The sequence below is a fragment of the Salmo trutta genome, chromosome 20, assembly GCF_901001165.1.
Source record: "Salmo trutta chromosome 20, fSalTru1.1, whole genome shotgun sequence".
In the NCBI taxonomy this organism is placed as follows: Eukaryota; Metazoa; Chordata; class Actinopteri; order Salmoniformes; family Salmonidae; genus Salmo; species Salmo trutta.
Genome location: NC_042976.1, coordinates 27,389,517 through 27,511,412, shown reverse-complemented (window position 1 = coordinate 27,511,412; position 121,896 = coordinate 27,389,517). Strand labels below are relative to the sequence as shown.

The following is a 121,896-nucleotide window of genomic DNA, read 5'->3' as shown; positions in this document are numbered from 1 at the left end:
TGCAGAGTGCGCACACACACACACACGCACACGCACACACACACACCTGGCTTATGTAACAGAGTAGGGGGCTCAGACACCTGCTGTTGGGAGAAGGAATCATCATGCCAGTGGAAAATATCAATAAACATTCAACTCAAATACATATCATACTACTATCCAGAAGATAGTGAGAGCATAACCCTGTAAGCATATCAGCTTCTCACAGTGATACGAGTTTGTGTGTCAAAGAAAAAGATGGAAGAGGGGGTACAGATAAAGGAGGAGAAAAAAAAAAGGCCAGTGAGGTGTCTGATGTAAGCCACCCCAGGCCTGAATGAGGAGGGCTGGACAGAGCCTGTCTGTTAGTGAGCCAGACACAGAACTTTGAGCTCTCTTAAGAGACTGATTAAAACGTGGGCAAACAGATGACACAAAACATCTGTTCCCTCAAAGCCATCAAAGAACCAGTCAGCCTGCTCAGAGGAGAGAAAGAGGAGAAGCTGAGAGAGAGTAGGGGAGAGATGTTTACATCACTAGGTCTTGGCAGGGTAAATAAAGGGATCTGTTGATTAAGAGGCAGAATGGCATTCCCCTGGCATCTCTTAGTGCTGGGTTAAAGAAGAGGTCCCTCTGCATTTCCCTCAGTAATGCAATCACGTTCATATGCAAACGAGGCAGACCGGTCCTGAACGCAACTCATTCAAGCTACCAATGACTCAAAACAAAACAGTCAGTCACGCTCATGCACACTCACAGACGGCCTAGCAATCTAGCATAGATCCAACTGTCAACTGTTTGGCAGTTAGTCCTGGAGAAAGATAGTGGAAATGCATTGTAGTCATTTTCACAACAGGCAGGCAAACAAACAAAAATGGACACTGTTTGGTGACAGGCCCACTGATTCTTCCTCATAGAATAGTCTACATAGCAAACAATGATGACAGAAGCTAAGATGTCATCATAGCTTCAGAAGATATGAGATGTGGACTATGAACTCAGAGCTAACTAGACAGATAGGAAATGGTAGTGCAGTCAGCTAATGTTGCACTATCGTGGATAACAAGTTTCACAGATATCCCACACACATTTTTTAGACACTCAAATTAAACTTTATTAGGGATGTTATTATATACTGTGTACAGTCTATATTATAGGGGAAAAGTGCACATACTTTAGTACAGATCGTCGACCTGTATGAGTACTATATTATATTCAGTAAGTCATTCAATAAAAGCACTGTATTAGTGTGTGAACCATTGAGTGTCATTGACAGTAGAACGTTGGATTTGTATAAAAGCAGTACGTTACAAAAATTGCACAATTGCTTCAATTTCACAACATTGTGGTTAAGATCATGGGTAACAATACTTGACACCTAATGTCATAACTATGTCATAATAGCTGACATAAAACTGTCATGACCCATATATTTACACCTATTGTGACATATATTGCATTATTTTATGGCTGGTTATGACATCTACATAAACTCAAAACCCTAATTTATTCAAATTGTTTTTTTTCCTGAGAAGTTTGATTTAGTTGGAAAGTTAGTTTCTTAAATTGTTTGTTGAAATTGATTCTAAAGAATCTTTTTTCCCCCATCATATAAAAAACATGTAGAAAATACACTTTATGACTGTCAAGAAGCACTATGACCATCCTATGTCACTTCACTTGGACACTGTCAAGAAGCATTATGACCGTCAGAATCATATATGCCAGATAAGAGCATGTACATGATGGGCCTATGTTAGTCATCAGTCCTGCTCCTGAAATCTGATCCCAGTCATCAGCAACAGAACATTGTGGTAGCTGCATGTCTGACATCAATGTGTGCACAATTACAATGATAATTTAATAGAGTACATTTCAGAAAATGTTATATAACATAAAAATAATGTTGATGTAGGTTATGGTGTAATGGATGTTTTGCCTTTTGTGGTAGGTTTTATGTAGGGGTCATAACCAGCAATAAAATAACGCAATATGTCACAAGAGGTCTAAATATGTGTCATGACAGTGTTACGACAGGTTATGTCAGCTGTTATGTATGTTTCATAACATGTTATGACACTAGATGTCAAGTTAAGTGTTAACGGATCATAAATAGAACATTTAAAAAAGTTAATTGTTACATATTTCAGGGTACAAGAAAAATTGTTTGTTTTGTTCTGTTCTTTTCTCACTTTGTTTTCTTTCTAGAATTCCCTTTCTCTTCAATAAGGCATATACACATACATTCAAAAGCACTACTACATGGTACTGTAACAATAGACCAGCATTATTGAAAGGCCAGCTACTGTATTATTCTTCCAGTTACCTTAAACATGTACCTTCTGGAGAAGTTGTCTAAATGTTCCAACATACAAAGTGTTAATACATATATCTATATCGGTCAAATTTTGAGAAAACCAAGAGCTGGAAATACAAACATTCATTGTATGTTGTCAGATACGTTTGATTTTCTCCTTTCAGGCGTCCATTCACACTCTGCCTGGCCTAGATCGACTTCCTGTATGTGAGAGAAAAACAAAGCTTTTACAAAGAACCGGGTCACACACTTTCTGTTTTCAGGCAATTAGAAATCTTAAATTGTTCATATCCTGACTCTAAGGAATGGTGTGATAGTGTTCTAAAATCATGAAAAACCTTCCAATAGCTCACATAGCGAGTTGGCAAAGTTATGGTTTCTACTGCCCTCCTATGTTTACCCATGAAACCATCAGGAATGGTGTGTAATGCTTCATCTGTTAAAGGCACTGCTCAAAGTCTGAAGGCATCAGTGATCTGTAATGTTACTGAGAAATAGAGGTAAGATCCCTCACATCATTCGTCCCCCAGTTTTAGATGGCTATAGTGACTGAGTCAATGGGTTCCAGGGGACATACCCACCTAAAGACATTTGTCCTGGTTTAGGTCCACATTGACAACCGGATATCTCGCACGTGTGAGTGTGTTTGTGTGTGAGTGTATGTCTTTGTGCGTCTAGCATCTTGCATCAAACACACACACACACACGAGACCAGAGGGGTCAGATTTCATCCCTACAGTACCGTCCAGTCACATAGAGAAAGACGGGTTCTGAGGTTGTTGACATGGTTAGGACTGTAGGCCCTTCCACTTCCTGCTATCCCAGCAGCACCCTCTGCAGGCGGTAGGCGGGCACGCTGATCTCATCCTCTGACTCGGCGTCGCTCTGGGGGTTGGAGCTGCAAGGTGAGGTGCACTCTGGGGAGCACAGGTAGTGCATGAGGGGCAGCCGGTACTTCCCACAGAAGTCCACAAACTTGATGTGGCGCACGCACGAGTCAAAGTACACACCTGGGGAGAGAGCGGAGAAACAGACAGAATACGCACACTTAAATAAATTGACACATACGTATACATAATTATATACAGACAAGCAAAAAAAGACAGGGACAGAAATACAGACACACAGTCCAATGAGAAATTAATGTATAGTAGAGGTACCGGCACACTTAGGATTGGGACACTTGCTGGCCAGGTCTAGGTAGTGCAACAGGTGAGAGGGCATGTCGCAGGATGAGTATGGAACGTTACGGCTTTTGATGGTACGACCCGCCAGCTCCAGCAGTGATGGGGGGTCGTAGGTCATCTCCTTGACGAAGCGCACCACTAGGGGGTTGCCGCGGAGACTGAGCTCCTGCAGGCGCACCAGGCTGAGGATCTCCCGGGGCAGGTAGGTCAGCAGGTTGTTATGGAGACTCAGGGAGCGCAGGGAGTGGAGCCTGAGGGGGGAGAGAGAGAGATTGGCAAGGCCATGGTTATTGTTTTGAGCATTATAAACAGAAATCTAGACTGAGGTTAGGTTATGGTTAAGTTGTAGTAGTCCACTATGGATGTATTGTAGTAACCAGTTGAGCTGTGGTGCTGGTGGTTTATGACCGTCTTAGCAGTATTATTATTATTATTATTATTATTATTGAGTTGTAGTTGTATTAAGTTTAGTTTTATTAGTATGTAAGGGATACGCAAGGTATACATTGCCTATTGCAATACTTACTTGCAGTTTCCTGTGGTTATATTATGGTTGTGTTGTGGTTACCTGGTGAGCTGTGGCAGTATGCTCTAGATGGGGTTGAGGCTGTGTTATGGTTGTGTTGTGGTTACCTGGTGAGCTGTGGCAGTATGCTCTAGATGGGGTTGAGGCTGTGTTATGGTTACCTGGTGAGCTGCGGGGGTACACCTTGTATGCGGTTGTCACACAGGACCAGATAGCTGAGGTAGGGCAGGTTGGCCAGCTCAGGAGGAATAGAGGTGATCAGGTTACCACCCAAATACAGCATCTCAAGACTGACAGAGAGAGAGGTTTAATATGTTTAGCATCATATCGAGTGGTAATTAACATTATGTTAACAAGTAAAGCATGCCTGAAGGGATTTGGGACTTTAAAAACACCATAACATACTGTATACTGGACAGTTCCAAGTGGACACATGACTAGCCATGTTGACACATCAGTACCACAATGGGGTTCCCACATGTTGACATTGATGCTGTATGTGACAGCAATGTATTACCACAGTGAGTGCAAGGCATCAAAGATTGAGCAGCCGGATCCATAGTAAAAATGAGTATAACAGGTGTGTGTAGATGTGACTATGAGGAATGGGCTGGAGCAGTGGAACTGCTAAACAAACTGTTTCAAAGAGGAGACACACTATGCACAAAGAGGTGCTGGAATTTCAATAGATTTTTAGCCTACCTGTGTGTGTGTGTGTGTGTGTGTGTGTGTGTGTGGGGGGGTTTACTCTGACTTTGTGCAAGGGCCACCAGAGGTAGAGAGGCATTGCTAGAGAGTCCCAGTTCTTTTTTTTTCAGACAGAAGTTTAGATCTAGTGAAGACTGACGTTTAGGTTTGGAGCAATCAAATGCAGTGTAGGCTAAATACACAGTTCTAAGCAGCAGACAATGTGGGGTAGTCACATACACTGTTGGGGCGTGGATCAGAAAACCAGTCAGTATCTGGTGTAACCACCATTTGCCTCATGCAGCACGACACATATCCTTGACCAGGCTGTTGATTGTGGCCCGTGGAATGTTGTCCCACTCCTCTTCAATGGCTGTGCAAAGTTGCTGGATATTGGCAGGAACTGGAACTCACTGTTGTACATGTCGATCCAGAGTATCCCAAACATGCTCAATGTGTGACATGTCTGGGGAGTATGGAAGGCCATGGGAGAACTGGGAATTTTTCAGCTTCCAGGAATTGTGTACAGATCCTTGCAACACGAGGCCGTGCATTATCGTGCTGAAACATGAGGTGATGGCGGCAGGTCAATGGTATGAAAATGGGCCTCACCATCTCGTCACGGTATCTCTGTGCATTCGATAAAATGCAATTGTGTTTGTTGCCATGGGGCACTCTGTACAAAACATTGACGTCGGCAAACTGCTCGCCCACACGGCACCCGTCTGCCGGTACAGTTGAAACCGGGATTCATCTGTGAAGAGCACACTTCTCCAGCGTGCCAGTGGCCATCGAAGGTGAGCATTTTCCCACTGAAGTTGGTTATGACGACAAACTGCAGTTAGGTCAAGATCCTGGTTAGGACGACGAGCGTCTCGGGAATGGTTTCTGACAGTTTGTGCAGAAATTCTTTGGTTGTGCAAACCCACAGTTTCACCAGCTGTCCGGGTGGCTGGTCTCGGACGATCTCGCAGGTGAAGAAGCCGAATGTGGAGGTCCTCGGCTGGCGTGGTTACTCGTGATTTTTTTATTTCAGATCATGAAACATTGGACCAACACTTTACATGTTGCGTTTATATATTTTTGTTCAGTTTACAAAACTGATGACTGAGGCAGAGAGAAAAAGATTACTATTGTCCAATGTCCACAAATCACCAATGGAAATGTACACATACACAAGCATTCTGCTTTATCCCGATCCCTCTGAACAGATGAAAAAGTGAAAAAAACAGAGGAACACGGGAAATGGAGAGAAAGAGAGAAGAACAGAGGGAGCAGCAGGGACAGAGAGACAGGGAATGAAAGGGATATGTAATGGCCTGTCGCTAAAAGTGAGCAGTCAGCCCATCTGCCCCATGGTCTGGTCTGCCTGTGGAACTGATGACACAGCAGCGAGTGGGAGAGGCCATTATGTGTCCTTGGGGCCTGAGCCCTGAGCCAGCCCCTCTGTCCCAGAGGGTCTAAAGAAGCCATTCATGGCCATCTCAACAACTCACTCTACAGTTACACCACTAACACACAGAGGCCTAGTCCCATACAACCTCCATCATTCATGACTGTAGATCTGAGACCGTGTATATGTTCAGCTGTTCTGAAGTTGTCGGTGAAAGGCTCTCTTTACATGTAATTTGTGTTGGTTAGTATGTTTACAAGACACAGTGAGTGACTGACTGTAACCCTATCTTTGAATTTTACTCTGGCTTTGCGTTATTGGGACGGTTGAGCTAACTTGTGCTAATGTGATTAGCATGACGTAAGTAACAGCAAACTTTCCAGGACATAAACTTGTTTTATATGGGCAGAAAGTTTAAATTATTGTTAATCTAAATGCACTATTGTTGTTAATCCCATATAAACTAGGCAGTGCATTGTTAATCTAACGGTCCAATTTACAGTAGCTATTACAACGCTATTGTCTCAGGAGAGTACACAACAACAACATTTAAAATCACGGCAACTGGTTTGATACATTCACCTCTGAAGGTAAATAATGTATTTACATTCAGTAAACTTGCTCTGATTTGTCAGAGATAAAATGTAGCATAGTTTTGTTTGATAAAATAAATGTTTATATTCAAATGAAGGAACTGGGTTCTACAGTTTGAGCCCCTGCGATCTCTGGCTCCACACCCACCCTGCCCGGCCATGTAGATGTGTGAAAGTTAGTGTATAAGCTAATGATCCATCATGTATGACATTCCTGGGAGTGTGTAAACTTACATTTTGTATTACCATATACTTCTTGTATGTTCTCTATAGTTATGTACTTGAAAATGTATCAATTGACCAATTTGGCACATTTGGGCAGATTTGATACAAAATATTGTCTAGTACTGCAACGCTTCACTGAATCAATCTGAAACTTATTGCCATCATCTAGTGGACAAAATAAAAATTGCACCTAAACTGCAAAATTATTTTACGGTCTTTCGCTTGCATTTCAAAAGATGATCGAACAAAAAAACAAATAGAATACGCATTTTTATTTTACCAGATCTAATGTGTTATATATAGTGATGCACCGATATGACATTTTTGGCCGATACCGATATCCAATATTTTCCTTGCCAAAAACCCCAATACCGATATTGAACATTTTAGCGTTCTAAAGCATTCTAGTACAGTTAAATAGTTAACACACGGATGCAGCGGTCTAAGGCACTACATCTCAGTGCAAGAGGCGTCACTACAATCTCTGGTTCGAATCCAGGCTGTATCACATCCAGCCGTGATCGGGAGTCCCATAGGGTGGCGCACAATTGGCCCAGTGTCGTCCAGGTTTGGCCGGGGTTGGTCCGCCATTGTAAATAAGAATTTGTTCTTAACTGAATTGCCTAGTTAAATAAGTCACACACGCCTATTTCTTTCACTTACTTGCTGTTTAGTTGTTCAGCCGTTTCATTCTCAACCAGGATTTCTATGGAACGCCGTTTGGGTCTCTGCGTGTCAACAAAGATACACGTCAAATAACACTATTTGACGTGTCAAATAAGCTAGTTGACCAATCAGGACCTGAATACGAGTGCACGTCACATAATTTAACTCCCTTAAAAAATGTTACATAGTGTAATAACTTTCACTCGAATTTCATGTCACAACGATTCATCGATATGTATGCTATGATGCTGGTAAAGTTGTCTCACGCACCAACAGTGCTGGTCATAAAAAAAAGCTAGCTAGCTCATGGATGCAAACAATGTTCTTCCCCAAACACATAGCAAAACAACAATCTGTCTCAGTAGTTATCGTTAGCTAGCTAACTAAACTCAGAAAAAAAGAAACGTCCCTTTTTCAAGACCGTGTCTTTCAAAGATAATTCGTAAAAATCCAAATAACTTCACAGATCTTCATTGTAAAGGGTTTAAACACGGTTTCCCATGCTTTATGGTTCACTGAACTGAAATCTGTTGAAATCACACTGGATGTATTATACCTTAGAATTGCATTGGGGGCATGATTATTTTACTGTACAGCCTTACCTATGGATTGTGGCTCAATGACATGGGGTATCAGTCTACTCAGTGACACTCAGAGAACATTAGGATCGTAGCTCTTATTGTGGGACTCTGAAACAACTGAATTGAGCCACATTTATCGTCAGCCTATTGAACACTATTCCCGAGGAAAAACAACACTGTGTGGATGTTTTGGAGTCTGATAACTGAGGAGGACATTGGGAAAAAAATATATTGGGTATTGAGTAGACTATTACCCCATTTCATTGATCCCCAATCCTTAGGTAAAGCTGTACAGTGCAATATGAATGTCAATAAACACAATAGGCTGACTGGGGAGGTGATTTCACACAGTCACAGTCCGCGATAAGAGCTACAACGCTAATATTTGCGTAAACTCTTCACAGTTGTGTTCTGAAGGTGTCACCGATTAGACTGATAGCCCATTTCATTGCTTCACATTCCAATCTTGGTTAACATTATCTAGTATAAATATGACATGATTGCACCAATTGTAACCTTCTGCATCACTTTCAAAGAGGTACTTTTATTTTGAAGGAAAACCGCAAATTCCACTATTGTGCCAAATCCTTATTGTGGCTAGCTTCACAACACATAACCCGGTCAGGTCAAGTCTCACTAGCCAGATGAAGCTAGCTGGCTGCTTAGAACGTTAGCTTTGGGCAACAGGGTTAAGTAGCTGGCAACAGGGTTAAGTAGCTGGCTAACACTTACTCACAAGGATTCCTAAATCATTGCTAAGAATAGTGAAAATGACTGCAGTTTCTACTGGTGCTAGCTAGGTACCAAGCTAAAGCTAGCTACCCTAGAAGTTGCGGTCAAACAAATCATGCTTTATTACCAACGTGGTATTGTAAACACCGTTAGTGGCTGGTGTTTGCAGACTTTTTTTGTACAGCTTTGACAGTGCTACTGATAGTAGTGGTGGCGCTTGGCTTGCACGTGCAAATTCAGAACACACAACATTCTATAATAGAACTGTGCAATTTGACGGTCAAATAGTGTTATTTCACGTGCATCTTTTTTGACACGCAAAGACCCAAACGCCGTTCCATAGTATGTTCTGAAGCTAATAGCAGTGACATCACCCACCACAGAGAACGGTTGATTGTCAAAGGCAATGATTTGCATTGTCTTGGCGTTAATGGATTTCGCCTTTGAGTTGTCTCACTGAAATGTCCTTACTTTCATATGACTGCTTGATCTACATAGCAGACCGTAGGTAGCCTAGTGGTTAGAGTGTTGGACTAGTAACCGAAAGGTTGCAAGATCAAATCCCCGAGCTGACATGGTAAAAATCTGTTGTTCTACCCATGAACAAGGCAGTTAACCCACTGTTCCTAGGCCGTCATTGAAAATAAGAATTTGTTCTTAACTGACTTGCCTAGTTAAATAAAAGGTAAAATATACAAATAAAATCAAAAAACATTGTGGGTTAGGAATGCTGTGTTGCACGTTTAGCGCAAAATTTTACGTGGCGTCATTATGACATCGTTTTTTCACATCGGCGTTAAAACTAGACAGACATCGGGACGATACCGATGTTGGCATTTTTAGCTAATGTCAGCCGATTCCGATATATAAAAAACTAAGGATGCACGAGATATATATAAATATATACACACACACACACATTTCCACAAACGTTAAAGTATTTCCTTTCAAATGGTATCAAGAATATGCATATCCTTGCTTCAAGTCCTGAGATACATGCAGTTAGATTTATTTTTCATTTTAGGCAAAAATGGGGGGGAAAAGGGTCCGATCCTTAAGAGGTTTTTAACAACATTGTAGCTACTCCACAATACTAACCTAATTGACAAAGGAAAAGGAAGCCTGTACAGAATACAAATATTCCAAAACATGCATCCTGTTTGCATCAGGGCACTAAAGTAATACTGCAAGGAATGTAGCAAAGCAATTACCTTTTTGTCCTGAATACAAAGTGTTGTTTGGGGCAAATCCAATGCAACACATTACTGAGTACCACTCTCCATATTTTCAAGAATAGGGGCATCATGTTATGGGTATGCTTGTAATTGTTAAGGACTGGGGAGTTTAGGATTTTAAAAAAATAGAATGGATCTAAACACAGGCAAAATCCTAGAGGAAAACCTGGTTTAGTCTGCTAATAAAAATGGGCAAATGTTACAGAATCCAGGTGTCGAAAGCTCAGAGACATACCCAGAAAGACTAACAGCTGTAATTGCTGCCAAAGGTAATTCAAGGTATTCAGGTATGTGAATACTTATGGAAATTAGATATCGCTGTATTTTATTTTCAATAAATTGGAACAATTTCTAAAAACATGTTTTCACTGTCATTATGGGGTATTGTGTGTATATGGGTGAATTATTATTTTTGAATCCATTTTGAATTCAGGTTGTATCAAAACAAAATGTGGAATAACTCAAGGGGTGTGAATACAATACTTTCTGAAAGCAGTGTATGTTAGGCTTATTCTTCTATTCTCGCCCTTCAATAAGACATGTAACAAAACTTGTTGCCAAAGATGGTAAAGCCCAATCCTGACTGCTTTTTAGTGATTTTACTATAGTCAATCATCCAATTAGTTGATGACAGTCAGCCAATAGGGTCAGGATTGATTACTGTAACTGGTTTGTTCCATGATATGAGTGCCTTTTGATATTTTAAGTAGACATTGGTGTACAATATTGTACCCTCTGACTTCCAGGAATATTTTAACCCACTTGACCACAAAAATTCACCAAGTTTTCAGCATCAAGCCCTAGTTATTTGTTGAAGAACAGTGCAGATGCAAAGTTTGGTAACAGAATGATGGAACAGACACAAACCATCATTCTGTTACCATGCTTTTCTATAAAATGTTTGTGGAAATTGTTAAAAGTAGTCATTGTACATTGTTATATGGTCCGTTCACCTTTGTAATCATTGGCTTTTGTTTGAAATACATTTTAAAGTGAAAAACCTGAGTCTCAGTGACACTTAACATGGAATTTCCCAAAAGTAATTTCTGAAGAACATTTATTTCATGTGAGAATTTTTTTTTTTAAATTCACTTTAATATGGTTTAACTATGATTTAAAAAAAGTCAAATCAGTGTAAAAGCAGGTGAGCTTGTTCTACTCTTTTTTGCTGTTTTGTGGTGGAAAATGAGCATAACACGTCAACCCTGTTATCCATAGAAATGTTAACAATTATTTAAAAAAATTAAATGAAGCTTGCATTAAAAATGTCCCCTGCTGTTGCACACAACAAGCTTCCCTGTCACAAGGGGTTTTATGGCTGATTGAAGATTAAATCATCAACCCTGTTACGATCAACCCTGTTACTTAAATGTCGCATATGAGAGAATGTTAAAATTAGGTGAAATCAAACGTTCACCCCCCCCCCCAACCAAATGGCACAGAATGGGTGGAACAACAACTATTAAAGCCAATGTGGGTCTGTTCCAGATGAAGTCAAAGTATTTACACACTTATCTTTGGTAAACATATAAATGGGCTACTGTTTAACCGCATGACATGACCCACATCCCGGTTGTACTCACTGATCTCTGACTTTATGAGTTCTCTTTTATGATGTTAACTATATAGTCAGATCAGTGGCGGTCGGTGCCGCTTTAGATGATGGAGCATGGCCTTAAGGTATTTATATTACAACATGTTTTTGAACAGAATCAGCGGAATGAATACCCCGGATCGCACGCAAACACAGTTTATTTTCATAGCAGCCACATAAAAACAGAATGATCACTTTGCTCGTTGTGTATATATATATATATAAATAATTCCTTCTTGCAACTACAGTTGAAGTCGAAGTTTACTTAGGTTGGAGTCATTAAAACTCATTTTTCAACCACTCCACAAATTTCTTGTTAACAAACTATAGTTTGGCAAGTCAGTTAGGACATCTACTTTGTGCATGACACAAGTCATTTTTCCAACAATTGTTTACAGACACATTATTTCACTATCACAATTCCAGTGGGTCAGAAGTTTACATACACTAAGTTGACTGTGCCTTTAAACAGCTTGGAAAATTCCAGAAAATGATGTCATGGCTTTAGAAGCTTCTGATAGGCTAATTGACATCGTTTGAGTCAATTGGAGGTGTACCTGTGGATGTATTTCAAGGCCTACCTTCAAACTCAGTGCCTCTTTGCTTGACATCATGGGAAAAAAATTAAAATAAATTAGCCAAGAATTAGCCATTCTAGACCTCCACAAGTCTGGTTCATCCTTGGGAGCAATTTCCAGATGCCTGAAGGTACCACGTTCATCTGTACAAACAATAGTACGCAGGTATAAACATCATGGGACCACGCAGCTGTCATACCGCTCAGGAAGGAGACGCACAAAAAACACCATCCCAACCGTGAAGAAAGGGGGTGGCAGCATCATGTTGTGGGGGTGCTTTGCTGCAGGAGGGACTGGTGCACTTCACAAAATAGATGGCATCATGAGGATGGAAAATTATGCGTATATATTGAAGCAACATCAAGACATCAGTTAGTAAGTTAAAGCTTGGTCGCAAATGGGTCTTCCAAATGGACAATGACCCCAAGCATACTTCCAAAGTGGTGAGTCAAAATGGCTTAAGGACAACAAAGTCAAGGTATTGGAGTGGCCATCACAAAGCCCTGACCTCAATCCTTTAGAACATTTTTGGACAGAACTGAAAAAGCGTGTGCGTGCAAGGAGGCCTACAAACCTGACTCAGTTCCTCCTGACAGAGCTGGTGTAATGGGCCAAAATTCACCCAACTTATTTGGGTAGCCTTAGGGACGGCTACCCGAAACGTTTGACCCAAGTTAAACAATTTAAAGGCAATGCTACCCAATACCAATTGAGTGTATGTAAACGTCTGACCGACTGGGAATGTGATGAAAGAAATAAAAGCTGAAATAAATGACTCTATTATTCTGACATTTCACATTCCAAAAATAAAGTGGTGATCTGACCTAAAACAGGGATTTTTTACTAGGATTAAATGTCAGGAATTGTGAAAAACTGAGTTTAAATGTATTTGGCTAAAGTGTATGTAAACTTCCGTCTTCAACTTAATCTACACGCTCTCCGTCTCACACCTTTTCCCTTCGCTTGTGGACTTTAGTGCACAACACATCAGCGGTCTGTGACCAGGCGAACCTTTATTTCATGAACACTAACCGCTACACATAGCCTACATCGTCGTCACCTCATAGTCAATATAGCTACTAGAACTAACGCGTCAATAAAACCAAAAGCTTACCTTGACTTGGAAGAGTTCCAGTGTTGGATAGCCATAGCCAGCTAGCTAAAATTGCAATATTTTCTGTTTGAGTAGGCTAAACCCCCCCCCCCCCCCAAAAAAACATTTATTTGTTAAACTATTGTCTTTCTCTCCCTTTGAGTCAACTGCTCACCACATGTTATGCAATGCAGTGCCAGCTATCTGTAGCATGTGCTTTCAGTACTAGATTCATTATCTGATCCTTTGATTGGGTGTACAACATGTCAGTTCATGCTGAAAGAACTCTGATAGGTTGGCGGACGTCCTCCGGAAGTTGTCATAATTACTGTGTAAGTCTATGGAAGGGGGTGAGAACCATGAGCCTCCTAGGTTGTATTGAAGTCAATGTACCCAAAGGAGGACAGAAGCTAGCTGTCCTCCGGCTACACCATGATGCTACCCTACAGAGTGCTGCTGAGGCTGCTGTAGACCTTAATTTCAGAACAGTGCATTTTAATCAATTATTTGGTGACATTTGAATATATTTAGTACAGTTTTATCTAAAAAGAATAACTTTGTTTCACTATTTTTGAAATTCACTGAGGAACCTCCCCTGAGAAGGATCCTAAACTGTTCTCACTGATATTAACCTACCACTGGCAGTGTAAACATGATATAAGGAGAGAAATAAACAATTCTTCCAGATGACCTTGTTTTTTAGTACCATTGGAACGCAGTGCCCTGCACTTTATACAGACTTGGCATCCTTCACATATTGACCACAAGAGGCTTGAATTTCTCTATGTGCTCATGTGTGTGTGATGACTATATACAAGTGTGTATGCGTACGTGTGTGTCTCGACCATGTGCAAGTGAGTGTTTGTGTGTGTCATTTATGAATACTAGTTAGTCATCCCAAAGGTTGTTTACATGTATACTGCGCAGTGTGTACCCCACCATATGAACCACACATTTCCTGCTCTGAGTAACCTTGTGAGTGTGGCAATGGCAGTCTGTTATGCCCCTGCCCAAGAACATATAAGATTACTGGATATCTCACACACCAGTCAGGGTTGCTAAAGGCCTGATTAGCTGGATGTTGTGATGGTATAAAGTTTTAATTTCCTGAAAAACATACAGGTTAGGTTTCGATATAAAGTCTGCTTTAGTTTAGGCTCAGGGAGTGAGGATCTGTTGAAATCCATTTAACCACAGTCCTGGCAATCAAATAAGTGCATTATGTTTGTAAAGGCAAGCTACCATGGTAGTGGGCTACAAGACAGCATAGTATCAATCAAATGTATTTATAAAGCCCATTTTACAAATCAGCTGATGTCACAAAGTGCTATACAGAAACCCAGCCTAAAACCCCAAACAGCAAGCAATGCAGACGTAGAAGCACGGTGGCTAGGAAAAACTCCCTAGAAAGGCAGGAACCTAGGCAGGAACCTAGGAAGAAACCTAGAGAGGAACCAGGCTCTGGCTGTGCCGGCTGGAGATTAAAACAATACATGGCCAAGATGTTCAAACGTTCATAGATGACCAGCAGGGTCAAATAATAATAATCACAGTGGTTGTAGTTGTATAGCTTGCTCCCTCATCTCTGCCTCTGACAAGACACTGATGTAAGGGCATCAGTTCAGCCTTTACAACCCTAACCCCCAGCAGCATTGGCAGTTGAACTATCCTGTACCCGCTGAACTGAGAAGGTTGCAATTGCGGCCTGCAAGTTGGGGCATTCCTGCATCTCTTTATACTTCTATTGGTCAATTTAAGCTACAGGCGGGATTCCAGTACAGTAGGTGTACTCCAGTACAATAGAAGGCATTAACGCAGAATAACGTTGGATGCCAAACACCGATAAACCCCACAGAAGAAGGGGCAGGTGTGACAACGGTAGCTAGCTAGTTTCACAGTGGTAGACAGTGTCCTTCATCCCTGCCTGTCGGGCACTGTTTTCCTGCAGTTCTGTTAACGACGGCGAGGGCAGGTGTTCGGCAGGCGGGAGCTAAGGACACAGAGTGCTAGCTTAGCGAGCTAGTCCGGTACACAGCAGGTTGGAGACGGGGGCGAAAACATTTGCTAGCTAACATCCTAACTCGCAAGCTAGCCAACACATGGTGTTTCCCCAGCCTCCCGCCTGCTGTTCTAGCGGGAGGAGGGGGTGACCGGTAAGCAGCTAGCACAGTGGATCTGGGCTGATTCCGGCTGAGAGGTCGGGGCACTCGGCTGAAAGTCAGACTCGGCCGACGTCATGTGGCTTGAGTCTGGGCTGCCTTTGGCAGTATTACTTATGGCTAGGATGCGGGGATTGAGCTCGGGCCGATTCCAGGGTGAGTTATCTGGCCCAAATGTATTACTTGGGGCTCGGGCCGATTGGGGCTACTCTCTGGCAGAATATTACACTGGCTGCTTTATGAATTAACATTTCATTATTTATTTTTCCATATTTCCTCATTGTTTGAAATTCTTTAAAGAGTCCTGTGTAGTATTTTGATACTTTGTGCAAGGCAATTGATACGATTTAATAGCATTGAGGATGGAGCCTCGCGAGTGGTGCAGCGGTCTAAGACACTGCATCGCAGTGCAAACTGCATCGCTACAGATGCTGATTCAAGACCCGTGCCGGGATGTCCTTGTCCCATCTCGCTGTAGCGACTCCTGTGGCGGGCCAGGGGCATGCACGTAGGACACGGTCACCAGGTTTCCTCCACAAAAAACATTGTGTCGGATGAGTATAATTTGTATGTATACAATGTATAATAGTAATATTTAAAATGACTAAATTGGGTAATTTTGTATACATTTATTTAGATTTGCATCGGGACGCTTCTGGGGGGGATTCTGGTAAGATGCCGGCAAATTCGGCTGAATTCCGGTAGACAGAAACGGCCTGATGTACTTGTGCCGATTCTGGGCAATCATTCATTTTGATTCCGGGCCTAGTCCGACACCGGGCCGATTCAATCAGTTCCGGCCCCCCGGAAGAGGGCCACTTCCGGGCCGATTCCTCATTGCTAGCTGGGGAGTGTCCCTAGCCCCTGCCTGTCGGGCACGGTTTTCTCCGGTACAGGGGAGCGACATAGTGTGCAAGCTAACTAGCAAGCTAGTATGCAGTGTCACTAACAAGCTATTGTAGATAGTTAGCTAGTACATGGTGTCGTTCCCAGCCTCCCACCTGCTGTGCTAGCGGGACGCGGAGACGACCGGTAGACAGCGTCCTTCGCCCCACCCGTCAGGCACTGTTTTTCCGCAATGACTGTGAAGGCAGGTGTTCGGCAAGCGGGTTTGAGGGACAACATCTACCGGTGTTGCTCCCGCTAGCTAGCAAGAAAGACTCCGTGAGGCGGGGGCATAATATATATATATTTTTTAAACTGATAATATTTTGATTTCCCTTTGACCAACATTCAAAAGTCACAAGCATTAAGATATCATGTTCGGGGGAGGTGGCATTCATGCAGGAACCAATGTAATGCGAGGGGGCTTCATAAAGGAACCAATGGGATGGGATGGAGGGGACGTTCCAGTCGGAATGCCCACATGCTGGAACACCCAGAATTGCAGGCTGCAGTTAAACGCTATTGGCTGAACTCGCTGTTCGCCCAGGAAACTGACTACAGTTGGCCTAAACTGGTCATTGTGACAAACCGTTTGTTGCAAATTATGTGAAAGTTTGTGATGTAATCACTGGTGACTGCAACAAGCTAGTTACTGTGGTAGCAGCTGGTACCGTTATGTATTCTACATACCTGGTTAAAATCTCAATTTCCGCAGGAATACTTTGGAGTCTGTTTCCCCCCAGGGAAAGTGATTGTAGCCGCTGCAACTTCAGGAACTGTGCTGGCATCTCCTCAAACCTATTGCCACTTAGATTCAACACCTCCAACGGCAAAGACCCGAATTCCTTGGGAAGCGAGAATTCGTCCAGACGGTTGTTCTTGGCTATTAGTGTTCTGAGCTTCGTTAACCAAGTAATGCCTTCACAGATGACCGATAGTCCGTTGTTGCTAATGTCAAGAAACTCGAGGTTGGAGAACATGCAAACCGATCCGGGAAGCGAGGGCAGTCGGTTGAAGCTTAAATACAACTGCTTGGTGCCCATCTTTCGCTCCTCGCTGATGTTGACCAAGCTCAAAGTGTTCAAATTCAGACGCGACAAGTCTAAAACACCCTCACCGTGTACGGCTCCTTCATGCAAATCCATTTCGCAGCGTAGGCTACTCTTCAATATTCTGGACAAACTGGTGATTGCACTCTTTGTGGTTCTCCAAATAAAGAGAGGAGTCCAATGCCAATGGCCCGAGTTGCATGTGGGTGTCATGAACAACATTACCGTGAGCAACAATAGTGGAATTGCCTTCAAAATAAAAGTCCCCATTGAAACTGACGCAAACGGAGGAAAAACGTGGAATCACGCCACAATTGCACTAGATCATGCCAAACAAGGTTGTAATGTTATATAAAGACAAGTGTTAGTTCATTTTACAAAAATACAAACTGTGGATGTATTAAACCTGATAATTGAATTGGGGATATTTATATTGCACTCTACAGCCAAACCTATGGATTGTGCCCCCTTGAAATGGCGTATCAGCCAACTCGGCGAGACCCACAGAACACCACTTTAGAGTTTACACAAATATTAGCACTTTTATCTGTTCGCATGTTTCAACTGAGACCTTTATTTTGAAGGGGAAACGTCGAGTCCGCTATTGTTGCTCACGCACTCATGCAATGTTGTTCATGTAACGTTGCAGTTGACGAAATGCTCTGAGACCAGGTTGCAACACGACACACTGTATTTTAAGGAAAATAATATGCGTCGGTCATTTACATTTGGCAAGATTATTGTGTAGAATAGAGAGAGATCACTGTAAATTGCCAGAACCTGGCTGGTACAGACAAAGCAACTATTCAGCAGTGAGTATTTGTAGTACATGTTTCGGGGTTGGCTTGTTCCAGTAGTTCCGCCCTAACTGTTGAAGCCGTTCATTGGCCTACATGCATTTATATCAGTTGGATCTGATCTGATAGAGTAACATCACGACGTTTATTGTTTCCCGTTTGCTGGTAAAACAGGGTTGACGTTCTTCAATTTGTAATGGGTCAATAATAAACTAAAACTGGGAGAAAGTTGAAGATGGTGATGAACCAGTCTGCGCCTCTCCCCTGGATATTATGCATTCATCCACTAGTAGACTACATTATGTAAGACATCATGCGAGAGTATAGAATTGTATATATACAAAACGTGTATAACCTGATGTAGGTTTAAAAAGCAACATCAATTCACCCATATCCTACTTAAACCACAATGCCTCCTTGCAGAATAAAAAAAAGCACACTGTTTGCAATGTTTAGTGACTTTTAAAAAGGATTATCATATTACAGCCACAATATCGACCAGATGGCATTGGAACACTGCCTCTTGGACCAATACAAATGGAATGTAGGCTAGATTTTCTGTAGAAAACCACACCAGCAACAATTCTCTGATAGACAGCTCTGATTCAAAAATGTGATTATTTTATATTTTTTGTGTTTTAAGATTTTTATTTATTACTGTTTGAATGTAAAAGATAAACAGACAGACAGACAGACAGACAGACAGACAGACAGACAGATAGACAGACAGATAGACAGACAGACACAAACACACAGGTTGAGACATTTGTAGTACTGTATGGGTTGTCTTTTATTGGCATATATACTCCTTATACACTCTGCATTCCTTTTAGAATAAAAAGTTATTAACCAAACTAGTTATGGAACTTTTACACAAACATTTAACAAGGACTAAACCACATAGCTCTAAGGTTACTATAAAAATTCTGCCAATTATAGTCTTGCCCAATCCAATTGTGGTTTAAAGCTTGCTGGACACAAGACCTCGACAGTGTGTGTCTGCAGGCCTATGTTTGGGTGTTAAAGGCACTGATTTAACCACAAATAATTCTCAGGATGAGTGGGATTTTGACAAATAAAACATAAAACAAATATGACACTCACCGCCACACACTAGTAGCTCACTCTCTCAAAAAACACTCCCTCATCACACACACATTATCTGACAGACGCATTCACTCTGAGTTAGAGATGCATCTAAGTTATGTTAGCTGACAGCAAGGCTAATCCTTATAACTGATCTTTGATAAGCACAGGTATAGTGTTGTTGCTGGGTCCAGAGTAATGCTTTACCTGGAGGGGTTTGTACATCATTTCATCATCATAGTCATCATCAGGCTTTGGTTTCAGTTCTCCCTGCTGTACTCAGTTCAGCTCTGTGCTTGGTGCTTGTTGCTTTCATTCTATATTCTACGTTTCACATCTAGATGACTATTGCTTCAATGTTTCTGAAACAAGCACCAGAGAGCGCTGATTGAATACAGCACAGGAGCCATTGTGATCACATATGATCTCCAACTCAAGCATATAACAAATTGTACATAGGAGCAAGTGTATTTGTCAAAAAGCAGGGCGTACTAACTAAACGGGATGATTCACTAAGGCCTGAAACTACGATGCTAGTCACGGAGGGTGAAGTGCATTGGTCAAGTAGTATCATGGCAGTTCTGTAAGCAAATAAGCTTAAAGTCAAGTGTATGACATCCCACTACCTTCCCCTACAATAGGACACTGTCATCGTCTTGCTCTACACTGCTCTAACACATCTTGAAGGACTTTCAAGAGGATTTTGTTTCCTTGATGAAGAAAGGTGTCCTGACAGCTCACTCCTAATATCTCTCATCTTTCTCATTCCAAACAATTACCGCTTGCTATTTTACTAACAAGAGCCATACCAATGAATACTGTAACTATATTGTATACATAGGAAGAAGAAGAAAAATGTAACAGTAGAAAATGGCCCCATTCCTAGCGCAGGGTGCAGTAATACAATCACAAATAAAGACAGTACTTAACACAAGGAACTCCTAAAATAATACTTTAGACTGCCCCTGCATCTAACAAACATCAACAAAAAGACAGTAAAAAAGCTCTAATAATTAACATATGAGTAAATTCAGCAACAGCACAGGGCCTCAAGGTACATCAAGTATAGAGGAAGAGTGTCTCTCTCTCTCTCAAGCCCTTCTTCTTTGGGCCTCTTAGGCCTCCTTTGTGCTGGCCTTCATCTTCTCCACTGTTTCCTGTGTTTGAAAGAGGGAGGGGGTAGAGGGAGAGAGAGATGGTGTGAGAGGAGAATGTTATATATTGTCATGAGAATAGCAATATACTGTATGCCATGTAGCTCTGATTAGATAGTAACAGACTCAATACCCAAAAGTCCTCTACCCGGTGTTGTAGATATGTGGTAGTAGAGTAGTGGCCTGAGGGCACACACTTAATGTGCTGTGAAATCTATTGTTAAATGTACTGTAATGTTTTTTAAATTATATAACTGCCTTAATGTTGCTGGATCCCAGGAAAAGTAGTTGCTGCCTTGGCAGCAGTTAATGGGTCGCATGGTCTGTACAAGGTTAGTCATCAATAAAGAACAACTCTACCACTGTTTCTTTCTCAGGACAACTAAACATGCTGTATTGGCATGACAAAGCATATCTCCCACTCCCGATGGTCTAGGTCAGGGTTCCTACCCTAATCTAGCGCACCTGATTCTAATAATTAACTGGTTGATAAGCTAAATTAGATTAGTTACAACTGGAAATGGATCAAAAACCTACTGGAGGGTAGCTCTCCAAGAACAGGTTTGGAGAGCCCTGGTCTAGGTATACTATTTGCATAGTCTTGACTGTTCAAACCACCCTTAATGTTGTGAGATATGCAGAATAATTACTCATGGGCTGTAGTACACATCTTTCAAGGGGTGAAACGGGTGTAATAAACTCATTTGTTCTAAACTTTCAATAATATTGCAGCTAGTTGATAACTCTGTCTAGACAAATTCCAGAGCTACCCATCTGTCTGGGGAGATTGGAGAGCAGCCTGGTCTGTCCGTTGAACTTTGACCAACTGTTTCCTTGGTGACAGGCTGACCTGATGCTTGTTAAGCTCGGTCACACGGAGACTCCATTCCTCCTCGGTCATCTCCTGCCCTGCCTCCCCAGTCTCCTTGACAACCGCTGTCTTGTCTGAGAAAGAGATGCAAAGAATGAAAGAATTACAGGAACAATTGGAGAGAGAGAAGGACAGTTGTTGAGTCCTTATCTGTTGTGCTATATGTGATTCAGATTACTTGTAGATGAGTCAGGGTGTCTATGCAGGTGTGCTGGTGTGTCTTTCCTCACCAGTGCAGGTCATGGCGGTGCAGACCCAGTTGCCACAGGCACACACACAGCGGTTACACTCCACCTGTGTCTCAGCCCCATCTTCATAGGTCTCATCCTCCAGGGCACACTCTGCAGGGGGGCACATAGAATTCAGATTAAAAATAGATTGAGTACAGCAGTTATGGTGCCTCTCATACACCCCACATCTAACAAAGAGATATACAATTCTGTGTTTTTAAGTTAAATCAATTTATTCTGTCTAAATAAAACATTGGCAATGCAGTTGAGTAGTGATGAGTTTATGCATAGTCCGCAGCAGAAAGAGAGCAACAGTGCCATAGATAGTGTGAGTGTGTTTGCATAGTATGTTAGAGCACTCTACTACAGTATCTGTGTTCCTGGCTCTGGTGAGGACCCAGGGCAGGCTCTGTTTTCCGGACTGGAATGTGTGCAGCTGCCTGCTGCAGCTGTGAGTGAGGTCACATACTGAACTTTCCCCTACATCATTAACCTGTTATAACCCCAGCATTTCGGGTAATTCCGGGCAATTCCGCTTAGTGTAATTGTAAGGAGTGCGTACTGGTGGCAGAGAAGTCAGACGCAGGAGAACAAAAACTGTGTTTCCAAACGGCGCAGTTTAATAACAAAAACCCACCGGAAAACAGAACAATCAAATAATGGGTACATAACCCGACACACACCAGGACAGACATGCACAAGCACTTACAATAAACAATTACCGACAAGGACATGAGGGGGAACAGAGGGTTAAATACACAACATGTAATTGATGGGATTGGAACCAGGTGTGATGGAAGACAAGACAAAACCAAAGGAAAATGAAAAGAGGATCAGCGATGGCTAGAAGGTTGGTGACTTGGACCGCCGAACACAGCCCGAACAAGGAGAGGGACCAACTTCGGCGGAAGTCGTGACAGTACCCCACCCCCCCCCCACCCCCGACGCGCGGCTCCAGTAGCGCGTCGACACCGGCCTCGGGGATGACCCAGAGGGCAAGGCGCAGGGCGATCCGGACGAAGACGGTGGAACTCCTGCAACAGGTCGTAACCCTCCCACTCCACGAGATACTGAAGGCCCCTCGTCCGGCGCTTCGAATCCAGTATGGGGCGAACGGAGTACGCCGTGGCCCCCCCGATGTCCAGAGGGGGTGGAGGAACCTCCCGCACCTCAGACTCCTGGAGCGGGCCAGCCACCACTGGCCTGAGGAGAGACACATGGAACGAGGGGTTAATATGGTAATCGGGTGGAAGCTGTAACCTATAACAAACCTCGTTCACTCTCATCAGGACTTTAAATGGCCCCACAAACTGTGGACCCAGCTTCCGGTAGTGCCGGAGGAGGGTCAGGTTTTGGGTCGAGAGCCAGACCCGGTCCCCCGGTGCGAACACGGGGTCTCACTGTGGTGGCGATCTGCATTCCTCTTTTGGCGCGTCACGGCCTGCTGAAGGTGGACACGGACGGCTTCCCATGTCTCCTCCGCGTGCCTGAACCAATCGTCCACCGCAGGAACCTTGGTCTGACCCTGATGCCAAGGCGCCAGAACCGCCTGGTACCCCAGTACGCACTGGAAGGGAGAGAGGTTAGTGGAGGAGTGGCGGAGCAAGTTCTGTACCATCTCGACCACTCCCCTGGCCGGTCCTGGCAATAGGACCGCAGAAACCTACCCACATCCTGGTTCACTCTCTCCACCTGCCCATTCCTCTCGGGGTGAAACCCTGAAGTAAGACTGATCGAGACCCCCAGATGTTCCATGAACACCTTCCAGACCCTAGACGTGAACTGGGGACCCCGATCAGACACTATATCCTCAGGCACCCCATAGTGCTGGAAGACGTGTGTAAACAAGGCCTCCGCAGTCTGTAGGGCTGTAGGGAGACCGGGCAGAGGGAGGAGATGACAGAGAAACAATCCACAACGACCAGGATCGCGGTGTTACCCTGTGAGAGTGGAAGATCAGTCAGAAAATCCACCGACAGGTGCGACCAAGGCCGCTGTGGGATGGGTAAGGGGTGTAGCTTACCTCTGGGTAGGTGCCTCGGAGCCTTACACTGGGCGCACACCGAACAGGAGGAAACATAAACCCTCACGTCCTTAGCCAAGGTAGGCCACCAGTACCTCCCGCTCAAACAGCGCACTGTCCGACCAATCCCAGGATGACCAGAGGAGGGTGACGTGTGGGCCCAATAGATCAACCGGTCACGAACAGCGGACGTGACGTACAGACGCCCAGCAGGACACTGGACAGGAGCGGGCTCTGCACGTAACGCCTGCTCAATGTCCGTGTCCAGCTCCCACACTACCGGCGCCACCAGGTAGGAGGCGGGGAGTATGGGAGTGGGATCCATGGGCCGCTCCTCTGTGTCATACGGCCAGGACAATGCGTCTGCCTTAACGTTCTGGGAGCCTGGTCTGTAGGAAAGGGTAAACATGAAACGGGTGAAAAACATGGCCCACCTTGCCTGGCGAGGGTTCAGTCTACTTGCTGCCCGGATGTACTCCAGATTGCGGTGGTCAGTCCAGATGAGAAAAGGGTGTCTAGCCCCCTCAAGCCAATGTCTCTATGCCTTCAAGGCCTTTACGACAGCCAACAGCTCCCAGTCCCCCACATCATAGTTTCGCTCCGCCGGGCTGAGCTTCTTCGAGAAGAAGGCACAGGGGCGGAGCTTCGGTGGCGTACCCAAGAGCTGAGAGAGCACAGCTCCTATCCCAGCCTCGGACGCGTCCACCTCCACTATGAACGCCAAAGAGGGATCCGGATGGGTCAGCACGGGAGCCGAGGTAAACAGAGCCCTCAGGTGACTAAAAGCCCTGTCCGCCTCAGCTGACCACTGCAAGCGCACCGGGCCCCCCCTTCAGCAGTTAGGTAATGGGAGCCGCTACCTGACCAAAACCCCGGATAAACCTCCAGTAGTAGTTGGCAAACCCTATGAAGCGCTGCACCTCCTTTACCGTGGTGAGAGTTGGCCAATTACGCACGGCTGAAATACGGTCCCTCTCCATCTCCACCCCTGTGGTGGAAATGCGATACCCTAGGAAGGAGACGGACTGTTGGAAGAACAGGCACTTCTCAGCCTTGACGTACAGGTCATGCTCCAACAGGCGACCAAGCACCCTGCGCATCAGGGACACATGCTCGGCGCGTGTAGCGGAGTATATCAAGATGTCATCATTATACACCACCACACCCTGCCCATGCAGGTCCCTGAAAATCTCGTCTACAAAGGCTTGGAAGACTGATGGCGCATTCATCAACCCGTACGGCATGACGAGGTACTCATAGTGCCCTGAGGTGGTACTGAAAGCCGTCTTCCACTCGTCTCCCTCCCGGATACTCACCAGGTTGTAAGCGCTCCTGAGATCTAGTTTGGTGAAGAAGCGCGCCTCGTACATTGACTCAATCACTGTGGCTATGAGCGGTAGCGGGTAACTATACCTCACAGTGATCTGATTCAGACCCAGATAGTCAATACACGGGCACAGACCTCCCTCCTTCTTCTTCACAAAAAATAAACTCGAGGAGGCGGGAGAAGTGGAGGACCGAATGTACCCCTGACGCAGGGATTCAAAAACATATGTTTCCATAGCCTCTGTCTCCACCTGTGAGATGGGATACACGTGACTCCTAGGAAGTGCAGCGTCTACCAGGAGATTTATCGCACAATCGCCCCGTCGATGAGGTGGTAATTGAGTCGCCTTCTTTTTAGAGAAGGCGAGAGCCGAATCGGCATATTTAGGGGGAATGCGCATGGTGGAGACCTGGTCTGGACTCTCCACTGTAGTAGCACCAACGGAAACCCCTAAATACCTACCAGAGCACTTTCGCGACCACCCCGTGAGAGCCCTCTGTGGCCAAGAAACAGTGGGGTTATGACAAGCTAACCAGGGTAGGCACAGCACCACGGGAAACGCAGGAGAGTCAATGAGGAAGAGACTAATTCTCTCCTTGTGACCCCCCTGCGTCACCATGCCCAAAGGAGCGGTGACCTCCCTAATCAACCTTGACCCTAATGGTCGACTATCTAAGGCATGAACGGGGAAAGGCACAGCCACGGGAACAATGGGGATCCCTAAACTATAGGCTAACACTCTATCAATAAAATGTCCAGCCGCGCCTGAATCGACGAGTGCCTTATGCTGGGAATGCGGGGAAAACTCAGGGAAAGTGACATACACAAACATATGTGCAACATAGGGCTCTGGGTGAGAATGGTGCCGGCTCACCTGGGGTGATGCCAGAGCCTGCTGCCTCGATCCCCAGAGGAACCAACCCGGTACCGACCGGCAGTGTGACCTCTGCGGCCACAGATGATGCACGAGCTGGAACCCCCTCCAGTCTCCCTGCGCACCGCCCCTCCCAGCTCCATGGGTATTGGAGAGGGGGTGCGGGAGGATGGAACCACCAGACCCCGATCAGAACGTCCGCGGGTAGCCAGCATGTTGTCCAGCCGGATGGACAGGTCCACCAGCTGGTCGAATGTGAGGGTGGTGTCTCTGCAGGCCAACTCCCGACGGACGTCCTCGCGCAGACTGCAGCGGTAATGGTCAATTGTCGCTCCATCCCGCGCCGGCAGCCAGGGTCCTGAACTCCTGGCTGCTCCTCGTCTCCTGCCTCAGATGGAAGAGGCGCTCACCCGCCGCTCTACCCTAGGCCGGGTGGTCGAAAACTGCCTGGAAACGGCGGGTGAACTCCTCAAACTGGTCCAACGCCGCATCTCCCTCCACACGGCGTTGGCCCACTCCAGGGCTTTCCCGGTGAGGCACGAGACGAGGGCGGACACCCTCTCACGGCCCGATGGAGCTGGGTGGACGGTGGCCAGGTATAGGTCCAGTTGGAGAAGGAACCCCTGGCAGTTCGCAGCCTTTCCGTCATATTCCTGGGGCAGGGAGAGACGAATCCCACTGGGACCAGGAGGAAGAGGGGCACTCAGAGGAGACCCCGGTTGTGTTGGTGTAGGCACTGGAAGAACTCCCTGTCTCTCCCAGCGGTCCATAGTCTGGACAACGGGGTCCATGGCGGTGCCAAGATGGTGGAGCATTGCTGAGCGCTCCCGGACGCGCTCCTCCACCCCTATACCCGGAGTACCTGCTCCTGCTGACTCCATCGTCGGGTCGGTGATTCTGTAAGGAGTGCGTACTGGCGGCAGAGAAGTCAGACGGCGCAGTTTAATAACAAAAACCCACCAGAAAACAGAACAATCAAATAATGGGTACATAACCCGATGCACACCAGGACAGAGATGCACAAGCACTTACAATAAACAATCACTGACAAGGACATGAGGGGGAACAGAGGGTTAAATACACAACATGTAATTGATGGGATTGGAACCAGGTGTGATGGAAGACAAGACAAAACCAAAGGAAAATGAAAAGAGGATCAGCGATGGATAGAAGGTCGGTGATTCGACCGCCGAACGCCGCCCAAACAAGGAGAGACCAACTTCGACGGTCGTGACAGTAATACTCACCATCATTTTTTAATGAATTTTGTACAAAAATAATTTTTTTTACACCAAATACAAACATTGTGAGTGGACAAAGGGGTGATGCCCTCTGTTAAAACACTGTAATAGGCCATTTGAAATAGCATACAGTGGATTCGGAAAGTATTCAGACCCCTTGACTTTTTCCACATTATTTTACATTACAGCCTTATTCTAAAATGGATAAAATAGTTTTCCCCCCTCATCAATCTACTAACAATACCCCATAATGACAAAGCAAAAACAGTTTTTTTGAAATTTTTGCAAATGTATTAAAAATAAAAACGGAAATATCAGATTTACATAAATACTCAGACACCCTTTACTCAGTACTTTGTTGAAGCACCTTTGGCAGCGATTACAGCCTCGAGTCTTCTTGGGTATGACGCTACAAGCTTGGCACACCTGTATTTGGGGAGTTTCTTCCATTCTTCTCTGCAGATCCCCTCAAGCGGTCAGGTTGGATGGAGAGCGTCGCTGCACAGCTATTTTCAGGTCTCTCCAGAGAGGTTCAATTGGGTTCAAGTCCGGGCTCCGGCTGCGCCACTCAAGAACATTCAGAGACTTCTCCCGAAGCCACTCCTGCATTGTCTTGTGTGCTCAGGGTCGTTGTCCTGTTGGAAGGTGAACCTTCGCCCCAGTCTGAGGTCCTGAGTGCTCTGGAGCAGGTGTCATCAAGGATCTCTGTACTTTGCACCGTTCATCTTTCCCTCGATCCTGACTAGTCTCCCAGTCCCTGCCGCTGAAAAACATCCCCACAGCATGATGCTGCCACCACCATGCTTCACCGTAGGGATGGTGCCAGGTTTCCTCCAGACATGACGCTTGGCATTCAGGCCAAAGAGTTCAATCTTGGTTTCATCAGACCAGAGAATATTGTTTCTCATGGTCTGAGAGTCTTTAGGTGCCTTTTGTCAAGTTCCAAGCGGACTGTTGTGTGCCTTTTACTGAAGAATGGCTTCCGTCTGGCCACTCTACCATAAAGGCCTGATTGGTGGAGTGCTGTAGAGATGGTTGTCCTTCTGGAAGGTTCTCCCATCTCCACAGAGGAACTCTGGAGCTCTGTCAGATTGACCATCGGGTTCTTGGTCACCTCCCTGACCAAGGCCCTTCTCCCCTGAATGCTCATTTTGGTCAGGCGGTCAGCTCTAGGAAGAGTCGTGGTGGTTCCAAACTTCTTCCATTTAAGAATGATGGAGGCCACTGTGTTATTGGGGACCTTCAATGCGGCAGAAATGTTTTGGTACCCTTCACCAGATCTGTGCCTCGACCGAAGCCTGTCTCGGAGCTCTACGGACAATTCCTTCAACCTCATTGCTTGGTTTTTGCTCTGACATGCACTGTCAACTGTGGAACCTTACATAGACAGGTGTGTGCCTTTCCAAATCATGTCCAATCAATTGAATTTACCACAGGTGGAGTCCAATCAAGTTGTAGAAACATCTCAAGGATGATCAATGGAAATAGGATGCACCTGAGCTCAACTTCGAGTCTTATAGCAAAGGGTCTGAATACTTACATAAGTAAGGTATTTCTGTTATATATTCTTTATCAATTTACCAAAATTTCATTAAGGGATATTGTGTGTAGCTTGATGAGATTTTTTTAAATCAATTTTAGAATAAGTCTGTAACGTAACAAAATGTGGAATAAGTCAAGGGGTCTGAATACTTTCCAAATGCACTGTACATGTTACATTAAATATACGTCTTTCAAACTTTCTTAGGTCCATCCTACACACAAAATAATGTACAATTTATACGTAGAAGAAAGGAAATATATAATTGTAAGCCAAAGTGAATGTTTCCTTCATAGACATCCAAAATAATTTCAAACCGAGCTATTCTTTCTCGTTCCTCAATAGATCGACAAAGTGTCAGGGAGGCCCAACACCACCAAATATGTTCATGATTGGATGAATAATAAAAACATTTACATTACTTTTGGTGAACAGCGTGCAGGTCGCTATTATGGGTTATGCTAGCTTTCTTATTATGCTAGCTTCCTTTCTAGTAGCTATAGCTAGCTAGCTAAAATATTTATGAAAATTATGAAAAATAATATTTGATTGTCCCTGTGGGACAGGGTGTTATAACAGGTTGCACGGCCTCTGCTCAACTCAGTACAGTACAACAGACTGAGGAAAAATACTCTTGTCTGTAAATAAACCATATTTAGCTGTTTTTGCTTCAATTAATTTCAAGTATGTTAGGGTGAGTTACAGTAGATATGCTTGTGGTTGTGGTGAATAGGTTTGCTATTTTGATTAACATAATGTAAATCCCATGCACTTTAAACACATACTGCAGTTTACTGCATGTATCGGAGAGGTTGATATAGAGGTATTTGTGTAATGAACTGAGAAAAAAAACGTTTGATGTCAGCAGTAGTGTGCAATGTTGTCATCATAGAGTCATGGGGTCAAGGGTCATGTGTCTGTGAGCTCACTCTTCTCAGGTGGGTTGAAGCCGGGCTTCAGGCAGTTGAGGAACTCATCGAAGCTAAGCTTCCAGTCAGCGTTCTCATCTGACAGCTCGATCAGGGCATCCACACACAGGCTTCTGGGAACAGGACAAAGAAACACACACACAAGTTCACATTCACTGCCTGTACTCATAGTTATGTATAGCTGTTGAGATGGTTATTGGGCATAGTTTCTGACTGATAAAAAAGTTAGTGGATGATTTTGCATAGAGAATCTTCCTACATTGTAAAACAAATCTGTTGTTTCAACTAATTATTATTAAGTAACTGGTTCCACAACCTTTTTTTTTTGTTTACTCAAATTTTCAGTCCAAGTGTTACCTGAACCCCCTCAAAAAGTTGCCTCAAATTTAGCTCCAACTTAAGAAACATTTAAAAATGTACTTAAAATGATGTGTTTCCTCAGAAATGGTCTAATAATTTATGTTCATTCAACTATAAATTATTATTTGGGCATCTTAACTAAAAAAGGCTGTGTAACTGGTTACACACACAATGCTTTTAACATACAATATTTGACACACATTAACATACATTGTACATATTCTCTTATACAGTAATTACGATTCAACATGTCCTCACCTGAGATTTGAATTCACAACCTCTTGGTTTCATGGCATTCCAATCTTCCTGGTAGGCCATCATGTCTGTGTCGAAGACTGATTTAACCTGTATTTCTACACTTTGCACTTCAAAGTAAATCTCAGCTTTGTTAAAAGTACACTCAATAAAAACTATTTTATTTATCATGGTGATTCAGGACTAACATTAAAACAGAATAATATGCGCCACCAACATTAGACAACTATACAAAAAAACCTACACTTGCTGTAATAAGTAAATCAAATCAATGAGAGAATAGCCAGATTAACTTATAAATGACCCAGATGTGGAGACATAGCAGGAAGATCAGAATGCCATGAACCAAGAGGTTGCGAATTCAAATCCCAGGTGAAGACATGTTGAATAATAATGACTGTATCAATGCACAATGTAATCACGAATGTCAAATATATAAGTTAAAAGCATTGTTTGTGTGTGTAACCAGTTGCACAAACTTTTTTAGTTAGAAAAATAATAATTTATAGTTGAATGAACATATGAGACAACTTGAGCAAACACATCATTTTAAATTGACTGAATTTTGCCTCTGTTTTCTCAAGTTGGAGCTAAGTTTGGGCCAACTATTTTTTTTTCTTCCAGGTAGCATTTGGACCAAAAAGTTGAGTAAACTAAAAACAGGCTGTGACACCAGTGACACCAGTTACTTAACAATAATTAGTTGAAACAAATACATTTGTTTTTACAGTATATCCATCCTTCATTTGCAGGGCCAAGAGTTTTCCCTGGTCAAGTCACATGGCCAGGAATTACTCAGGGCCCTACTCATGTGTGGGCAATATAAGTGGCTGATTTAATCAGTTTATTTTCTCCAAACCTGAAAAGCATTGCAGCACTGCTCCACTGAGCAGCACAGTGGAAACCCAGGCTCTGATAATGCACAGAACAGATGTCTGTGAGGGTAATAGCCACAGGAGGCCCCCGGTGCAGTTTAGACTGGGTCACACAGGGTTTAAGGCTCAGAGAGAGGGAAAGTAGGGCTTAATATAGCACCAGCTCCTCAGAAGCCCTCTACTGTACAGCTGAGGATAAGATATAGATACTGTAGAGGTATTCATAAACACTACACCAGAAATAGATCAGCTTTTTAAAGATGAAATAGCACACAAGCACGCACTCACTCACACACGCACACTGACCTGAGCAGCTTGTTGCTCTCCTGGTCTGCGTATGACTGCATGTCCACGTTGGAGTCATTATGTTGGATGAACTTGAGGAGCTCTGAGGAGTCCAGCGTGGAGTCACCATTGTCGTAATTCTATGTACACGCACACACACACACACAGAGTTAGTAGGAGTAGAGAAGAGTTTCTCTATCAATCACTTTCTAACAATATCTCCCTTTAACTGATAAAACACCTGCTTCTAGTCTGCTAATCCAGAGAGAGGGGGGACAAATGGAAATGGAACTCTATAACAGCCATAGAGTTCTATTCTATAAAGAGAGAGATTGACAGACAGACATGGTGAATAGGGAGAGAAAGTGAGACAGTCTCCAGAGAGAGAGGGGGGAGGGGTGCGATGGCCCTGCCAGATAAGAGGATTGAGGGGTTTGGATGCAGGGACCTGTTGCCTTGAAAATAGATATGGTCTTTAATCCCTTCCCCCATGGGGGTCCCCCAGTGTGAACCTCTATATTGGGGTGGAGGGATACTTAAAGTCTCCATTATATCTTTAGTGCGTAGATGTGGTGGTATGTGGGACTATACTAAAGCCTCCATTATATCACTGTGCTCTGTCTCTGTGGAGAGTTAATGAAACTCTCAGACACAAGGCACATAGAGGAGACGGGAAGAGACACGAGGACAATGGTCTTTTCATTTCAAATGAATCTCTCTTATGTTTTCATGTGTGTGGAAGAAACTGTAACCAGTGGGGATAAAAATCACAGAGTTATATAGAGATTGCAACGTTGAATCTGTCCCATTATGGCGTCTGTGAGAGCACGGACAGCGCCATTGAGGCCATTTCCATTTTCTTATTCTACTACTTCTGGTTGGTAAACAAACTGTAAGGGTGCATACTGACACCTGGAGTGTGTTGTTTGAACAGGTATAAAGCCAAGGTTGGTGATTTACTGCCACGTGGAGTTATGGAATGTTTACTCATGAGTATAATTAATTGGCTAATTCCTCTTATGTGATCCTTCCTTAACCCATAGGAAGTCCCATCAAGTTGACTACTTAAAAAAAAGTCCTCAATGGCGTTGCCCATGCTAAAACAGACTTCTGGGCCCTAAAGTCCTCGATACAACTCTCAGTCCATGTCGCTGAAAAACTTCCCTACGGCATGATACTGCCACCACCATGCTTCACCGTAGGGATGGTGCCAGGTTTCCTCCAGACGTGACGCTTGGCATTCAGGCCAAAGGGTTCAACCTTGGTTTCATCAGACCAGAGAATCTCGTTCCTCATGGTCTGAGAGTCCTTTAGGTGCCTTTCGGCAAACTCCAAGCGGGCTGTCATGTGCCTTTTATTGAGGAGTGGCTTCCGTCTGGTTACTCTACCATAAAGGCCTGATTGGTGGAGTGCTGTAGAGATGGTTGTCCTTCTGGAAGGTTCTCCCATCTCCACAGAGGAACTCTGGAGCTCTGTCAGAGTGACCATTGAGTTCTTGGTCACCTCCCTGACTAAGACCCTTCTCCCCCGATTGCTTAGTTTGGCCGGGCGGCCAGTGCTAGAAAGAGTCTCGGTTGTTCCAAACTTCTTCCATTTAAGAATGATGGAGGCAACTGTGTTCTTGGGGACATTCAATGCAGCAGAAATGTTTTAGTACCCTTCCCCAGATCTGTGCCTCAACACAATCCTGTCTCAGCGCTCTACGGACAATTCCTTCGACCTCATGGCTTGGTTTTTGCTCTGACATGCACTGTCAAACTGTGGAACCTTATATAGACAGGTGTGCCTTTCCAAATCATGTTCAATCAATTGAATTTACCACAGGTGGACTCCAATCAAGTTGTAGAAACATCTCAAGGATGATCAATGGAAACAGGACTCACCTGAGCTCAAATTCGAGTCTCATAGCAAAGGGTCTGAATACCTATGTAAATTAGGTATTTATGTTTTTTTTACATTTCTAAAAAACAGTTTTCGCTTTGTCATTATGGGGTATTGTGTGTAGATTGATGAGGAAATTGTTTTTATTTAATCCATTTCAGAATAAGGCTGTAACGTAACAAAATGTGGAAAAAGTCAAGGGGTCTGAATACTTTCCGAATGCACTGTATGTGAGGGGTAAAAATTGCTTAATTTTTTTTTTTTTACATGTGGTCCATAGTTTTGGACTTCATAGAACCAATATCACAACTGGAACACACATACACACAGCGACACACACACCTTGAAGTATTTGAGCAGGATGTCGGTAAAGTTGGAGCCCTTGACAAACCAGCCGTCTGGGACCACCTCAGTCTGCAGCCATTGGATCACACGATGCCTCAACTCATTACGGTCTGCTACGTAACACACCACTGGAGAGAGGAATGAGAGAGAGAGACAGTGGGTGTGAGTGAGAGAGACGGAGAGGGAGAGCGAGAGAGAGAATGTGACACAGTCAAAACCCACAATCTAGCAGGTACTCTAGCCTTTCTGACACTCTCTAGGATGATCAAGAGAATCCACATAATCCCTGTTCTGCCCAGAGCACACCAGTACCTCCCCGCTCAGTATGAGGTCAAATGTACTGTCCTAACCCCTAACACCTGGCACTCCCTTGCAGTTAAGTCTAGTGATAGGGAGTGGATAAGGTTAGAACACTATTAAAGAAGTGTGCTTGTTACTAGAGCACTGAGAGATTAGTAGAGCACTGATAGGGCACTGCGAGAGGGGTACTCTGTCTGATAGAGCCCCATTAGGACTAGAGGAGATAAGAGCAGAGAGATACAGAGCTCTGATTGGCCCAAAGCCCACAGATTCACTGTGTCACAATCACTCACCTGGGCTGGCAGCGGCTTGCTCTGCTTTCTTCTCTGCAGATGACAAAGAGAGAGAGAGAGCAACTTTAATTCATTGTGCTTTACAGTATCTAGCGTTTCTCCCTATCTAGTGTTTATCACCATGTCATTGTCACATTGCCACAATAACCATTAATGCCCAAGGACACCGTGACATGATGGCCTCTTTGTGACACTCGTACAACAACAGAGGAGTAACCGATTTATCATCAACCTGACCAATGTCCAGGCCAACAGACAGACACAAAGAGGTCATTGGGTGTACAGGTTCAAAGTTCAACACTAGGAGATAATCAGTCAGGTAAATTAAAGATGAGTATGGGACCATATGTGTCAGCTGTCAGTTCGCACATAGACTGACTGTCATGCCAACCAGGCATCAGATAGAAACAGAGGTCAGTCGTGTGCTATACACCAGACCTGGAATAACTATAGTTTTAAATATGCTTTTTGGAAAGTAACAAATAGTTACGTTGGAGGTGACTACAACTATTTGAATACAGATGTGAAAAGCAACTACTTAAAAAAAAGACATATATTTGAATACAGATCTCAGAAAGCGACTAAGTTTGAAAACTATTTGAATACAGATCTGAGAAAGCAACTACATTAAAAACATATTTGAATACAGATCTCAGGAAGTGACTACTTTTCAGAAACTATTGGATTTGCTGCCTTCAACTAATGGCAGGCCTGTATCTGGAACGGCATGTTGCAGATAGAAATGTGATGAATAAAGCACACATTATGTCCTATACTATTCCAATCTATCTGACATTTGATCTACACAATACACTTCTATCTGAACATTCTGTAAATTTCCATTCTCCTGAACAGGTCCCAGGTGTAGATAATCATGTCAAACCAATCAACCAATGATATTGTGTACAGATAAGTATAAATACGTTGTGACAATATACTGCACAGCAAATTCTCCAGTGTAATTTAAAAACAATTATTAACACTGACAGTGTTGAGTCTGTGGACCCATATAAACACTGGAATAGTGTTACATTAACACACTGCTTAGTGTAAAGCCTTATTCCAATATTTTAGAGAGTGCCTTTCGAGTAAATTGTAGAGTTACCACACATGACCGTATTTGTTAAGGACAGAGGAATTGTATTTATTTTTTATTTCACCTTTATTTAACCAGGTAGGCTAGTTGAGAACAAGTTCTCATTTGCAACTGCGACCTGACCAAGATAAAGCATAGCAATTCGACACATACAACAACACAGAGTTACACATGGAACAAACAAAACATACAGTCAATAATACAGTAGAACAAAAGAAAACAAAAAGTCTATATACAGTGAGTGCAAATGAGGTAAGTTAAGGCAATAAATAGGCCATGGTGGCGAAGTAATTACAATATAGCAATTAAACACTGGAATGGTAGATGTGTAGAAGATGAATGTGCAAGTAGAGATACTGGGGTGCAAAGGAGCAAGATAAATAAATAAATACAGTATGGGGATGAGGTAGGTAGATAGATGGGCTGTTTACAGATGGGCTATGTACAGGTGCAGTGATCTGTGAGCTGCTCTGACAGCTGGTGCTTAAAGCTAGTGAGGGAGATATGAGTCTCCAGCTTCAGTGATTTTTGCAGTTCGTTCTAGTCATTGGCAGCAGAGAACTGGAAGGAAAGACGACCAAAGGAGGAATTGGCTTTGGGGGTGACCAGTGAGATATACCTGCTGGAGCGCGTGCTACGAGTGGGTGCTGCTATGGTTACCAGTGAGCTGAGATAAGGTGGGGCTTTACCTAGCAGAGACTTGTAGGTAACCTGTAGATCATCAATTTTTGGTCCTATGGACTTCATCAAGTGAGATCCTAAGCAAATATTTAATCATTATTTTTTTAAATTATTAACAAAATACCTTACATGCAGTATTTCAATGCCCATGATATATTTGGCAGCCATCAAATAAATATATTTTTTGGTTTCAAATAACTTGCATATATTCAAATAGCTTCAAATATTATTTGTTTTTCTGAGAGGTATTCAAAATAAATTCAAATATTATTAGTTTTTCTGAGACCTGTATTTGAATATTAAAGGAAATACACTGAACAAAAATATCAACGCAGTATGCAAGAATTTCAAAGTTTTCCTGAGTTACTGTTCATTTAAGGAAATCAGTCAATTAAAATAAATTCATTATGCCCTAATCTATGGATTTCACATGATTGGGAATACAGATATGAATCTGTTAGTCGCAGACACCTTTAAAAAAGTTAGGGGAGTGGATCAGAAAACCAGTCAGTATCTGGTGTGACCACCATTTGCCTCATGCAGCCTGACATATCTCCTTTGCATAGAGTTGATCAGGCTGTTGATTGTGGCCTGTGGAATGTTGTCCCACTCCCTTCAATGGCTGTGCGAAGTTGCTGGATATTGGCAGGAACTGGAACACGCCGTTGTACACGTCAATCCAGAGCATCCCAAACATGCTCAATGGGTGACATGTCTGGTGAGTATGCAGGCCATGGAAGAACTGGGACATTTTCAGCCTTCAGGAACTGTGTACAGATCCTTGCGACATGGAGCCGTGCATTATCATGCTGAAACATGAGGTGATAGCGGCGGTTGAATGGCACAACAATCGGCCTCAGTATCTCGTCAAGGTATCTCTGTGCATTCAAATTGCAATCGATAAAATGCAGTTGTGTTCGTTGTCTGTAGCTTATGCCGTCCCATATCATAACCCCACTGTCATCATGGGGCACTTTGTTCACAACGTTGACATAAGCAAGGTGATCATTTGCCCGCTGAAGTGGGTTACGATGCCAAACTGCAGTCTGGTCTAGACCCTGGTGAGGACGACGAGCACACAGATGAGCTTCCCTGGGACAGTTTCTAGCAGTTTGTGCAGAAATTCTTCGGTTGTCAGCTGTCTGGGTGGATGGTCTCAGACGAGGTGAAGAAGCCGGATGTGGAGGTCCTGGGCTGGCGTGATTACACGTGGTTTGCGGTTGTGAGGCTGGTTGGACGTACTGCCAAATTCTCTAAAACGACGTTGAGGCGGCTTGAAATGAACATTCAATTATCTGGCAACAGCTCTGGTGGACATTGCTGCAGTCAATATGCCAATTGTACGCTCCCTAAAAACTTGAGACATCTGTGGCCTTGTGTTGTATGACAAAACTTCACATTTTAGAGTGGCCTTATTGTCCTCAGCACAAGGTAATGTGTAATGATCATGCTGTTTAATCAACTTCTTCATATGCTACACCTGTCAGGTGGATGGATTATCTTGGCAAAGGTGAAATGCTCACTAACAGGGATGTAAACAGATTCATTCACAACATTTGAGAAACAAGCTTTTTGTGAGTATGGAAAATTCCTGGGATCTTTTATTTCAGCTCATGAAACATGGGACCAACACTTTACATGTTGCTTTTATATTTTTGTTCAGTGTAGTTGCCAATAGTTTCCTTTACTGTATTCTCTATATTCAACTACCTTGAGTATTTGAAAAGTTGTTATTTTCAAATAAATTACAAAATACAACTATTTTCTGCCCAGGACTGCTATACACACACAAAGTAAACAAGAAAGTGTGTGTGTGTGTGTGTGTGTGTGTGTGTGTGTGTGTGTATGTGTGTGTTCCACACCCTGGCAGTGTCCATCATGAGCCACCTGGATCTTGAGGCCGGTGAGACAGGCATCTCGGTGGAGCTCACAGTGGTTGCGGTACGTCTTACTGTTACTGCCACACACTGAACGCTTGTGGGGCTTACAGCTCTGGAAAGGGAGAGGGAGAGATGTTATAACTACATAAATATATGATCTTGACTCTCTTAAAGCAGCAATCAGCAATAGAAACAATAACAAAGTACTTTCCCCGCCCTTGTTTCCGTAAAAAGCTGAGTGTTGGGGCTGGAGAAGTACCACTCTAAAATTCATAGACAGAGCTATGGATGCAAGGACTGAGCATCCATGACATACAAATTATTGTTTTAACCATGTTTGAGGCTATATAGTGTTTGTTTACATTTACTTTGTTTACAAACATTGGAGTAAAACAAACGTATATTTTGGGTTCCGATTAGGTATGGCAATTGAAAAATGCTAATGAGGCATAAATTGTATTCTTCAAGAATCAATGGGTACATTTCATTCCTTTATAAGTCAAAACATTTATGAAGCAACTGCTGATTGCCCCTTTAAGGTCACACTAACCATGATTCTATCCACAGTTTTGTTGCGAGTAAAGTTATACCATATAAAAAAAAATCATGACAGCTGTGATGAAAACAGGAAGTTAAGGAACAATTTTATCAATGCAGACAGATAATTTGTTTGTTCGACATGGTGGGATCTTTTTGTGTCTGTAAAATGTATTATGTGAGAAATGGCAATGGAAACGCCTTTATGTGTAAATATTTATATAATAACCATTATATCAAAGTAAACTTGGAGTCACGCGATGACATGGTGTGTGGTCCTCCCACTACGACTCGGGAAACAATGCAGTTTAAATTGAAACAGGGCCAATAATAATATCCAGTGTGCGTTGCAGTTCATTTTGGTGTGTTAATTTTCACATACAGATTTACATTTTGGTCATTTAGCAGACACTCTTATCCAGAGTGACTTGCTCAACATATCACAGTCATAGTATTTAGTCGTTTATTTCGATACACTGATCTTTATGGTATTTTGCCCATCCCTGCCTATGGGGCTAGTTAGGAACCATCAATAAATTACACCTTGTATAGTGGCTTGCGAAAGTATTCAACACCCTTGGCATTTTTCCTATTTTGTTGCCTTATAACCTGGAATTAAAATAGATTTTGGAGGGGTTTGTATAATTTGATTTACACAACATGCCACTTTGAAGATGCTAAATATTTTTTGTGAAACAAACAAGAAATGAGACAAAAAAACAGAAAACTTGAGCGTGCATAACTATTCACCCCCTCAAAGTCAATACTTTGTAGAGCCACCTTTTGCAGCAATTACATCTGCAAGTTTCTTGGGGTATGTCTCTATAAGCTTGGCACATCTAGCCACTGGGATTTTTGCCCATTCTTCAAGGCAAAACTGCTCCAGCTCCTTCAAGTTGGATGGGTTCCGCTGGTGTACAGCAATCTTTAAGTCATACCACAGATTCTAAATTGGATTGAGGTCCGGGCTTTGACTAGGCCATTCCAAGACATTTAAATGTTTCCTCTTAAACCACTCGAGTATTGCTTTAGAAGTATGCTTAGGGTCATTGTCCTGCTGGAAGGTGAACCTCCATCCCAGTCTCAAATCTCTGGAAGACTGAAACAGGTTTCCCTCAAGAATTTCCTTGTATTTAGCGTCATCCATCATTCCTTCAATTCTGACCAGTTTCCCAGTCCCTGCCAATGAAAAACATCGCCACAGTATGATGCTGCCACCACCATGCTTCACTGTGGGGATGGTGTTCTCGGGGTGATGAGAGGTGTTGGGTTTGCGCCAAACATAGTGTTTTCCTTGATGGCCCAAAAGCTACATTTTAGTCTCATCTGACCAGAGTACCTTCTTCCATATGTTTGGGGAGTCTCCCACATGTCTTTTGGCGAACACCAAACGTGTTTGCTTATTTCTTTCTTTAAGCAAAGGCTTTTTTCTGTCCACTCTTCTGTAAAGCCCAGCTCTGTGGAGTGTACTGCTGAAAGTGGTCCTATGGACAGATACTCCAATCTCCACTGTGGAACTTTGCAGCTCCTTCAGGGTTATCTTTGGTCTCTTTGTTGCCTCTCTGATTAATGCCCTCCTTGCCTGGTCTGTGAGCTTTGGTGGGCGGCCGTCTCTTGGCATGTTTGTTGTGGTGCCATATTATTTACATTTTTTAATAATGGATTAAATGGTGTTGGGATGGGATGTTCAAAGTTTCAGATATTTTTTTATAACCCAACCCTGATCTGTACTTCTCCACAACTTTGTCTCTGACCTGTTTGGAGAGCTCCTTGGTCTTCATGGTGTCGCTTTCTTGGTGGTGCCCCTTGCTTAGTGGTGTTGCAGACTCTGGGGCCTTTCAGAACAGGTGTATATATACTGAGATCATGTGACAGATCATGTGACACTTAGATTGCACACAGGTGGACTTTATTTAACTAATTATGTGACTTCTGAAGGTAATTGGTTGCGCCAGATGTTACTTAGGGGCTTCATAGCAAAGAGGATGAATACATTTGCACGCACCACTTTTCCATTTCGATTTTTTTTTATTTCACTTCACCAATTTGGACTATTTTGTGTATGTCCAGTACATTTATACCAAATAAAAATCTATTTAACTTACAGGTTGTAATGCAACAAAATAGGAAAAACGCCAAGGGGGATGAATACTTTTCCAAGGCACTGTACATTGGACAATATGATAAAATTCCAATAGCTCCAAATTCCAATGACTTAAAAACCTCAAACCAACTATACATTTCAGAAATGTATATACATATATTAAAAGCATTTAATGAAAAAACTAAAAGGTGTAAAACATTAAAATATTGTCAACATATTAGAAATACTACCAAAAATAATTTACAGAAACTCGCTACAAATGATATTTATAAAGAAGAAGCCAGGTACTTCAATCATATCTTTAATTTCAGTCTTCTCCCTTTCCACGAACAGAAATGAATTGAAAGGATTTTTTCCCCTATTAATAGTGTAAAATTAACAGCTATACAGGAAAAACTAATGTGAAGGCCTAATTACAGAGGAGGAACTTCTAGATGCAATTAAAGCCTTCAAGTCCGGGAAAACTCCAGGGCTGAAAGGCATACCAGTTGAGGTACACTACCATTCAAAAGTTTGGGGTCACTAAGAAATGTCCTTCTTTTTGAAAGAAAAGCACATTTTTTGTCTATTAAAATAACATCAAATTGATCGGAAATACAGTGTAGACATGGTTAATGTTGTAAATTAGTATTGTAGCTGGAAACGGCTGATTTTTTATGGAATATCCTCATACAGTAGGCGTACAGAGGCCCATTATCAGCAACCATCACTCCTGTGTTCCAATGGCACTTTGTGTTAGCTAATCCAAGTTTATCATTTTAAAAGGCTAATTGATCATTAGAAAACCCTTTTGCAATTATGTTAGCAAAGCTGAAAACATTTGTGCTGATGAAAGAAGCAATAAAACTGGCCTTCTTTAGACTAGTTGAGTATCTGGAGCATCAGCATTTGTGGGTTCGATTATAGCCTCAAAATGCCCAGAAACAAAGAATTTCTTCTGAAACTTGTCAGTCTGTTCTTGTTCTGAGAAATGAAGGCCATTCCATGCGAGAAATTGCCAAGAAAGTGAAGATCTCATACAACACTGTGTGCTACTCCCTTCACAGAACAGCACAAACTGGCTCTAAACAGAATAGAAAGAGGAGTGGGAGGCCCCAGGCCACAACTGAGCAAGAGGACAAGTACATTAGAGTGTCTAGTTTGAGAAACAGACGGCTCACAAGTCCTCAACTGGCAGTTTCATTAAATAGTACCAGCAAAACACCAGTCTCAATGTCAACAGTGACATGACATGGCCCTCTTTGGGTATAGCGAGTACCATCCCCCTCTCTCTCGCCACCTCTCTCTCCCTCCAACACCCAGGTTCTGTTATCTCAGGTCATAAATTCCTGGAGGAGACTCTCTCCCCCACGGCCATGCAGTATAGAGAGAGAGAGTTTCACAGTAGAACAAAGGAACTTCTTCTAAATCACAGAACTTGAGAACTGAACAATATCTATGTTTTGGAGAATGTGTAAACGGTCGGTGGAGTAGCCAGCTACGACCCGATCCGTTTTGTTTCATTTTGTGACCTCATGAAAGACAATACAGCCACATTACCATAACTCTGTTTATACAGGAGCCTCCGTTATGAGGTTTGTGTCTAATTATTGTATAAAATGAATGAGTAAAGATTAAACTATTTGTGAAATTATGTAAGGTGATGTTGAACCATTAATGTGAGAGAATTGTATTCCCTTCAAAGTTTAACTTAGTCATTGGCCCGCTCCGTGAGCACAGACATGATCTGGCTCATGGGACAGCCCTTTTCTACTGTTCCGAATAAAACCCCCACCTGGAGAAATCCTCTTGAGACCATGCGTACCTCGACTATCGAGGGGGCGTAGGTTTGCGTAGAGACCACAGAACCTCAGTATAAGCTAAGGTTGTAATGGTTGTTGAATTCCTAACCAAACCACGTGGAGCATTGGCTACACGGGTGGAAATGGTTCAACTCTGAGACTATCTTTCCCGACAGAATAAGAGCAAATCTTCGATTCTAATTACTAGTCTGCAGCTAGGAATTATGTCAACCTGGAATGCGAAGACCGACAACCGCCGAAACATCTATGCTATAACAACATTTCTGAATGGGACTCTGACGTATCCATTCTAACCATGAGAGACTTCTTGGAAGCAGATGGAGAGACGAGCCGATGAACTTTCCAACAGAAAGATGGACGATTCCAACAGAGATCTCTGACGACACACTGAGCGTAAATATATATTGATTGCAGTGATTCCCGAATGAGTGAGCGTTCATGTGCAAAGGATTAGCATTTCAATCAATATAATTATCAACTGTATAGTGACTCTTGTAATTCCCGCCCTTCTCAGTCCTCACCCACTTCCCTTTGTCCACCAAGCCGGGAACTTCCCCTATCATTTCATTGTAACCATATCTATATCCATGTTTGTTTGTTTATGCATTTCTGTGATTATTTAGTTAGTAAATAAATGATTAAGACAATTGATGTATGGATGATTGATAGCGAAGGCTGGGTTCGTGCAGATAACCAACAACTTATGACGTTTGGAATGAGACTAACGTAAGGTAAAGAATAATTCATTAATTAGAAGACTAATTGATCAGATATTAAAATATCTGAAGAGTTATATTAGGAAAATTATAACTTTATAATCTGAAGATTTTCCTTGGTGGCCCGACTTCCTAGTTAATTACATTTACATGGTTAGTTTAATCACGTAATAATAATTACAGAGAATTGATTTGATAAAATAACAGTCTTCAATTTAATGATGCCAAAGACATGACAACTGTGAAGAGGTGACTCCGGGATGCTGTCCTTTTAGGCAGAGTTGCAAAGAAAAAGCCATGTCTCAGACTGGCCAATAAAAAGAAACGATTAAGACGGGCAAAAGAACACAGACACTGGAAAGAGGAACTCTGCCTCGAAGGCCAGCATCCCGGAGTCACCTCTTCACTGTTGAGATTGAGACTGTTGTTTTGCGGGTACCATTTAATGAAGCTGCCAGTTGAGGACTTGTGAGGTGTCCGTTTCTCAAACTAGAATGTTATATACTGTATATAGGGGATACAGCCATCCCAGCTCTGCAGATTTTGCTGCAAAGTGACATATTCATTAGATCACTTGTTTTAGTGCTGTCCATATGAACAGTGCGCTTGGAAAGTATTCAGACCCCTTGACTTTTTCCACATTTTGCTACCTTACAGCCTTATTCTAAAGTGGATTTTAAAAAATTATCCTCAGCAATCTACACACAATACCCCATAACGACAAAGCGAAAACAGGTTTTTATAAATGTTTGCCAATTTATTACAAATAAAAAACAGAAATAGCTTATTTACATAAGTATTCAGACCCTCTGCTATGAAACTGGTAATTGATCTCAGGTGCATCCGGTTTACATTGATCATCCTTGAGATGTTTCTACAACTTGATTGAAACTAAATTCAATTGATTGGACATGATTTGGAAAGGCACACACATGTCTACAGTTGAAGAATTAAGTTTACATACACATTAGCCAAATACATTTAAACTCAGTTTTTCACAATTCCTGACATTTAATCCTAGTAAATATTCCCTGTCTTAAGTCAGTTAGGATCACCACTTTATTTTAAGAATGTGAAATGACAGAATAATAGTAAAGAGAACGATTTATTTCAGCTTTCATTTCTTTCATCACATTCCCTGTGGGTCAGAAGTTTACATACACTCAATTGGTATTTGGTAGCATTGCCTTTAAATTGTTTAACTTGGGTCAAACGTTTCGGGTAGCCTTCCACAAGCATCAAACAATAAATTGGGTGAATTTTGGCCCATTCCTCCTGACAGAGCTGGTGTAACTGAGTCAGGTTTGTAGGCTTCCTTGCTCGTACATGCTTTTTCAGTTCTGCCCACAAATTTTCTATAGGACTGAGGTCAAGACTTTGTGATGGCCACTCCAATACCTTGACTTTGTTGTCCTTAAGCCATTCTGCCACAACTTCAGAAGTATGCTTGGGGTCATTGTCCATTTGGAAGACCCATTTGTGACCAAGCTTTAACTTCCTGGCTGATGTCTTGAGATGTTGCTTCAACATATCCACATAATTTTCCATCCTCATGATGCCATCTATTTTGTGAAGTGCACCAGTCCCTCCTGCAGCAAAGCACCCCCACAACATGATGCTGCCACCCCCGTGCTTCACGGTTGGGATGGTGTTCTTTGGCTTGCAAGCCTCCCTCCCCCTTTTTCCTCCAAACATAACGATGGTCATTATGGCCAAACAGTTATATTTTTGTTTCATCAGACCAGAGGACATTTCCCCAAAAAGTATGATCTTTTCCCCCATGTGCAGTTGCAAACTGTAGTCTGGCTTTTTTATGGAGGTTTTGGAGCAGTGGCTTCTTCCTTGCTGAGCGGCCTTTCAGGTTATGTCGACATAGGACTCGTTTTACTGTGGATATAGATACTTTTGTACCTGTTTCCTCCAGCATCTTCACAAGTTCCTTTGATGTTGTTCTGAGATTGATTTGCACTTTTCGCACCAAAGTACGTTCATCTCTAGGAGACAGAACGCGTCTCCTTCCGGAGTGGTATGACGGCTGCGTGGTCCCTTGGTGTTTATACTTGTGTACTATTGTTTGTACAGATGAACATGGTACCTTCAGGCATTTGGAAATTGCTCCCAAGGATGAACCAGACTTGTGGAGGTCTACAATTATTTTTCTGAGGTTTTGGCTGATTTCTTTTGATTTTCCCATGATGTCAAGCAAAGAGCCACTGAGTTTGAAGGTAGGCCTTGAAATACATCCACAGGTACACTTCCAATTAACTCAAATGATGTCAATTAGCCTAACAGAAGCTTCTAAAGCCATGACATAATTTTCTGGAATTTTCAAGCTGTTTAAAGGCACAGTCAACTTAGTGTATGTAAACTTCTGACTAACTGGAATTGTGATACAGTGAATTGTAAGTGAAATAATCTGTCTGTAAACAATTGTTGGAAAAATTACTTGTGTCATGCACAAAGTAGACTTTGCCAAAACTATAGTTTGTTAACAAGAAATTTGTGGAGTGGTTGAAAAATAAGTTTTAATGACTCCAACCTAAGTGTATGTACACTTCGACTTCAACTGTATATAAGGTTCCACAGTTGACAGTGCATGTCAGAGCAAAAACCAAGCCACGAGGTCGAAGAAATTGTCCGTGGAGCTCTGATACAGGATTGTGTCAAAGCACAGATCTGGGGGAGGGTACCAAAACATTTCTGCAGCATTGATGGTCCCCAAGAACACAGTGGCTGCCATCAGTTTTAAATGTTAAGTTTGGAACCACCAAGACTCAGACAGGGCTCTAGAGTTCCTCTGTGGAGACAACAAAGTAGTGGCAGGTAGTTTGCCCCCGGTGATGCGTTGTGCAGACCGCACCACCCTCTGGAGAGCCCTGCGGTTGTAGGTGGTGCAGTTGCCATACCAGGCAGTGAAACAGCCTGACAGGATGCTCTCAATTGTGCATCTGTAAAGGTTTGTGAGGGTTTTATGTGACAAGCCACATTTCTTCAGCATTCTGAGGTTGAAGAGGCACTGCACTGTTGCGTTCCTGAAGTCCACGATCATCGCCTTAGTTTTGTTGACATTGAGTGAGAGGTTATTTTTCTGTACCACACTCCCAGAGCCCTCACCTCCTCCCTGTAGGCCGTCTCGTCATTGTTGGTAATGAAGCATATTACTGCTGTGTTGTCTGCAAACTTGATGACCGAGTTGGAGGCAAGCATGGCCATGCAGTCATGGGTGAACAGGGAGTACAGGAGGGGGCTGAGCGCGCACCCTTATGGGGCCTCTGTGTTGAGGTTCAGCAAAGTGGAGGTGTTGTTTCCTACCTTCACCACCTGGGGGCGGCCTGTCAGGAAGTCCAGGACCCAATTGCACAGGGCGAGATTGAGACCCAGGGCCTCAAGCTTAATGATGAGCTTGGAGGGTACTATGGTGTTGAATGCTGAGCTGTCGCCAATGAACAGCATTCTTACATAAGTATTTATCTTGTCCAGATGGGATAGGGCAGTGTGCATTGTGAAGGCGATTGCATGATCTGTGGACCCATTGGGGCGGTATGCAAATTGAAGTGGGTTTAGGGTGACAGGTAAGGTGGAGGTGATATGATCCTTGACTAGTCTCTCAAAGTACTTCATGATGACAGAAGTGAGTGCTACGGGGCGATAGTCATTTAGTTCAGTAACCTTTGCCTTCTTGGGTACAGCAACAATGGTGGCCATCTTGAAGCATGTGGGGACGGCAGACTGGGATAGGGAGAGATTGAATATGTCTGTAAACACACCATGCTCTGTGCATCCTCTGAGGACGTAGCTAGGAATGCCGTCTGGGCCGGCAGCCTTGCGAGGGTTAACACGTTTAAGCGTCTTACTTCACGTCGGCCACGGAGAAGGAGAGCCCACAGTCCTTGCTGGTGGGCCGCGTCGGTGGCACTGTATTATCCTCAAAGAGGGCAAAGAAGGTGCTTAGTTTGTCTGGAAGCAAGACGGTGTGTCCGTGACATGGCTGGTTTTCCTTATATAGTCTGTGATTGTCTGTAGACTCTACCACATATGTCTTGTGTCTGAGCCGTTGAATTGCGACTCCACTTTGTCTCTATACTTGCATTTTGCTTGGTTGATTGCCTTGCGAAGGGAATAACTACACTGTTTGTATTCGGTCATATTCCCAGTCACCTTTCCATGGTTAAATGCGGTGGTTCACACTTTCAGTTTTGCTCGAATGCCGCCATCTATCCACGGTTTATGGTTAGGGTAGGTTTTAATAGTCACAGTGGGTACACCTCCTATGCACTTCCTTATAAACTCACTCACCGAATCAGCGTATAAATCAATATTATTCTCTGAGGCTACCCGGAACATGTCCCAGTCCACGTGATCAAAACAATCTTGAAGCATGGATTCCGATTGGTCAGACCAGCGTCGAATAGTCTTCATCACCGTACATCCTGTTTGAGTTTCTGCCAATAGGAAGGGAGAAGCAAAATGGAGTCGTGGTCAGATTTGCGGAAAGGAGAGCAAGGGAGGGCCTTGTATGCATCGTGGAAGTTAGAGTAGCAGTGATCCAGTGTTTTGCCAGCGCGAGTGCTACAATCAATATGCTGATAGAATTTAGGTAGCCTTGTTCTCAAATTTGCTTTGTTAAAATCCCCAGCTACAATAAATGCAGCCTCAGGATATATGGTTTCCAGTTTGCATAAAGTCCAGTGAAATTCCTTGAGGGCCATCGTGGTATCGGCTTGAGGTGGGATATACACAGCTGTGACAATAACCGACGAGAATTCTCTTGGGAGAAAATACTTTCGGCATTTGATTGTGAGGAATTCTAGGTCAGGTGAACAAAAGTACTTAGAGTTCCATTTTTGTTGTTACAATTACAACATAGGTCGTTAATCATGAAACATACACCTCCGGAGAGATGTTTATTTCTGTCGGCGAGATGCACAAAAAATCACGGTGGCTGTACTGACTCTCGTGGCAGGGGGTATTTGTTTAGAGTGTTTCGGGGTTTGTTGGGCTATGTGTTTATGTAGAGGGGTGTTTGTTTAGAGTGTTCCGGGGTTTTGGTTAATGTTCTATGTTAGTATATTTCTATGTTCTAGTCTAGTCGTTCTAGTTCTATGTTTAGTTTATTGATTTGGCCTTCAATTGGAGGCAGCTGTTCCTCGTTGCCTCTGATTGAAGGTCCTATGTATAGGGGTGTTTTGGTAATGGGAATTGTGCGTAGTTATTTCCTGTTTAGTGTATGTAGCACCTGATGGGACTGTTTAGTGGCGTTCATTTGTTTTTGTATACGTGTTTCTTTTTTGTTTTTTCCTTCTTTTAGAATAAATAAGAAGATGAGTATACATATTCCCGCTGCACCTTGGTCCATTACATACAACGACCGTTACAGAACTACCCACCACAAACGGACCAAACATCGGGGTAAGGAGCAGCAGAGGAATTATATGGACTATGGGGAATCATGGACATGGGAGGAAATTCTGGAGGGGGCTGGACCATGACACCAGGCAGGTGAATACCGTCGCCCACCGGAGGAAATAGAGGCAGCCAAGGCGGAGCGAAGACGTTATGAGGCATTATACGCGCCGAGGGGCAAGTACGAGAGGCACCCCCAATACATTTTTTTGGGGGGTACACGGGTAGTTTGGCTGGGCCAAGGGTGAGCCCTAAGCCAACTGCCCGTGCTTATTATGGGGAGCGTATGGAGTGGATAGCGCCGGAGTATGCGGAAGTGCGCACGATCTCGCCCATGCGCACACACAGTCCGGTGCGAGCGATCCCAGCCCCTCGCAAGTGCCGTGCTAGAGAGGGCATCCAATCTGGAAGGAGGATGCCTGCGCAGCGCATCTGGCCACTGGTGCACCTCCTAGGCCCAGGCTACCCTACGCCTGCTCTACGCACGGCAACCATCAGGCCTCTGCACAGCCCAGTTCGCCCTGTGCCAGCACTCTGCTCGTGCAGGGCTGCTATTACTATCCAGCCAGGACGGGTTGTGCAGGAGGTGCGCTCCAGACCTCCAGTGCTTACCCATGGCCTGGTGTATCCAGTTCCTGCTCCTCGTACTAGCCCTGAGGTGCGTGTCTCTAGGCTGGCACCTCCAAAGCCAGCACCACGCACCAGGCCTCCAGTGCGTCAGTCCAGTTCAGCATGTCCTGTTCCCACTCCTCGCACTAGCCTTGGGGTGCGTGTCTCCAATCTGGTACCTCCAGTACCAGCCCCACGCACCAGGCCTCCAGTGCGTCAGCCCAGTCCAGCTCGTCCTACTCCTGCTCCTCGCACTAGCCCTGAGGTGCGTGTTTCCAGTCTGGCACTTCCAAAGCCAGCACCACGCACCAGGCTTTCAGTGCGCAGTGCCCCGTCCAGAGTGTCCGGCGACAGTGCCCCGTCCAGAGTGTCCGGCGACAGTGCCCCGTCCAGAGTGTCCGGCGACAGTGCCCCGTCCAGAGTGTCCGGCGACAGTGCCCCGTCCAGAGTGTCCGGCGACAGTGCCCCATCAAGAGCTTTCGGCGACAGTTCCCCGTAGTGAGACGGCCCACAGTCCGGAACCGAGAGAGACGGCCTACAGTCCGGAACCGGCGCAGCCAGCGTCGCCCTACAGTCCGGAACCGGCGCAGCCAGAGTCGCCCTACAGTCCGGAACCGGCGCAGCCAGAGTCGCCCTACAGTCCGGAACCGGCGCAGCCAGAGTCGCCCTACAGTCCGGAATCGGCGCAGCCAGAGATGCGCTTCAGCCCGAGGTCTACAGCGACGCGCTTCAGCCCGAGGTCTACAGCGACGCGCTTCAGCCCGAGGTATTCAGCGGGGGTGGACAGGTTAGGTGGGGGACTAAGGCCAGAGCCTGAGCCACCTCCACAGTAGGAGAATTGGGGAGTGGGGGTGTAGCACGGGAACCGTCGGTGACAGTAGCCACCCTCCCTTCCCTCCCTTTAGTTGGGGGGTTTATTTTTGTGTTTATTTTTTGTGTGAGGTGCATCCGGGGTCTGCACCTTTGGGGGGGGGGGGTACTGTCACGTCCTGACCAGTAAAGGGGTTATTTGTTGTTATAGTTTGGTCAGGATGTGGCAGGGGGTATTTGTTTAGAATGTTTCGGGGTTTGTTGGGCTATGTGTTTATGTAGAGGGGTGTTTGTTTAGAGTGTTCCGGGGTTTTGGTTAATGTTCTATGTTAGTATATTTCTATGTTCTAGAACTAGAACGACTAGACTATGTTTAGTTTATTGATTTTGGCCTTCAATTGGAGGCAGCTGTTCCTCGTTGCCTCTGATTGAAGGTCCTATGTATAGGGGTGTTTTGGTAATGGGAATTGTGGGTAGTTATTTCCTGTTTAGTGTATGTAGCACCTGACGGGACTGTTTAGTGTCGTTCGTTCGTTTTTGTTTTCGTGTTTCTTTTAGTTTTTTCCTTCTTTTATAATAAATAAGAAGATGAGTATACATTTTCCCGCTGCACCTTGGTCCATTACATACGACGACCGTTACAGTTACAATCCCTGATGTTTCTCTGGAAAGCAACCCTTGCCCTAATTTCGTCTACCTTGTTATCTAGAGAATGGACATTAGCGAGTAATATACTCCTAAGCGGTGGGTGGTGTGCGTGCCTCTGAAGTCTGACCAGAAGGCCACTCCATCTTCCTCTTCTGCAGCGACATTGTTTTGGGTCACCCTCTGGAATCAGTTCAAATGCCCTGGGTGTTTCGGACAAAGGATCCGCTTAGGGAAAGTCGTATTCCTGGTCGTAGTGCTGGTAAGGTGACGTCACTCTGATATCCAATAGTTCTTCCCGGCTGTATGTAATAACACTTAAGATTTTATGGACTAACAATGTAAGAAATAATACATAAAAAACAAAATACTGCAAAGTTTCCTAAGGATTAGAAGTGAGGAGGCCCTCTCTGTCGCCGCCATCTTGCCTTTTTGTTTCTTTTCAGTAATAAGGCCTGATTCATGCAGTCTCCTTTGAACAGTTGATGTTGAGATGTGTCTGTTACTTGAACTCTGAAGCATTTATTTGGGCTGCAATTTCTGAGGCTGGTAACTCTAATGAACTTATCCTCTGCAGCAGAGGTAACTCTGGGTCTTCCTTTCCTGTGGCGGTCCTCATGAGAGCCAGTTTCATCATAGCGCTTGATGGTATTTGCCACTGCACTTGTAGAAACTTTAAAACTTCTTGAAATTTTCTGGATTGACTGACCTTCATGTCTTAAAGTAATGATGGACTGTCGTTTCTCATTGCTTATTTGAGCTGTTCTTGCCATAGTAGGGCTATCGTCTGTATACCATCCCTACCTTGTCACAACACAACTGATCGGCTCAAACGCATTAAGAAAGAAAAATATTCCACAAATTAACTTTTAAGGCACACCTGTTAATTAAAATGCATTCCAGGTGAATACCACATGAAACTGGTTGAGAGAATGCCAAGAGTGTGCAAAGCTGTCATCAAGGCAAAGGGTGGCTACTTTGAAGAATCTCAAATATAAAATATATTTTGATTTGTTTAACACTTTTTTTGGTTACTACATGATTCCATATGTGTTATTTCATAGTTTTGATGTCTTCACTATTATTATTATACAATGTAGAAAATAGTAAAATAAAGAAAAACCCTTGAATGAGTAGGTGTGTCCAAACTTCTGACTGGTACTGTTTATACTTAAAATAATATGGGGGATTGGAAAATATGCAGACAATTACACATTACTGTTGATGCAAGTCACATGAAAAGGTCCTGACTTTTCAAAATTTTTCTTGGTTTCCTACCTTGTCAGGACATTCTGGTGACTTGTGGTCCCGATAATGAACACACACACTCACACACACGCCTCACCTCTATACACAAGCAGCTGGGCTCTCTCTTCTCAGTGACGACACACTCTCTTCCTGCTCCACAAAACACATTGGCACACACCTTACTCTTACTCTGCACCTCCTGAGGAAAGAGAACACACGTTGTTATTGCTGAAAACAAACACACAGCTTTGGCACATGAGCACACTGTCAGCACAAACACACACACAGATGGGTAGTATTTCTGTTACATGTATTTTAATTACTGAGTTCTGTATGTTGTATTGCACTGGGCTTAACTACATTCCAATGTATTTTGTAAGAAGATACCTTGGAAAGCTGTAATTTGTATCCTATTTCTTTATAGCTAACTAAATATATGTATTTGTAAAAATGTATAATTTCAAAGAATGCTGAGTATTACTCCAATTATCTCCAGCCCAAAACAAGGCCAATGACAATACCCAGTGTGTTTTGTAGTTGTTAATTTTCACATATACATTTTGGTAATTTAGCAGATGATCTTATCCAGAGTGAAAACGCATTCAACTAAGGTGTATATAAACAACAACATATCACAGTCAAAGAAAGTAAGAAGTTTCTGTAACCGTTGATGAGAATGTTGTTGCTGTTCTACAAAATACATGTGTAGTAATTAAGTACAATACTTTGCAAAACGTATATTTTATTTTGATACATTGGTCTTTAGGGTCATTTGCAGTTGTATTTTGTAATATATGCACGGACACACGCACACACAAACACAGGACAAAATACAGCATTTACATATCTCAGACACAAGGCGCCACTGTTGCCCCATTCTCAGAAGAGCCAGTGTTCTTCAGAATAGAATTGGTGGTTTCACATGTAGGGTGAGGTTCATTGGGCTCCTATCACACTCCCTATCAGGATACTATCAGTTTCGCTGATGCAATCACATGAAAGAGACAGCATAACTCAGAACCCCTCAGGAACCACAACAAAGCATTCAGCAAACACGCACACACACGCAAATTGCTTGTGAATTTACAGCTATCTACTGTAATTATAAATTAACATACAGTACTGTAAAGAGCAATGCATTATGGGGGCTCAACGGCATTCAACTACACTGCTGTACAATTTTACTTTACCTTTATTTAACTAGGCAAGTCAGTTAAGAACAAAATCTTATTTTCAATGACGGCCTAGGAACAGTGGGTAAACTGCCTTGTCTCAGGGGCAGAACGACAGATTTGTACCTTGTCAGCTCGGGGATTTGAACTTGCAACCTTTCGGTTACTAGTCCAACACTCTAACCACTAGGCTACCCTGCCGCACTGTATTACCTGTTTTGCTGTATATTCACAGCAACATACTGTGAATTATGGTAAAATGTTGTGGGAAGGGAAAGAATCGCTGGCTCCTTAACATATTTACAGCCGTGCCTTGTAAAGGGGCTATATTTGTTGAACCTGTTAGTGATAATACTGTACTAATTGAACTGATATGTGGTATTACTGGCCTAATAGGTGCAACAAATATACAAACATGCACGCTGATGACTGCCTCTCTAGCGGGGCACAATTTTTGTTACAAACTCCCAGAAGACACGGTGGCTATCTCATTGCCATGACAACGGGTAATTGTCCTTAAATGGGGCCAAGGCAGTTCCCTTCCAACAGAGCACAGACAGGTTCTCTCTATCTCTACCTGAGTGAAGGTCTCTCACACTCATTCCTGTTTGTGGCAGCTGTTAGTTACCATGTCAACTACGTCATGCTCACCTCAAGAAACGACATAGTGTAAATAGGAAGTGGCCTGTAGTAAAAACCTTAGCCAACACAATGTGGCGATAGGGACAATTCTTATATTAGTAATAAGGCAGTTAAGAACAAATTCTTATTTACAATGACGGCCTACAACGGCCAAACCTAGGCCAATTGTGCGCCACCCTATGGGACTCCCAATCACAGCCGGTTGTGATACAGCCTGGATTCAAACCAGGGTGTCTGTAGTGACACCTCTAGCACTGAGATGCAGTGCCTTAGACCGTTGCGCTACTCGGGAACTCGAGTGTAGTGTACCGATTCGTGATGGCATCATTAAAAGTGTGTGTGTGGGTTGGTTCTTCTATCCCTGTGGGGACCGAAAATCCCCACAAGTCCCCACAAGGATAGTTAAACAAGGAAAATGTCTCCCTTGTGGGGGCATTTACCACATCCCCATGAGGACAAAGGCAATGTTTAGGCTGAGGTTTACAATTAGGGTTAGAAATAACATAAGGGTAAGGGGTTAGTTCGTTAGGTTTGGGTTACAGTTAGGGTTAAGTTAAGAGTTAGGGGTTAGGGACAATATGATCTTTAATGTAAATACATTTTAGGTCACCACAAGGACACAAGCTATGTGTGTGAATAGTAGGAAAATACTAACGGTATATGTATCCTGTGGAGAAGATATGACCTCATACAGAACACACACTAACAGTCATTTTGGTTTTGTTCATTCTCTTTATACTGTTAAATGTTTCTCTTGCTCTTTCTTTCCGTTGTTTCTCTATTTCTGTGCTTTTGTCTTTCCTGAAACAAGGGCAGTATACTTGCCAAGTCCAGTTCACATGAGCAACAGGCCAGCCAATCACCAGCTGCCAAGCACAGCTCTGGGAGTAGCTTTACAGCCCTCCCAACTACCCCCTCCCTCCTCATTTTCAATGTGTGTGTGAGTGTGTGTGTGTTTTAAAACAGGGTGTATCCACATCTGGAGTCTGAGCTGTGTTTTCCTTTGGGCCCGTTCCCATGGTCTATGTAATTCTTACCCCACCCCCTCCTCGGCTCCCCTGGTCTTCGCTCTCCTCCCTCCCGTGTGTGTGTGTGTGTGTGTGTGTGTGTGTGTGTGTTAGCGCGTGCGTGTGAGTGAGTCATGGAATGTGGGAGAAATCCCTGAAGGCTCCTGTGACCTGCCATCTCTCCAATCAGCTTTCAGGAAGCTAATGACAGGCTAACATGGAGGTCATATGGGGGCTATACAGCCTGTTGTAGTGTACTAACTACTGACCCTTACCTGAGAGAGAGAGGGGAGGGGGCTAAACAGCCTATTGTAGTGTACCAACTACTGACCCTTACCTGAGAGAGAGGGGAGGGGGCTATACAGCCTGTTGTAGTGTACTAACTACTGACCCTTACCTGAGAGAGAGGGGAGGGGGCTAAACAGCCTATTGTAGTGTACTAACTACTGACCCTTACCTGAGAGAGAGGGGAGGGGGCTAAACAGCCTATTGTAGTGTACTAACTACTGACCCTTACCTGAGAGAGAGGGGAGGGGGCTAAACAGCCTATTGTAGTGTACCAACTACTGACCCTTACCTGAGAGAGAGGGGAGGGGGCTAAACAGCCTATTGTAGTGTACTAACTACTGACCCTTACCTGAGAGAGAGGGGAGGGGGCTAAACAGCCTATTGTAGTGTACTAACTACTGACCCTTACCTGAGAGAGAGAGGGGAGGGGGCTAAACAGCCTATTGTAGTGTACCAACTACTGACCCTTACCTGAGAGAGAGGGGAGGGGGCTAAACAGCCTATTGTAGTGTACCAACTACTGACCCTTACCTGAGAGAGAGGGGAGGGGGCTAAACAGCCTATTGTAGTGTACTAACTACTGACCCTTACCTGAGAGAGAGGGGAGGGGGCTATACAACCTATTGTAGTGTACCAACTACTGACCCTTACCTGAGAGAGAGAGGGGAGGGGGCTAAACAGCCTGTTGTAGTGTACCAACTACTGACCCTTACCTGAGAGACAACCAGTCTGTTCATTTGGTGGAAAGGCATATACACACACACACACAAATACACACTAACACACAACCCTGTTTGGTGTAAAAGTTAAAACATACTCACACATCCCCCCTTCCACACAACACACAGCTGAGGTCATACTATAATACTTCTTCAAATGCTTCCCTGAGGGTTGGTGGAGTAGTGGTCCATTCAGACAGTTAGCTACAGATGGCCAGAGACCAGAGAGATGAGCCTGTTCAAACCTGCAGTCTCTCTCTCTGATAACCCTAGCAGAGGAATGGATGTGCTGCTGTTGCTTAGTTTAGTCTAGCTCCAGCTACACCTCTCCAAATGTCGCCTGCAGGACCACCATTCATTTTAGCTAAGAGAGAGCAGTTTTTGTTCCACCAGCTCTGAATGGGGAGTTTCTATGGTGATAGGGGATGCGAGGCTCAGAGAGACGTATGTCTTACTGTCCTATTGACAGGGAGAAGGTCAAGCATCACCTAGGAATACAGTCATATCAGAAAGATATACATTCATATACACAACTAGCATACACATGCAAGCATGCACACACACACACTGAGGCTCTTAAAATATTGGGTTAAGTAATGGCCTTTGTTTATTTGAACTGATAACGTGGACAGATTGTGTTTTAATCTGAGCCAATAGCAGCCAAGAGCTGTCTGGGTGTGATTAACGACTGGCCAATAATAAACCCCAACTGAGCCAATCGGAAACCAGAGCTGTCTGAGCGTGATTAATGATTTGCTTATGAATGTGTATTGATCAGCCTTTAAACATTTTGAGGCACTACAATCTCGCTAGTCCCTTCCTTCAAATCTCTCCCTCTCTCTCCAGATGAGGGAAGTGTATTCAGACATCACAGCTCTTCTCCACCATTCTCTGTCAATCTATAAGCCATGTAATACATTTTTATTAAAAATGAAAAGCTGAAATGTCTGGAGTCAGTAAGTATTCAACCCCTTTGTTCTGGCAAGCCTAAATAAATTCAGGACTAAATATTTGCTTAACAAGTCAAATAATAACTCACACCTACCTATCCTGATTTTTGAATGACTCTCATCTTTGTACCCAACACGTACATTTATGTGTAAGGTCCCTCAGTCAAGCAGTGGATTTTTTTATATTTTTCTCCCCAATTTCGTGATATCCAATTACGATCTTGTCTCATTGCTGAAACTCCCCAACGGGCTCAGGAGAGGCGAAGGTCGAGTCAAGCATCCCTCGAAACACCAAACCGCCCTTTTTAACACCCGCCCGCTTAACCCGGAAGCCAGCTGCACCAATGTGTCGGAGGAAACACTGTTCAACTGACGACCGGTATCAGCCTGCAGGCGCCTGGCCCGCCACAAGGAGTCGCTAGAGCGCGATGAGCCAAGTAAAGCCCCCACAGCCAAACCCTAACCCGGACGGCGCTGGGCCAATTATGTGCCGCCCTATGGGACTCTCGGTCACGACCGATTGTGACCCTGCCCGGGAACGGACACAGATTCAACCACGAAGAACCTGGAGGTTTTCCAATGCCTCGCAAAGAAGGGCACCTATTGGTAGATGGGTAAAAATAAAACAAAAGCAGACATGGAATATCCCTTTGAGCATGGTGAAGTTATTAATGATGATTAAATACATTTGATTAATTACACCTTGCATGGTGTACCAATACACCCAGTCACTACAAAGATACAGGCATCCTTCCTAACTCAGTTCCCAGAGAGGAAGAAAACTTCTCAGGGATTTCACCATGAGGCCAATGGTGACTTAAATATATAATGCCTGTGATAGGAGAAAACTGAGGATGGATCAACAACATTGTAGTTACTTCACAATACTAACCTAAAATGACAAAGGGAAAAAATGACACCTGTACAGAATAAGAATATTCCAAAACATGCATCCTGTTTGCAATAAACACCAAAGTAAAACTATAAGAAATGTGGCCAAGAAATGTACTTTTTGTCTTGAATACAAAATACAAAGCATTATGTTTCGGACAAATCCAACACAACACATCACTGAGTGCCACTCTTCATAGGAAGAAAAAGAGTGATGGGAGAAGAAGAGGAGAGAGTGGGAGAAATTATAGGAATTCAGCTGCAGAAAAAGAGTCAGAAAGTCAGAAACTGGAAGAAAAAGTGGGGATGGGTGAGAGGTCTGAACTTTACTTTATGTCCTGAACACAAATAGTTATGTTTGGGGCAAATCCAATACAACATGTCACAGAATACCACTCTTCATATTTTCAAGCATGGTGGTGGCTGCATCATGTTATGGGTATTTTTTTTATTTAACTAGGCAAGTCAGTTAAGAACAAATTCTTATTTTCAATGACGGCCTAGGAACAGTGGGTTTACTGCCTTGTTCAGGGGCAGAACGGCAGATTTTTACCTTGTCAGGTCAGGGATCCGATCTTGCAACCTTTCGGTTACTAGTCCAACACTCTAACCACTAGGCTACCTGCACCCCATGCTTGTCATTGGCAAGGCCTAGGGAGTGTTTTACGATAAAAAGAAACAGAATAGAGCTAAGCACAGGTAAAATCCTAGAGGAAAACCTGGTACAGTCAGCTTTTCAACAGACACTGGGAGACATATTCACCTTTCAGCAGGGCAATAACCTAAAACACAAGGTCAAATATACACTGGAGTTGCTTACCAAGACGATATTGAATGTTCCTGAGTGGCCTAGTTACAGTTTTGACTTATACTGAAACTCTATGGCAAGACTTGAAAATGGCTGTCTAGCAATGATCAACAACCAACTTGACAGATCTTGAAGAATTTAAAAAAGAATAATATGCAAATATTGTACAATCCAGATTTACAAAGCTCTTAGAGACTTACCCAGAAAGACTCACAGCTGTATTCACTGCCAAAGGTGATTCTAACATGTAATGACTCAGGGGTGTGAATACTTATGTAAATTAGATATTGCTGTATTTAATTTTCAATACATTTGCAGAAATGTTTAAAAACATGTTTTCACTTCGTCATTATGGGTTATTGTGTGTAGATGGGTGAGAAAAAAATATTTAATATATTTTGAATTCAGGTTGTCATGTAATAAAATGTGGAATAAGTCGAGGGGTATGAATACTTTCTGAAGGCACCGTATGCCCATATAAAACATATAAGTAATATACATATAGTACCAGTCAAAAGTTTGGAAACACCTATTCATTCCAGAGTTTCTTTATTTTTACTATTTTCTACATTGTAGAAAAGTAGTGAATACATCAAAATTATGAAATAACACATGGAATCATGTAGTAACTCCAATTTTTTTTAAACAAATCTAAATATATTTTATATTTGAGATTCTTCAAAGTAGCCACCCTTTGAGGGGCATCAATATTCATAATAATGTTCATTGTGACGAAACGTGCAACCCATGAATAGCAAGTGTTGATGTGTGAAGAGGTGATCTCTGTAGTAATGTTAATGCATGTATGAATTAATAAATAATTAATATTTACCGTTCTCATTCTAGGAGTGGATTTTCTTATTTTTTTGCAGAGTTCACAACCTACTACACTTGTGAGAAACAAGTTTTGGTTTATTTAATAAATAACCATCATTTTTTCATTGTCTTTTATTTGGAGTGTTCAATGTGAGCAATGAGACTCTGTCTGGTTTCTCTTTCCTGATAATGTTGAGGGAGCGCGCTCCTGAGCATGTGTCTGGTTTCTCTGTCCTGATAATGTTGAGGGAGCGCGCTCCTGAGCATGTGTCTGGTTTCTCTGTCCTGATAATGTTGAGGGAGCGCGCTCCTTAGCACGCATAGCAGTACCTGGCCAACTGCTCAATATATTATCAATTGCAAATGATAATATATTATAATTATAGTTCCTCACAGTAAGATATTTAAAAATAATATGAAAAAAAACATTCAGGTTTCAAACAATTAAGTATGTTTTCAAAATGCATTTTGCCTCAAGCTCACATTGTAAAGTGGTGGGAGATGCACTGATAGCCTGTTGCTTGCACTTGAATGGTGAATGAGAGCCAGGCTTCAATTACCAGTTGAGAAATAACAATAGTAGGCCGAGCTTTTTTTAACCATGCACCAAAACTGTTTTTAACACAATCGCATTCAGAATTGTTGCCAATGAATGGGCTTATAAAAGCACATGTTTTATTCCAGCAGCAACCAGCTGAGGAGCTGCAGGAGAAATCCAGCTCAAAATAGGCTCTCTATGCTGCACCCGTGTCATAGTTGTGTTGGATAAATGATACATGATGACTAACGAAAATACACACAGGCCAATTTTATTCCACTAAATTATGCAAATTGACCTATAGATCGATAAGTATGATGGTCAAATGTATTTACATCGACTAGTATTTACATCACTGAATAAAAAGCATTATTTTGCAATGGGATTTATTTTTCACCCGGTCATTTCTTGGCCGGTTTTATTTATTGGCTTAAAAAACAACAACTCTAAAAGCCAGCAATTGCCGGCTAACGGAAACCCTGGCGGCCTGCACGTATGCAAGCACAGATCATTAGAGCAGGAAGTATGGTATAACGTAGCACCATAATAGCACCGCATATGGAATGTGAGGTGACGTAGTAAGAAGAAACCAGTGTACACCCACATCACAGTGGGGGTTTAATTTCATAAAATGGGATTAGTTCTGCGACTGGTTTACTTTCTCGTTGCGTGTATATATGCATGTGCGTCCACGTGTGCACATTTGTGTGTAATGATCCACTGAGTCAGCAGTTGGATTGATGCTTCCTGTTGTGGGGTCACTTTACAACCTCCATTAGTCCCTTCCCAGGATGCACCACTGCACTCATTAGCATACAGAACGTTGATAGCCAGTTTAAAGCAAGGATAAAACCCATCCCCCGACTCCTTCTCTGCTCCCTCTCTTTTCACCTGCAACAGAATCTGTAAGTACTTTTTAAACAACAGTATTGCTAACAGCAACCACAGTAAAAGGTCAGTGAGATTAGTGTTAATCAATGCTATACTTAAGCAATAAGGCATGACGGGGTGTGGTATATGGCCAATACACCACAGCTAAAGGCTGTTCTTACAAACAATGCAACGCGGAGTGCCTGGATACAGCCCTTAGTCGTGGTATATTGGCCATATACCACAAACCCCCAAGGCGCCTTATTGCTATTATAAACTGGTTACCATCGTAATTAGATCAGTAAAAATGAATGTTTTGTCATACCCGTGGTATACGGTCTGATATACTACGGCAGTCAGCCAATCAGCATTCAGTGCTCGAACCACCCAGTTTATAATTTGAATTAACAAACCAATGCCCATATACATACACCCCTCTACAGAAATGTGTAAGGGGAGTTTAAACATAATGGCTCACAGACTCTCTTTAGCTCACCATGGATGACATCATGCCTATACTCCCCTCCCAATGAAACATTCATAGCTCTCAGACACATGTTTCTTATTAAACTCCAACGGGGAGGGGTGGAAAGGAGAGCGAGGGGAAAAAAGAGCACGAAGGAAAGGTACTGTACATACTGTAGGGAACAAGAGAGGGTAAGAATATGAATAAAAGGGAGCCAAAATCTCATCAATATCTGGGTAAGAGGGATGTTCCCCCAAACTCCCTCCTCCATCCCCGTTTCCTATTTCCCTCCCCTCCCTGCTTCTCTACACAACTCCCAGCCTCCCCAGGGTTGTCCTAGCCTATGCACACAACTCAGACCCAGGCCAATGCCAGTCCAAACCAGGCCAGAGAGAGAGGAGAAGAGAGGAGAGGACCTCTCTGCTCGGCTAAGGGACACATTTGAGGATAGCCCAGAGGAAAAAATACTTTACAGCAGTTTTAATTATAACGTTTTATAATATTTTGGAGGAATATTATTTTTTTTAATGTCAGCTCCTTCATTTCTAAATGTCTACTTGTAATTATCCCGAAACAGACCTGTATCCTACAAAAACTACATATGGATCTTCACACTTTTGAGCCTAAGTTCCAACTAATCAGGCTTTCATCATACCTTTACTCCACCGAGTGCAATTTAAAGGAGTTATGGGAGTTAGGGAGGGAACCCCTGCTGAGCAACCAGTAGTGAACTGAAATGACCTGCAGTGCATTAGACACCACACTAGAGCATGACAGTGTTTTCTCATCCTCCTCTGAGCTGAAACACCTGGTTCCTATTCCATGCATTTATATTGGATTGAGAGCGGAGTGACCAGTATGTAGCTGTGATGAGGAAACAGGGTGATATAAGGAACAGTTACAGAGAAAAATTACATCCATACACATAGGCTCTCTGGTAGTCTTTGTTCCATACACATTGGCTGTGTCTGAATATTTGTACTTGCGTTCTAAATAGTAAGCATTTTGGGTATGTGAAAATGAAATACATATATTTTGTGTATGTGTCACGTCTACTCCCGCTCCTCCCCTCTGGTAGTCGACGTCACATGTATACTAACCACCAGTACTGGCATCCATCCTTATGCGCACCTGCACGTCATCATGAGGCACACCTGGACTCCATTACCTCACTTATTACCTCCCCTATATCTGGCACACCCTTAGGTCCTTTCCCCACTCAGTATTGTGTCTGTGTCTAGGTTAAGACGCCACTACTATATTGTTTTGGTCCATGTTTGTTGGTTTATTAAAAGTGCCACCTGCTTCTCGATTCTCAGCGTCTTCATTACAATATGCTTTAAATACCAGGACGTCATACTCATTTAGGCTTTTCAGCTAGCAGAATTCACTGGACATTATTGAGAAAGGGAATTGTCTTTCCAGACCCACATGTTCGACAACAGCTGATTATCAGAGGTGACAAGCTGTAATTTTTCTTTTTTAAAACAGAATGCCGGGAATCAACGCAATTTCACATTAGACTACACATTCTCAGTATGTATGAGACAGTATGTTGACATTTTTTGCTTACTGCATTCGTTTTTACTAAACAATACGTTCTAAATAGTATGCAGTACGATTAGTACATAGTATGTCATTTTAGGAAGTAGTAGGCAAGACAGACTTCGGACATGGCCACAGACCGGTGTTTGTGTCTGGTTCTCTGGCCAAATGAAGCAAGAGAAAATACCATCTTGTATTGATCTGTATTTGTTTCTTGGAGATGTCATTTTCTTATATACGTATCTGTAATGGAATCCTGTATGATGTCATTATAAAGCTGCACATTCCATATCTCGTAAGTGCATGAGATTCAAGATCATGTCAAAAAGGAACGTAAAACAAAGACAAATGGAGAGAGAGGGTGAGAAGGGGAAAGAGAGAACGAAATAGGTTGAGAGAGAGAAAGAGATCAAGCGTGAAAGAGAGAAAGGATGAGAAAGAGGTAGGGAGAGAGAGCGAGAGAAAAAGAGGGAGGGAGAGAGAGAGAGAGAGAATGCGAGAGAGAAGAAAGCAGGGTGAGAGAGATGTAGAAAGGGAGAGAGAAAAAGAGGGAGGGAGAGAGAGAGAGAATGCGAGAGAGAAGAAAGCAGGGTGAGAGAGATGTAGAAAGGGAGAGAGAAAAAGAGGGAGGGAGAGAGAGAAGAAAGCAGGGTGAGAGAGATGTAGAAAGGGAGAGAGAAAAAGAGGGAGGGAGAGAGAGAGAGAGAGAAGAAAGCAGGGTGAGAGAGATGTAGAAAGGGAGAGAGAAAAAGAGGGAGGGAGAGAGAGAGAGAGAGAGAAGAAAGCAGGGTGAGAGAGATGTAGAAAGGGAGAGAGAAAAAGAGGGAGGGAGAGAGAGAGAGAATGCGAGAGAGAAGAAAGCAGGGTGAGAGAGATGTAGAAAGGGAGAGAGAAAAAGAGGGAGGGAGAGAGAATGCGAGAGAGAAGAAAGCAGGGTGAGAGAGATGTAGAAAGGGATAGAGAAAAAGAGGGAGGGAGAGAGAGAGAGAAGAAAGCAGGGTGAGAGAGATGTAGAAAGGGAGAGAGAAAAAGAGGGAGGGAGAGAGAGAGAGAGAGAGAGAGAAGAAAGCAGGGTGAGAGAGATGTAGAAAGGGAGAGAGAAAAAGAGGGAGGGAGAGAGAGAGAGAGAGAAGAAAGAAGGGTGAAGGAGATGTAGAAAGGGAGAGAGAAAAAGAGGGAGGGAGAGAGAGAGAGAATGCGAGAGAGAAGAAAGCAGGGTGAGAGAGAGGTAGAAAGGGAGAGAGAAAAAGAGGGAGGGAGAGAAAGAGAGAGAGAGAAGAAAGCAGGGTGAGAGAGATGTAGAAAGGGAGAGAGAAAAAGAGGGAGGGAGAGAGAGAGAGAGAGAAGAAAGCAGGGTGAGAGAGATGTAGAAAGGGAGAGAGAAAAAGAGGGAGAGAGAGAGAGAGAGAAGAAAGCAGGGTGAGAGAGATGTAGAAAGGGAGAGAGAAAAAGAGGGAGAGAGAGAGAGAGAGAGAAGAAAGCAGGGTGAGAGAAATGTAGAAAGGGATAGAGAAAAAGAGGGAGGGAGAGAGAGAAAGAGAAGAAAGCAGGGTGAGAGAGATGTAGAAAGGGAGAGAGAAAAAGAGGGAGAGAGAGAGAGAGAAAGAAAAGAAAGCAGGGTGAGAGAGATGTAGAAAGGGAGAGAGAAAAAGAGGGAGGGAGAGAGAGAGAGAGAGAGAAGAAAGCAGGGTGAGAGAGATGTAGAAAGGGATAGAGAAAAAGAGGGAGGGAGAGAGAGAGAGAGAAGAAAGCAGGGTGAGAGAGATGTAGAAAGGGATAGAGAAAAAGAGGGAGGGAGAGAGAGAAAGAGAAGAAAGCAGGGTGAGAGAGATGTAGAAAGGGAGAGAGAAAAAGAGGGAGAGAGAGAGAGAGAGAGAGAAGAAAGCAGGGTGAGAGAGATGTAGAAAGGGAGAGAGAAAAAGAGGGAGGGAGAGAGAGAGAGAGAGAAGAAAGCAGGGTGCAAGAGATGTAGAAAGGGAGAGAGAAAAATAAGTAGCAAACGAAATAGTGAGAAGAAAGAGTGAAAGAAAGAAAAAATGAAAGCTGTTAGTCAGGAAGTTGTCATGGCCTGAGCTTATAGGCACATCTGCTGGCTGTTACAATGTCACCAAGAAAATAGTCCCTATAACAGAGTGCCACCAATTGGCCCAGCGTCGTCCGGGTTAGGAGAGGGTTTGGCCGGCAGGGATGTCCTTGTCCCATCTCGCACTAGCGACTCCTGTGGCGGGCCAGGCGCAGTGCATGCTGACACGGTCGCCAGGTGTACGGTGTTTCCTCCGACACATTGGTGCGGCTGGCTTCCGGGTTAAGTGGGCATTGTGTCAAGAAGCTGTGTGGCTTGGTTGGGTTGTGTTTCGGAGGACGCAAGGCTCTCGACCTTCACCTCTCCCGAGTCCATACGGGAGTTGCAGAGATAAGACAAGACTGTAACTACCAATTGGATACCACGAAATTGGGGAGAAAAACAAAATCAGAGTGCCACCACCGCCCTACCTAACCCAGTGGGCACATGGCACAGTCAGGACAATGACACCTCTGTCCTGTTGCCTCCATTTCCATTGCTAAATCCAAGGAGGAGGCTTCTCTTTCTTTCTCTGTCCATCTCTCGTGCTGACTTTGTGTCCCACTTTCATTATCCATACCCTCACCTTTCCTTCTTTTCCTGTATCCCTCTTTATGTGAAAATCTCTTATTTCTGTTGTAAATGATCCTTTCTCTCCTTCCCAGCTCCCCCACCCTGCCCCTCTCTCCCTTATCCTCCCTTCTCAATCCCTCTCTTACTGTTCTCTCTCTCTCCCTCTCTCTCCACCCCACTTCTCTCCCTGCCTGTTCTTGGCAGCCCTCCAGTCTGTCTGGGTGGGAGGGCTCAGACCCAGGCCCAGACCAGAGGAATTGGTAGTTTCCCTGCCCCAGACACTACTCCCTCCATGGGGCCACAGTCAGGGCTAATGGCTGAAAGTGTGTTTGGCAAAGGAAGTGGGCCTGTTTGCAGACCTCTACAGTACAAGATGGAATATGTAGAATGGACAGCCATTTTGGGGACTGGAATGTTCAGATGCATGTTGGAGACCACGGTTATCATCAAAGTTCAATACACTGTGTCAATTCAAGTGTTCCGCCGAGTCGGATAGGTCCGTGTCCATTTTCTACATTGAATTATTGTGTCAATAACCATTTCATATTGAAGCTGCACTGAAATTAGTGTGTGTGTGTGTGTGTGTGTGTGTGTATTGTGTGTCTCCCAGGGCTCTGCTTGGTATTAATTGCCCGCCAATTTGGGCCCGATGTTTGGGCATGCTGCCAAGTGCTATCTTTGTGCCTGGTCCTATCCCCCGACACACACACACACACACACACACACACACACACACACACACACACACACACACACACACACACACACACACACACACACACACACACACATATATACACACACATACACACACACACACACAAGATGAAGAGAGATGGAGCTAGCTACAGAAAAGAGAGGCTAGAGAGAGAGATGATGGTGTTATAAAGCAACCATAGAAGGCAGTGAGGCATGACGTCTTTGTACTGTGTGTCCGCGTGTGCGTGTGTTTCTGTGTCTCTGTGTCTCTGATGAGGATAAGAGAGCAGTACAGCTGGTTAATGAGGATTCCTTTCATGACTAGACAAGAGTGAGGAGATCACACAACATGGCCATAAAACACTGGCACACACTCTGTCTCTCTCAATTCAATTCAAAGGGCTTTATTGGCATGGGAAACATACGTTTACATTGCCAAAGCAAGTGAAATAGATAACAAACGAAAGGGAAATAAACAATAAAAAATGAACAGTAAACATTACACTCACAAAAGTTTCAAAGGAATAGAGACATTTCAAATGTCATATTATGTCTATGTACAGTGTTGTAACGATATGCTAATGTGACCCGATTCAGGAAACTAGGCGTATGTCGCAAGTCTTCACAGGAGAGCTGTTTGAACGTAAAACATTTATTTTTATCAAAATGTGTTTCCTGGCAGAAATGCCTTCTCGAACATGTGAAGTTCATGTGCCTTAATATCAAACTTGTATTCCATCTGTAAATGCAAATAAAATTGTTAAATTACGAGCCTAGTCTGTTTAGTTTCAGATATTACACATTTCTCATTTTGACAGAACGTGGTTTCATTTCAAGTGTACTGTTAGCTAGCTAACGTTAGCTGGCTGGGTCGCTAGCTAACGTTGTGTATGATCTTATTCTTCGTCTCTCAGACACATTTGCTTGACTAGTTATAGCCATAGAACCTACCTGCAGATTCAGGTAGGGTAGTAACGTCATGAGTTGTGATTATGGTCCATTGTTTAGCTAGCTACATGTCTTAACAAAATACATTTTTGAACGCTCAACACCCGTTGAATATGTCCGGTGTCAGTAAATGTCGGCAACAAAGCATAATTAAATTGTTGCCAGCAGCACTGTTACAGTCACCAATGCCCTGGATAACATGAAAACTGCCTAACCAGCTCTGCTAGGGTGAGTAAAATGGTCAGAGTGGGGTGTTCTCTCATTATGTGTCTGGAAGTAGCTAGCCAATGTTAGCCATTTAGCTTGGGTCCTTGACTGTGGTTGTGAGGTCAGAGCTTTCGGATCAACCCTACTTATTGGCCAGAGCGTCCAGCGTGCGCTCTGAACGTGAAACGCTCTGAATTTACGAACAAACAATCTGACAGCACAGTTGCAGGTACCAACGCTCTGGATAACATACCAGTAACAGCCTACATTTGTCAATAATAGCCACAGTGGTCTATATCCCCCCTCAAGCCGATACCACAACGGCCCTCAAAGATCTTTAATGGACTTTTTGCAAATTGGAAACCACATATCCTGAGGCTGCATTTATTGTACCTGGGGATTTATACAAATCAAATTGGAGGAAAAGGCTCCTGAAATTCTATCAACAAAAATTGTAGACCTCCACAAGTCTGGTTCATCCTTGGGAGCAATTTCCGAACGCCTGGAGGTACCACGTTCATCTGTACAAACAATAGTACGCAGGTATAAACACCATGGGACCACGCAGCCGTCATACCGCTCAGGAAGAAGACACGTTCTGTCTCCTAGAGATGAATGTACTTTGGTGCGAGAAGTGCAAATCAATCCCAGAACAACAGCAAAGGACCGTGTGAAGATGCTGGAGGAAACAGGTACAAAAGTATCTATATCCACAGTAAAACGAGTCCTATATCGACATAACCTGAAAGGCCGCTAAGCAAGAAAGAAGCCACTGCTCCAAAACCACCATAAAAAAGCCAGACTATGGTTTGTAACTGCACATGGGGGAAAATATCGTAATTTTTTGAGAAATGTCCTCTGGTCTGATGAAACAAAAATATAACTGTTTGGCCATAATGACCATCGTTTTGTTTGGAGGAAAAAGGGGGAGGCTTGCAAGCTGAATAACACCATCCCAACCGTGAAGCACGGGGGTGGCAGCATCATGTTGTGGGGGTGCTTTGCTGCAGGAGGGACTGGTGCACTTCACAAAATAGATGGCATCATGAGGTAGGAAAATTATGTGGATATATTGAAGCAACATCTCAAGACATCAGTCAGGAAGCTAAAGCTTGGTTGCAAATGGGTCTTCCAAATGGACAATGACCCCAAGCATACTTCCAAATGCTACCAAATACTAATTGAGTGTATGTAAACTTCTGACCCACTGGGAATGTGATGAAAGAAACAAAAGCTGAAATAAATCATTCTCTCTACTATTATTCTGACATTTCACATGCTTAAAATAAAGTGGTGATCCTAACTGACCTAAGACAGGGAATTTTTACCAGGATAAAATGTCAGGAATTGTGAAAAACTGAGTTTAAATGAATTTGGCTAAGGTGTATGTAAACTTCCGACTTCAACTGAATATACTCTATTCTATACTATGCCACTGTATCTTAAGCCAATGCCGCTCTGCCATATGTATATATTCTTAATCCATTCCTTACTTAGATTTACGTGTATTTTGGGTATATGTTAGATATTGTTAGATATTACTTGTTAGATATGACTGCACTGTCAGAGCTTGAAGCACAAGCATTTCGCTACACCCGCAATAACATCTGCTAAACATGTGTACGTGACCAATAAATGTTATTTGATTTGGCAGGAGGTTAGGAAGTGCAGCTCTCTCTCTCCATTTGTATGTCTTTGCATGCCTGCCTGCGTGCGTGTGTGTGAATGTAGAACTAGAACAATTAGAGCATTCCTGAGTAAAAAAGACAGAGGACAGGCTGTACTGTACCCCATGTTCCAGCTCTGTTCACTCCTCCTTGGCATGGTATTTATAGCCCAGGCAGCACCTTCCAATGAGAGAACAGTCATCAACAGCTTCACAGCATGGTGACTGGGAGGCAGCGACTCTGTCACTGTCAGCTCTAGTAAGGATATTACACATCAGCTTGGGAGGCAGTTCCTCTACTACGACTCTAAAGTAGCCTGCTAAATGTAGTTTTGTGATTCTATGACCAATAAAAACAAGAATGTGTATTTGTTTATACAGTAGAACAAGTGAAAAACTCATGGCAAACAATCAGTATCTACCATTTTGATCCTATGTCCTACATCATGTCCTTCAGCTTTGAGAGTACACACTAAGAAAAGAGGATTCCTCAAGGGTTCTTTGGGAATTTGAGCCCTTCTATGGTTCTTTGCAGTTCACAAAAGGGTTCTTTGCTCTTTTAGTGATAATTAAAATACAGGGACGGCTGCTCATTGAAATAATTTGGGCTGTGTTTAGCACAAAGCTCTTTTTGTGCAACCGTGATTGCGAGTGTCATTCCAGTTTATCTAATCTGTTATGTTATGTGATTGCATGCTATATATGACTATATATAGTGATGGTGTCTTGGGTAATACTCATGTATGGCCTTGTGTTAATTGAGAATGGTTGACAATATCAATGGTTCTCAATTCTCTCCTCGGATCTCCAGCAGTTCAAGATTTAGCACACCTGATTGAACTTGTACATTGCCATAACAATACCCATGGAATTTTAACAGACCAAAAAATGTGGGTTCTTCAAAAGGATCTATAAAGAACCTTTGATATTAAGAATGGTTCTATAAAGAACTTTTCTTGCTAACGAACCCAAAAGGGGTTGTAACCATAGCGGAACCCTTATTGGTGCTATATAAACTCAGCAAAAAAAGAAACATCCCTTTTTCAGGACCCTGTCTTTCAAAGATAATTCGTAAAAATCCAAATAACTTCACAGATCTTCATTGTAAAGGGTTTAAACACTGTTTCCCATGCTTTTTCAATGAACCATAAACAATTAATGAACATGCACCTGTGGAACGGTCATTAAGACATTAACAGCTTACAGACGGTAGGCAATTAAGGTCACAGTTATGAAAACGTAGGACACTAAAGAGGCCTTTCTTCTGACTTTGAAAAACACCAAAAGAAAGATGCCCAGGATCCCTGCTCATCTGCGTGAATATGCCTTAGGCGCGAAAGGGAGACAGGACGGACAGCTGATCATCCTCGCAGTGGCAGACCACGTGTAACAACACCTGCACAGGATCGGTACAACCGAACATCACACCTGCGGGACAGGTACAGGATGGCAACAATAACTGCCCGAGTTACACCAGGAACGCACAATCCCTCCATCAGTGCTCAGACTGTTCGCAATAGGCTGAGAGAGGCTGGTCTGAGGGCTTATAGGCCTGTTGTAAGGCAGGTCCTCACCAGACATCACCGGCAACAACGTCGCCTATGGGCACAAACCCACCGTCGCTGGACCAGACAGGACTGGCAAAAAGTGCTCTTCACTGACGAGTCGCGGTTTTGTCTCACCAGGGGGGATGGTCGGATTTGCGTTTATCGTCGAAGGAATGAGCGTTTCACCAAGGCCTGTACTCTGGAGCGGGATCGATTGTGAGCTGGAGGGTCTGTCATGGTCTGGGGAGGTGTGTCGCAGCATCATCGGACTGAGCTTGTTTTCATTACAGGGAAGACATCCTCCTCCAGGTTCAAGTCCGGGCTCTGGCTGGGCCACTCAAGGACATTCAGAGACTTGTCCCGAAGCCACTCCTGTGTTGTCTTGGCTGTGTCCTTCAGGTCGTTGTCCTGTTGGAAGGTGAAGCTTCACCCCAGTTTGAGGTCCTGAGCACTCTGGAGCAGGTTTTCATCAAGGATTTCTCTACACTTTTCTCCGTTCATCTTTCCCTCGATCTTGATTGGTCTTCCAGTCCCTGCCACTGAAAAACATCCTCACAGCATGATGCTGCCACCACCATGCTTCACCGCAGGGATGGTGCCAGGTTTCCTCCAGACGTGATGCTTGGCATTAAGGCCAAAGAGTTCAATCTTGGTTTCATCAGACCAGAGAATCTTGTTTCTCATGCTCTGAGAGTCCTTTAGGTGCCTTTGGCAAACTCCAAACGGGCTGTCATGTGCCTTTTGCTGGGGAGTGGCTTCTGTCTGCCATAAAGGCCTGATTGGTGGAGTGCTGAAAAGATGGTTGTCCTTCTCGAAGGTTCTCCCATCTCCACAGAAGAACTCTGAAGCGCTGCCAGAGTGACCATCGGGTTCTTGGTCACCTCCCTGACCAAGGCCCTACTCCCCCGATTGCTCAGTTTGGCCTGTCGGCCAGCTCTAGGAAGAGTCTTGGTGGTTCCAAACTTCTTCCATTTAAGAATGATGGAGGCCACTGTGTTCTTGGGGACATTCAATGCTGCATAATTTATTATAGTATCCTTCCCCAGATGTGTGCCTCGACACAATCCGGTCTCTGAGCTCTACGGACAATTCCTTTGACCTCATGGCTTGGTTTTTGTTCTGACATGCACTGTCAACTGTGAGACCTTTATATAGACAGGTGTGTGCCTTTCCAAATCATGTCCAATCAATTGAATTTACCACAGGTGGACTCCAATCAAGTTGTACAAACATCTCAAGGATGATCAATGGAAACAGGATGCACTTGAGCTCAATTTCGAGTCTTATAGCAAAGGGTCTGAATAAGTATGTAAATAAGTTATATCTGTTTGTTATTTTTAGTAAATTTGCAAACATTTCTAAACACTTGTTTTCGCTTTGTCATTATGGGTTGTTGTGTGTACATTGATGAGGAAAACTTTTATTTCATCAATTTTAGAAAAAGGCTGTAATGTGGAAAAAGTCAATGGGTCTGAATACTTTCCGAATGCACTGTATATCGACTGTGTGTGAGTAGGGAGGTTGTCTATCCACTGTGTGTGTATAGGGAGGTTGTCTATCCACTGTGTGTGTATAGGGAGGTTGTCTATCCACTGTGTGTGTATAGGGAGGTTGTCTATCCACTGTGTGTGTATAGGGAGGTTGTCTATCCACTGTGTGTGTATAGGGAGGTTGTCTATCCACTGTGTGTGTATAGGGAGGTTGTCTATCCACTGTGTGTGTTTAGGGAGGTTGTCTATCCACTGTGTGTGTATAGGGAGGTTGTCTATCGACTGTGTGTGAGTACAGAGGTTGTCTATCCACTGTGTGTGTATAGGGAGGTTGTCTATCCACCGTGTGTGTATAGGGAGGTTGTCTATCCACCGTGTGTGTATAGGGAGGTTGTCTATCCACCGTGTGTGTATAGGGAGGTTGTCTATCCACCGTGTGTGTATAGGGAGGTAGTCTATCCACCGTGTGTGAGTAGAGAGGTAGTATATCCACCGTGTGTGAGTAGAGAGGTAGTATATCCACCGGGTGTGAGTAGAGAGGTAGTATATCCACCGTGTGTGAGTAGAGAGGTAGTATATGCACCGTGTGTGAGTAGAGAGGTAGTATATCCACCGTGTGTGAGTAGAGAGGTAGTATATCCACCGTGTGTGAGTAGAGAGGTAGTATATCCACCGTGTGTGAGTAGAGAGGTAGTATATCCACCGTGTGTGAGTAGAGAGGTAGTATATCCACCGTGTGTGAGTAGAGAGGTAGTATATCCACCGTGTGTGAGTAGAGAGGTAGTATATCCACCGTGTGTGAGTAGAGAGGTAGTATATCCACCGTGTGTGAGTAGAGAGGTAGTATATCCACCGTGTGTGAGTAGAGAGGTAGTATATCCACCGTGTGTGAGTAGAGAGGTTGTATACTTTGCGTGGCGTTAAGGGCCATTGTTCAGTTTCTTTCCTGTATTTTCAAAGCCAGATCCAGCCGTGGTTCTAATAACTGAATGATCTACTGTGTTATTACACCGGCCACCATGGGTAATGCAATAACACAGGATGCCTGGAGAACAGAAAAGTGTGAGCGTGTGTGTGTGCCCCCACACACAGCCTTCGCATCTCACTCTCACAGTGTGTGTGTGAGTGGGAAACGTCCACATCTTATTCACCAGATGCATCTCTCTCCTCAGTCTTCACACAGCCAGAGAGAATAGCCGTGAGCCCAGCCGTACTATCTGCAAACACAGCAATTTCTTGCCTCAGGAAGTACCCAGGCATTCTCTCCTTCATAATAAATCTGGAGCCAGCTTTCACATTTTAATAACTTAGCATTCATATGTCTGCAATATAAAGAGCCATCAAACAGCAACACACACACACGAACACACAAAACACATACACCTAAGGTACAGTATCCGCAGCTAAACTAACTAAACAATAGGGATTGAGACTTGAAATAATCACTGAAGACCACCATGCAGTGCAACACTGTAGTCTGCCTTAAAGGCGCTGAATGGTCAATCTGACGTCTGCATTCATACTAATTGCGCTTCACGGAGCAGCGTATAGCTGTTGAGGAGAGCTGTTGTGAAGGAAGTTGTCAAGGAAATGAATTTGTGTTTATACAAACCGCCTCCACCTACCAACAACCAATCATGTCAATGCAGAGCTATACGGAGCCCTCTGCATTGTTAAAACATTTGGGAGGCGCAAGGAAATGCGGTAGGGAGCTCAATTTGGCCTCTGCATGCCTCCGGAGGCGCCTCAATTGTGTCACACCCTCTATACAAAGCCTCCGATCACATTTTCGGATCAAGCATAAATTGGCATTTAGTAAACTTTAAACTGTATACCAACACATTGTATAACTAAACAATCCCCAAGACCGCCTTAAGGCGGTGTACTAGCAGGCCACTTTAACATTCCTACTGGGTCTGTCAATAGGCTGTATATTAGCAGGGTAATTACCCTTAAATTATGTCTTTATAATGCCTCTCCCACATATTCCACAGCCACATTCCACAAACTCTGGCCTGTACTCAGTCTTCTCAGTGCCAGATGTCACCAATGAGATCACGGATCACAGATCCAATAAAGACCCACACAAAGGGCCTTTTTTTCAGCAGGCAATGACAGGGGCAGCACTCGGAGGTCAGCAGAGGGCCTGGAGGGTGTACTGATAGTAATGACTCTGGACATGTAATGACAATGAGTAGAGGCTGACTTAGTTCACCCTGCAATCTCCCGCAAGTCTAGAGAGAGAACTACAACCATGCTAAACCTCAACCCAAAAGATAACCTCTCCCAAACCTTGACCTATAATCTTAATCCAGAAATAAGGGTAATCCTGAAAAGCAAAGTAATTCCAAAGTAGCCTAATTCCTGAATATCCTTGGAATTCCACAGTAATTCCTGAACATATTTGGAAATTCCAAAGTGTTTTCCACAATCTAACCCCGAAGCCTACAAGTGTGGGTCAGGCTTGGTGACAATTCTAATTGGTGTCAATTCAGGAATCATTTTTTCTTTCTTTTTTACATAAATAAATATATTTTCAGTTTATTGAGAAGTCATTGAAAATAGACAACCTGTGTTTATGTATGTGACAGATCTAACCGTGTGTGGTTTCAAGAGACCTCATCTCCAACCACTTTAGGTTCAGTGTTTACTCAGGCATTACTTAGCACCAGTGTGTGAGACCCACCCGGGTGAGTGTTACAATCACACACACACACACACACACACACACACACACACACACACACACACACACACACACACACACACACACACACACACACTGACCACCCAAACCCAGCCCCAGCACAGCAAACAGTCCTCCTGATCCCTGTATCGTTAGCTCAGCTGTCTATTAACCCTTTACACTCATACCCATATACGGGTTGAAAGTTGCCGATTTGGACACTGATAAGTGCCTAAATTCGAATGCTGTGGCTGTATAGTAACATGTAAAATGGGTCTCAGGGTCTCCGCTTCACAGGTCTGTATGAGTTTTGACTGATAGACATTCTGAACTTGAGCCCCTCACGCAACAAGAAGTTGCACCATCCCTCCCGATAACTGTGCAACTTTTTTGTTTTCTGAGTTAGGGAATTGCTGTAAATTACAAGGACTAGATGTATTTTGAAAGAGGAGACGTTGAGGATTATAATAAATACCGCTTTGATGTCATACAAGCAAGTCAAACACCCGTGAGTCCAAAAGTGCACTTCACATTTCCATATCATAAAACTCATGTAATATACAGTGTCGATGTTTATGATCACTATGTTTGATGTACAGTTACAAGATGACATGGCGTCATACCCTGGGTTGTCCTGTATTGTGAAGAAAACTTGCCACGGACCACGCATCTGAATGCACTCATGACTCCATTCTATGCACACCAAAATTACGATCTGCTTCTCCGAATTGCCTTGTGAATATTCGTATCATGTTCCTGAATGTATCGTCAATGTAAATGCACATAACATTTCTCCAAACTGTTCCCCTTTACAGTGAATAAAAATATAAAGACGACATGTAAATTGTTGGACCCATGTTTCATGAGCTGAAATAAAAGATCCCAGAAATGTTCCATATGCACAAAAAGCATATTTCTCTCATATTCTATGGACAAATTTGTTTACATCCCTGTTAGTAAGCATTTCTCCTTTGAAAAGATAATCCATCCATCTGACAGGTGTGGCACATCAAGAAGCTGATTAAACAGCATGATCATTACACAGGTGCACCTTGAGTGCTGGGCCACTCTAAAATGTGCAGTATTGTCACACAACACAATGCCACAGATGTTTTGAGGAGCGTGCATTTGGACTCCAGGACTGTCCACCAGAGCTGTTGCCAGATAATTGAATGTTCATTTCTCTACCATAAGCCACCTCCAATGTTGTTTTAGAGAATTTGGCAGTACGACCAACCGGCCTCACAATCGCAGACCACATGTAACCACGCCAGCCCAGGACCTCCACATCCAGCTTCTTCATCTGCGGGATCATCTGAGATGAGCTACACGGACAGCTGATGAAATTGTGGGTTTGTACAACCAAAAAATGTCTGCACAAACTGTCAGAAACCGTCTCAGGGAAGCTCATCTGCATGCTCATCATCCACACCAGGGTCTTGACCTAACTGCAGTTCGGTGTCGTAACCAGTGTGCAAATGCTCAAATCCGATGGCCAATGGCTAGCTGGCGAAGTGTGCTCTTGGATGTATTGCGGTTTCAACTGTACCTGGCACACAACAGCGTGTTCTAGTTCCCGCCAATATCCAGCAAATTCACACAGCGGGACAACATTCCATAGTCCACAATCAACAGCCTGATCAACTCTATGCGAAGGAGATGTGTTGCGCTGCATGAGGCAAATGGTGGTCACACCAGATACTGACTAGTTTTATGATCGACGCCCCTACCGTTTTTTTAAGGTATCTGTGACAAACAGATGCATATCTGTATTCCCAGTCATGTGAAATCCATAGATTAGGGTCTAATGAATTTATTTCAATTGACTGATTTCCTTATATGAACTGTAACTCAGTAAAATCTTTGAAATTGTTGCATGTTGCGTTTATATTTTTGTTCAGTGTAATTGCTACCATTTTGTTATTCATTTCTATATTTCTTCTGCAAAATACATTTAAATGTAGCCCTATCCATATAGGCCAATTCCCATGGGTGTAAGGAGTTAACTCTGTTTGATACCCATGGAGCCAAAGATAATAATGCTTGCAACAATATCACTTCATCAACTTAACAAACACTGAAAGAGGAAATTCACAGGATAGTGTGTGTGTGTGTTTGAGTGTTTTTCTGTTCCATCTGTGTGGTCCAAAACACTGTCAAAAATATCAATCCTTGCCCTATTTCCATCAGAGATATAGAGGACACATTCACATCCTGTGAACATAGCTAAACTAAATCATCAAAGATAGATATCTGTGCTTTTTTAGGATAGTCCTACAAACCACGATGAATAATAATAAAATAATATGCTGTGTGGCCATCATAATCTACAAACGGATTTAGAAGATCTTCCAATTAAAATGCAATTTTCTATTTGTCTCCATAATGAAGTCTAGTGCCCTTGGATAATGCCATGTTAATCGGTTCTCCCTTGAAACGAAAACCTTCCGTCCATCATGAAAAATAAAAATCTAGAATAAATCCAGGCTTTTAACTATTAGGCCCTATGTTTGTCACAAATATAACTAGACTAGTCTACATTCTAAGCGCTCCAGCTGTGCCACAAAAAGCAGTGCTGGATTAAAAATATTTTATAGGGGATTAGATATTTTTGATGAGTTTAATATTAAACACGTAATTTAACTGTGAAAATGTTTTCTCTGCCTCAAGGGCCCCCTTACGGGCTTATGCCCTGGGGCTTCAACCCCTGTAAGCCCCTGCAATAAACAGGCCCTGCCTAAAAGCACCATATAAAACCATAGAGCCAGTAAAGGGAGCAGAGCCTTTCGAGTTTAATATAGAAGTAACCTATGTCAATCATAATATGTTGTTTGGTTTTGCATTAATTGCCATTTAACAAAACAATCTGAAGTCCAACTTACCTCGGTTTGACAGAGCGCTATGGCCAGCAATAGGAGGAAGGGGACACTTTGCAACATCTGGGAAGACAGAGGCAAGGAAGAGAAAAATATGAAAATATACGAAAGTTTAAAAACGCATGTTATTGGTTAATGTCAAGTAAAATAGTCAAAGAAATAAAGAGCAATATTACAAAATTACCATTTTGAAAAGCGGCTCTGTTCAGACGTCTGTTGCGGGCAGAAGGTGGGCGCAGAATGTATCGGTAACCGAGGCGAACGAGAGGTCTGTGATTTCAGGAAATTTGAGAAGCGCTGAGGAATTCCTGGTCTAGAGTCTTGCCCCCGATATGGCGTGACCAATGAAAATCTCCGGAGCGCAGGAACGTTATGGAGCGTTCACGTGCTAGTCGGAACTACGAAACTCAGAAATGTCCTACTTGCTAAACGGTTGTACCCAGTGGACATACAACGTGATGAAGACGTATTTTATTGGTTGAAATATGGTCGGGACTTCTTATAAGCAGATCACAAGCAGGTTAAGATGTATTTTTCATGATTTTTCATTTCCCCTGTCTTATTTTGGCTGATATCTAGTTGTTACTGACCAGTTATCTAAATGCTACTCAATTAATAGACGTAAATCTATATAAACATTATACAAATTGGAGTAATGTTATTTTTTAGCAGGGCTTGCATGATACAGCTTAGCACACTTGACAAACAACAGCTGGCAGAGTACACCAAAGCAGGTTATGGTCTCATGGCTTACTGTACCACACTGAAACAAATTGCTGTACATTTACAGAAAAATACTTACCTTTGCTATTATAATTCTATATTACACTACAGTACTGTGAAGAGGAGTGCATTAGCAGGTCTAAATGGTATTACGCTACAATTCCTCGACAATGCTGTAAAATTGTAATTTTACAATGTAATTTTACAGTAAAACATTGTATTACCTGTTTTGCTGTATATTTATGGCAGCATACTATGAATTAGGTTGCATTGTGGGAAATGTTGTGGGCGAGGAACAAATCTGTAGCTCATTAACACATTTTGAGGCGTGCAGTGTAAGAGACTATATTTGTTGCACCCGTTATGCTGTACCCCAAAGAAAATAGTACCATACCGTAAGTTTGGAATCTAAAAACCTTGTCCTGTAAAACTAAAGTAACTTACTGGCTACTATGCAGCCAGTAATTTACTGTAATGCAATAACATACTGTATTTTGGAATCTAAAACATTTTCCTCTAAATCTACAGTAATTTACTAGCTACTGTGCTGCCAGTACTTCACTGTAATTCCATACCAACCCCACAGAATACAGTAACATACTGTTTTTTTGGAGTCCCAAAAAACTTTTGAACACTAATGTGTCCATGATAGTGTTGTTTCTGTCTCATTTATAAATTTTGAGGCATGCCTTGTAAGAGGTTATATTTGTTGCATCCGTCAGTGAGAGTCCTGTACCAATTTAACTGAAAAGTGGAAGTAGTTCCCAAACAATTGAATGTGTTTAGGGGACTGATCAGAGTGGCATCTAGTCTCAAACTTTTAATGGTTGAGTGTTCAGCCATGTCCTTTTGAACTGTTTTGCCCTCTAGTCACTGCCAGTTGAGAAGCCTTTGTTAAGGCCTTTAAGGCCTCTACAAACCCCAAATATTCATTGGTATAATATAATATATAATTACTGTTAGCAATTGCTGTAATTTTATTACTAAACAATTTAACTGTCACGACTTACACCGAAGTCGGTCCCTCTCCTTGTTCGGGCGATGTTCGGCATTCGATTTCACCGGCCTTCTAGCCATCGCCGATCTACTTTTCATTTTCCATTTGTTTTGTCTTTGTCTTACACACCTGGTTTCAATCCCCCAATTACTTGTTCATTATTTAACCCTCTGTTCCCCCATGTTTGTTTGTGAGTAATTGTTTATTGTATTGCGGCCCGTATTGTGTGGCCTTGTATTTATGACACGTATTGTGATATATTTTGAGTAATTCTTATCTGCTGTCCTGCGCCTTTCTAATCTCACCAGCTACACACAGACGCGTTACAGAATTACTCACCAAGAATGGAGTCAGCAGGAGCAGACGCCCTTCATGTGGCGATAGAGGAACGCGTCCAGCAGCACACGACCATATTGCAACATCTGGGCACCGCCATAAATCGCATCCTGCAGACGATGGATCGTTGGGAGAGAGGAGGAGTTCGTCCAGCACCTCCACCAGCCCCACTACAGCAGGCCCCACTGTCCACCCCTCCTTCACCCGGTCCCAGCGGAATTCGGCTCCCGCTCCCAAGGGAGTATGATGGGACGGCAGCCTGATGCAAGGGGTTCCTCCTCCAGCTTGAGCTCTACCTGGCGACCGTCCACCCGGCTCCTTCAGGACATGAGAGCGTGTCCGCCCTCGTCTCCTGCCTCTCAGGCAAAGCTCTGGAGTGGGTCAACGCCGTATGGAGTGAGGGAGACGCGGCGTTGGACCATTACAAAGAGTTCACCCGCCGCTTTTGGGCAGTTTTTGACCACCCGCCTGAGGGTCGAGCGGCGGGTGAACGTCTGTTCCACCTGAGGCAGGGGACAAGGAGCGCGCAGGAATTCGCAGTCTGCGTGAGGACATCCGTCGGGAGTTGGCCTGCCCGGACACCACCCTCACGTTGGACCACCACTTTTAATTTTCCATTTGTTTTGTCTTACACACCTGGTTTCAATCCCCCAATTACTTAACCCTCTGTTCCCCCATGTTTGTTTGTGTAATTGTTTATTGTATTGCGGTCCGTATTGTGTGGCCTTGTATTTACGACGTGTATTGTGATATATTTTGAGTAAATTGCTTTCTTTACTCTTATCTGCTGTCCTGCGCCTGACTCATCTCACCAGCTACACACAGACGCTTTACATTAACAATAAAGTACTGTATTACTATTTTTCTGTTTATTTACTGCGGTGTTCTATAAATTATGGTCAAATGTTGTGGGCTGGGAAAAAAATCGCTGGCTCATTAATATATTTTAGAGGTGTGCCTTTATTGTGACTACATTTGTTGCACCCATTAAATAAACACCAAATACAGTATTTGTAGTACTGCAACATACAAGTAACTAGCATCCAACCTGCTTGCACCAATCACATGTATGTACAGTGAAATGCCAATATTTAAATTATAGTAGCATTTACTTTCTCACAGTATAGTAGGCAACTTTTACAGTATTGTGCAGTATCATTGCTCTGATATTACAGTCACTTACAGGAAACTGGTAACAAGTTACTGAATATTACAGTAACGTACTTGGCACAAACCAGAGATGGGCAAAGATACATCAAAAGGTATCTTCTAACAAATACAAAATACCTTGAAGACCAGTGTATCTTTAACTACAACATGCTCAGGAACAGTTACAGAAACGTTTTACCTGATATGACTTTGGTGTTTCTTTTCATCAATCTTAGTTTAATGCACTGACTGTACATCACTCTGGACAAAAGCGTATGGTAAATTACCAAAATGTAAATGTAAAAATGAACACTACTGGCTATTATTCTAATGATCCACCCCCAAAACAATTCATATTTTGATCAATTTTGGTATTTTTTGGGGGGTGGAGCTCATTCACTAAACTAAGGTATATAAACAAGAACATATTGTAATGAACAGCAGGGAGCAGGTCTCGAACCCTCGACCTTCAAGCCCGAAGTCCGGCGCGCTATCGACTGTGCCGCAAAAGCATGCTCGAGCGGCAGAGTCGATTTCCGCGCTTATAAACCCAGGGTCGTTACACTACTCCCTCCTTTCAAAGAGCGCGTCCTCGCGCTAGCTTGCGACTCAACGCCTTACAGGAACGCGCTCACCGGCCAAGCACACGCACTGTCGTGAATGCAAGGTCCGATCACTTCTGACACCAATGTAATGAACAGCAGGGAGCAGGTCTCGAACCCTCGACCTTCAAGCCCGAAGTCCGGCGCGCTATCGACTGTGCCGCAAAAGCATGCTCGAGCGGCAGAGTCGATTTCCGCGCTTATAAACCCAGGGTCGTTACAATATCAAGGCTACTTTGAAGAATCTAAACTCTAAAATAGAGTTTGATTTGTTTAACACTTTTTTGGTTACTACATGATTCCATATGTGTTATTTCATCGTTTTCATGCCTTCACTATTATTCTACAATGTAGAAAATAGTAAAAATAAAGAAACTCTTCACTGTAAATATGATATTTCAGTAAATGTGAAATTCTTCTTTGTAGTCGTCAACGTCTTTATACAGCATATTGTTCATTGAGAGAGGAATAGACAGCCCTTACAACACAAGCTGGCTCCGCATGTAGTATATTTCAGGAAAAATATGTCTGCCATCGAGCTTTATTGTCTGGAAAAAAAAGGATAATACATTAGACTTCCCTGCACAGGCATTTGTTGAAATATATCAGCACAATATTCATGGGACACATTTCACTTTGATTATAACCCACAGATCCCCAAGATGAAAATGAATTGTTAACCTAAGCAGCTGATAGTACATGGCCACTCATGCACTATCGGCTACTGTACATGGGCTAATTAGTTGTCTAAAGCCAAATCGTCCTCTAAGTTACTCGTCCTTATCAATATAAAAAAAAAATACTGGACAGATATGCATGCAACTTTCACCTAGTAGTAGTAAACACATTAGGCGAATGAATATGGGCTGGCATTTTGATAGAAACTGTATATCACGGTTGTTTGCACAGATAGCAGCTATGGTAGCTTATCAAAAATACATGCCTTTTCCCACCTGGAGAAAAGGAACACCTACTTGGGAAGGGTGTTCATTGACTACAGCTAAGTGTTCAACACCATAGTGCCCTCAAAGAAATCCCTAAGCTAAGGACCCTGGGACTGAACACCTCTCTCTGCAACTGGATCCTGGACTTCCTGACAGGCTGTCCCCAGGTGGTGAGGGTAGGCAACAACACATCTGCCACGCTGACCCTCAACACGGGGACCCTTCAGGGGTGTGTGCTTAGTCTCCTCCTGTACTCCCTGTGTGACTCCAACAGAATCATTAGTTTGCTGACTACCTGACGTTGGTAGGCAGTGGCATGTATTAATGGATGCCAAGGGAAGCCAGGCTTCCCCAAAAAATTTACCAAGAAAAAAAGATATTAAATAATTTCTCTTCCGTCTCTCTGCACTTCATAATTTTCCTTCAATTCGCAAGAGTGGAGAAAGCATCCTAGCTAGCAAAACAGCATTTCTTGGCTTTGTATATGATGTCCATCTATCTGATGCTGTTTGGTCAAAAATAATATGATATTGTTGCCTCCTGTAGCATTGAATACAAGGGAAGCCAGCGAGCATTTGGCCTCCCTTGATCAATAAAAAAAGAATAATAATAGCCAATAAGCATTGAGCTAAGCGGAGTGAGCTCAAGTGTGAATGGTCCTGGTGCAACAAAAAGAAGTGTAAAGGGAAGCCAGTTTGGATTTGGCTTCAGACCAATCACATCACCCCAAAAGCCAAATGTAATTTATAGAAAAAAATGTAATTATTGTATCTCCTCGTGCTGTTATCTTCCGGTGGCTAGCTAGCTAAAATTGGCCCCTTCCTTTATTAGCCATGGATGTAGATAGGGATTTGGACTTGTGGTTTTAAGTAATTCTCCGTACTGGCCAATGATTAGAACAGTGATTCTGATCCAACCATAAATTTATACATTGTGCCTCTGGCCTGAAAGTATGGATGTTCAAGATTAGGCTAGATGTAGTAGGCTAATGTTAATTTTAGCCAATTAGCCTAGGACAACAAAAACTAAAAGCACGTATCATGACAAAATCATAGACCGTTTAGGCAACATAAAGAGAAAGCTGCCATTGGTGTTTCTATTTTAGCTGTCACTATATTAGACTAAGCATAGGTGATTAGTATTAGATGATGTTGAAGTTTAAATGGTGCTGGAATAGTGGAGGCAGCACCTGTTTTCTTTGCGACTTGTGGTAACTCTCGGTGGCTCTACATCAATAGTTGTTTAGTAGTCCAAAACATTTCGGAAACATGAACTTTAGAGACCATGCTGTAGGTCATGTAACTGTTTGTTACATCCTATATGTTTTGTGGACTTCACCGAGGTTGCTCTTTGGTGATGAAACAAAGGAGTGGTTGAATTTATTCTGCCACTGTGTCTTCTTATTGTCTCGACCTTAGGCCTATACAGTATATCAGTGTCAAGGCATATGAACTAACAGGTTATAGCGCAAACAACGCAAATATCAAAACACATAGGTTGTAATATGGCTTTTTTTCCTGTCTTGGCTTCCTCTGTGATTTTTCCCACACGCCACTACTGGTGGTAGGCCTGATCACCGACAACGATGAGACAGCCTATAGGGAGGACAGAGGCCTGGCAGTGTGGTGCCAGGCTAACAACTTCTCCCTCAATGTCAGCAGACAAAGGAGCTGATCATGGACTACAGGAAAGAGAAGGCCGAGCACGCCCCCATTCACATCGACAGGGCTGTCATGAAGAGGGCACTGCAACTCCTCTTCCCCCTCAGGAGCCTGAAAACATTTTGCATTGGCCCTCAGATCCTCAAAAAGTTCTACAACTACACAATTGAGAGCATCTTGACTGGCTGCATAACCGCTTGGTATGGCAATTGCTTGGCATGCGACTGTAAGACGCAACAGAAAGTAGTGCATATGGTCCAGTACATCACTGGGGCAAAGCTCCCTGCCACCTAGGGCCTCTATACCAAGTGGTGTCAGAGGAAGGCCCTACAAATGTTAAAAGACTCCAGCCACCCACGTCATAGACTGTTCTCTCTGCAACCTCACGACAAGGCGCCAACTCTGGAACCAAAAGGCTCCTGAACAGCTTCTACCCACAAACCATAAGATTGCTGAAAAGTTTATCAAATGTCTACCCTGATTATTTGCATTGACCCCTTTTTTATTTGCTCTGACTCTCTTGCAGCGGTTCTATGCACACTCACTGGAAACTACCCACACACTCACACATACTACACTGACACTCCAACAAACACAATTCATATGCTAACACACACAAAACACACACACATATTGACGCCTCAGACACACACACACACTCACTCACTCACTCACTCACTCACTCACTCACTCACTCACTCACTCACTCACTCACTCACACACACACTTTGACACTCTTCACATACGTTGCTGCTACTCTGTTTATTATCTATCCTGTTTGCCTAGTCACTTTTACCCCTACCTACATGTACATATTACCTCAATTACCTCGTACCCCTGCACATTGACTCAGTACTGGCACTCCTTGTATTCTGAACAAAAACATAAATGCAACATGTAAAGTGTTGGTCTACATGTAACGTGTTGTTCCAATGTTTCATGAGCTGAAATAAAAGATACGCACACAAAGCAAATTTCTCTCAAATGTTGTGCACAAATTTGTTTACATCCTTGTTAGTGAGCATTTCTCTTTGCCAAGAAAATGCATCCAGATGTGGCATATCAAGAAGCTTATTAAACAGCATGATCATTACACAGGTGCACCTTGTGCTGGGGACAATAAAAAGCCCCTCTAAAATGTGCAGTTTTGTCACACAACACAATGCCACAGATGTCTCAAGTTTTGAGGGAGCGGGCAATTGGCATGCAGACTGCAGGAACGTCCACCAGAGCTGTTGCCAGGTAATTTAATGTTCATTTCTCTACTATAAGCCACCTCCAATGTCATTTTAGAGAATTTGGCAGTACGTCCAATCAGCCTCACAACCGCAGACCACATGTAACCACGCCAGCCCAGGACCTCCACATCCAGCTTCTTCACCTGCGGGATCCTCTGAGACCAGCCACACAGACAGCTGATTAAGCTGAGGAGTATTTCTGTCTGTAATAAAGCCCTTTTGTGGGGAAAAACAAATTCTGTTTGGCTGGGCTTTGCTGCCCAGTGGGTGGGCCAGTCTCTCATGTGAAATCCATAGACTAGAGACTAATGAATGTATTTCAATAGACTATATAAGAACCGTAACTCAGTAAAATTGTTTTAATTGTTGCGTTTATATTTTTGTTCAGTATATATAGTCTCGTTATTGTTATTTTATTGTGTTACACTTTGCTTTTTTATTTGTAGAACATTTTTCTTCATTTTAAACTCTGCATTGTTGGGTAAGTGCTCATAAGTAAGCATTTCACATTAAGTCTGTTGTATCAATCACGTGACAAAATGTTATTTGATTTGGATGTAGCTAGCTATTATTGTGTCTCACAGAATTAGCTATTCAAGTTAGCTAGTTAGCCTACGTTTTTCAAATATACCAAGATAACTAAGCTTCAATGTGTCCTACACGCTTAAACTAATTAACCCTATCAGTCCCGATACCCCAGCAATAATAGTCTTTTCATTTATCTGACTTTAATTAATCTGCATGTCAAGCCCTTATATTTAGGTTCCCAATGAAGTGTTTCACCATTTTCTTTTCAGGACAACCAGGGCTAAAATTAGAACACACAACTTGACATAAATAGTTGCATTCATGAGTTTTATTGACAAATGTTAAAAATTAATTTATATGAATGCTGAAATTTCAGAAATGGTTTGCTCAATGGGAAATTAATATCAAACTAGTCAGTGACAACTGTATGGAGTTTGGAGTTTGTGACAAAAACTATGTGAGCTTATTACAGTATCATAGGATTTCCTATGATCTATGTAGAAGAACTCCTTACGTTCTAACGACTCTTGTGTAGCTTGTGGGCATCGTAGAGCAGAACATGTACATGTTCATGAGAGTCTCAGCTTTTCATAAATAGCTCAAACCATTCAGACTCTACGGACATTTATGACTCGTTTCAGGAAACTAGGCGTATGTCGCGGGTCACTACTTCACAGGAGAGCCATTTTAATCAAAATTAGTTTTGGGGCAGAAATGCCTTCTGGAACATGTGAACTTTCATGTGCCTTAATAACAATCTTATTATTCGTGTCTCAGAGCCATTTGCTTTGCTAGTTATAGCCTAATGTTAGCTGGCTAACATTGAACCAGGTTGGTTAGACACCTGCAGATTCATGCAGGGTAGTAATGTCATGAGTTGGGATTATGGTTCATTGTTTAGCTAGCTAGCTACATGTCTTAACAAAAGACTCCACTATGGTAGTATCCATTTCAATAGAATGTCACTGCGACAGCTGTTGACAGACCTAGCTGGTAAATTCGCTCTGGCTATCTACTCCAATTTCAGAACACTCTCATCTGAGTGTGCCAGAGTGCAGAATAACTGACAAATTTACAAACACTTAACACCCATTGAATATGTCCGGTCTCAGTAAACTTTGCCAAAAAAGCGTAAATTGTTGCCAGCAGCACAGTTGCAGTCACCAATGCTCTGGATAACATAACAGCCTAACCAGCTCTGCTAGGGCAAGTAAAATGGTCAGTGAGCTGTTCTCTCATTTGTGTCTGGAAGTAGCTACCAAGCTAGCCAACGTTAGCCAGTTAGCTTGGGTGCTTGACTGCAGTTGTTAGGGCAGAACGTATGGATCAACCCTTAAAGAGATGGGTGGGGCTAAAGCTTAAGAGTGTGTGAACGATGCTGAATGGGTGTAGACAAAGAAGAGCCCCTCAGTAGGTACCAAAACATTCAAAGGCCATTTACTCAAAAGTGATATACCATTCTGTAGCTCTGTGTCTCTGCTTTTATCCAATGTAAAAAAAAAAAAACACTATTTCAAATTTTGCTACATAAGATCGAATCTAGGTGGTCTGTCACATTTTTGTAAAAATACCTTTTGGGATCCGTCTTTGTTTCACAAAGACCGCTCTAGCTCAGCCCCCGTTAATCACATAGACTAATGTATGGTATCTACGGATGCAGAAGAAATAGACAAATCCAATGGTACAACCCAGAAGTCAATGTTTCAAAGGGGTGTTTAAAGGGGGTTAGAGGTCCAAATCGCACCTGCTACCAATGGTACTCATTGGGTTAAATAATGATAAGAAAGGATGGTCTTCTCTGCCTGGCTTAGCAACAAAAGATTACACACCCTTAAAATCTGAATTTAAATTAGATGAAGGATTAATCTTTCCAGTGTATGTTATGCATTATAGATGATCCTATCTCTCTACGGATAGCTATACCTGTTTAAGTAGATGCAAGGACCATACAGTGCCAACCCCCATGGATCTACACGTGTGTTTTGAGTGATTTTCATTCTCGTAGCGTGGCTTGCTCATTGAAGTGCAAAGAAGCCCCTCTTGCACATCTTCATGACGACAAGCACCGTATGATCAGACAAAATCAAAGCATTTTCACCTTTTCATAGTACCATTTCCATTTTTTCACCGTTACTAAATCGCACTCCCCCAACGGGATGTGTGTGTTTGTTTTTCATTCCCCCCCCAAATCTCCTGTACTCAGAGAGTGACCTTTCACTGGCATGCAGGGATATGAAACCAAAACAAGGGAGAGCTTTTCCCTCCAAATGGATGTGAGATTAGAATCAGATGTAGACTCAAAGCACATAATGGCTTAGAATGTCTTGGTATCCAAGAGGGATACACAAACAGTGACAAACCATTGGAAAATGCAACTGAAGTGAATCAACAATGTACCCTGCTAGCTAGTACACAACAAGGATTGTTTTGTTGGATAGGTCTAATGACTGAGAGATGGCTGGCTTGCAGTCACAAACATTGATTTTCCCTTACTTTAAGCCTTTTACTCACCAGGGACTGATGGTGAGATATAATTTTAATCAGCAGCTTGAAAAGGAACAACTGTAAATTGTAGGCAAACGAAACAGATCCAGCATGCAATTCAGCAATTAATTAATGCTCCACTCCACTGAGCCTGCCACAAGGTGAGGACCTCCCTCCAGCTACAGTGGTGAAGAGAATAGTAAATATGCACACACATACACACATGGCCGTCTCCAGGCATTAGCAACATAAGCGGTCGCGTAACATTTGTTTTTACTTACTATTGAGAGTAAGAAGAGTAGAATATACCAGGTGCAATTTAGAAATGTTGTTGTGCATCATCAGTTTTTCCCTTGTTATGTCAGTCACTCAATTAGCTGACAATTAGCCATGTACATTTTTAGATTGGTAGTTAGTCTAGCCAGCTATCTAAACTTAAATTAATCATGGCAGAATACTGACCAGGCACGTATGGCACGTGCCAAGGGGCCCTGACCTCCAAGGGGCCCACATTGATTTTGTTAGTCATTCTAACTCTGATATTATTTGAAGATGGCAAAATGTGTAGAATAAATAAATGACCATAGAACAAAACAAGAAACACGGGTAGCGTACAGACATGGAACACAAACAGAGTCAATAACACCTAGTGAAAGAACCAAAGGGAGTGACAAATATAGGGAAGGTAATCAGGCAGGTGATTGAGTCCAGGTGAGTCTGATGAGGCTCTGATGCACGTAACAATGATGAGGGGTGTGTGTAATAATGAGCAGCCTGACGAACTTGAGCGACAGAGAGGGAGTATAAGTGAAAGCTATTAGCCAAAGAAACGCATTGAATAAGAAATTCATGCATGGAAAAACAGATACTAAAAAAATGTATCAAAAGGAAGTTTGTGTTAAAGTGTCTGTCCTATATCTGAGAGATGTATCTTTTTTATAGTTATTCTCAATGGAATAACTATAAAATAACAGGTTATTGGTTTGGGATGGGGCAGTGTAACAATTACCCAGAAGGAGGTGGAGAAGTAGAGTACACAATTCTAACTTTTATTTTATATTGCCCTTAAAAACACTGTCTACAGAAAAGAAATATTGAAAAATTAGAAAAACAATTCCACAAGAAAAATAGTAACTTTCAAAAGACAGTTTTACTCCACCAGATGGCGCCAACATCGTCCTCAGTCAAGTCCAAATTCACAGAGCCGGATTAGCGATCTAAACACAAGAGAATATAGAGTCAGTGCCTCATTCCGCACAGCACTCCAAACGTATACTCAGAAAACGTTCTCTCTTCCATATAGCTTGGCCGTGTTTTAAAACTACCAACTGGACTAAAAATAATCACAAATGTTGAAAGGATAACTGTGCAAACAATGCTAAACAAAACACTCCACATAACTCTTTGTGTGTCTCTAACTTGCCACCGAGTAAGTAGTCCACAAGGACCCACAGCCGGACTCATGTGGACCTCCACCATACAAACAAATCAGACCAGGTTACAAACGATTTTACCAGGTCGCAGGCTACAGCCTACAGGATCAGTGTGTGATGTGAATCGCATTCAGATACACAATGCTGTTGCGCTTCAGGTAGCCAGGTGGAGAGCATGGCCAGCCGTAGAAAAATGCTTATTGAAATGATCGATTATCGTAGATTTATCGGTGGTGACAGTGTTTCCTAGCCTCAGTGTAGTGGGCAGCTGGGAGAAGGTGCTTTTATTCTCCATGGACTTTACAGTGTCTCAAAACGTTTTGGAATTAGTGCTACAGGATGCAAATTTCTGTTTGAAAAAGCTAGCCTTAGCTTTCCTAACTGACTGAGTATATTGGTTCCTGACTTCCCTGAAAAATTGCATATTGTGGGGGCTATTCGATGCTAATGCAGAATGCCACAGAATGTTTTTGTGCTGGTCAAGTGCAGTCAAGTCTGGGGTGAACCAAGGGCCATACCTGTTCTTAGATCTACATGCTTATTTAAGATGGTGAGGAAAGCACTTTTAAAGAGCAACCAGGCATCCTCTACTGACGGGATGAGGTCAATATCCTTCCAGGATACCCGGGCCAGATTGATTAGAAAGGCTTGCTCGCTGAAGTGTTTTAGGGAGCGTTTGACAGTGATGAAGGGTGGTCATTTGACCACAGACCCATTACGGACACAGGCAATGAGGCAGTGATTGCTGAGATCCTGGTTGAAGACAACAGAGGTGTATTTAGAGGGCAAGTTGGTCAGGATGAGATCTAAGAGGGTGCCCATGGTTCCGGATTTAGTGTTGTGCCTGGTAGGTTCCTTGATAATTTGTGTGAGATTGATGGCATCTAGCTTAGATTGTAGTACGGCCGGGGTGTTAAGCATATCCCAGTTTAGGTCACCAAACAGTACAAACTGTGAAGATAGATGGGGGGCAATCAATTCACATATGGTGTCCAGGGCACAGCTGGGGGCTGAGGGGGGTCTATTAAAAGCAGCAACGGTGAGAGACTTGATTCTGTAAAGGTGGATTTTTAAAAGTAGAAGCTCGAATTGTTTGGGCACAGACCTGGATAGTATGACAGAATTCTGCAGACTATCGCTGCAGTAGATTGCAACTCCGCCCCCTTTGGCAGTTCTATCTTGTCGGAAAATACTGTAGTTGGGGATGGAAATGTCAGGATTTTTGGGTGGCCTTCCTAAGCCAGGATTCAGACATGGCTAGGACATCAGGGTTGGCAGAGTGTGCTAAAGCAGTGAATAAAACAAACTTAGGGAGGAGGCTTCTGATGTTAACATGCATAAAACCAAGGCTTTTACAGTTACAGAAGTCAATAAATGATAGCGCCTGGGGAATAGGAGTGGTGCTGGGAGATGCAGGGCCTGGGTTAACCTCTACATCACCAAAGGAACAGAGGAGGAGTAGGATAAGGGTACGGCGAAAGGCTATAAGAACTGGTCGTCTAGTGCGTTCGGAACAGAGAGCAAAAGGAGCAGATTTCTGTGCGTGGAAGAATAGATTCAGGGCATAATGTACAGACAAGGGTATGGAAGGATGTGAGTACAGTGGAGGTAGACCTAGGCATTGAGTGACGATGAGAGAGGTTTTGTCTCTAGAGGCACCAGTTAAGCTAGGTGAGGTCACCGCATGTGTGCGGGTGGGACAAACGGGCTATCTAAGGCATATTGGGCAGGGCTGGGGGCTCTACAGTGAAATAAAACAATAATCACCAAAACAGCAATAGACAAGGTGTCACGGTTGTCGAAAGGATTGGACCAAAGTGCAGCGTGGTTGTAGTTCCACATTTTATTAAATCTGTGATACTTTTGCAATACACAAAATAACTGAAATTACAAAAACAACAAACCGTGACACAGAGAGAAACAAACACTACTCAAAAGATAATCACCCACAAAACTCAGGAAGAAAAACCCCTACTTAAATATGATCTCCAATCAGAGGTAACGAGGACCAGCTGCCTCCAATTGGAGATCAACCCCAAAAACAACAACATAGAAATAGAAAAACTAGAACTTAAACATAGAAATAGAAAACATAGAAAAACACCCCCTGTCACGCCCTGACCTACTCTACCATAGAAAATCACATCTTACTATGGTCAGGACGTGACACAAGGCATATTGACATTAGGGAGAGGCATGTGTAGCCGAGTGATCATAGGTTCCAATGAGTAGCAATAGGTGAGTCAGGGAGCCGATTCAGTAGTCGCTACTACGCTAGGCGAGCTGGAGACACAGCGATTCAGACAGCTAGCGGGCCGGGGCTAGCAGATGGCCTTTGGCGACGTCGCAACGGAAAGCCTGTTGAAACCACCTCGGACAATTATGTCGGCAGACCAGTCGTGGTGGATCGGTGGGGCTCCAAGTTGGCAGTAAAGGGTCCAGGCCAATTGGCAAAAGAGGTATTGTAGCCCAAGAAATTAGCTGGTGGACCTCTTCGGCTAGCCGGGAGATGGGCCTAGCTCGAGGCTAACTCAAGACTAACTGGTGCTTGCTTCAGGAACAGAGACGTTAGCCAGGAGTAGCCACTCGGATTGCAGCTAGCTAGCTGCGATGCTCCGGTGTAATGGTTCAGAGCTTGCGGTAGAAATCCGGAGATGTGGTAGAGAAAAAGCAGTCCGATATGCTCTGGGTTGATATCGCGCTGTGCAGACTGGCAGGTATTGACCAAGCTGAGGCTCGTGTCCGAGTTAACGGTGAAGACCGCTAGCAATGGCTAACTGACTACTAGCTAGTAGCTAGTTAGCTGGCTAGCTTCTGATGGGGGTTCCGGTTGTAAAGTATAAAAATAACAGATCCATACCACATTGGGTGTGGCTGGTTGCAGGAGAGTATATTCAGTCTGTAGATGGAAATGTGAGATTAAAATACATACAAAATATATACGAAAAAAAATGAGGAAAACTATATTTACACGGGACAGGACGGAACAAGACAAAACACACGTCTGACTGCTACGCCAACTTGGATAATAAGTGAGTAAAGTACTGAGTAAAAGGTCTGAATAAATTTACAAAAATGTTTAAAACCTGTTTTTGCTTTGTCATTATGAGTTATTGTGTTTAGAATGATATTTAAATATTTAATACATTTTAGAATAAGGCTGTAACCTGGAAAAAGTCAAGGGGTCTGAATACTTTCCGAATGCACTGTATCCTGTGGGAAACATGCGGGCAGCACCCACAGTTCAGATTCACGCAGGGTCTAGTTCATCAGAGTCGATAATCCAGTGGGAAGCCCAGGTAGTAAATTCAGAGGTCGTCATCTGCATGGGAGTATCCCAACAAAAGAAGCATGCAAAAATACAAACGTGATAGAATACTCAAATTGTCTAAAATAAATGTAAGGAATAAATACTCTTTAAGAAGGTCAGTCTTTCAATTCCACTGCAAATCATAATGTCTTCATGTAAATTTAAGTGATCATGCACACAGTCCACAGCAAACATACGAAAAAGTCAAAGTTATCATGCAACATTCCAGCACGGTGACAAATGTATATGCAAAAACACAGATTTTAAAAACAATCCTAAAAAATTCACCTTCAATAGAGCTGGTAAATATGATAATGATGGGCGTGGTTTTGATGGGACCGTTTGATGGGACTGGTTATTTTACACCACTGAGTGTTCATTTCATTCTTACAGGGTGAATTTAACTCCTGAATCAACACTGGAAATGCAACACTGAAAAATCAGCACAGGCCAATTTGCTGTGCAATAGAATGTTTTGCCGCGAGGTAGGGGGCCCTCCAACCAAATCTCACTTAGAGCCTCCAAAAGACTTGAGCCGGCCACACACACACACACACACACACACACACACACACACACACACACACACACACACACACACACACACACACACAGAAAAAGGAACCTATATTTGTATTCACCATAAGGGGATGTGGTCCTCTATCTACCCAGTATGAGGTGAGGGACCTGGGGTAGAGGAGCAGGACAGAAGTAATCTCATTCCCCTTCATCATTGTTTAAACAGTACCTGCACCACTCACCTAACACCCAGGGACAGAAATGTTAAACAAGCATGACTGTTTGTATGTTTTTATTCCATGGAGAAATGAAGAAAGAAAGAGTGAGAGAGTGAGAGTGAGAGAGAAAGCAAAAGCGAGAGAGAGAGAGCAAAAGCGAGAGAGCAAAAGCGAGCGAGAGAGAGAGCAAAAGCGAGCAAAAGCGAGCGAGAGAGAGTGAGAGAGAGAGAGAGAGAGCAAAAGCGAGAGAGAGCAAAAGCGAGAGAGAGAGCAAGAGAGAGAGAGAGCAAAAGCGAGAGAGAGAGAGAGAGAGAGAGCAAAAGCGAGAGAGAGAGAGAGAGAGAGAGCAGGAGCGAGAGAGAGTGTTTGTTTGTGAGAGAGAGAGCAGGAGCGAGAGAGAGTGTGTTTGTGAGAGAGAGAGGGAGCGAGAGAGAGTGTGTGTTTGTGAGAGAGAGAGGGAGCGAGAGAGAGTGTGTGTTTGTGAGAGAGAGAGGGAGCGAGAGAGAGAGGGAGCGAGAGAGAGAGGTAGAGAGAGAAGAGAGTGTGTGTTTGTGAGAGAGAGAGAGAGAGGGAGAGAGAGAAGAGAGAAGAGAGAAAGGTGGGGAGACGAGAGGAAGAGAGCTTGTTTGACAGGGTGTCTGGTTTCTCCTGTGAGGTGTGTGTAAGAAGACCATATCTCTCTAAAGCTGATATGATACAGAATCATCAACACCTTTCCGATCTGCTCTATCAGAGTGGGTGACAGTCTGGCAGATATAACCTGCCAGGTTGACAGTGGCAGCAGAGAATATCTGATTAAATATACAGAGGTAGGATCTTAATTTGAGACAGTTTGCTACAGCAGGAAAATAACCCTGCAGCAAAAGGAAATGTAAATTACTATGTAGATTATAATTAATGGACATTTTTGTAGGGCTTGAAACATTTTTCATTAGGGAAAATGAAGTCTAAAATTACTAAGTGGAAATTGCAAACTTCAGAAGCCTTTTTAAACCTCAAATACACAAGTTTAAAATGTCAAACATTGCAGGAAAGTTCTGCTGCAAAAGGGTGATGCTACATACAGTTGAAGTCGGAAGTTTACATACACCTTAGCCAAATACATTTAAACTCAGTTTTTCACAATTCCCTAACTTAGGTCAGTTAGGATCACCACTTTATTTTGAGAATGTGAAATGTCCGAATAATAGTAGAGAGAAGGATTTATTTCAGCTTTTATTTATTTCATCACATTCCCAGTGGGTCAGAAGTTTACATACACTCAATTAGTATTTGGTAGCATTGCCTTTAAATTGTTTAACTTGGGTCAAACGTTTCGGGTAGCCCTCCACAAGCTTCCCACAATAAGTTGGGTGCATTTTGGCCCATTCCTCCTGAAAGAGCTGGTGTAACTAAGTCAGGTTTGTAGGCCTCTGTCATGGCCTGACCAGTAAAGGAGCTATTTGTTATTGTAGTTTGGTCAGGACGTGGCAGGGGGTGTTTGTTTTATGTGGTTCGGGGTTTGTTGGGCTATGGTATTATGTAAGAGGGGTGTTTGTTTAGAGTGTTCCGGGGTTTTTGGTCTATGTTCTAGGTTAGTGTTTTTCTATGTTCAGTCTAGTTTTCTACTTCTATGTTTGGGGTTTGTTGATTGACCTTCAATTGGAGGCAGCTGTTCCTCATTGCCTCTGATTGAAGGTCCTATGTATAGGGGTGTTTTTGTAATGGGATTTGTTCCCTGTTTTGTGTCTGTGCACCTGACAGGACTGTTTAGTGTCGTTCGTTATTTTGTATACGTGATTTGTTTGTTTTTCCTTCTTTTGATTTAATAAAGAAGATGAGTATACACGTTCCCGCTGCACCTTGGTCCAATCCTTACGACAACCGTTACAGCCTCCTTGCTCGCACACGCTTTTTCAGTTCTGCCCACAAATTTTCTATAGGACTGAGGTCAGGGCTTTGTGATGGCCACTCCAATACCTTGACCTTGTTGTCCTTAAGCCATTTTGCCACAACTTTGTAAGTATGCTTCGGGTCATTGTTCATTTGGAAGACCCATTTGTGACCAAGCTTTAACTTCCTGACTGATGTCTTGAGATGTTGCTTCAATATATCCACATAATTTTCCATCCTCATGATGCCATCTATTTTGTGAAGTGCGCCAGTCCCTCCTGCAGCAAAGACATGATGCTGCCACCCCCGTGCTTCATGGTTGGGATGGTGTTATTCGGGTTACAAGTCTCCCCCTTTTTCCTCCAAACATAACAATGGTCATTATGACCAAACAGTTCTATTTTTGTTTCATCAAACCAGAAGACATTTTTCCAAAAAGTGTGATCTTTGTCCCCATGTGCAGTTGCAAACAGTAGTCTGGCTGGTTTTGGAACAGTGGCTTCCTTTCTGAGCAACCTTTGAGGTTATGTCAATATAGGACTCATTTTACTGTGGATATAGATACTTCGTACCTGTTTCCTCCAGCAAGGTCCTTTGCTGTTGTTCTGGGATTGATTTGCACTTTTCGCACCAAAGTACGTTCATCTCTAAGAGACAGAAGGCGTCTCCTTCCTGAGCGGTATGACGGCTGCGTGGTCCCATGGTATATATACTTGCGTACTATTGTTTGTACAGATGAACGTGGTACCTTCAGGCGTTTGGAAATTGCTCCCAAGGATGAACCAGACTTGTGGAGGTCTACAACATTTTTTTCTGGGGTCTTGGCTGATTTCTTGGCTGATGTCAAGCAAAGAGCCACTGATTTTGAAGGTAGGCCTTGAAATACATCCACAGGTACACCTCCAATTTACTCAAATGATGTCAATTAGCCTATCAGAATCTTCTAAAGCTTTGACATAATTTTCTGGGATTTTCCAAGCTGTTTAAAGGCACAGTCGACTTAATGTATGTAAACTTCGGACCCAGTGGAATTGTGATACAGTGAAATAATCTGTCTGTAAACAATTGTTTGAAAAATGACTTGTGTTATGCACAAAATAGATGTCCTAACCAACTTGCCAAAACTATAGTTTGTTAACAAGAAATTTGTGGAATGGTTGAAAAACGAGTTTTATTGACTCCAACCTAAGTGTATGTAAACTTCCAACTTCAACTGTATATACAGGGTTGCTGCCTGTTAAGGTCTACACTGGAGACAAATGTGAAAATATGATATTATGTTTACATAGTTGTTATGTGTGTTAACTAATGGAAGAAAACAAAGATATTTGAATATTTTTTTAGTCCACATTCAATTCAAACATGAAAATACATGCTAATAGGAGCAAGATACGTTATCAGATCTGTGTGTATTCTCTCTTTGAGGTTTGTGCTACATAAAGACTCTCTCTGCTTGGCTTGATATATGTGAACATGTGGAATACTGTTTATCTCCAAGCTGTCAATGTAAAGCAATCTGTTCTTATATTGATTGAAAACCGCACATAAGGCAGGGATGGGCAAAAAAGACAAACTACAATGACAAAATACAGATACAAAATACCATAAAGATCAATGTATCAAAATAAATGACAAAAAACGTGTATTTTGTAATGTATTTGAGTGTGATATGTTGCTATTTAACTTCCTTAGTTGAGCAAGTCACTCTGGATAAGTGTGTCTGCTAAATTACCGAAATGTAAACGAATATTTGAAAATGAACATGCCAAAATTAACTGCACACTGGGTATTGTTTCGGGGTGGAGCTCATTAGAATAATACTCAGCATACTTTGCAATTGTTAATTTGTACATTTGCATTTATATTTCGTTCCTTTTGCAGACGCTTTTATTATTCCTGGGAGCTCCCCATGCAGTGTTCAGATTGTAGAGGAGCGCAGCAGCGGTATTACTTTTCTCTTGTGTGGTGTTGTGTTGAGCCAGTGGTTCACTAGGAAAACATCTCAAATATTCACAAACAACCATCAGTGTCTGACAGGACAATAGACGTGCCATGATCTGAGCAATATTGAATTACACACACACGCATGCATGCATGCACACTAGAGGATATAAAGTAACAGCATAACCAGGAAAAGGCTTGCTCATTCTTTTTGCATACAGTATATGTATTTTGAGCATGCAGTTTTAAAGGATGTTTTCTGCAGTTCTTCACATTTTGCAATGGGGTAGAGAGAAAAATGTGCAATTTTATAACAAATTACATGCGATTCTACTCGTTCTGCCATTGGACAGAGATACATTTTTGCTATTTTAAAGCCAATTTACTGCAATTCTACACGTTTGGCCATGACTTATGTCATTTTTATGATACTGTATCTGAGCGAGAGTGACTAACAAAATCAATGGGGGCCCCCTGGAGGTCAGGGCCCCTGGGCACGTGGGTACGTGCCTGGTCGGTATTGGGCCATGATTACTACAAGTTTAGATAACTGCCTAGACTAACTAACAGTACCAATCTAAAAATTGTTAGCTGACATGGCTAATTGAGTGACTGTCAGTGACTGACAAAACAAGAGAAACTGCTGATGCACAACCACATTTCTAACTTATTCTACTATTCTTTATTTTTTTCTCCCCTTTTTCTCCCCAATTGGTAGTTACAGTCTAGTCCCATCGCTGCAACTCCTGTGCGGACTTGAGAGAGGCAAAGGTCAAGAGCAATGCGTCCTCCGAAACACAACCACCAAGCCACACTGCTTCTTGACACACTGCCCGCTTAACCCGGAAGCTAGTCGCACCAATGTGACAGAGGAAACACAGTACAGCTGGCGATCGAAGTCAGTGTGCATGCGCCAGGCCGCCACAAGGAGTCGCTAGAACACAATTGGACAAGGACATCCCAGCCAGCCAAACCCTCCCCTAACCCGGACGACGCTGGGCCAATTGTGCACCGCCTCATGGGTCTCTCGGTCATGGCCGGCTGCGACACAACCCGGGCTCAAACCTGCATCTATAGTGACGCCTCTAGCACTGAGATGCAGTGCCTTAGACCGCTGCGCCACTCGGGAAGCACTATTCTAACACTCAACAGTAAGTTGAGACTCTGACTGAGTTCCTAAAAATATATTATTATTATTTATTTTTGGTTGGGGCCCCTTAGCGGCCGGGGGCCCTAATGTTTCTTATGCCTGGAGACGGCCCTTGGAGTGTTACTGTGAATTTAATATGAGCACTGTCTGCTAAACACCGGAGTTAAATTAAGGAGGGAAAACAGTCGCTAGAGCAAAATGGGACAAGAACATCCCAGCCGGCCAAACCCTCCTCTAACCTGTACGACACTGGGCCAATTGTGCACCACCTCATGGTCATCCTGGTCGCGGCCGGCTGCAACATAACCCGGGCTCCAATCTGCATCTGGAATTATCAACCCCCTCGTGAGAATGTAACCTACCTTGTGAGAATGAAAGTACCAATAATCCAATGTTCTCCCCAATGGTGCTTGACAATATTTTAGTGTCCATTTTTAAACAACCCTTGTAAGTCGAAGTCGTTGTGGGGTCTAAGCTGACATATGGAACTGTTTTTAAGATGGTCAAAATATGGATCATTTAGCTGTTTGATTTTGAATTGCAGGACCCCTTTAGGAATAAAATAAATATATACTGCTCAAAAAAATAAAGGGAACACTAAAATAACATGAATGAAATAATCTTATTAAATACTTTTTTCTTTACATAGTTGAATGTGCTGACAACAAAATCACACAAAAATAATCAATGGAAATCCAATTTATCAACCCATGGAGGTCTGGATTTGGAGTCACACTCAAAATTAAAGTGGAAAACCACACTACAGGCTGATCCAATTTGATGTAATGTCCTTAAAACAAGTCAAAAGGAGGCTCAGTAGTGTGTAGTGTGTCAAAATGAGGCTCCACGTGCCTGTATGACCTCCCTACAATGCCTGGGCATGCTCCTGATGAGGTGGCGGATGGTCTCCTGAGGGATCTCCTCCCAGACCTGGACTAAAGCATCCGCCAACTCCTGGACAGTCTGTGGTGCAACGTGGCGTTGGTGGATGGAGCGAGACATGATATCCCAGATGTGCTCAATTGGATTCAGGTCTGGGGAACGGGCGGGCCAGTCCATAGCATCAATGCCTTCCTCTTGCAAGAACTGCTGACACACTCCAGCCACATGAGGTCTAGCATTGTCTTGCATTAGGAAGAACCCAGGGCCAACGGCATCAGCATATGGTCTCACAAGGGGTCTGAGGATCTCATCTCGGTACCTAATGGCAGTCAGGCTACCTCTGGCGAGCACATGGAGGGCTGTGCGGCCCCCCAAAGAAATGCCACCCCACACCATGACTGACCCACCGCCAAACCGGTCATGCTGGAGGATGTTGCAGGCAGCAGAACGTTCTCCACGGCGTCTCCAGACTCTGTCACGTCTGTCACATGTGCTCATTGTGAACCTGCTTTCATCTGTGAAGAGCACAGGGCGCCAGTGGCGAATTTGCCAATCTTGGTGTGCTCTGGCAAATGCCAAACGTCCTGCACGGTGTTGGGCTGTAAGCACAACCCCCACCTGTGGACGTTGGGCCCTCATACCACCCTCATGGAGTCTGTTTCTGACCGTTTGAGCAGATACATGCACATTTGTGGCCTGCTGGAGGTCATTTTGCAGGGCTCTGGCAGTGCTCCTCCTGCTCCTCCTTGCACAAAGACGGAGGTAGCGGTCCTGCTGCTGGGTTATTGCCCTCCTACGGCCTCCTCCACGTCTCCTGATGTACTGGCCTGTCTCCTGGTAGCGCCTCCATGCTCTGGACACTACGCTGACAGACACAGCAAACCTTCTTGCCACAGCTCGCATTGATGTGCCATCCTGGATGAGCTGCACTACCTGAGCCACTTGTGTGGGTTGTAGACTCCGTCTCATGCTACCACTAGAGTGAAAGCACCGCCAGCATTCAAAAGTGACCAAAACATCAGCCAGGAAGCATAGGAACTGAGGAGTGGTCTGTGGTCACCACCTGCAGAACCACTCCTTTATTGGGGGTGTCTTGCTAGTTGCCTATAATTTCCACCTGTTGTCTATTCCATTTGCACAACAGCATGTGAAATGTATTGTCAATCAGTGTTGCTTCCTAAGTGGACAGTTTGATTTCACGGAAGTGTGATTGACTTGGAGTTACATTGTGTTGTTTAAGTGTTCCCTTTATTTTTTTGAGCAGTGTATATAAAAAAATATAATTTGATAAAATATTGAATTTGGCCTTTTGTACAATTCATAAATGGCCCAAAAAAAGGAAAAAGGTTTTGAAGTGTCTGTCCTGTATCTACACTCTAAAAAGAAAAGGTTCCTGGAGTATCCTTTAGGGGTTCTTCAAATTGAAACTGTGGGGGAACCATATAAGTTCTTCAAAGAAAGGGTTCCTCAAATAACCCCTTTTAATGGATCCTCAAATAACCCTCAGAATAACCTTTTGTGGTACATTTAACTGCCTGCCCCCATCCTGTTTTTATTATTAATGATAATAATATGCATAACAACATTTTAGTTCTCTGTGTTTCTTATGATTTTAGTGGCAAAGCAGAATATTTTTTTTAAATATGAGGTAAACTCCCAGCAGAACCACAAGTCCAATGGGTATATCCTCTGGCGTGTTGATGTTCTCCGTATCCATAGCCAGAATGATTTTGCAATGCATGGTGATTTTACAGGTTTCCTGTTATATTCATCAGGTGTAGGGAAGGTGAAGTCTGTGAATTTTATTATACATATGATTAACAAAACATGCACATGACAGTATTCATACCTTGGTCTTTGTGGTGATTGAGAAATAAAAAAACTGTTGATAATGGTTTTCATACACATACCTTGTCCATAATGTAGAGGCCTATGGGATATTCATTGACGAGAAAAGAGGATGGTAAATGTGATCTGCACACCAATACCAATTGACATACCTTTGAATGCCTCCTTGTCTGTATATCGGCAGACACAGACACACACGTGAGCAGCTCAGTCTTCTGCACCCAAGCTTTCAACACATTCTTAGCCTACATATTCTTACCTCTTTGTTGATTGATATCCATTGAATTGTATCCATTTTCTGTTTTAGAAAGATTTGCACAAATATGGAAAGATAGATGGTGTCATCATGAAACAATTTCAATTTAGATCATTGTTGTGACTTGACTTTAACATTAATCTGAATGTCATAGTGGGTAAGGCGGAGTCAGGCGCAGGACACAGAGATGAGTAATAATAGTAACTTTACTCAAAAATAATCCCCCAACAAGGAGAACGAAAATCCAGAATCACATAAATGAGACAATTGACAACAATAAATACACACAAAACCATGATGGCTCTAGAGGGTTAAATAGGGAAATAATTCAAACGAAATGGGAACCAGGTGTGTACAATACAGACAAAACAAATGGAAAAAGAAATGTAGATCGGTGGAGGCTAGAAAGCCGGTGACGTCGACCGCCGAATGAACAAGGAGAGGCACCAACTTCGGCGGAAGTCGTGACACTGAAGACTGTTATTTATCTAATTACCTAAATACGTTAAATTGTTACCCGATTAAATTAATCATGTAACAATTAACTCATTGGGTTCTGGGGCACCACGAGAACGGTACTTTAAAGAGTTACCATCTCCCAAGTTAAACTCTAAAGGTCTTTACCTATCACATCTATAAACAGTCAACTTATTAATCATAACCTCGTATAATATCATCATTCTGAACAGTCATAACCTCCTTGCATCTGCAAAAACCCGAGCCTTACTTACGATTCAGTACTACACAAATTGGTTTATTTATTTACTAGCTACTTAATTGGTGACACAGGATAAAAATACACACTTAATGCGTTAAAAACAGGTCCCTAGTGGACTGACATCAATATGGCTTCTTGTTACAAAATACATGGAGAAGGCGAGAGGGACAGAGACACTTAACATTGGCAAATTTAGAAACTACTCTCACTTAGTACTCCTATACTTTGCACACAAACCACCACTCACTAGGAGTAAGAAATTATGAACATATTTACGTGAAATGCCTTGGTTTCTCTCGGTGGACAGGGCCTTGGAAAGGGGGTTGGGCCATTTCGGGGTACGCTTGTAAGACTCTGATTGTCCCAAAATGTTTCCAATGAGTCTTCTACTCTGCAACTGGATCCTGGACTTCCTGACAGGCTGCCCCCAGGTGGTGAGGGTAGGTAGCAACACATCTTCCACGCTGATCCTCAACACTGGAGCCCCCCTGGGGTGCGTGCTCAGTCCCCTCTTGTACTCCCTGTTCACCCATGACTGCATGGCCAGGCACGACTCCAACACCATCATTAAGTTTACAGAGGACACAACAGTGATAGGCCTGATCACCGACAACGACGAGACAGCCTATAGGGAGGAGGTCAGAGACCTGGCCGGGTGGTGCCAGAATAACAACCTATCCCTCAACGTAACCAAAACTAAGGAGATGATTGTGTACTACAGAAAAAGGAGGACCGAGCATACCCCCATTCTCATCGACGGGGCTGTAGTGGAGCAGGTTGAGTTCCTTGGTCCACATCACCAACAAACGAGAATGGTCCAAATACACCAAGACAGTCGTGAAGAGGACACAACAAAGCCTATTCCCCCTCAGAAAACTAAAAAGATTTGGCATGTGTCCTCGGATCCTCAAAAGGTTCTACAGCTGCAACATCGAGAGCATCCTGACTGGTTGCATCACTGCCTGGTACGGCAATTGCTCGGCCTCCGACCGCAAGGCACTACAGAGGGTAGTGCGTACGGCCCAGTACATCATAGGGGCTAAGCTGCCTGCCATCCAGGACCTCTACACCAGGCGGTGTCAGAGGAAGGACCTAAAAATTGTCAAAGACCACAGCCACCCCAGTCATAGACTGTTCTCTCTACTACCGCATGGCAAGCGATACCGGAGTGCCAAGTCTAGGACAAAAAGACTTCTAAACAGTTTTTACCCCCAAGCCATAAGACTCATGAAGAGGTAATCAAATGGCTACCCGGACTATTTGCATTGTGTACCCCCCCTCCCAACCCCTCTTTTACTCTGCTGCTGCTCTCTGTTTATCATATATGCATAGTCACTTTAGCTATACATTCATGTACATACTACCTCAATTGGCCCGACCAACCAGTGCCCCCGCACATTGGCTAACCAGGCTATCTGCATTGTGTCCCGTCACCCACCACCCGCCACCACCTCTTTTACGCTACTGCTACTCTCTGTTCATCATATATGCATAGTCACTTTAACCATATCTACATGTACATACTACCTCAATCAGCCCGACTAACCGGTGCCTGTATGTAGCTTCGCTACTGTATATAGCCTCGCTACTGTTATTTTTCACTGTCTTTTTACTGTTGTTTTTATTTCTTTACTTACCTATTGTTCACAAAATACCTTTTTTGCACTGTTGGTTAGATTCTGTAAGTAAGCATTTCACTGTAAGGTCTACACCTGTTGTATTTGGCACACGTGACAATTAAACTTTGATTTGATTTGTTGTTGTTCTCTGTAGTTTTCTGGAATCCAGTGACTTGTCCTGTAGTCCCGAACAGAACTACAGAGTTGATTTTCCTTCCATTCACTCCTGAAGCTGCCTCTTTGAAGATATGCTAGCCAGCTGTGTCGATGGTTCCCAGTAGTGTGATGAGAGTAGCGTAATATGATGGTTTGAGCAGAGTAGTAGAATGATCCCAATTCACTTTTCTAGATACTTTACTTAGGACAGCTAATCAGCTGTCACAGTGATTGTCCAGGAGGTGAGTTTATGGTCTCTACCTCGTGTTGAGATTCAGAGTTCAAACTACTAGAGCTGCAGCTCTACGTCTCTGGTCTGGTATGTTAATTCTTAACCCATAATTTTATACTGTTTGACATGCTGACACGCTCTCTGACCGCACTCAGTGGTGTGACTTGTCACTGTGCAAAGTTTATGTAAAACAATTATTTCTTATGGCTCCCAAAATCATATCCCTCTCTTAACAAAAACACTTTCATAAGTGTCCATATTTCATGCACAACGCATCGGATGGAAAATGTGTACATATAGTGGGTATACTTTCCAAGTTACAGTATTTCATTGATAACATTTTTCATGACATAACAAAATAACACACAATATGACAGTGTTCTATAGATCACCTCTGACCATTCCCCACGTTCTATGTTAGAAACATTGTTCCAGTAGTTGCTTTTGAAAGTGTTCGAGTTTCGGGGGGGGGAAGGTATTCTTGTAACAAAGCACATTCATTGGGTGAATTTGGAGAGGGAGAGCTGAATGCTCTGTCCTTCATTTCCAACAGGGTGTGAGTTATTAACCCCCACCAGTTCCCTCCTCCCCCCTCTGCAGGTGAGAGGGGGTCTGGTTGAAGTCATTCATTGCAAATCTGTTCTGAACTATTTGGATCCTCACAGGACACTCACGACAGTCCCCCTCTAGTAGGTTCAATCTTGGAAGGATTCTGCAAGTTGCAACCCACCACATGAATGATCACAGGGTGTCCTGGTTTGTGAATCATCATGACAGTCCCCCTCTGATGGTTAAACCTGGTAGGATTTCTGCAAGCTGTAGATCCCCACAAGAATGGACATGGGATGTCCTGGTTGTGGATTGTCAATTCAGACCCGTCGTCCGGTTGTCCAGGCTGGTGGATATATGCAGTAACTTAGACAGACGTTAATAATGCACAACACTCATGCAATATATCATTACATTTCTTCCCCAAATTAGCGGCATTGTGGCCCTAACTGGTGGTTGTAGCGGTGTGTTGCTTAGGGCCTAAGTTGATAACTACATGATGAGTCTACAGCTGTAAGGCACTAGCTTTGAACAGTCTACAGGGATGACCTTTGGACCTCTTGGGAGAAACTGGTGATTAATGTAGCTGTAGAGTCAAAGGGGCCTATTTTCAACTTTACCAAGACTGGTATTTTGCTCTGAACCTTTGTATTTTGCTCTGATCATAGTACAAATACTCATTAAATGTTTAATTGTGCATGTGCGTTTATGCTTGCACAAGTGTACATGCCAAGGGCAAGAAAACCAAGTATCCTGGTAGACTGCAACCTGGGCAGAATGAGTCTGACGTCATCAGATCATTTCCATGTCAATGACCATGTGTCAGTAAGAATGGGTGCCGACCTCAAGCCATATGCCAAGGGGACCTGTAGTGGTTTTAGTACAAGTCAATGTGTCTTACACTATTGTAGTGGCAATAGGTATGAAGAAATCTATTTCATAGCTATGTTATCCACGGAGGAGCTAACCTCACGACGGAAGTACTCTATAAGCACTGAACCAGTCATATGCGGTGTGATCATGGTTCATGACTTCTAATAACATTACTCCTGAATGGAGGGTTCTATTTATTAGTGGCGTGTGTTAACCATCAGAAGAGTGTTTTGGAGATTCCCTTCCATGTGTTGCAATCTGAGTGACTACTATCTTCTCTGTCGCTGTTATCAAGGGCAATTTGACAATGTTTGGTCTCTAACCTTCTTACTGACTGTCGCTGGACTGACAGTTGCTGGCATTGGTACTGTTACCCAAGGGGACCAGCTACCCTACCAATTTATGCCGAAATGTTATCCTACTGGAACACATGATTAGAGCATTTTACTAGTTGCAGTGTAGTTGAGACTACACATGGCAAGGAATAATCATTGTTACTATTTTTGGGGGGGTAGGTGGAAAGTCCACTGGACTTCTTTTAAGACCAGTGTGGGACACCTCAAGATGTATTCTAAGGTTATCGCCATCGAGGGGCTTGTCCGCTCCTCTTTGTTTTCGTGGGGAGGTTTACAAATTGATTTGTTTCCTGATCGGGCGGCCTCATACAGTGTTGCACGTAGCCTCGACCCCCCCGCTAGACTCGACGAGGCTCATCATGGGTCTCGGCTAGTATTCCCCCCCTTTGTGTCTCAGGACCCCCCTCCCAGCGGTTGATGTTGGTGTCCGAGGCACAAACTAAAAGATTGTGCCCTTTGTACGAGTTGTCAGCAGCCATGTTGTTAGTAGATTGGTTGTAACCTTTCAAACAAATCTAAAGTTGTACGTGCTTCAAAACGCTCAGTGGCTGTTGTGGCCTGCCATTCACCACAGCGTGCGCGTGTGGCAACCGTTCCTGTACTAGCAAACTGAGACGAGGATATCTTTCGGCAATATCGCACATTGTTTCACCAGTTGGAGTCACCGGATCAGTGGCGGGACTGACTCCATTAGTTGCATTTCAAGGTGTATCAGGCGGAAAATGTATCATCAGAGGCAGTGTCCACTCTGAACATTGATGCTTTGTTTCCTGATACGGCCGCGGTGCTAGTGGAAATGTCTGAAGGACAAGATAAGTTAATCTTAGCTACAGTATCGCATGACTCCAAGGAGGAGGATGTTGCTCTCTCACAGAGACTGTGGACTCAAAACCATGAAAAGAATAGTCTACCATGTTTGTTGATTGTATGTGCCGAGATATCGTAATATCGGCTTGAGTCAGATTCTGGACGAAGAGGTATTGAAAAGTATTTATCCCAAGGGGTCCTGTCGACAGATACGCCTTGTGGATGACTGTGTTGCAGCCAGCATTAGGAGAAGACAGTGTGGTCGGTGGAGACGGCACGGTTACTTGTGACCAAAATTGGTTGTTTATCCAATCTATCAGTGGGACCAAACGATCCATCAAGTCTGCTCCGAGTAGAAGGTGTAAAGTTTCGAGGCTTGTAACCATACACAGGGTGAACAAGCGATACGTTTTGGAAGTGTAGTTTCAGCATGAGTCTCAATGTGAGAGGAGAGGTAGTCTGAGTGAAACCTCAAAGTTTAGTGTTGCAACGTTCCGTTTTTAGCCAACGTTTAGCTGGGTTCACAGCCCTTTTGAGATCATTGAACAATGTTTGAGAGATGAGCGATATTGTCGAGCCTGAATCAATTAGCGCATCACGGTTTAAGCAGTCCTCCAGGATTGTTTCCAGATAGCGACTTTCAGAGTTGCGTTTTGTGGTCATATTCCCCACAAAGTGGAGTGGTTGTTCGCAATAATGTGATGCGTCATTTGTGTTCATGGTGAAAACAGATCGGAGTTTGAGTGGAATTGGCTATTGTGATGTGGTTTACCTTCTGTGTCGCAACATTTGTATCTGAGTCTATAGTCTAAGCCTGTGGGCTTGTTTCTTGATCGAGCAGGCCAGGATAGGGTTTTGAGTGAGAGCGGGGGTAATTTGAATGTTTACGTCCTCGCTAATGGTATTCATTTCGGCGGACTTATTCTCCGGAAAATCCACGCCTAGTCATGGCGACTCATCTTTTTCCTCTTTGTCAAATTTTTGGTGCTTTTGAACTTCTCTTAGCAGAACTTCTAGAGAGTCTATACTTCGGTCGTCATTGAACCCTTTGTCACCCTTGTACCCGGACCCTTTGTGTGGGTTGGGTACAGGAACGTAGCCATCATATTGATTGTAGCGGTAGTCGTTTCGCTGGCAACGTTCTTTATAGTTATTTTGACCGCAGTGGTTATTGGTATTGTGGTTTCGTGGTAGATGCCGCTGTTGAGCATCATCTCTCACCGCTACTATCCCTGATTATGCACCCTCTAACTGGAGTGAGTGCTCCTGTTAAGTATTGAAAACCGAGATGTCAGGGCTCTTTGCGCGGCTCACTCTTGATACCTCAAAAGCTATTCTCGCAAGCTCTCTGAGTTCTGAGATTGGCAAACCAACGTGGGCTGTAGGGCCCAAGTAGATAATGAAGTTGGGATACATGTTCGACAGAAACATTTGTTTGAATGGTAATAGCTCTTACATTCCTGTTAGTGAGTAGGCCAAAGTAAGCTGAACAAAGCATATAAAAATATGCTTGTGGGTGTTCATTCTGAGCTTGTTTGACAGTGTTAGCCAGCGATCTGTTGTGTTTGCGAGTCGCAGAACCACTGAATTCTATTTTCAAAGCCGTGGCAAGTTTTGCATAGTCGTTTTGCACGTGTTGCTGTTGTAGACGGATGAACCTTGTCACGTGTCTATTCGACGTTCGCTTCAACAGGTAAAGCCTGTCAGTACCCGTAGCGGTCAGGTAGGCATCCAAGGTGTCCTCGATATCTGCTAAGAATGTCTCAGTGTTGTTTGGCTTCCCTGGAATGGGGTCAAATGTGAGGAAGTTCTTGATGATTTTGACAAGGCGTTCTGTGCCAAGTGCGCGGAGATGGTTGGCTTCATCCTGTGGGGAATTTTGGGCCGAAAGGCCAAGAGGAGAAGCCAAGCTTTGGCAGCGAGGAGTGGCCATATTACTCTGTGCCGAATGGCCAAGAGGAAAAGACTGAGGGACACATGAGAGAGGCAACATCTGAAACCTTCTGTCGTCTTCACTCCTTTGTGTACCGAGCTTCGGTTGCTTTGTTGGGTAGTCACGCTGTAGCTCGTGACTTTTCTAGAGTTCCTCCAGATGGTACCTAAGGGTGGTATTCTGCTGCATAGCAGAGTCCACTTGGGCACTAAGAGTACTTATTTTAGACACGTGAGTGTGGCACTTGCTCCGTTTGGCCTCATACTTATCTGTCATGGTTGGCAGGTAGAGGTCTTGAGTGCGGAGTGAGAGATTCAGTGATGAGATTTCCTCCGTTTCTTGTTCGTGATTTCCTCCGTTTCTTGATCGTGCTTCAGCTGGGCACTGCGATACTAGACCAATCTTTGCTGGCGGCCATACTTCAGGGCTAAACTGAAGAGAACCTTTACAAGGCCTGGGCCTGATGGTGTATTTTGGAGGGTGTTTTTCACAATTTCTGCAGTTTTTTCGCTTATGGCATTGTGATCTAACATTCTCAGCCCTTTGGCATAGTTTGGGTTTATATCGCTGATGAGGACAACGATCAATCTGTCCGTCGGTGAGGGTTCACTTATTAGCGGGAGAATGGGGCCACCCCCTCTGATAGCTTGCTCATTATTATATTTATTATTTAAGTTTGGGTTTTGACTCGTTGGGAGCTGAAAAAAGATTTTAATAAATTTATTGCCGTTAATGAATCATCAATACTGGTTCAGTAATGTGGGAGTTGGACTTCAATGAACTTGCAAAAGCACATTTAATTGATTTAGCAATGTTAATGATTAATCATACCTGTGTAGGCTATCTGGCAATTAAACTTCAAATAACCTGAAAGCTGGATGGAAAAGTTTAAAATGTCTGATTGGTTGGAACAAATTAATTTGGTCCTTATCTGAATTATCAACCTGGTAAAGATGTATGTTTGGCAATTTAACTTCCTTGTTAAATCGAATAATTAAAGATATCCAATCAGATGAGATTGGTTGGATATTATAAGTGTAACCAGTTGTTACAGATGTGAGAAGACGTTTTGCTCTCACATTGGACATTTTGTTTTTCAAAAACATTTCAACATTCTGCAGCGATTTCGACGTCATCAGAGCGCAACGTATGTTTGTTGTTGTTGAACGCTGTCGAACGCCGAAACTGAAACCTGTCGGACGCTGAAACCCGAACTAAAGACCTCGGTTTAAAAGCTGACTGTATTTTTATATACTTTTATTTTATTTTGAATCCTGCGGCTCTGTCGGGCTAAATTGCTGTGAGCGCTGCCATCTGTCCCAGGATCCTGCCAGATTCCAAATATAGGGGGAGAGACACGAAAGACCAGCTAGCCTAGCTGGCTCAGCGGTCTCAATTTGAGGCCACTATTGAACGTTTCCAATGTTGCAGGAGATGTGTTTACTTTGCTTTATTCCGGGACAATGTGGACCGCGTTGACTTTCAATGTAGCAACTGCTTGCTTTCGGGGGAGTACAGGAGCGAAGTAGCTACTCTTAGCAAGCAAGTAGCAAACCTACATAAGCTACTAGGGAACACACGTCCACCTACTTTTTATTTTTCTTCCACCCCTGTAGCCGGACGTCGCTCTGGTCTGGTGGAAGTGTCGCCGCCATGCCGGCTCTCCATAGCCGACTGGCCGGTGCTAGGCAGGGTTCAATCCCCGAAGGGGTCTCCCCCTTCCCTGGAGAAGGGAGCTGATCTCGACCCTACCAACCAGCCATGGAGGTACGTCACTCACCATGGAAGTCAAAGAAGGCATCCTCTGGCAATGGGGGTCTCCATGGAGATGTTGAGCCCAGATCTGACAAAGACCAGAAACAGCTTTGCCGCCTTGGATCCAGAGGTTCCGGCGCCTTCGTCCGTGGTGGCATCCCAATCAAGATCATATCCGGAGGTACCTGTGTCTTTATCCTCGGCACTGTCTCCCTCTCCGGTGGCTTCTACCTCAGGTTCAGATCCTTGGAGCTCCCAGCCTAACCAGACTGTGAGGCTGCCTGAAAGACCGACCCATTCAACATCACCAGCTGTCATCATCGGCAGCTCTATGGTGAGAAACATCTCGGTTCCCAAGGCAAAAACCCTGTGCTACCCAGGAGCACAAGAAGAGGACATAACAAGGCTGCTTCCGACTGTTCTACCACAGATGCCGGGAACTGACATGGTCTTAGTCCATGTGGGGTCAAACGACATCGGGAGGGCTAGCTCAGAACATTTGAAAATTGATTTTAAATAAGCATTTAGCATTAAAAGACTCCAAAAAAATGGGCAATCATTTCTGGTCCAGTACCTGCGTTGGGCCGCGGGTGTGAAAGATTGAACAGACTGCTGGCATTACACATCTGGCTAAAAGACTACTGTAGCTCTACTGGAGTCACTTTTATTGATAACTTTGACACTTGGAAACAGAAGATACTCTACAGGAATGACGGAGTCCATCCAAATCATCCTGGCCCCTGGACTCTTGTCACGGTTGTCGAAAGGAGGAGCGGACCAAAGTGCAGCGTGTGTGTCGTTCCACATTTTATTTATACTGTGAAACTATGCAAAACATAAATAAACTGAATGACAAAAAACAACAAACCGTGACACACAGGTGAAACATACACAACTCAAAATTAATCTCCCACAAACCCAGGTGAAAAATGATCCAAGACTGTCAGCGGGACTGAGTTTGACAATAGCCAGTGAAAAATCAGAGCACCAGATTCAAAACCACAAATCTAATAATTTCAATTTCTCAAACATAGGTCTATTTTACACCATTTTATAGATACACTTCTCCTGAATCGAACCACGTTGTCCGATTTCAAAAAGGCTTTACAGCGAAAGCAAAACATTAGATTATGTTAGGAGAGTACATAGACACAAATAACCACACAGCCATTTTCCAAGCAACTAGATGCATCACAAATACCCAAAACACAGCTAAATGAAGCACTAACCTTTGACGATCTTCATCAGATGACACTCCTAGGACATCATGTTACACAATACATGCATTTTTGTTCGATAAAGTTCATATTTTGTATCTAAAAACCGCATTTTACATTGGCGCGTGACGTTCAGAAAATATTTTCCCTCAAATACTGCCGGTGAATCAGCACAACAATTTACAAAAATACTCGTCATAAACGTTGATAAAATATTAAACTGTCATTCAAAGAATTCTAGATGAACATCTCCTTTATCCAAACGCTGTGAAAGATTTCAAAATAACTTTACTGGGAAAGCACACTGCAATAATCTGAGTACTGCGCTCAGAAAAATACACTAGGCAATACAGATAGCCGCCATTTTGGAGTCATCTAAAATATTAAATAGCATTAGAAATATTCACTTACCTTTGATGATCTTCATCAGAAGGCACTTCCAGATATCCCAGGTCCACAATAAATGTTGTTTTGTTCGAATAAACTCCATAATTTATGTCCAAATAGCTCCTTGTTGTTCGCGCGTTCAGTTAGCTACTCCAAATGTAGGAAGCGCACGGAAAATGTCGCGACGAAAAGTAAAAAAAAGTTATATTTACGTTCGTTGAAACATGTCAAACGTTGTAAAGCATCAATCTTTAGGGCTTTTATAACGTGAAACTTCAGTAATATTCCAACCGGACGATTCCAGTGTCTTGAAAAACGTTTTTGAACACAGCTATCTCTCGCGTGAATCGCGCCAATGAACTGATGTCCTTCCCTGGGTCAACAACTTCCCAGCCTTCTCGTTCGGTCTCTGTTCATCATAGACACATCAAACAACTTTCTAAAGACTGCTGACATCTAGTGGAAGCCTTAGGAAGTGCAAAATTATTACTACGTCACTGTGTGTTCGATAGGCAATGACTTGAAAAGAGTCCACGCATCAGATTTCCACTTCCTGGTAGGATTTTTCTCAGGTTTTTGCCTGCCATATGAGTTCTGTTATACTCACAGACATCATTCAAACAGTTTTAGAAACGTCAGAGTGTTTTCTATCCAAATCTACTAATATTATCCATATCCTAGCTTCTGAGATTGAGTAGGAGGCAGTTTAATATGGGCACGTATTTAATCCGAAAGTGACAATACTGCCCCCTATGTGATTGGTGTCGTAAGAGGTTAAGTATGATCTCCAATTAGAGACAACGAGGACCAGCTGCCTCTAATTGGAGATCAACCCAAACAAACCCAACATAGAAATACAAAACATAGAAAAACACCCCCAATCATGCCCTGACCTACTCTACCATAGAAAATAACATCTTACTATGGTCAGGACGTGACAACTCTGTCCACACACTTCAAGGCTGTGTTGAAACAATGACTGGTAAATGATCCAAGACCAGCTCAGTTAATCCCTACCATTGTGACAATGAGCCGTCATAATGCTGCATCAAATGTACATGAGCTTAGGGACATCGGCAAACACAATGTAAGTAATTTAATTTATGTACCCCTAATTGCACTGAATACATCTGTTTATCCTACAGCTATTGTAAGCAGTACTCATGATCCTATAAACCAGAGTTGCACTGTTAGCACTGATGCGGTGTGCAATAGTAGGAAGACCACTTTATGCAGCTCACCCTGCATTATCAGCTCCAATGTAAATAACATGAGTAAGTCTACCTCTGATAAGCTTCCCAGTAAAGCATTAAAAACAATCAAGCAACCCAGAAAAGTGCTAAAAATAGTGCGTATTAACATATGGAGCCTAAGAAACAAGGTCCATGAAGTCAATAACTTGCTAGTAACAGATGACACTCATATTCTGAAATGGCTACAGGTTCATCTGCCTCTCCTAAAGCCCATTCTTGTGGGAAGCTGCTATAGACCACCAAGTGCTAAGAGTCAGTATCTGGATAATGTGTGTGAAATGCTTGATAATGTATGTGATACTAACAGAGAAGTATATTTTCTGGGTGATTTAAATATTGACTGGCTATCATCATTCTGCCCACTCAGGAAAATACTTCAAACTGTAACCAGAGCCTGCAACCTGGATCAGGTTGTCAGTCAACCTACCAGGGTAGGTACAAACAGCACAGGAATTAAATCATCAACATGTATTGATCACATTTTTACTAACGCTGCAGATATTTGCTTTAAAGCAGTATCCAAATCCATAGGATGTAGTGATCACAATATAATAGCCATATCTAGGAAAACCAAAGTTCCAAAGGCTGGGCCTAATATAGTGTATAAGAGGTCATACAATAAGTGTTGTAGTGATTCATATGTTGATGATGTAAAGAATATTTGCTGGTCTGTGGTGTGTAATGAGGAGCAACCAGATGCTGCACTTGACGCATTTATGAAACAACTTATTCCAGTTACTAATAAGCATGCACCCATTAAGAAAATGACTGTAAAAACTGTTAAATCCCTGGATTGATGAGGAATTGAAAATTGTATGATTGAGAGGGATGAGGCAAAAGGTATGGCAATTAAGTCTGGCAGCCCAACTGATTGGCAAACGTACTGCAAGTTAAGAAATCATGTGACTAAACTAAATAAAAAGAAACTAAACTATGAAACAAAGATAAATTACATAAAGAATGATAGTAAAAAGCTTTGGGGCACCTTAAATGAAAGTTTGAGGAAAAAAACTCAACTCGGCTCCTTCATTTATTGAATCAGATGGCTCATTCATCACAAAGCCCACTGATATTGCAAACTACTTTAATGACTTTTTCATTGGCAAGATAAGCAAACCTAGGGATGACATGCCAGCAACAAACGCTGTCACTACACATCCAAGTATATCAGACCAAATTATGAAAGACAAGAATTGTACTTTTGAATTCTGTAAAGTCAGTGGAAGAGGTGAAAAAAATGAATGTTGTCTATCAACAATGACAAGCCACCAGGGTCTGACAATCTAGATGGAAAATTACTGAGGATAATAGCAGACGATATTGCCACTCCTATTTGCCACATCTTCAATTTAAGCCTACTAGAGAGCGTGTGCCCTCAAGCTTGGAGGGAAGTTAAAGTCATTCCGCTACCCAAGAATAGTAAAGCCCCCTTTACTGGCTCAAATAGCCGACCAATCAGCCTGTTACCAACCCTTAGTAAACTTCAGGAAAAAATGGTCTTTGACCAGATACAATGCTATTTTACTGTAAACAAATTGACAACAGAATATCAGCATGCGTATAGGGAAGGACACTCAAAAAGCACAGCACTTACACAAATGACTGATTGGCTGAGAGAAACTGATGATAAAATTATTGTGGGGGTTGTTTTGTTAGACTTCAGTGCAGCTTTTGACATTATTGATCATAGTCTGCTGCTGGAAAAACGTATGTGTTATGGCTTTACACCCCCTGCTATAATGTGGATAAAGAGTTACTTGTCTAACAGAACACAGAGTGTCATAGGCGTCGTAAGGATTGGACCAAGGCGCAGAGGGTAAAGTGCTCATCTTCTTAATTTATTTAAAGATAACACCTGAACAAAATAAACAAAACGACGAAACAGTTCCGTAAGGCAACACAGGAAAACAACCACCCACAAAACACAAGTGAAACAAACACAACTAAATATGGCCTCCAATTAGAGACAACGACAACCAGCTGCCTCTAATTGGAGGTCATTGCCAAAACCCCAACATAGAAATAGAAAACTAGATATCAACATAGAAATAGATAACATAGAACCTAAACCCCAAAACACCGAAGCACACAAAACTAACACCCCCTGCCATGCCCTGACCAAACTACAATGACAAATAACCCCTTTTACTGGTCAGGACGTTGACACAGAGGGTGTTTTTTAATGGAAGCCTATCAAATATAATCCAGTTGGAATCAGGAATTCCCAAGGGTAGCTGTTTAGGCCCCTTGCTTTTTAAAATTTTTACTAATGACATGCCACTGACTGAGTAAAGCCAGAGTTTCTAAGTATGCGGATGACTCAACGCTATACACGTCAGCTACTACAGCGACTGAAATGACTGCAACACACAACAAAGAGCTGCAGTTAATTTCAGAGTGAGTGGCAAGGAATAAGTTAGCCCTAAATATTTCTAAAACTAAAGCATTGTATTTGGAACAAAACACTCACTAAACCCTAAACCTCAACTAAATCTTGTAATAAATAATGTGGAAATTAAGCAAGTTGAGATGACTAAACTGCTTGGAGTAACACTAGATTGTAAACTGTTATGGTCAAAACATATTGATGCAGTAGTAGCTAAGATGGGGAGAAGTCTGTCTATAATAAAACGATGCTCTGCCTTCTTAACAACACTATCAACAAGGCAGGTCCTAGAGTCCCTAGTTTTGTCGCACCTTGACTACTGTTCAATCATGTGGTCAGGTGCCACAAGAAAGGACTTAGGAAAATTGCAATTGGCTCAGAACAGGGCAGCACGGCTGGCCCTTGGATGTACACAGAGAGCTAATATTAATAATATTCATGTCAATCTCTCCTGGCTGAAAGTGGAGGAGAGATTGACTTCATCACTACTTTTATTTATGAGAGGTATTGACATGTTGAATGCACCGAGCTGTCTGTCTCAACTACTGGCACACAGCTCGGATACACATGCATACCCCACAAGACATGCCACAAGAGGTCTCTTCACAGTCCCCAAGTCCAGAAAAGACTATGGGAGGCACACAGTACTAAACTCAGCAAAAAAAGAAATGTCCTCTCACTGTCAACTGTGTTTATTTTTAGCAAACTTAACATGTGTAAATATTTGTATGACCATAACAAGATGCAACAACTGAGACTAAACTGAACTAAACTGAACAAGTTCCACAGACATGTGACTAACAGAAATGGAATAATGTGTCCCTGAACAAAAGTGGAGTCAAAATCACAAGTAACAGTCAGTATCTGGTGTGGCCACCAGCTGCATTAAGTACTGCAGTGCATATCCTTCTCATGGACTGCACCAGATTTGCAAGTTCTTGCTGTGAGATGTTACAACTCTTCCACCAAGGCTCCTGCAAGTTCCCAGACATTTCTGGGGGGAATGGCCCTAGCCCTCACCCTCTGATCCAACAGGTCCAAGACGTGCTCAATGGGATTGAGATCTGGGCTCTTCGCTGGCCATGGCAGAACACTGACATTCCTGTCTTGCAGGAAATCACACACAGAACGAGCAGTATGGCTGGTGGCATTTTCATACTGGATGGTCATGTCAGGATGAGCCTTCTGGAAGGGTAACACATGAGGGAGGAGGATGTCTTCCTTGTAACGCACAGCATTGAGATTGCCTGCAATGACAAAAAGCTCAGTTCGATGATGCTGTGACACACCGCCCCAGACCATGACAGACCCTCCACCTCCAAGTTGATCCCGCTCCAGAGTACAAGCCTCGGTGTAACGCTCATTCCTTCGACGATAAACGCAAATCCGACCATCCCCCCTGGTGAGACAAAAGAAGAGCACTTTTTGCCAGTCCTGTCTGGTTCAGCGACAGTGGGTTTGTGCCCATAGGCGACGTTGTTGCCGGTGATGTCTGGTGAGGACCTGCCTTACAACAGGCCTACAAGCCCTCAGTCCAGCCTCTTGCGGACAGTCTGAGCACTGATGGAGGGATTGTGCGTTCCTGGTGTAACTCAGGCAGTTGTTATTGCCATCCTGTACCTGTCCCGCAGGTGTGATGTTCGGATGCACCGATCCTGTGCAGGTGTTGTTACACGTGGTCTGCCACTGCGAGGACAATCAGCTGTCCAGCCTGTCTCCCTGTAGCGCTGTCTTAGGCGTCTCACTGTACAGACATTGCAATTTACTGCCCTGGCCACATCTGCAGTCCTCATGCCTCCTTGCAGTATGCCTAAGGCATGTTCACGCAGATGAGCAGGGACCCTGGGCATCTTTCTTTTGGTGTTTTTCAGAGTCAGTAGAAAGGCCTGCTTAGTGTCCTACGTTTTCATAACTGTGACCTTAATTGCCTACCGTCTGTAAGCTGTTAGTGTCTTAACGACCGTTCTGCAGGTGCATGTTCATTAATTGTTTATGGTTCATTGAACAAGCATGGGAAACAGTGTTTAAACCCTTTACAATGAAGATCTGTTGAAGTTATTTGGATTTTTAAGAATTATCTTTGAAAGACAGGGTCCTGAAAAAGGGACCTTTCTTTTACATAGAGCCATGACTACATGGAACTCTATTCCACATCAAGTAACTGACGCAAGCAGTAAAATTAGATTTTAAAAAACTGTTCCTTATGGAACAGTGGGGACTGTGAAGCAACACAAACATTGGCACAGACACATGCATACACACGCACACACACACTATAACATACGCACTATACATACACATGGATTTAGTACTGTAGATATGTTCGTAGTGGTGGAGTAGGGGCCTGAAGGCACACAGTGTGTTGCGATATCTGTGAATGTATTGTAATGTTTTACAATTGTATAAACTGCCTTAATTTTGCTGGACCCCAGGAAGAGTAGCTGCTGCTTTGGCAGCAGCTAATGGGGATCCATAATAAATACAAATACAAATCATATAGGATTCCAGCAAAGGCGGCTTCTCTCGGTTTGCTAGCTTAGCTAATGCAAAGCTAGTTGTTCTTGTACAAGAATGTTCACTTCAAGCACAAAATGGTCCTCTTCAATTGGGGAATGTTGGTTTACTAACGACGTCTCACGTTCAACCCAATCAGTGTTTCTTGCTACAATGTTACAGGAATACACAGTAACATAAATAAATTCTCGCCGTGTCTACTCACGCTCCTTAAGCGCGCAAGAGAGAGATAATACTTCGCTTCGGCCAAACAAATATATCTTCTCAAATATCTTTAAATTGTCTGACCCTTATGTCGTAGCTCTGGAAACTTAATAATTCACCCTACACACTCTGACCTTTTGTCAGGTATTCAACACCGGAGTCTCTCCCTGCTATCTGGTTGAAAGGAAACACACACACACACTCAACGACAATCCTGTCTACTGCTCTTTCTGGGTATAACGTAATTTGCTACACCATTCATGTAGAGGACTAATTCAGCATTAAGGCCTAATTCTGTTTTAGATGCCTTGCATGGGGCACGAATATGTCGTGACTTGACTTTAACATTAATCTGAAGATTTATTTATCTAATTACCTAAATATGTTTAATTGTTACCCGATTAAATTAATCATGTAACAATTAACTCATTGGGATCTGGGGCACCACGAGAGCGGTTCTTTAAAGAGTTACCATCTCCCGAATTAAACTCTAAAGGTCTTTACCTATCACATCTATAAACAGTCAATTTATTAATCATAACCTCGTATCATATCATCATTCTGAACAGTCGTAACCTACTTGCATCTGCAAAAACCCGAGCCTTACTTATGATTCAGTATGACACAAATTGGTTTAATTATTTATTTACTAGCTAATTAAATGGTAACACAGGATAAACATACACAGTCCCTAGCAGACTGACAACAATACGGCTGCTTGTTACAAAATACATGGAGATGGAGAGAGAGAGAGGGACAGAGATAATTAACGTTGGCACATGTAGAAACTACTCTCACTTATAGTACTCTTATACTTTGCACATGAATCGCCGCCCACTTGAAGTAAGAAATCATGAATGTATTTACGTGAAATGCCTTGGTTTTTCTCAGTCGACAGGGCCTTGGAAAGGGGGTTGGGCCTTTTCGCGGCACGCTTGTAAAGCTCTAATTGTCCCAAAATGGTTCCAACAAGTCTTCTACTGTTGTTCTTCTCTGTAGTTGTCTGGTATCCAGTGACTTGTCGTGTAGTCCTGAACAGAACTACAGAGTTGATTTTCCTTCCATTCGCTCCTGAAGCTGCCTCTTTGAAGATATGCTAGCCAGCTGTGTCGATGGTTCCCAGTAGTGTGATGAGAGTAGCGTAATACGATGGTTTGAGCAGAGTAGTAGAATGGTTCCACTTCAATTCCCTTTTCTAGATACTTAGGACAGCTAATCAGCCGTACCAGTGATTGTTCAGGAGGTGAGTTTATAGGAGGTGAGTTTATCATCTCTACCTCGTGTTGAGATTCAGAGATCAAACCACTTTAAACGTAAAGCTGCAGCTCTACGTCTCTCTGGTCTGGTATGTTAATTCTTAACCCATAATTTTATACAGTTTGTTCAAAAGGGGCGGTTCCATCAGGCTGACACACACTCCACATCCTATCGCCATACACACACATATCAATACAACTTATGTCATGTTATATAATTGCCGTGTTGTTCTCTATGATCAATGTTTTGTTTAATCTCTTTTTTCTTTGCAGGTCTCCATTAGAGGAGTGAGAGGCAGATTCAGAGATAAAGAAGCTGAGCAGAGCAGTCTGTCTGGGTCTGCACCACAGGCTCACACCAACATCTGTCAGATGTGTGTAGGGTTTACCAACTGGGACTCACAGCAGGTTTTGTTTGTTTGTGTGTGTACTCATATCTATGTTCTCAGTGATCACAGAACTTTAAAGTATTATGGAGTCCTATTTGTAAATGAGTATGTGTGTGTGGAAAGGGGATGCCTAATCAGTTGCACAACTGAATTGATTCAACCAAAATGTATCTTCGCATTTAACCCGTACTCTAGCACTCCATACAGAGGGAGGACACGCTAGGCCAAGCAAGGACAGGTTTGCTCGCCATCCTGCTCTACTCTGTGTTTAATGTAGCTGGAACTCTCCTCTCTCTTCTCTAGGTGTGTGTGCTGGTGAACATACCAAAGGAGTCTGCGACTGTAGCACACATTCATTCATTAACATGAGAGAGAGAGAGGGATAGAGAGAGATAGGGAGAGCATGATTAGGGTGACCATAAGCAAGGGCATGTATTACTGTAAGACATACATCAGAGGCCTGACATCTTCAAAGCTGGCTCAATCACGCATGCATGCATGCACGATCACACACCTATCCCAACACCATAATGTCCTTGGCAGCACATTATGCACATCCAAAGAATGTCAAAAACAGAATCAGAATGAGAGAAAGAGAATTACAATAAGAGAGACAGACAGACCTATACCACATCACCATGGAGACACAACTTGGCAACGGTACACCCAGGCGACATTTCCTCTAGGGGAGAAAAGACTGACGCTTTGTTAATTGACTTTATTCCCTGCATGTCAAAGCTGAATGCTTCCCAATCCAAATAATTTCATTAGACACCCCCCCCCCCACACAGACACACGCACACAGTAGACACACCATAGAGAATGATAGATCCCTCTAGTGACCAAAAGTGTATTTAGCATGGGCAGCACCTTTGAGGGCTTCCACCATTTTAGTGTAGTCAACTGGGTGGGACTTCCAACTTCTTTGGCTTATCCTTCCTGGTGACCCTGTTGGAGTCATGTCTAGGGTTGCACATTTTGGGGAATATTCAGAGGTGGAAACTTTCCATGGGAATATATGGGAATTAATGGGAATATGGGAATTAATGGAAATATATGCTAATTATTAATAATACCATTTAAAATGTAGATGTTTTTTTTGCATTGAATATATTTACCACATCATATGGAGACAGAAACATAAACCTTTTACCTTATCATAAGTAGACATAATTGCATTTTTTTTAATGAGTTACAAATTGAACTTTCATTAAATGAGTTGACTCTTCACATGGGATGATTTCACTGAACAACAAAAGAAAGGGAATATTGAATGATCCCCAATGATCCATCGCATCTCCCAAAAATGTTTTCAACATACATCGGTAAAATGATAGTCTTGAAACTAAAGCTTTGTTTGTCATCCTCTCCGGCTTCCATTTCTACTCCCTGGTCTTCCTCAATATCTTACTTATGAGCCACTAACCGACAGTGTAGTTTCAAAAAATATGGATAAGAATAAGAGATAAAAGTAACAAGTAATTAAAGAGGAGCAGTAAAAAATAACAATATATACAGGCGGTGCCTGTACAGAGTCAATGTGCGAGGGCAAAGGTTAGTTGAGGTAGTATGTACATGGCGGTAGAGTTAATTGAAATGACAATGCATAGATGACAACAGAGAGTGGTGTGGAGAGGGGACGGGGGCAATGTGAATAGTCTGGGTAGCCATTTGACTAGATGTTCAGGAGTCTTATGGCTTGGGGGTAGAAGCTGTTTAGGAGCCTCTTGGACCTAGACTTGGCTAGAATCGCTGCCGTGTGGTAGCAGAGAGAACAGTCTATGACTAGGGTGGCTGGAGTCTTTGACAGTTTTTAGGGCCTTCCTCTGACAATGCGGTCCTGGATGGCAGGAAGCTTGGCCCCAGTGATGTACTGGGCCGTACGCACTACCCTCTGTAGTGCCTTGCGGTCGGAGGCCGAGCAGTTGCCATACCAGGCAGTGAAGCAACCAGTCAGGATGCTCTCGATGGTGCAGCTGTAGAACCTTTTGAGGATCTGAGGACCCATGCCAAATCTTTTCAGTCTCCTGAAGGGGAATAGGTTTTGTCGTGCCCGCTT

General features: G+C 43.2%; 2 protein-coding genes across 3 annotated transcripts; both read right to left on the bottom strand.

The window, feature by feature from the left end:
* Nucleotides 1-1,068: 1,068 nt before the first annotated feature.
* Nucleotides 1,069-17,689, bottom strand: LOC115155814 (leucine-rich repeat-containing protein 58). 2 transcript variants are annotated; one of them, XR_003868138.1, is made up of 5 exons: nt 17,121-17,689; nt 4,171-4,299; nt 3,457-3,734; nt 3,039-3,306; nt 1,069-2,497 (listed from the first exon to the last, which is right to left on the bottom strand). XR_003868138.1 is itself a non-coding variant. In XM_029702781.1 (4 exons), the coding sequence occupies exons 1-4, from the start codon at nt 17,573-17,575 to the stop codon at nt 3,113-3,115; spliced, it is 1,056 nt and encodes a 351-aa protein (XP_029558641.1). In that variant the 5' UTR covers nt 17,576-17,689; the 3' UTR covers nt 1,069-3,112. The 2 variants fall into 2 exon arrangements, 1 of the variants encoding a protein (XP_029558641.1); XM_029702781.1 differs by having other exon boundaries at nt 1,069-3,306.
* Nucleotides 17,690-19,045: 1,356 nt separating this feature from the next.
* On the bottom strand, nt 19,046-77,462 carry LOC115155813 (follistatin-related protein 1). Its single transcript, XM_029702780.1, has 11 exons — nt 77,327-77,462; nt 77,149-77,205; nt 51,774-51,875; nt 37,785-37,914; nt 34,146-34,178; nt 33,550-33,680; nt 31,348-31,466; nt 29,552-29,664; nt 21,618-21,728; nt 21,367-21,461; nt 19,046-20,519 (listed from the first exon to the last, which is right to left on the bottom strand). The coding sequence occupies exons 1-11, from the start codon at nt 77,327-77,329 to the stop codon at nt 20,478-20,480; spliced, it is 936 nt and encodes a 311-aa protein (XP_029558640.1). The 5' UTR covers nt 77,330-77,462; the 3' UTR covers nt 19,046-20,477.
* Nucleotides 77,463-121,896: the final 44,434 nt, after the last annotated feature.

Excerpts from the sequence above, each read along its gene's own strand:
- LOC115155814 (XM_029702781.1), bottom strand. The coding sequence starts at position 17,575 with ATGGATTTGCATGAAGGAGCCGTACACGGTGAGGGTGTTTTAGACTTG. Across the intron at positions 4,300-17,120 it reads GAAATTGAGATTTTAACCAG|TCTTGAGATGCTGTATTTGG; the intron begins GTATGTAGAATA and ends TCTCTCTGTCAG. Across the intron at positions 3,307-3,456 it reads TCCCAATCCTAAGTGTGCCG|GTGTGTACTTTGACTCGTGC; the intron begins GTACCTCTACTA and ends CTCTCTCCCCAG.
- LOC115155813 (XM_029702780.1), bottom strand. Across the intron at positions 51,876-77,148 it reads TAGCGCTCTGTCAAACCGAG|GAGGTGCAGAGTAAGAGTAA; the intron begins GTAAGTTGGACT and ends CTCTTTCCTCAG. Across the intron at positions 34,179-37,784 it reads TCATGATGGACACTGCCAGG|AGAAGAAAGCAGAGCAAGCC; the intron begins GTGTGGAACACA and ends TGTCATCTGCAG.